General features: G+C 40.7%; 4 protein-coding genes and 4 long non-coding RNA genes across 11 annotated transcripts; 1 reads left to right on the top strand and 7 right to left on the bottom strand.

The window, feature by feature from the left end:
• Positions 1 to 7,704: 7,704 nt before the first annotated feature.
• On the bottom strand, positions 7,705 to 10,601 carry LOC115736417 (histone acetyltransferase KAT6B). Its single transcript, XM_030668122.2, has 2 exons — positions 10,138 to 10,601; positions 7,705 to 9,190 (listed from the first exon to the last, which is right to left on the bottom strand). The coding sequence occupies exons 1-2, from the start codon at positions 10,552 to 10,554 to the stop codon at positions 8,276 to 8,278; spliced, it is 1,332 nt and encodes a 443-aa protein (XP_030523982.2). The 5' UTR covers positions 10,555 to 10,601; the 3' UTR covers positions 7,705 to 8,275.
• A 5,433-nt stretch (positions 10,602 to 16,034) lies between these two features.
• LOC115736412 lies at positions 16,035 to 18,241 on the bottom strand. The gene is made up of 2 exons (XR_004014899.2): positions 17,806 to 18,241; positions 16,035 to 17,660 (listed from the first exon to the last, which is right to left on the bottom strand). It is a non-coding gene; the product is annotated as an uncharacterized LOC115736412 (long non-coding RNA).
• A 6,275-nt stretch (positions 18,242 to 24,516) lies between these two features.
• On the bottom strand, positions 24,517 to 25,771 carry LOC115736289. 2 transcript variants are annotated; one of them, XR_004014884.1, is made up of 2 exons: positions 25,213 to 25,771; positions 24,517 to 24,843 (listed from the first exon to the last, which is right to left on the bottom strand). It is a non-coding gene; the product is annotated as an uncharacterized LOC115736289 (long non-coding RNA). The 2 variants fall into 2 exon arrangements; XR_004014885.1 differs by having other exon boundaries at positions 24,517 to 24,803.
• On the top strand, positions 25,626 to 25,979 carry LOC115736290. The gene is made up of 2 exons (XR_004014886.1): positions 25,626 to 25,713; positions 25,824 to 25,979. It is a non-coding gene; the product is annotated as an uncharacterized LOC115736290 (long non-coding RNA).
• A 118-nt stretch (positions 25,980 to 26,097) lies between these two features.
• On the bottom strand, positions 26,098 to 28,481 carry LOC115736288. 2 transcript variants are annotated; one of them, XR_004014883.2, is made up of 2 exons: positions 28,203 to 28,481; positions 26,098 to 28,101 (listed from the first exon to the last, which is right to left on the bottom strand). It is a non-coding gene; the product is annotated as an uncharacterized LOC115736288 (long non-coding RNA). The 2 variants fall into 2 exon arrangements; XR_004014882.2 differs by having other exon boundaries at positions 26,098 to 28,085.
• A 15,873-nt stretch (positions 28,482 to 44,354) lies between these two features.
• Positions 44,355 to 46,878, bottom strand: LOC115736287 (SCARECROW-LIKE protein 7). The gene has a single exon (XM_030667907.2). It carries the CDS (start codon positions 46,615 to 46,617, stop codon positions 44,818 to 44,820), a length of 1,800 nt encoding a protein of 599 aa, XP_030523767.1. The 5' UTR covers positions 46,618 to 46,878; the 3' UTR covers positions 44,355 to 44,817.
• Positions 46,879 to 60,246: 13,368 nt separating this feature from the next.
• On the bottom strand, positions 60,247 to 67,789 carry LOC115736314 (succinate dehydrogenase [ubiquinone] flavoprotein subunit 1, mitochondrial). The gene is made up of 16 exons (XM_030667948.2): positions 67,580 to 67,789; positions 66,749 to 66,916; positions 65,548 to 65,635; positions 64,833 to 64,979; positions 64,609 to 64,749; positions 63,985 to 64,070; positions 63,816 to 63,908; positions 63,668 to 63,731; positions 63,415 to 63,558; positions 63,025 to 63,212; positions 62,325 to 62,499; positions 62,079 to 62,249; positions 61,642 to 61,711; positions 61,434 to 61,554; positions 61,303 to 61,340; positions 60,247 to 60,754 (listed from the first exon to the last, which is right to left on the bottom strand). Exons 1-16 carry the CDS (start codon positions 67,685 to 67,687, stop codon positions 60,652 to 60,654), a joined length of 1,905 nt encoding a protein of 634 aa, XP_030523808.1. The 5' UTR covers positions 67,688 to 67,789; the 3' UTR covers positions 60,247 to 60,651.
• A 19,861-nt stretch (positions 67,790 to 87,650) lies between these two features.
• LOC115736315 (cytochrome P450 90B1) lies at positions 87,651 to 93,314 on the bottom strand. Of its 2 annotated transcripts, XM_048272533.1 has the most exons (8): positions 92,866 to 93,309; positions 92,441 to 92,765; positions 91,995 to 92,147; positions 91,511 to 91,780; positions 91,336 to 91,428; positions 91,073 to 91,151; positions 90,639 to 90,745; positions 87,651 to 88,382 (listed from the first exon to the last, which is right to left on the bottom strand). In XM_048272533.1, the coding sequence occupies exons 1-8, from the start codon at positions 93,078 to 93,080 to the stop codon at positions 88,113 to 88,115; spliced, it is 1,512 nt and encodes a 503-aa protein (XP_048128490.1). In that variant the 5' UTR covers positions 93,081 to 93,309; the 3' UTR covers positions 87,651 to 88,112. The 2 variants fall into 2 exon arrangements, with proteins under 2 accessions (XP_048128490.1, XP_048128491.1); XM_048272534.1 differs by lacking the exons at positions 90,639 to 90,745; positions 91,073 to 91,151 and having other exon boundaries at positions 92,866 to 93,314.
• Positions 93,315 to 126,530: the final 33,216 nt, after the last annotated feature.

Genomic DNA, 126,530 nt, shown 5'->3' with positions numbered 1-126,530 from the left:
ACACACACACACAACACAGGAAAATCATAGAGGGCGAGAAAGCCCTAGACCAGTCAATAGCTATTGATGGACCCGATCCCACATTTCTAATTAAATACAAACTCAAACTATAAAAGTCATCCGGTGACCCAAAGGCATTGCCCCCCGAACCCCCGCCTGCTCACCGTGGTCCCGTATTTTATTGTTGACGGGGAATATGAACCATAGCCCAACAAAATGCATGTAAAACATTCGTGTCCACTTAAATTGAGGGTATGCTTAGAAGCTGGTTTGCCAAAGGGCTTTGGGTTCTAAAGACCCTTGGACAAATACAAATGCCTTTCAACGAATATTTTGGTGAGTTTTAAGAAGATACAATTGCATTTTCAAAAGCCCTTACATTTTTGTCCCAAGGGCATGTCTAGAAGTGCTTTCAACCTTCAAGCATTCGGGATGGGAATACCAATTTTTTTTTTCCTTTCAACTTTGCCCTCGCTCAATTTTCATATTTTCCGAAATGTCCCCAACTCACTCGACCTCACCTGCGAGGAGCCGGTGACGCCGGATCTAACTGGCGGCAAGCCAACCTGGCGCCGACCTATGTCGCCCGAGTCGCACGACCCCAAACGAACTCCGCCCTACTTAGAGTGCGTTCGGAAACAATCCGGGGAAAAAGCCTTAGAAAAAATATTTGGCAATTACCTCGTGGGGGCAACCATGGCAATCCCATATATCTTATTTGATTGAAGTCAATGACGTAGACTTATAATATTTGGCCCCAGCAACGACAATCTTTTATGCCATCGTTGGCTAAAGGTTACATTATCAATAGCAGGCTAGCTACTGTAATTTTTTTTTCCCCCTAAGGTGTCCCTCTCTAATTTAATGAAAGTGCCAACGCTTCACTCGTCTCTGAATTATTGCAAGCTATGATAAAGATGGGCAGGTGCGGGAAAGTTCTATTCGAATTGAGTAAGGTGTAGAAAATTCTTTACGTATGGGAACCGTCTGTCGAGTTAATTCTCGATGGAACTCTCGAATTGAAAGAATTCCTTCTTCTCGATAGGAAATTGCGACGGCATTAATTAGTTAAGTTGGAGACGGCGTCGTTGACACGAAAAGACATCGTTTCTTCTACTAGTGCCGTATTGGAAAAAAATTTTGAAAAATATGAGAAAAAGTACGACAGAAGGACATAAGTGGAAATTCCTTTAAGAAGGTAGAGCGACGCTTTTGAAACGATAAAAAGTAGAGGGGCGATTTTGATTTTCGAGCAGAAGTACATACTAAGAATTGCGTAACAACACTTTTGGAGTAAAATTTCTATGTTAAAAGTATTTACGGAGCAAAAATCCGATCGATAATGCAGCTTCTGGAGCAGAAATCCATTTTGATTACGCAACTTCATTTTTCTACTTCTGAAGCTTTTTTTTAATCTAAAAATAGTTTTGGAGCCGCTCGAAAAAGTAAAAAAAATTGCTTCTCTCTGGAGGTAAAAAAATCAATTTCTGCTTAGAAGCAAAAATTGATTTCTAGAAAAGAAGCGTTGCTGTGCGCAACTCTAGTTTCTCATTTCCTTTTATTGATTAACTTCCATAACATTTCTAGAAAACAAACATCGTGCAAAGGGCTTGGTCAAATCCACTAATGAGAAAATGACAAAAAAAAAAAAGAAGAAGAAGGAAAATATTGTTTTTCACTTGAATTGGAATATTTATTGTATATTAAGTCCTGCCGAGTGCCGAGTTCCAAATTAATCTAGTCTAGTAAAAAGATTTTTTCACTAAAGTCTTCAAAGGGGTCGTAGCATTATTTTCCAAAAAGGGTGACTTGTGGCAAATTTGTCACAGATGTATCGATTTGTGATAAATTTATCACGTGTGCACCAGTTTTGGGTAATTTTGTCACAAATGTATCGGTTTAAGATTTTTGGTCATCGAAAAAATAGTTTTAGGTAAATTTGTCACAGGTGTACCGGTTTGAGATTACGATAAAAAAAAATAGTTTAGGGTAAATTTGATATAGGTGTATCAATTTAAGATTTTTCGTGGTACTAACCCCTAAATCTATTATAATTGAGTCAATTCATGCCTATACCTTTTGTATTTGTGTCAATTCAGTCCATTCGACCAACTTTGGCCGGACGACGCCGACTTGGACACTTTTTGACAATATCTTAGTATTTTTTAAATTATTTTTTCCTTTTCTTTCTCCTCTAGCTAGTAAGAAAAGAAAAAAAAAGGAACAACAAATAAATTATAAATAATTTTTTAAAAATAAATTGAATATTATTAAATATTATCACGTCAAGACCGCGATTACCACATTAGCATCGGCTGACCAATGTTATCTGAGCGGACTGAATTGACACAAATACAAAAAAATTTAAGATCGAATTTGTACAATTGCAATAGGTTTGGAGCTTTTTGATAATTTTCTCGAAATCTGCCATAGTTTATGGATTTCGAACCGGACATTTTGCGACGGTGCAGAACGTCCAACCCATGAGAACATCTAAAGATAGTCGCCATGAATAATCATCCAATTCTCACCCAATTCTTCGGTGAAGAAGGAGCATTTCCATAAGCAGCACCTACAAAAATGACTTGAAATTAGTGGTCAAAGTCATATTAGGTGGGCTACTGAAAATGGAATAATTCCGGATAGTTGGACCGTCCGGCCTACTGAAAATGGAATAATTCCGGATAGTTGGAGCGTCCCATCTCTTGTCCAGTTGTCCTATTTCCTTCCTTCCTTCCTTTCTTTTCTGCCCTTTACCTTTAATCAAGTTGGGCATCAAGTTACCCCACAAAAAAAAAAAAAAAAAAAAAATCGGATTGCCAAGCCCCTCCGAGATGCTCGGCAAACTCGGGCTCAGGCTTGAAGCTTTCGCCTTGCCAATAAGTCGATAAATGATGGCTGTTGGTTACGACCTTTCTGACATACTTGAGTTATAAGATTTGAATCTCTCAACCTGTCACGTGAAGAAGCTCAGCAAGCCTGGCAAGAAGTACGCGCTTTGCTAATAAATTTTTAATTACGATATTATTAGGTCATGGCCCTTTCTATATGGTGAGCGTAGATTTGGTTTTGTGATTGACTTCGAACGAGGGGTTGCTTCATTTTCTGCAATTCCCTCGTGGATGCGATTTGAACTACAACCCCCGCTTGGTCAAACCGTCTTTTGTCAAACCCTAATTCGTCATGCAAATTTCTAATTCAGCCCTCCAACGACGACTTCTTCTTCTTCTTCTTTTCAGAACTTGCTAATAAGAAAGCAGGTGAATCCTAGATCCAAGGAGTACCCCCATTAACCTCGCCCCGGGTTAGGTAAGGTCCGACCTCCTTCGGCCAGATCACCTACATTACGAAGATATTAGGAAAAAAGAAATCGAAAAGTCTTGAACTTATTGTGCAGTAGCCAATTTCTGTACTAAACTTTTCAATTTGCTCAATTAAGTTATAAACATTTTGACAATTTGTCAATTTAGTTCTAAATATTTTTACGGCTTGTCGATGTAGATATTTTGGCCAATTTTGACAGTAATATCGTTGGCATGAATACGAACCGTCCTTTGGGGAGCGATTGGCTCTGGCGTGAACATTTTCTTTATGATTTTTAAAATTTTTGAACTTGTTCTTTTTGCCTTCTTTTTTTTTTACTTTCTTTTCCTTTTTCCTGTGTGGCCAGCCACAAGGCTGTGCTTGCAAGCAATAGGCAAGGGTCACCCTCACGCTGCCGGCCATAGTGAAAAAACGAAATGAAGGGTAAAAAAAAAGAGAAGAAAGGAAAGGAAAGAAAAAAAGGGAAAATTACAAAAATTATACATAAAAAAAGTTCAAAACACTTTACAAAGAAAATTGCTATTCACGCCAACATTGGTCATGCCACCTAATACGGTAGGCGTCCAAGTCAGCAATTTCGGGCAAAATTTTGTCGAAAGGATTAAATTGACAAATCCTCAAAAGGTTTAATATTAAATTGAAATAATTAAAAGATTTATGACTGAATTGGTCACTGTACAATAAATTTATGATTTTTTAGATAATTATCCTCGAAAATATTCATACTAGACGATGTGAAGAGTCGAACACGCGTCACGCACATAACCCACACACGAAGTCGGTTCATCACAGAGCAGCCAACCTCGCGAGATCGACATCTTTTTTTTTTATAGCCAAAACATCAAATAAATACAAATGCCATGCCATTCATGGGTCTAGTACTACGTATTCTATCGAGTTGAGAGCCACAGATTACGGGGCCATGGATGGTGTCCGGTAAATCGTCGGACTCGTCCCTATGGAGGTCAATAACGAGAGGTTGATAACAAAGAGTCCATTGAACACTCGATAAGCGCAACCAATGACGGGTGGCTGTAATCAACTATAAAAATGTCATAAAAATGTGACAAAATCACTTTACGTCGTTACGTTACAATCGTCCATCGCAATTATACATAAAAGAGTCACGAAGAAAAAGAGGTTGTAAAGGTATGTCATTGTAGCTCTGGAATTTCCGATCGAGCGAAGTACCTTCGCATTCACATTTTAGTTACTATGATAGGTTCACGTTATCTCGAATTTCGAGATTTCTTAGAGATAGTGACTCCAAAATGAGATGACAAACTTGTTTCACCGGAAAACGGAAAAAACAAAATGTGGGTCGATCATCATCCAAAATTCAAGATTTCCTTCTAGCAGATACTAAGGCAACGTTTGCTTCAAAAGCGACAATGCCCTTGCGCTCAAGCAAAATCTTTTGTCTTCTTACGATAAAGAACGAGGATTATGCACCTTGCCCATGCTGATGGAAAAATCCAAAAACCTGGGAATTATGATCGACATGACGTCTTTGACAAGGGTAATTTTGGAAAATGCATGTACTCCCCACTGCTTGATGTACCTGTAAAGTTGAGCTATCGGTCAATTGCAGAAGAAAAGGAGGAGGGGGGATACACCAAAGTAACAGTCGTAATAAATAAAAAAAAAAATTCAATTGCACGACGCAATCAAAACATCGAATTAACAATAAAATTCGAATTGATTCTGAAATTCTGAATCTAAAAAATGAAAATAAACAGATCCAATAAGAATAATAAAATTTTCAAATAAAAGAATTACAAAAAAAAGGCATCTCGACTTGCAATTCTTTTTCTTCTTGAAGATTTCGTGATCCGCTGCCAAACTTATTCCAATTCAATGAGTATTCTCAATATTATGCCTTGAAGAGACTCGAATCTCCATGCTCTTTAACATGTAACATTGCTCGGAGCAATTTTTGGGTCTGATCCGATGGGTATAAAGGAAGATGGCCCGTAACTTATTAGGATGGTCAAAGTGAGGCCCGCGTCTAGTTCAATGGCCCATTCAATCTTACGTGAAAGGATCGGATCTCGGGAGTCTAACCAATCTCCCTCAGCCGCAGTTGTATGCTACTTAGCCGGATGTGAGTTTCTCATGTTTTTCTAGGTTACAGAGACTTGTCCCGGAGATCTTCAACGAGTGAATTCAGATGACGGGATGGAGCCTCTCAGCGTAAGCCGAGGCACTTTCTCACTCAGGAGCACGAGTAGATCGATCGCTTCATTTGATTTGAAATGCATTGAAGCATACCGACTGAAGCACGAATCGATTGAGTTTAAGGTACGGTGGCCATTGGAGGTCATCGGGCCTGGGGGCAGTCAACAGGTAAGAGCGGTCGGACAGAGAGCTCACGCTTTGGCGAGAAGGGAATGGTTCCCGGCGTAAAAGGCATCTTTGAGAGTTGACCCAAGAGGACTTCTGTCTGCCCTAAGTTTTGAAAGAGTGGTAAGATAGCAGGCATGAGCTTCAGCTCCTCCATGACCTGCTGAAGATGGTTTCTGTCCCTTCCTTTTTACGTTATCACGTCACCCAATCCCGGGTCTTCGCCACCGCAACCCTGGCAGCACCCAAACGCCTACTGCAGTCATACCTTCATTTACAAGCATGATGCAGTATAGCGAGCAGTCACCCGAAAACTGGTGCATGACACTAGCAAAATTTTCAGCTTTATGCAGAATCTCTTGTAACATGAATGATCGGCGAAACCATCTCAAGATTTGTACTTTCGATAGTATTGTGCATGAACACCCACACCACAAACTAGATTGGGACTCACTAACGTGCTTGCAGAAATATTGACAGGACACAACATAACAAAGATGTCCAGGATTTACATCGCCAGGCAGGAAAAGCTTATGACTGTACTCGCGATTAGTTTATGTAAATATATATGTAGACATCTATATACATGCATACATATTATGTGGGTGTGTAGAGAGAGAGAGAGAGAGAGAGAGAGAGAGAGAGAGGGGTTGTCCTGGCAGCCCCAGTTGGTAGAATATCAGGGAATACACTCTTCTGTCCTTTCCAGGAGTCAGCTGTTCCTAAGCAAAACCAAGAACACAAGAATGCAGAATAAATCATAGCATCAACCTTTTTCCCCTCCTCTCAACATAAGTCTGATCGAAATTCGACTTCGAAGTGGCATTTCATGCCGATGTGTGCTTATATTTGGAGCATGTGAGACACGATACCACTACATAACAGAGCACCAAGGCTCGGACTTAATTAGTTGACCATGGCAGATTAACTACTTTACACCGTGTAATGAGGGTGTTAAATGTGAGACGATCTCATAAAAAGGGCTTTCCCAGTGCATGACACTACCTGATTCTAATCACCACAGAACAATTTCTAAATTATATCTTTTTGTTGGTCTAATTCATTTCCGATACGCCAAAATTTTCACTAGTAAACGCATCCACAACCTAGAGGGAGGAAGAAAGAAGAAAGTCCACAACATAGCAGATAGAGGTGAAGGAATATTAATCGTGCAGTGCTTGGAATTGGTGTTTTCCTGACAACAGATTCAAGAAGGATACCAGATGAAATCAACAGCTACTTCTTAGATTGAATTACCACAACTTATCAGCCTCGATCTAAAAGGTTACCATAAATCGCAACTTGAACAATCCAAGCCACACGAGAAAAAATAAATAAATAAATAAATAAACCGCCACCATTACGCATTTGTTGCTTCATATGTCAACAGTCTGATGACTGGTATGCTTGAAGCCACCCAATTACGCTTTGAAACCATCACTGCTGATAGTATTTTGGATGTCACAAGTCACAACTACGGAACACAGGCAACCGTGTAAGCCCAAGCCAATTGTACAGATGCTAAATCATACAGATTCCTGCATATGGTGTGAGAATAGGAATGGTTTGCGTTCAAAGAGTTGAACTCTTCATGCCATGATTGAGAAGCTTATTTCCATCATACGGTATCACCACTTAGTGGATACAAGCGTAGAAATTGTTTGCACAAATTTCCAATTGCAAAGTATAAGCCTCTAGCTACATGTGTCCATTTCACTAATGAAAGGTTCGATATCTGAACTACAACTTAAGACAGGTTTATATACGGCAAAGGCCTAGGTAAAATAAAATTGCACTGCACCGATTTTTGGGACTTGTGATAGCATGATCAAGCCGCAAAGGAGTCTATAACAAGGACTAAAGCCTCTAAGTATTAATGATAATCTGATAGATACCTCAAGTGCATGCTAATCATAGCTTTCTAACGTTGTTTGCAACTTCAGACGTAGCTTCCTCCTTCTGTCATAGACTTATATGTAATATACCATGCCTTTACCAGGAAATACCTCACTACGAGATACCATCATGAGACAAAAACCTGACAAGACAAAAATTTGCATTCAGAACTCAACTGCAATCGAGGTATGAAAAGACACATGAAGGCAAAAAATAATCAAACAAGAACACCCTTACCTGCCCTGCCAATTTGTTTTTTGGCATAAAAGAATGACAAAAGCATTGCAGGAAAGAGCCTCACTGAAGCCTGAGAAACATTCAATCTCAGAATTTGTATCCAGTTTGGCGTCTGTCCTACTAAAATCCAAATGCCCCCTGACGAGAGTATTTTGGGAGCGAGTGGAGCAACCATAGCCAACAGCATATCACACAAACATCTAATTATCTCTCCATCACATATGTGCCCAGGTGTACACACTCTGTGGGTTGGCCTCTTTTAAGCGGACTTAGCTTTTCGGAAAAGTGTGAAGAACAAAAAGAAGACATCAGCCATATTGTGTTCATAATTGTGTGCATCTTAAGATCGCTAAAGTTACATATAGGACAAGAAACTCATACATATTATAGAATGCAACAGAAGTAGCTCAAGAAAACCAAAGGAAACTAGTAAAAGCCAAGCTAAAATGTCAGAGGAATAATGAACAACTAAATCTCAAGATAAATCATCCTCTGTCCTAGCCTTTGTCCGGTACTGCCGACCTGATCGGACCAAAGACTGCTTTTTGTCAACTGCTTCTTCCACTTCATCTTCCTCCATTGCACACAATTCACTATCTTCGGCATCCACAGCAGCAATAACAGGGGTTACTCTTCTACGTATTGCCTCTTTACTTGCATCTTCATTATCTTGCTTCAGCTCCTCACCATTGTCTAACATTGTGGCCATGCTACCTCTTTTCCTCGGGATGAAAGTGACTGATTTAGGAATATCAACAGGAGAATCATCCAGACATATTTCCGTGGATTTTGACTTCCTCAACATGTTCATAAAGTCCATATAGGCTTGCCGATTAGATTTTTCGTCCATGTCAGTCGAGGAATCAAATGTATAATGTGTATATCTGGAAGGGTTTCGCACATAATCCGGAACAGCAGAAGAAAAATCTTGAGAAGGAGCGATTTCTGCATCTTCGCTGACGGATGATTCTGTTCTAGAAGGATCCATTGTCACAGGTTCAGCTTCAGCAGATGCTTCCTCAATCGATTCAGGATCAAACCGAACACGCTTTTGTGTCTTTGAATCACTTTGACCATCCTTCCTCTTCAAAATAGATTTCAGATTGACATCAACTTCAGCTGTGTGAACTTGGGAATTAGCCACTAAATGTGCATTTTCCTCAGAGACATGCAGAGAATCTATCTTTTCAGCTGCTTCTGCATCTTCCTTTAATCTAATTTTTGCAGCCATGTGGTCGGCACGTGGATCCCTAGCAGCATCGCTGAATGAAGTTGGAAGCTCATTATCATGATCGATACATATGCCATAGTTCGTTACATCCTTCATATACAAGCGGTCTCCAGCCTTCTCTCTCCCAACAGCTAATTTATCATACCGATCCTCCTCTTCCTGCATACCGAAGAAACAATTTTGAATTCTTTAACATAGAAAAGGGGTCGCCCAAAAATCAACAAAGTATAAACACAACATTACAAGGATACCCAACAGATGTGGAAAGGGAAAAAAAAAAAACCTGACAGGTTTTAATCGGCCCATAATTGCAGAAATCGCAAAATTCTCGCAAAATGCTAGAACAATTCATAGAATGGCATTTTCAAACTGTATTAATGTAAAATGATAAGCACATATAAAATGTTTTTCAAAAATTTCTTTAACACAGTCATCGCAACTTCAACCTGCAGACGTAATGCACTGTTTAGCAAACTTCAAGAATAATTCAGTTTCAGCCTCTAAGTTTCCTTCAACAACTGCAGGCAAATTTAAATGCATGAGGGGGGGGAAGAAAAGAAACAGTTTATCTCACCTGAATTACCTTACTGTGCTCTACAAAATTCTTATTGCAATGAAATGCAACGTGTCGGCAAATAATTTCGGGCTCAAACCATGTCTTTGGACAGACGAGTGCACGATGACAACACATCTGATGAAAATGCTCCGCACCTATGACTAAGAAGAAAAGCACCGGCCAACAGAAGATTTTATATAGCTTACAGGTGCAACGTACATGCAAGGAATGACGACAGTGATCTTCACCACTGCCACTGATTCGAATCATCAAATAGAGTATCTTCAATACTATATTCCAAATCAGGCAAATAGAGCATTACAACAAAACCTAGTCTTTGTCAGCTCCAGTGCTTCGCTCACTCCATCACAACACGGATTCAAACATTTTCACGAACAAAAGCCGACCAACAAAAACTCAGTCATAAGCATCTCAAATCGTTCCGCTTATTCCTACGATGCAACCAATTCCTTATAAACAGATGATTTACCAATCACACCGGCAACTTAAAGTTTTTCCCGAATAAAATCTCCGTAAGAATCCATCATACCTCAAAGTCCAAAGTGCAATCCCGCCCGATAGAGGACTTAATCTCCCACTCCTCGTCGTTATAATCGTCCGGCTTATCAGATTGGCTCGACGAACCGCGTGACCGCGGCTCCTCCTCCTCCTCCTCCTCCTCCTCCTGCTCCGCCAAGTCGTCGTCGAGGTCCTCGAGATCCCTCTCGAGCTCCTCCCGGAAATCCCGCCGTTTTCTCCCCAGCTCGAGCCCGCCGCCTCTCGGCCCGAGGTCGAATTCCGGTTCCGGGCTGCCTTTGTCCCGGTTCCACTCCTTCCTCTCGACTTCGTCGTCGGTGAGGCACCAGAGAGAGCTAAAGGGCGAGGCAGAAGACTGCGGCGCCGTTGCGGAGGAAGAGGACAGGGAGCCGAACAGGCGGTCCACCCGAACCTTGAAGCTGTCTTCCATGGCGGTTCTGGCGTAGGATTCCGCTGGATGAGAGAGAGAGAGAGAGAAAGGTGAAGGGTGGGGTTGCTTTATAAATGGGATTAGGGATCCGGATTAGGAAACACCCCCGGGGCCCGGCTTCCAAACATTTTATTCCGAAAATACCCTCGAAGGGGCACACGCTTGAGTACAGTTCACTCGCACGTGTGCCTTGCGGAAACTTCTAAAACACACCTGTGTATTGTACAATTTCCCTGGGACCCAAAAAAATTTGTACAATTTCCCTTTTTTTCAATATTAAGGCTCCGTTTTATCGAATATATATAATATATAGCTCCGTTTATTTTAAAAGATCAAATTATTTGAATATTATTTTTTCTCGAAATAATTAGTCGATTTTATATTTAAAAATTTCCTTAAAAGATGAAAAATATATTTTATTCATTCATTTTTATAAGTGATTCGAGTGATCATTTTTTTATGAATATTTTTACAAATCATTCGCCTTCTGAAAAACGAACGCACTCTAAAATAAAACTGTTTACGACTTTTTCGCGCCCGGCTTTCTACTTAATTGCAACGATGCGTCATAATGTCGTAAACTCTGTTTAGATATATGTCACGACATCTTTGTGCTTAATTACGGTGACGAGCCATGACATCAGTTGTGCCTGCAAGTCCAGCATATGGTCCGACTCTTAGATCTTCACTTTAAATTTCCCGAACAAATCGACACACATATGAGGATTGAAGGGTCCCCTGTTTGTGTGATTTGCAGGAAGTTGGGAGCGAAAGGGCTTGCAAGATCGTTTTGTATTCAAAATGTGGTTTAGGCCTAGACCCAAACTGAACATTTGCATTACCAAAAGCTTTTAGCTAAGAGTCGAGTTATGCCGGTGCCGTGAGGGACATATGAAAAGAACCCTATTTAGAGAGTGCAGCAAAAATCGTGAGATTTGATGTGAACAGTTGGGAAAATTACCAAAAAAGCCTTAAATTTATTGTAATTGTGACAATTTAGTCCTGAAATTTTTTTTTTGCCGATTTAGTCCTAAACCTTTTGTAATTGTGCCAATTCAATCCATCATACTAATTTTGGTTGGCCGGCGATCTAATATTTAAATTTTTTTTTATTTTGATAAATTTTTATGTTTTTTTCTTTTTTTTTTCTTTCCCCTCCCCTCCTCTCCCCACCCCACCCCAACCCAACCCAAGCCGGTTGCCATAGTTCGGCGACCGACCGGAGGGGCGGCCGGAGAGGCCGACTTGCCCCGCCACGAGGGGTCGACCTCGTCGTCACCGAGCAAGGCAACGATGGCGAGGTCGAGCCTCGCCACGGCCGGGCGAGGCTCAACCTCGTCGTCACCGTGGCGGGGTGAATCGACCTCTTTGGCCGTCCCTCCGGCCGGTCGTCGAACTATGGCAACCCGTTGGAGGTGGGGAGGGAAGGGGGGAAGAAAAGTAGAAGACAAAAACATAAAATATATATATAAATTCAAAAAAAAAATTAAAATATTCGATTGTCGGCCGACGTCCACGTCGCCAGCGGCCGGCCAAAATTCGACGGATGGATTGAAATGACACAATTTCAAAAGATTTAGAATTGAATTGATAAAAAAAAAAGGGAGTTTAAAATTAAATCGACACAATTGCGATAAGTTTAGGACTTTTTTGGTAATTTTTCCCAAACAGTTAATAAAACATGGTCGAAGCTCGGAGCCTTAACTACTTTATTAGTAAAGTGAGCTCATTCTAACCGCGTACCTTATGCATGATGGGTCGGCGAGGAAATGGCAACAAACGGCTGCAGCCACTAGGTGTAGGCGCTTTCCAGAGGTGAAATCTTCTAGCTCTTTCCGTGTGACCGAAACTGATCGAACTGTGGTCATTGATTTGATTATTATCAGATGTATACAAAGCTAGGAGTTTATAAACTCGTGTCTTTTTAATTTACCACACCATCAAAACATAAACAATTTTCATGATGAGAGCCTAAGACAGCCGACCGAGGTATTTCATGGATTTCGGTTTTACGTATTTAAGGTAAGGCGTGCTTATCCTTTTGCTTTCGTTGATTAGTTATAGAATCAGATTCGGGCAAATTCGTCCTCCTACTAACGAAGAGATCTTGGCGAAACGCTTCTTTCTTTTTTTCTTCTCGAAATTATTACAAGGCTCAACCGATTCAACAATTAGATTAGTGGAGTCATCTTATTATTTGTCTCGAGTTTATCTTTTTAACCATAGGTATTCTTTCGGGTGCAACATGGGCTAATGAGGCATAAGGGTCATATTGGAATTGGGATCCAAAGAAAACATGGGCATTTATTACTTGGACCCTATTTACGATTTATTTACATGCTCGAACAAATAAAAATTGGAAAAGTTTCAATTGCAAAGCGATGGGAACGATGGAGCCTACGAATACATAAGATTTCTATTAAAAATGAAAAATAAATCCTAATAATTCATTAGGTGGGATGGTTGAACGAACCAGGGACCAATTCATTTATTCCAAGAATTTATGAGATTACCCTATAATTTTTTTTTTCACAAAACCCTACAATTAAAATAGTTATTGAAAGAGTAAATATTCGCCAGCGAAAATTTTTATTAGATTACTCAATAAATACATTTAATATCAAATAAAAATCCACCAATTTCTTGAAATTGAGAAAAATTGTACGAAAACATTAGGATTGCTTGCACTCGAGAGTAAAATCAGACCTCTCCCGTCATGCGCCTAGACATACACAGGTCCATTTAATTATTGAACTTACATGACCGCTTGACACGATGTCGTTTCGTACCAGGCCAATAAACATACAAGTTCATTCAATCTCCCGATTCCTTTATGCAACAAATGGACTATACATCGAGAGTCTTATATATTGCGTATTGCGTACGTATATTCATCATTTCTAACGTGGTTGTAACACTCATTCTTGCCATTACTACATCTGACAGCCGATCCACTGCCTCGAGACCGCCACGGTGTCGCCGCTGCTAAATTTCTCTATTACCCCCATTGCATTGTGCATGGAGAGGGAGAGGGAGATCATCCATCTTCTATGCAAGTTCTGTGTTGCCGTCGTCCTAGCTTCCATGATGTGCCGTCAAGCACTTTAAGATAAACAATTAGAAAGAGGAACAAATAAACAATGATAAATCGGATATCTACATCACTTGGAACGATTGTATGTAACGAAGATACGAATTATTGGGGCTCCGATACAAAACCCGATGTGTGAAAAAAGATTGTTGAGATTATTCCACAAAACTAATCGTTTATTTATAAATATGAGGAAAAGTCTTATCCTTTAAGTTAATTTTTGAAATGAGAGAGACTCAAGACCACCCAATACAAACAATGTATTTGAGGAAGATACTCGATTGCACAGTAGTTACGGCTTCTCAAAACTTAACTGCAATCCGCTCCAAGTATGAGTTTTGAACTTCTAACGTGCCAATGTCTTTATGAACAACAAGTAAGGCAGCAGAAGAGTAACCGACGGACCGATGATGGTTGCACTGGGCACAAGACCCGTGTTAAGTTTTAGCGACCCTCACTTGACTCGTCAAGGGCCACGACGGGCAATCGAGGTTCAACCTGCTCTCTCTTGTGGTTCCCAGTGGACGGCACCCATCTCGCGTATTTCTCACAGGGGTGTACGCTCCTCTTCACTAAGATAAGAGAGACGGACCAAGTCTCAGCCACAGCTGCCTCTTAGCATAACAACTGCAAGATGACAACATTAGGGGTTGACAACCATCCACGGAGATTTGACCAAAAAAATACCATCCACGGAGCATATGTTTCAGTGAAAAAAATCCCGTTAGGAATTTAAGTCGAAGAGACATCTGTAAGGATTCTGTCGACAAAAAACCAATAAATAACATGAAAATAACATCATATCAAACAAAACATGCCTAACAACTACCCTCAAAGCACAGGTTAACGAAAACTAATTTTGCATATTGACTTCATGAACAAATCATAGTATCACCGTTCTAGAGAAAAGTGCGCGACAAGCTGCTGTGCACTCGAAAGTGGACAGGAAAACATCTTCGACAGCCAAATAACAAATTAAGCTGCATGATTTCATGCCGGGACAGGTCGCCGCCCAGGCCTCAACTTACATACAAAGAACGCCGACAGAAGGGAACAGATCCGGGTGGATTTGAACCACCAACCTCTCCAGCCTCCTCAAGGAGAGAGGCTCGAGCGCTCTGCCCTTTCGAGCTCACGGATCTAGAAGCCAACCCTAGCTGATCATGCATCGGGTACGAATTTCAATCCAATAAATCCGCATTCATATAGGGTTTTGGCCCGAACTAATTTCCAGAAATATCCAGTAGAAGTGTCCACCGATTATAAGTATAAAACAGATCATTTACCAATCTAAATCATACCGACTAAGCCTCCATTTATTTCGCAAAAAATAAATAATTAAAAAATATATTTTTCAAAACAATCGAACGAATAATTCATCCTTCACCAAAATGTTCAGACATAAGTTACCAGTAATGAAAATATCTTTCAATAATAGACTATTTTAAACGATAAAATCGATTATTTAAGAAAGAGCATTTATATCGTTCATTTTTTGAGGTCAAATCTTAATTTTTGATACCCCCAAATCCACGTTTTTTTCTCATGTATGAACGCGAAGTCATACCATCTCAAATAAAAGTACCATAGACAAAACCATTGCTAAAGCCACTGACAAATAGTACAGAAGTCCAAAAGTTATTTTTTTCAAAATAGTCCAAATGTTAAAAATCAAGAATACCATACGTTTCCACACACCAAATTACAATTTTTTGTTTTTTGGTCCAAACACCAAATTACAATTTAATAATATCAAAGATGTTAAAATTTTAACATTTCTACATCTGAATTTTCCATTCGTTAAACGAACAATATATGTTTGTTCTGTATGTATTTAAATAATATTTTGTTGTCATAATATATTTCATTCCTATATGCAAAAAGAAATAAACATGTTCCAGAAAAGCTATGGATAGATCTACAAGTACATAACACAAAAGCGCATATAACAGGGCCACTTCATACCGACAGCATTTCAAATAGGAAGAGAACCACCAAAATTACGACGACAAAAGCGGCGCTTCTAGACAATAATTCCCCACCATCTTTTACCTCGAATCAAGGCACAAACCAAATCTGGAACAGGAACTTACGAACACGCAGCAAAATTAGTATTTCCATAGCCACCACAAAATGCATGGTCTCAGGTCGAACGCACGAGTGGACCAAAAGGCATCCTGCTCGGCTCACATAGAGCATTTCTTGGGTACGCCTTCACCCTTTGAAGCCATTCAAGATGACAACCCTCGGCTGTTCATGCGAATGAACACTCGCATCAAGCGAACCAATAGTATTACAATTTTGCCCCCATGCTCCGCGGCCATGAACCATCAGAGCGGTTAAATCACCAGGATCGCAACAGAACAATAGGACCACCGATCCTTCAAACTGATCCAACTGCCAGCATCATTATTCTAACAGAACTGAACATAAGTATCGGAAGACGTACCAAGAACAGCAAAAGATAACCTCACATGCACGACAAATGTTCAACCCAAGATTCGGTAATTGGAGCAGGGGTAAACATCATGCATACTCGCACACCACACCAAGCAGAGACTGTCACCTCTCGATCCGCAATAACAGGAAATGCTCAATCCGCTTTCTTCTCTCAATCTTCCATCTTCCTTCCGCTTTATCAGAAACAAGGATGTGGCCTTTCGTGGTGAGAAGCTTCCAATCTTGTTGCCTCGATCACAATCCAGAACTCATCTACGACGCCCTCAGCAATCACCGATGACCAAAAAGGCCGAGGAACACATACAAAAAGAAGCAACACTTTTGATAGAATGACCCTTTACATATCATACCCTTCTTGATAAAGCAAATTGAGATAAAGCAAATCAACCACAAATGGAAAATTCACATACCACCATTCAACGAGAGAAACCAGAAAAGAGATGCAGCAACACCCGAAATGAGATGCAGCATCACGAAGTCAGCGACAATAAATTAAGGTTGAACAAGGCAACTGACAAGTACCGTATAACAAAACGATTTTTGGTTTCCTGTGTGAAGCGTATCCGTATGAACAGAACAAGGATTTCCAGTATTTGAATGGACAAAACCCCATTGATTCGACTTACTCTAGAATTTTCGAAGGTCATTCTGACGAGAATATCAAAGCGAGGCTGCAGAATTCCAGAACACATACCGAGTTAATTGATTCTCCCCTCCTTGTGAGGCAAGAGATGAAAGACAATTCTCCTACTTAAAAGATCGATACGGCAGTTAGACAATACTATATAACACCAATTGACAGTAACGACAAGGTTGATTGTAAATTTATGAAGCTCAACTCTAGGTATAGGCAATATACTTCCAATTAACAGGCATATTAATGTGCTCGAGTGTGATTGTGCTGATAACTGTCTTCGTATAGAAGAAATTAGAGTTAAGCCCGACCTTTAACCCCTTGTGTCTCACCTTCTCTGCGTCAGATTCATTAGGCGACAAATTGCTTTCCCGTCTGAAGGAGCTTTGAATGTCTTCGTCCGATCCTAAATTTGAATGGATGGAGCGAGTGATGCGATCAAAAGTAAAGGGGAGAGCGAGCAGAGCCAACGCGCGCAAAGCACACAGAGAGAGGAGAACCCGGGCAATCCCCGTGCGATCTCCCCTCAAAAACCCGAAAAGCTTGATTTTTCATTGACTTTTGGTTGACCTGCCATGCGAGCGCACCCATCATGGCAAAGGCCGGGATGACAAAAGATCGACCGGAACTCGTCAGCCCCAGAGCTAAGGGGGCAAATCTCGTTCCGATCTATCTCATACATCCGCCAAACAACGAGCGACAGTACCTCAATTATAAATCGAACAAGCAGCGCAAATACATAGTCACAGCCTCTGTCAAGCCAATCGACACCGGAAGTTTCTCCTCTCTTCCCTCCATGACCGCCAGATCGTCCTCGCCAAGCACCGCCGAGCTTCTGATGAGCTCGGGAGTCTGTTGATCATAACGAACGCTTGAAGAATCAGCTTCCGTCATCCCACACAGCTAAGGAACTGGTGGAACCTGCCAGATCGGGGAAAATACACACGGAAAAGACGACTTCGTAAAACAAACGCAACCGCGCGGATCGGAGAAGCAAATCGGATGAAAACACAGAGCTGCGAACACCGGAATCTAGAGCTGAACAGGAAAATCAGCAGAACCTTACCTCAGTTAGCTAGGGTTACGAACCTCGATCTTCAGAGCAAGGGGCTTCGAGCCATCGAAACCGCCATGGAAGCGGCGAACCCGAAGCGATCCGATGATGGATTGATTTCGGAGGGCGAGGTAGCCATGGATGGAGAGGGAGGAGGAGATTTCTGGGAGCGGATCGGATCGGATCGGACCCGACCCGCAAGCGACGAACAAAAGCATCACAGGCGGAGGGCGAGGAATAAGCTTCTAGGGCGAGCCAGCTTATAAAGAGATGCTGAGGCGGTGGACGGTCAGGATTAGAGATGACGACGCTGTCGAGGGTGGATCCGAAGCCACGTGGTGCGTTTCTGGCCGTTGTTTAGTTCAATTGGTGAGGCGGTGGATTACGATCATGCGATGCTGGATACAGGGTGGACATTTCCAAATTGCTTGATTCTCACGCAGGAATCCTCGGGCCATGGGGAAGACAACACGGAACGAGACGACAGTCGGTGGGACCCGTTCGTTTATTTTACGAAAGGGAATCCACCGCGACAAGTTAACAAAAAAATTGTCCATCTTTATAACATGACAAAGATGGTGTAACCATTAGTTGCAATAATAAATTTTATCAGACCATACAAACCATATTTTAAAAAAATATCCGTAAAGCAATTTCCAAAAAAATATAATTTTCTTTGAATTTAACGCACGGGTCAGTTTTGATGGGTCATTACCGCGTCCCATCCGAATGGTCTAAAGTCCAATTTGATGAGCCTAGGGGAGGACATTAACTAACTAAGCAAGGTCCCATTAAGGGTAAATATTTCATAAAGTGTTATCGACACGGGATGTCACGAGCCATTCAAAACGATACACATTGCACATGCAATTTAGTAAGATGGATCGACATGCGAAGAAACCGTGACTAGTTGATACCGTCTGTGTTGATGACTTGATCAACGATTCTTTTGTCTCACCTTTCGTCGGATCTAGGGGTGTCAAAAAGGTGCGAATCGATCCAACTCGAATTTTAGGTTGCATCTTCTTATGGATTGTGTAACAAGAAAAAAAGAGAAAAAACATCGGCCATTTTGACCGTCCGAAAACAAATATGCGTTTAGATCTTGCAAAAAAATTACATCTACGCTTGTCTCTCGAATCGTGCTCTCGGATCTGCAAAGCCTCCTCAAATCATCTACTTCTTCCACAAAAGCAACATCAATGCCACTCTCTATTGGAGGCCAAGGAGAAGATGAGCCATTCGCGAACAAATATGGTCTCCGTTGATAAAATAGCCTTAGACGACGATGACACTTTCGAAATAAGGATCATTTTCTTATCATTCAATGAGAATCTTGAATTTCGTAAAGATTAGAGGCAATATAATCCTTGTGTGAGGACCATCCTATCCAACTTACGGGCATTAAAATTCGTTTAAGTTGTGGATGAATATCAAAAATGAGTTTCACCTGAAATTTGAAACCGACCTTTTAGAATCTAGAACCTATCATGCATACCTTGAAACCTAGAAACTACTCTGTCACAAGTTCCATATCCAGTTCCATGGTACCTAAGAGCCTAACAATCTCAATTTGTTCTCTCTTTTTTTTTTTTTTTTTTTTCATATTTAGTTAAGCAAAATGAGTGTGAGCACAACAACAAAAATGAAAATATCTCATCTTTCAATAGCAACAATTCATAAAAGATCAACACGTAAAATGACATAGACAATCCGTAAAATGAACACCGTTGACAAAAAGCTTGCCATAGTTCCTATCATGGAACTTTTTGACTTTCAAATTTTGGCCACCAATGGACCGAGGTTTATTGAAGTTCCTATGATAAAAACTTTAGTCCAATAATAGAACTTCTTGTCAACACTTTTCATTGAACACGTAAAATAACATAAGTAATAACAAATTAAAAACATGTAACATAAAAATCTAAATTATAAAACCTCAAGCCTCAATCATCCATGAAAAGTTGCTACAAATTCTAACCACCTGAAATCAAACAAAACAAACGTAGATAATCACCTAATAATAATTTTAAATTAAAATTACTATTAAGTAAACTAAAGAATATATTAAAAAGTCTCACCACATATAGTAATTTCGCTTAAACTTGTAAACTCTATTCACCAATGATAATCTCCTCATTATGACAATTCATATATAAAAAGAAGAAGAGGTTAAATAAAACATTCATTCAAAAGATATATAAATGAATTACAACGTTTAAATATATAAATATCACTTACCAAATTCAAACTTTTATATATTCTTAATGCACTCTTCAACGTTAATCGGCATACGAACGATTCCTACTTAGTTTTGAGTGCAAATTAAAGTTTCCACAACTTTAGGAGTTAAAGAACTTCAAAAGCCATCAAATACAAAACCCGACTTATAAAAAGTTAACTCGGTAGAAACAGAACTTATGAGAATAGACAAAATATCCCAAGCTATAGAAGATAGAATTTTATATTTTGAGCCGGTAATCTTCCACCACATCAAAAGGTCAAGATCAAAAGCATCTTGATCTTCAAGATACCAATCAAGCTTGGATTTATTGTCATCATACACTTTGTTCTTCGAGAGCAAAAACGTTTTCCGCCAAGCTTGAATGTCATACTTGATGTTACCTTCGGTATCATCGCCATTGGAACCACTACTGCTAGCCCTCATACTTCAGCAACCACAATTTTTATTACCTAAAGCAAGAAATTGCTCATAAAATTCATTCAAATGCTCCAATGTGTTCTTCACCTTACCATACATCTCATTTATTTTTGATTCATCATCATAGGTTTTTCCATAACAGAAACTCACAAAATCCGATGAAACCGCAATCAACACCAGCATATTTACCTTATCTAAACTTCCATAAAATTTGTCAAATTTCTCTTTCATTTCCGTACCCATAACATCAAGCTTAGGATCCAATGAATTCGCCTCATTTTTCAAATATTTATACAAAAGAGCTATCCCCTCGAAATAATTATCTGCAGTAACATATAGACTCATCGACATCCGTTTGATGGCTTCATAGAACTGTTCTAGAAACTTAAAAAGAATAATGATTTTTTCCCAATCATCATTTTTAGGAAGATCATTGTTAAGCTCATAAGCGAAAGTAAAATCCTCTTCTTCCATCCTTTGAAAGGGTTTTTTTCAACTTTGTGGTGGTGTCTATAACATGACGTAAATACAATTCTATCTAATGGCGCCGTTAAGAGAAACTGGATAATCCTTTCACTTTCAATGCAATATTGAAATGTTTTGTCTCTCATGAGAGAACTCCTCATATACTTAATCACGTTTCGGACACGTGCAATAAATGCACCTACTATAGTCGAGCCATCTCTCACAATCAAGTTTAATATACGAGTAGTATAACTCATGTGTAAAACATTACCATCTAAAATCAATAACCCTCCCCGTCAAAAGATTATCTTTCAAATAACCAATTGCAACATCATTTGAACTAGCACTATCTACGATGATTGTGGACATTTTTTTTTCACTATTCCCCATTCGTAGATACATTTCTCCATTATTTTCCCAATCTCCCTACCCTTATAATTATACATCACAAAATCGATGATTATTTTATGCAACTTTCAATTTTCACTAGTAAAATATACAATGAGGCTCAAATAATTCAGGTTTTGAATCCATATACTAATCGTGAGTGCGATTCTAGAATTATACTTACCAAAGTAAGTCTTCATACAAATTCTTTCACTAAGATACAATTTCATGTAATCTCTAACCACTGCAAATCATGGTATATGTTTGAAGAGATTAAGTGACAAACTCACGAAATCAAACACACTCAACTAAGGAAAAAGGTTGTTCATCAACTGTGATGAACTAAGCAACCTTTTGCATACAACGATCTTGATTAAACGTTCAAGTCGATAAGACAATACCAATACTAGGATCTCCTCCTATCTTGCCATCCACGTCCACATTATGTGGTGCAAATAATTTATGTTTCTTATCTATATTTCCATATAACTTCTTGCACGTTGTCACATTTTATTGATGACAATTGAAAATTGCATAAAACGGTTATCAATTTTGTGGTAATGTATAATCATAAGGGTAGGGAGATTGGAAAAATGGTGAAGAAATGCATCTACAAGTGGGAAATAAAAAAAAAAAGGTCCACAATCACCGTAGATGATATTAATTCGAATGATGTTGCAATTAATTATTTGAAGCGTAAACTTTCAAAAGAAGGGTTTGATCTTAGGTGGCAATATTTTACACATGAGATACATTGCTCATATATTAAACTTGATTGTGAGAGATGGTCTGACTATGATAGATGCATCTATTTTACACGTCCGAAACATGGTTAAGTATATGATGAGGTCCCCATGAGAGCCAAAACATTTCAATCTTACCTTGAGAGGGGAAGTATCACTTATAAGGGTTCGATTGCTCTTGACATCGCCACTAGATGGAACTCTACTTACCTCATTTTAAACACCGTCATAAAATTTCGAAGCCATAAAAGTTTGAAAAGTCTTTTAAAGGATGGAAGAAAAGGATTTATCTTTCGCAAGTGAGTTTAATCATAATCTTCCTAAACATGATAATTGAATAAATGACATTATTCTTTCAAAGTTTCTAGAACAATTCTATGAAGCCACCAAATGGATGTCGGAGAGTTCATATGTTACTTCAAATGATTATTTCAAGAGATAGCACTTATATACATTTTTGAAAGATGTGGCAAATTCTTTAGATCCTAAGCTTGAAATTATGGGTACGAAAGTTAAAGAAAAATTTGACAAATAATATGGGAGTTTAGATAAAGTGAATATGCCGGTAGTGATTGCGGTTGCATAGGAACCTACAAAAAAGTTGCATTATGTGAGTTTCAGTTATGAAAATAATTATAATGATGAATAAAAAATAAATAAGATGTATGATAAGATGAACACATTGGAGCATTTGTATGAATTTTATGAACAATCTCTCGCTTCAAGTAATTAAAATTATGATGGTCAAAATCTGAATACTAGTAGTAATGGTTCCAATGCTATGGTAATAAAGGTAACCGCGAGTATGACACCCAAGCTTGGCAAACCACTTCATGCTCTCGAAAAAAAAAGTGTATGATGACAATAAATCCGAACTTGATCAGCATCTTGTAGATGAAACTGCTCTTGATCTTGACCTTTTGATATGATGGAAGACTACTGGCTCAAAATATAAAATTATATCTACGATAGCTTGTGATGTTTTTTTTATTCCGGTGATTGTTGTTGTTTCAGAGTTGGCTTTTAGTACATTGGATCGTGTGCTTGATGGCTTTTGAAGTTCTTTGATCCTTAAAGTTATGGAAGCTTTGCTTGGCACTCAAAATTGATTAAGAGCCATTCGTATGACAATTAATATTGAAAATTGCATTAAAAATGCAAAAAAAAAAAAAAAAAAGTTCGGTAGGTAATTTTTATGTATTTATATATTGTAGTTCCTTTGTATATCTTTTGAATGGATGTTTTATTTAATCTTTTCTTCTTTTTAGATATGAATTGTCTTAAGGAGGAGGTTATTATCGGTAAATAGAGTTTCCAAGTTGAAGTGAAATTATTATATGGGGTGAGACTTGTTAATAATTATTTTAGTTTAGTTAATAGCAATTTTGATTTCAAACTATTATTAAATGATTAATTATGTATGTTGTTTCGTTTGAGGTGGTTAGAATTTAAAGCTATTTTTTGTGGATGATTTAAAACTAAAGGTCTATAATTTAGAATTTTATGACATATTTTGAGCTTTTTATTGTTTACTTTATTTTACATGTTCGATGAAACATTATTGGCAAGAAATTCTTTCATAGGACTGAAATTTTTATTATAAGAACTTTAATGAACTTCAATCCATTAGTGGCCAAAATTTTAAAGTCAAGAAGTTTCATGATATGAATTATAAAAAGCTTTTTGCCCACTGTTCATTTTCATGGATTGTTTATTTTTCATGTTCATATTTTAATGAACTGTTGCTATTGAAAGTTGCAATATAATATAATTTTTATCGTTGTGCGCACTTTTATTTTACTTGACTAAATATGAAAAAAGAAGAAAAAAAAAGAACCAAATTGAAATTGGTATGTTCCCAAATACCCTAAATGACCTTGGAACCTGTGACAAGAAATGTTCCAAAATATGCAAGATGATATCACAAGCCGACACTTTCCTTGGCTGCGAAACAACCCGTGAGGCTCCTGACGAGTCATTTACGCCAAGCCAGCCTTGTTTCTCATTGTTTCATAAAACATTTAGGCGGATGTCTTTCCCATATTGGATTATACCAGTTCGTGTCAATAGGTTATAGTTTCCAACGGATATATCCCAGGTGAAACCTGAAATAGCTCACCCTATTCAAGTCCACGAAGCACAAACACTTTATCCCAACTGCAAGCTCACAACTAAAATAAACTGATAACAAATAGTCATCAATCCTTGTCTACAAAAGGTACAAATTTGAACTTTTCCCCCCAAAAAAAGTACATTAAACTTCGAAGTCACTGAAAAATGAACGCAAAAAAGCTAAAAAGAAATACTAGTAAAAAGGACTCAGAAAAAAAAAATTAACAAAAGTAATTTGTGCTCCGGAGAGTGGAAAATAATTCTACCCAACATTACCAGTTTTCCAATACCATGCAGAATTAGCAATCCGGTGGTGTTTACCCGAAAGAAGAAATCCGCACACACTGGTATTGATGGACGCAAACATTATTTTTAATGAAAAAATGAACTACAAAAGGTACAAATTAGGAAAGATATTCCCCCAAATTAAAGTTTTATTAGTGACAAATAGTTTATGCAAATAAAAAAACCAGCAAAATAGAATGCAGTGCACGATTTCGACTAGATGGAATCTGTTAAGGTAGCTGGCACATTCAGACTTCACAATCTTATTGAGCACATATTTCCACATCTGAGCCCTCTTAACCAGGAGAAGCATCAACAGATGAGAGATCATGAAACTGTTTCCACATCTGAGCCCTCTAACCAGGAGAAGCATCAACAGATGAGACTAGGCTGGGTCTAGCACAAGACAGTCCTTGGTAAGCCGTAAGCCACGCTAGAATTTTCTGTATTATGAAAAAGTTCTAGCTACTTTCCATGACAATATCTTGTAAAAAGGGGGGAAAAATTGAGCGGATCTACATTACGCTGATCAAGTTTCTACCTGCTAAATGGTGGAAACAAAAAGAAAGTAAAAAGCTAAAAGGAAAATAGGTTTATAGAAGTCTGATTTCCAAGTGAAAAAGTAAGTAGAGCTAATTTGCAACTCCAAAAAGCAAAGGGTTAGTGTAAGGTCATTGCAAATACAACAGAAAAGCTGAATCGTGCGTAGAAGTCATGAGGAGAGAAATGCACACAAAACAGATCAGGGTTTTCAAGATCACTCACAAGAATGTTGGGAGTGTTTCGTACGACATTGGGGTGCACAACAACTAGGCATAACCAACATGCCAAGCAGCTCTAGTATCTTGGAACCACTTGAACCAAACAACAGACATTAAATTTATCACTATTGTCCCGGCTTATGCCCCTCGGTCCAGCACCGAGCAGTGTGACAACCTGCTCAAGACAAGCCTGGATCATAATGAATGACAGCACCACTTGCATTACTCATAAAAAAGACTCAAATTGACATGACCAAGTCATAGGACTTGATCTAAAATAAAGGCATCCATACCTTTATGAACCGAATAATGCACATCTGAAGACATCAAATGGCCACAACCAATGGACAAAAACCAGGTGCTTCATCAAAATGCTGCCCGTGGCTTCGCTGCTGGAACATCCTAAGTCAATCATCATCACTCAAGCACCTCCAAAAATTACAGAGGGCTCCCAACCAAGACAACAATGATTGATACTTCATATCCATGATGAGACAATGACGAGGTCGAGTGAGATCAGAATTTGTGTACTTTATTTAACAAAACAAAACCAAAAGACCGTTCAGTTTAACAATGATTGATACTTCATATCCGTGATGATGAGACAACGAGGAGGTCAAGTGAGATCAGAATTTGTGTACTTTATTTAACAAAACAAAACCAAAAGACCATTCAGTTTGTGAAACTGTTCTCATATTTCATCATTAGTGAAAATGAAAACAGACAGCATGTTTAGTTCTCCCTTATATTTTGAAACATCTTTAATTGGTGGAAAAAAAATTGCGCGAAGATCAATTTCAAAAGCATGTTCCTATATGATGTGTCCAGCATTAAATTTGGATGCATATCCTCAATTTATCATCGATTTTTGGGATGAATGTGCAAATCATAGAAAAGTACCATGGCTATTTCCAACATCCAACTCAAAGTAAAACGTTTTCAGTCATCAAAAACAATAAGTCTTCCGGCATAAAGTTGAACATAGTGAGAGTCATCCAGCGGCAAGGTATAATTCAGCATCAGGGCTTGCCACCATAATGTTGATTGCACTGACAGCCAGACAGCCAGCCAGCAGCAGGGGGTACTTCCGCTTCCTCATTCTTCTAATCAGCAACAGGGAGAATCAAGCTGTCCATTTCCCCACTTCAAGGAGATTGCTAATATCCAATACCCGCTAACCAATTTGGTTTCAAAGCTCTGGTGCATTGGCAACTTGCCAAGGAAACCGAGACAATACAAACACCATGGTCTTCATAACCCAAAGAGAACCAGTACATCTGCTATAGATGATTACATGACTGCTAAACAAACAAACTCTTCATGCAGTGGCCCAATGTACAGAACTTCACCAGTAATAACTCAAAACATGAAACAAAAATTGGTGTTGCTCGATCTAAGGTACTGACCGCCCACCAATTAACAATGCACTTGCTGACACTAATAAGACACGCAAGTGGAAAAACTAGTTTCAGAAAGGTAGGACGATATTTTAATTTGATGTACCCTCAGAGGATATGCAAGGTCAACACAGAAACCAAAGCACCGAGGCGCAAAAATCAAATAGCACTTACCGGTAATTAACATATATATTGTCAATCCTGTTTGCTTGCCGCCATGTTATCAACATAATAATGAATTCAATAGTGGTATATATAAATCAAAACGGTGAATTCATGATACTATTGATGTAGCTATGATTTAAGCCACATAACAAAGAGCGATACAACAAATATTAGTTGCTGTTTTATCTTGTAAAATCAGAATAATTATGCCAATTCTGGTATGATGACCAAGAGCCATATTGAACAAACTTGACTATTTGTTTAATTAAAGCAAAAGTAAAATAGGCAGTTGACCTAACTAGAGATAAAGGGGCGGTTCATGAACCTCACTAAACCAACGGTGAACATGCAAGCGCATCATAGTGAGCAATTAAGTTTGACCTTTTGTTAATCAGAACATGGAGGTAGCTCTTATAGTTGTCTGGCCTATTTCCAATAGTGACAACTCTTCTTGAAAACCCTAGAACATTTCTCATAGTACCTCCAAAGACAGTAAACCACACCCAGTAGACTGTTAGCTAGTATGTATCATCGTCTTACAAGAATAGAGGCATTACCAATTCTGAAACTCGCATACGCTAATTCTCTATTTTAATTGAACAATTCAAATTTTGAATTAAGATGGCCTTAGTACCTCGAATTAGAGCATCAGCTTCCGCGGTGTGGAATTGAGGATAAACGCTTGCCTGCTGATGAAGTTTCGGAGTCTTCTGATGCAATTTTGTGACCATAGCCGAAGGATAGTGAAGAAGGGCAAATTGGGCTCAGCGAACGCAGAGCGCAGAAAAAAGAAGAAGGGAAAACGGCACAGGATAGAGGAGAACCCGGGCAACCCCCGTGCGATCTCCCCTCCAAAACCCCCCAAAAGGGAACTTTTATTGACTTTTTTGACCCGCCATGCGAGCGCACCCGTCATGGCAAAGGCCTGGATGACAAAAGAACAATCAGAGACTCAGTCCCCCCCGTAAAATCAGGGGAGCTCTCGTCCCCGACCTCTCTCATACATCCTCGTCTTAAAAAACATTGCCACAACCTCACCAACGATTCCAACGCGTCATGACAAGGACAAGTAGTTCACTTCAGCCTCTGATGAACCTATTGATGCTCGGCAAATCCCCGGTTGACCTCCCCACACACTGCTTTTCATTGGGCACGGCCTCAAGAAACTCCAGTCGTGATGGCCACCATGACATCATGAATTCATCTAGCAGGAGATTGTTCCGGCGTCAACAGCGGCCATCGAGAAGCGAGACCGCCAGCGAATCCGCGTGATCGAGCTAAACTCATCCGAACGCATATTCCACCACCCACATACCTGAACCAGACAGCGACTACACCAACCTGAGCCTCAAACCGGACAAGAACACAGACAGTAGAGAGAGAATAACGTAATCTGACGAGACAGCTTAAGAGGAAGAGCTAAAAACCTCACCTCAGCCAGGCTGATTGGCCTCGATCTTCAACACCAGCTGCTTCGAGCTGCCAAAACCGCCGTGGGACAGAAGATCGCGAAGCGATCCACGCGCTTCAGATGGCGAAATCGGCATCGATCGATCGATCGAGAGAGAGAGATCGGATGGAATCAGAAGAGCATCAAAGGCAGCAATGGCACAGGCGACGAATGACTCCTGCAAGGGGCGAGGTCCACTTTCTCATATAGAGCTGCTCAGCCGATGAACGGGCAGGATCAAAAGTGGAGAAAATATTGACGGTCCACAGGGAGGCCACGTGGAGGATTGTTTGCCGTGGTTTATTCGCAATAATGGATTGGCGATAGAGACTCAGAGGGTCGGTGTAAGTCTTTGCTCCCGTCGTCCCGCGGCACGTGTGACGTGCTGACTCCGTGTCGATCACGCAGCGACCGGTCTAAACGGGCCTGCACGTGGACCGGATTTTCAAACTAATAGTCTCATAGGCCAACTACCGGTCTAAAAGGGCCTGAACGTGGACCGGGTTTGCAAACTATAACATGCCAGGCCCCGTTCCGGCCCGGCCCTGACCAGGCTAAAAACTAACGTTTCAGGATAACAAACGACCTTCGATAGCAAAGTTAGGTCCGACCTTTAATCGAAACCCCGATCCGCCTCCATCGATTGACTAGAACTACACTGTTGCCACGTGCTCATTAGCGTTTCTACGTGCCCTCTTGAATCTTCAAAATAGTCGCACGTAACATCATTATCATCGTTCGATAGCTTTCCAACTCCAATCTGACATCGCGTCAGCAAGACTCGCCCCATAATTATAGAGACTAAATGGCCCGCTAACATTTGGCCTAAGTTAAATGAACATTGTTAATAGTTTCTCGCATTATTGTCAAAAGCCTTCACCACAATGATGAGCATCGAATGGTATCTATGTTTTTTCCTCGATGTACGGGACGATTTTAGATGAATACATGGAAAAGGGTCCATAGGCTAAGACAGGTGAACAAGTATCACGGCATCGAGATACTATTGATGTGAACTGGGAAAAAATTGTTCAAAAAATCATAAGTCTAATGCATTTTTACCAATTCAATCATAATTTTTTTCATTTTGTCAATTGAGTTTTAAACTTTTCAACATTTCGCCATTAAGTCAATCCGCTTAATTTTGATGAAGAATTGCTAATGTGGACGCCGATGTGCACGTCGGTAGTCCCACGTAACACGATTGACGCCGATGTGGACACTTTTTAATAATATCTCAATTTTTTAGGATTTTTTTATATTTTATTTTACTTTTTATTTTAAAACAAAAAAAATAAGGTAAATCGAAAAATATTTAAAATGCTATTAAAAATTATCCACGTCGGCGCCGATCGTGCTACGTAGGACATTTACCATCCACATTAGCTATTTCCAGCCAAATTTGGCCGGATTGGCTCAATTGGCAAAATATAAAGAGGTTTATGACTCAACCGGCAAAACTAAAAGATTTATGACCGAATTGGCAAACATCTGATAGGTCTATTAATTTTTGGACAATTTTTCCATAAGGTAGAGGCCGACGATACCGACTTGGAAAAAGTGTGAAGTTGATGAATTCATTTTCTTACTTCAAGCAATTCACTCAAGTGTAATTTAGTCGAATGTTGTTTCGCCAAATAATATATATATATATATATATATGTATAAAATCCAAATGGCATTGTATTCTATTCATATCGATTAAAAGGAATAGTGAAAGTTGTTTTGTACGTATCTCTTTCACTTATTTGGATTTGCCAAAATCCTGACTTCATATCAAATTTGGAGAAATTTTTTGAATTATGCAACCTATTAAGAAGATCCTTTTTATTATCCATTTTAGGACTCTATTTAAAGGCTGATAATTAATACCTAATCTGGGCACTCCTCTTTTTAATTCAGCCTTTTTATTAGCATAGAAAGCATAACAACGCTATGGCGATTGGCTTTTTCGTATTAACTTTTTATCTGAAAGATCTTGAATTTCTTTTTTACAGAAATTTAGAACTTCATGATTCATTTGCGTTGGTCTCGCTTTAGTAGGATTTTTAAAAAAAAAAAAATCTCGGTTCATGTGGTAGGTTGACAATATGTTTCTTTCTGGACTAGAATGCGTTTGGGATAGTGGAACATATGTTATTTTTTATATGAGATTCTAATGAAGCAATTTTCTTTTGAGTATCAGAATTGGAAAGATTATATTCTATTCTTTTGTGGTCAAATCTTCTTTTAAATATCTGAGATGGTTCTCTTTATCTCGTGTAAGACAATTCAATCCTGCTAACGAATGTTCTTGCAAGGTGTTTAAATTTCTTGTTTGGGGTTTTGTTATAAATTTGAATATAATTTTATTACTCAAGACCTCTGCTACAATACCTTGTTAGCAACGGTAAAAGGCTGTATCAGAGATATGAAAGGAGTTCCTAATATGACCTTTTGTTTAATACTCTTTACTAATAGGGAAGACATTTTTAAGGAAACATTAGCTTTGTAAAAGAGCTAACGAATTTTGAAATGAGAATTCTGATCTTCATTGCCACAGAAACGTAACATCTATACAAGAAGTTACAGCTATCAAGCGAACTCCTAATTAGGCTAAACTACCAAAAAAATTCAAGGACCACACAACAAAAGGTAATAAAAAGATATGCACACAAAACTTCCTAAGTAAACGGCCTAAATAAAGGCAGCTGTCAGCTGCCTTTCCAATACCCCTCCTCAAGTTAGAGCTTGGAGATCTCAAATGCCCAACTTGCGAAGAAGAAAGTCAAATTGATTCTTACCCAATGCCTTTGTAAAGATATCAATAGGCTGCATTGAACTACATACATAGTCTGTTTGAATGTTACCATTAAGTATCTCATTATGAATAAAATGACAGTCCACTTCAATATGCTTGGTACACTCATGATAGACAGGATTAGTGGCTATATGCAAAGCTGCCTGATTGTCACAATACAAGTGCATAGGTTCAGAATGTTCCACACCAAGAGAATCCAATAATCCTTTATGAAGAAAACAAGAAATTGAGTCGCCGAAGCTAATTTTTCATTGATACATTGTACAGTATAAATAGGGATATTGTCACATATAACTATGGTGGAAATAAAAGATAATGATATGATTTACATAATAACAAATCAGAAAAAGATAACGACTTGATGATAAATAAATAGTAAATCAGAAGAAGATCTCCAAATGTTCAACTCACGAATAGTTTGCTTGATGTGCTATCTTCATGACTTTCATGATTTGTAAAAAATTATGCATTGTGACCATTCTGATTTTTTGTCTTTTGATTTATCACTTCAATACTACCCTTCAAACCGGGCAATGGGGAGGATCGAAATCCGAGTTTGGTTCGTAAATCGAAAAACTTGTCTCAAGTCAATGGTTTGGTGAAAATATCAACAACCCGCGAGGAAAACGGAACATATCGAGTTTCAATAGAACCACAAGCAACCTTTTCCCCAACAAAATGGTAATCGATCTCAATATGCTTTGTCCGAGCATGAAAGACTGGATTGGTTGTGAGATGTAATGTTGACATGTTGTCGGAGAAAAGTAATGAAGGTTGACGTTGGTAGATCCCAATGTCACGCAGTATATATGACATACAAGTGAGTTCATCGGTTGCGGAAGCAAGAGCCCGATATTCGGCTTCAATCGTAGAGCGGGCAACGGTAACTTGTTTCATGGTACACCATGAAATATAGTTCGAGCCTAGAAAAGTACAATAACGGTGGTAGAACGTCGGGTGAGTTTGCACCCAGCCCGGTCTGCATCGGCAAAGCCAAATAAATGGAGAGAACTACGAGATAAAATGCGAAGTCCAAGGTGTAAAGTACCGCGTATATATCGCAAGATACGTTTTACCATCCGATAGTGAGCAACAGTTGGAGCATGCATATGTTGGCATACCATGTTGACCGCAAGTGAGAGATCCATACGGGTGAGAGTAAGATATTAAAGAGCGCCGACAATGCTTCGAAAATGGGATGGATCAGCATAGGGCTTATCACCATTTTTGAGTGGTGGTTGCTTGACAACTATCGGAGTAGTAATCGGTTTACATTGCGCCATTGATGCTCGATTCAAAAGTTCCAAGGCATATTTTTGTTGTGAGAGAAAGAGTCCATCGGTAGATCGATTGACCTTAATCACCAGTGATAATTATATCATCCACGTAGAGTAATAGAATAATAATATGACGGTCATGACGATAGACAAATAATGATGGATCAGCACTACCGTCGAAAAATCCATACTCCATAATAAAATCACTAAACTTGTCGAACCATGCCCTAGGAGCTTGTTTGAGGCCGTAAAGTGCACGATTGAGTAAGCGGACATGGTCGGGATGAGTTGAATCTCGAAAGCTCGGTGGTTGTTCCATATAGATAGGAACATCGAGGTCGCCATGTAGAAATGCGTTCTTGACATCTAATTGGCGAATTTCCCAATCCTGAACAGTAGCAACAGACAAGACAAGGCGAATAGTGGCTTGTTTGACTACCAGACTAAAGGTTTCCATAAAATCAACACCCTCCTCTTAATGAAAGCCTTTTGCAACAAGTCGGACTTTCAATCGATCAAGGGAACCATCTGCTTATAGCTTTGCCTTGTACACCTATTTACATCCAACCACATTCATTGAGGGATGACGAGGAACAAGTTCCCATGTTTTGTTAATTCTAAGAGCATCCAACTCCTCAAGCATAGCGGCTGTCCAACCAGGGTGTTTTAAAGCTGAATGGATAGTGCATGGCTCGGGAGGGATAGATGACACTGCTATATTGGCATATCTTGGGTTTGGCTTCGAGATCCCGACCTTTGAATGTGTAACCATCGGATGCACCGAAGATGTGGAAGCTTCGAGTTGAGTCTAAACAATAGAGTCGCTCTTCGCCGGTTGTCGCACATGAGTTGATGAACTATTTGAGTTTGGTTCTATCTCGGAAAATAGACATGAATGTTCACTGGGAGAGTCAAGATTTGTTGATAAGCAACCATTTTGACCAACATCTAGGTTGGATAGAGGCATAGTCGAATGATCACCAAAGGCTTTTGTTTGTGGTGGACTTAGAGTTGAACTCCATTGCAATATCTCTCCCTCAATCATAGCAGGAACCTAAGAAGAAGAGACAAAAGGAAAGTAATGTTAATAAAAAATAACATGTCAAGATATATAAATGCGACAGGTAGATTGATAAAGGCAACGATATCCTTTATGCTTTTTGTTGTATCCCAAAAATAAGCACGGTAAAGAGCGCTAGTCAAATTTGTTCATCGCAAAGTTGCGTAAGTATGGATAACAACAAGAGCCAAATACTCAGAGTAATGAATAATTAGGATCCTTCTTGAATAAGATCGCGTGTGGATTTCTGTTGCCTAGAGCAGTTGAAGGAAGCTGATTTATCAAATAATTTATTGTTGTAAATGCTTCCACCCAATAGTTAAGCGATATAGATGCCTCAAATAATGTAGCAAGCCCCAGTTCAATAATGTGTCGATGTTTTCTCTCAGCAATACCATTTTGCTTAGGTGTACCTGGACAAGAAAGCTGGTGTTGTATTCCGCATTCACGAAGATGTGTAAGAAAATTGTTGCTCGTGAATTCGCCTCCTCCATCAGATTGGAAAACTTTAATTTTCCTGTCAAGCTGATTGTCAACCAATTTCTAAAAAGATAGGGAAATCCCAAGGAAATCCGACTTTCACTTCAATGGATATAGTTAACAATATCGGGAGAAATCATTAATAAATACCACATAATATCGAAAATTTTGCATAGAAGAAATTGGGCTTGGTCCCCAAATATCACAATGTATTTTCCCCAATGGATGAGTACATCGAGAATCAGATAAAGAAAATGGCAATCTTGAACTTTTACTAATATGACAACTTGTACATAAAGTACCAGTTGATTTATTTACTGAAATCAAATCATTAGATTGCAAAAGCCGTAAAATGCGACTATTTGGATGGCCCAATCGTTGATGCCAAGTGAGTTCATTGGCAACCTTCTTTCTCCGAGAAAAGAATGACATGGGTTGTAGATCCTTATTGGTATATAATCCTTGATGATTAGTTCTCGTGCCAGCATACCGGTGTGTCCCGGAGTCCTTGATAGAAAAACCAAAGGCATCAAACTCAAAATAGCATGGATAATCTCTCGTCAATTGAGAGACAAATAATAAATTTTTCTTAATTTCCGAAACAATCAGAACATTATTAAGTGAAAACTGACCGGTCTCATTGCCAAATTGACCAATTCCAAAATGAGTAATTTGCATTGATGCACAATTTCCAACTATCACATTATCATGGCCATGGTAAGGGACTACATTCACAAGATCACTTGGATTATCTATCATGTGAGTATTAGCACCTGTGTCCGGATGCCATTCTTCGTCTTTTGAGTTTGATATATGAAGAGTTGCCAAACCATGAGGGATATTACTACTCGATAATCTGTTGTCGAAACGATACCAGCAATTTAATGCATCATGCCCCTTCTTCTTACAAATTTGACAAATGAGATTTGACAATCCAAAGTTTGACTTTGGCGAAATACCAAGGGCTTTGGATTGCTGAGGAGCATAATATTTTCCTGAAAAATGCTGACCATTCCGGTTCGTTTGAAAAAAGCCATAACCCCTAGAATTAAATGTGGATCCTCTACCCCTTCCTCTGGGGCTATTTTTGTAGCCACCGTTGCATTGCTGCGAGATAAACGCCATTGAACTATTCGGGAGCATGATTTGAGTGCGCTTGTTTCGTAACTCATGACTTTGAAGTTGTGCAACCACTTCAGCATGAGATAGAAGAGGAGGCCCGAACATAGTTGTTTTAAACGACTCAAAACTATCATCAAGTTGTTCAAGTAATCTGAAGACTTCATTAGCATCTGACACAAGTTTACCAATGGAATGCAATTGATCGCAAATGGATTTAAATTTGCGAAGATAAATAGAGAAAAGCTTATTTTCTTTTCTGATGTGTTGAAGTTGTCCAAGAAGGTCAAGTTCACGAGTCACCGAGGATCGCTTGAAATGATCGGCGAGAGCTCTCCCCACTTTTAATACTGTTTGGAGACCAACGGCATGTCCGAGAACATCTTTCGAGAGTGTGCCCACGACCCAAGACTTCACAAGACGATCACTACGCACCCATGATGCATAGTCCGGATTATTGACTTCAGTTCCATGTTTTGATGCCCGATTTTATGGTGGTGCCTCTATCTCTCCCGTAAGGAAACCAAGTAGGTCCTGACTTTCAATCGGAGACAATACTTGTGTCTCCCAAAGTAAAAAGTTGTTTTCATTGAGCTTCAATGTGACAAAATTTGCCACATTGATGTTTGAAGGAAATGGAAATCTCGACATGATTGTATCGAGTCTTTTTTTTTTTTTTTTGCAAGAAGAAAAGATTAGTGTGCCTTGTGTAGCTCTGATACCATGAAGAAAACAAGAAATTGAGTCGCCGAAGCTAATTTTTCATTGATACATTGTACATTATAAATAGAGATATTGTCACTTATAACTATAGTGGAAATAAAAAATAATGATATGATTTACACAATAACAAATCGAAAAAAGATAACAACTTGATCTACATGACAAATAAATAGCAAATCAGAAGAAGATCTCCAAATGTTCAACTCGCGAATAGTTTGCTTGATGTGCTATCTTCATGATCTTCATGATTTGTAAAAAATTATGCATTGTAACCATTCTGATTTTTTGCCTTTTGATTTATTACTTCAATACTTTCAACCACTTAAGTTCACAAACCGTAGTGGTCATAGACCTATATTCAGCTGCAATCGATGAGCGAGACACTGTCTGTTACTTCTTAGTCTTCCACGAGATAGGTGATTCTCCCAAAAGAACAAAATAACTAGTTAAAGACCGTCTCATCAAAGGATAGCTAGCCCAATCAGAATCGCAAGAAGCAGATAATTTGAGGTTACAATTGGCACGTAACATAATACCACGACCTGGATTTCCTTTCAAATAACACATAACTCTGATAATTGCCTCCCAATGAGCTTTCTTCAGCCGCTGCATGAACTGTGCAAGGATATGCACACGCTAAGACAATTCAGGTCGAGTTATTGTTAGATAAATAAGCCGACCCACCAGGCACCTATACCGAGCGGGGTTGTCCACATCATCGCTCTTAGTAAGGGCCAGCTTGGAACCCAAGTAATCCGACCTCGAAATCACATCCAACGCATGCTTACGTTGACATAAGAAAATACCATCCAAGTTTCTCGTCACTTCAATTCCCAAGAAAAATTTCAGCTTCCCCAAGTCTTTCATATGAAAACGACTCAAATAGTTCTTGAACTTTTGCACTACGGAAACATCATTACCAAAGATAATGAGATCATCAACAAAAATAAGCACATTTAATTGAACAGTCCCAACTCAAAAAGTGAACATGGAGTAATCCGAATATGATTGCTGAAATCCATAAGCTTTCAAAGATGCCTCCAATTTCGCAAACCAACATCTAGGTGCTTGCCGCAAACCGTACAGAGATTTTTGGAGTCTACAAACCTTCCTTAGTGATTGAGAGGCAAATCCAAGCGGCATCTTCATGTAAACCTCTTCCTCTAAATTGCCATGTAAGAAAGCATTTTAGGCATCCATCCGATGGAGTCCCCAATTCTTTGTAGCCGCAACGGCAAGAAATGTGTGCACAATACACATTTTTGTTGTAGGAGTAAAAGTCTCCCGATAATCTATGCCTTCAACTTGATTATTTCCCAGTATCACCAATCGCGCCTTGTATCGTTCAACACTTCCATCATAATTGTACTTAATTTTATACACCCACTTGCTCCCAATTGCTTTCTTCCCAGGCAGCAAATTTTCGATTGTCCATGCACCATTATCTTCTAAAGCCTGTATTTCTTTACTCATGGCCTCTCTCCACCGTTCATCTTTAATCGCTTCTTCGTAAGAGTTTGGTTCGTGTCCTATAGTAATTGTTGCCAAGAAACACCGGTGGTGCGCAGAGAATTTTTCAGAATTCACATAATATGCTATAGAGTAAGGCGCACCCGAGGAATCAGATTGGACAGATGAGCATGCCAAGGGGCATATTATGATGGCGTTTGTCACATAGTCTTTCAAACGGACGGAAGGTTACTTGACCTTTTGTCCCCGCCTAGCTACTCTTCGACGACTTCATTTCTTTCCACTTCCTCATCGTTTATGTGGATTAATTCCTCCATCTCATGATTCACCTCACTTTCTTTATCTACACTTTCAGCGTGCTCCTCTCCCAAATCACTTTTTAAATCCTCAACTTCATCACCCAACTTCATAACTCTATTTTTAATGAATTCATCACTTATTGTTTTCTCATCAGCATATGAAAATTCTATTTCAACAAACACTACATCTCTTGATACAAAGTATTCATCAGTTTTCAAATCATACAATCTCCACCCTATTCTTTTCCAACGAATACCCAACAAAAACACACCGACGACTTCTACTAGCAAATTATCTTTATCTTGATTCTGATTATGCGCATAGCACAAACAACCAAAAATCCGAATGTGTTTGTAAGAAGGGACTTACCCAAAGATAATCTCATATAAGGTTTTGTCATTCAATAACATAGATGGAGTCCTGTTAATCAAATACCCAGTTGCAAGTACACATTCTCCCTAGAATTCTATGGGTAGATTTGTTTGGAAACGCAAAGCTCTTGCCACATTAAGGATATGGCGATGCTTTCTTTCCACTCGGTCATTTTGTAGAAGTGTTTCAACACAAGAAGTTTGATGCAATATCCCATGTTCATCAAAATATTCTTCCAAACACAAAAATTCACTTCCATTATCACTTCTAATGATTTTCACATTTTTCTCAAATTGGCATTTAACCATCACAATAAATTTCCTAAGAACACAAGCCACTTAATTTTTTCCATTCAGCAAATATATCCACACGACACGAGAGTAATCATCAACAATTGTCAAGAAATAAATTGCTTCACATGAAGTTGGGACTCTATAAGGTCCCCACAAATCACAATGTATCAATTCAAAACAATCTTTAGCTTTATTGTCACTAGAAAAGAAGATCTCTCTTGTTTATTTTGCTCTAAAACAAACCTCACAAGTTTTATTGATTTTCCTAACCATTTTGCTAGCTTTTGGAATTAACTCTACCACCTTAGCAGAAGGATGACCTATTCTCTTATGCCAAAGCTCAAAGGATCCCAGATCAGCCACCTTGTAAGTATGTACCAAAGTCACTCTCTTGAGAAAGTAAAGCTCATCGCGTTGCTCACCCACTCCAATCAGGTTCCTCGAATTTAGGTCCTATATAGCACATATTTTGTTAGTGAGTTGGATAACCAAATTTGAATCATTTAGAAGTTGTGATACAGAAATCAGATTGCATTTCAAATTGGGCACAAAAAGAACTCATGGCAATTTCAATTCTCCTCCAAGCAACATAGTTCCTTCTTTCATTGCCATGGTATTTTCTCCATTAGGTAACCCGACTGAGCATTGCACAATGTCACGCAGTTCACTCAAAAATGCCAACGTTCCTGTCATTTGGTGGGAAGCTCACGTGTCAATAATCCAAGGAAAAATCTTCTACTTACTTGTCAGCCTCTCATGGGTAACATTCCGATTAGAACTTAACATTCCCAGTAAAGTAGCTCACTGCTCATCATTCAATCCACTAAGACCCTTTCGATCTGAATCCGTCACAACTCCTCGCCCACCATCAACTCCAGTTGCTTGTGTGACGTTGGCACGAGCACCTCATCCCTTATTACGTCCACCTCCATTACCACGCTTTTGATCACCACCTTGTCCAGCAAAGGGTCCACGTGGTCTATTACCTCACCATTCCGAATAGCCTATCAGCTAGAAACAACTTTCAGTATCATGTTCCTCTCGGTTGCAATTAGCACAAAGCGAGGTTTTATCTTTATCCCCCCTTGAATTTCGACCACCTGCCCGGATTGCAAAACTCATGGGATTGCCTCTTTCATCCTTGGTTCATGTCACAGTTCACACTCGCTCTTGCCGAACAACCATAGCATAGACACGATTCAGATTGGGCAAAGGTTCGGTGCTCAAAATATTGGCGCGCACTGTTCCATGTCCTTCTTCATCTAAGCCCATCAAAAACTGATGAACTCTTTCCAATTCAATGGCAAGATTGCATCTGCAGCCTGCACAAACACACACTGGTATCTGATCATAGTTGTTTATTTCATCCCACAATGTTTTGAGTTTACCGAAATAGTATACGATGGGTTGACCATCCTGCCTATGATTTGCCAGATCTGATCTCAGTTGCTGCATTCGTAGCCCTCAATCGAGAATCTCTGCTTGATATCCTCCCACAAGTCTTTCACGTTCTCCATGTGAGAGATAGTCGAGCGAAGTGTTGGTTCAATGGTGTTAAACACCCAAGAAACCAACATAAAATTAACCGTCCACCAATCTTTAAGTTCCAGCGAATCATCTGCTGGTTGCTTGATAGATCCATCAATAAAACCATATTTCTTTTTAGCTCGCAATACAGTCTTCATAGCTCACGCCCATTCTTCATAATTCTCATCCTTCAACTAAACTTGGGTAATCAAGTTACCCGGGTTGTCATTCGAATTCAGTGTGTAAGGACCGGAGGTTTTCTTGTCTTATCCAGAACTCTCCTCATTTTTTTTTTCCATCAGCCATTGCTATGATATCATGTAAAAGAACTAAGGAATTTTGGAATGAGAATTTTGATCTTCATTGCCACAGAAGCGCAACATATATACAAGAAGTTACAGCTACCAAACAAACTCCTAATTACGCTAAACTACCAAAAAAATACAAGGACCACACAATAAAAGGTAATTAAAAGATATGCACACAAAACTTCCTAAGTAAACGGCCTAAATAAAGGCCGCTGTCAGCCGCCTTTCCAATAATCTTTGATGACCAGAGTTTTTGGTAATTTATATTCTATCCTAAGCTTATTACCAGGCGCTGATTTTAAGGATTTAGTAGTTTTACTAAAATATTTTGTGAGTACGAGGCCTTCTTTTATGCAATTTAGATCTGCTCCTGTATCAAAAAGGGCAATTGTATTTAAGATAAATTCATCGTTAATTTGCATAGAAATATCAACTATCCATTTTCTAGAGGTTATTTTAGAAAGTATCAAAAGGAAATTGGTATATGAAAACCTTCCTATATCTGACGGTTTAGGATTAGGAAACTCTTGTTCAATTTCTTTTTCTTTTAAAAGTTGCGATTTGATTTCTAAAACTTCCTTTTGTAATTCAGCGTGAGCCTTTTTAAGGTTTAGAAATTTCTATTTTTTGTTGGTTAATTTCATGTTGGATATCATTCATAGTGGTTGTTCTAGCTTTGTTTATGTTTCTTCAAAAAAAATCCTGGATTTAAAAGTTGAATCTTCTCACAAGAAGATGAGAGAGGTACGTCTCTTCCTTCTGTTGAGATTATGTAATTTGATTTTTTTTGCAAATTTTAAATCTTGATTCTTTGTAAATTTGATCATAGGTTCTTTACAAGTTATTTTATTCAATTATGTTGTGGAATCTTCTTTATCTAATACTAAAAAAAAAAAATTACTTTGTTAGAATCTCATATAAAAAATAATATATGTTCCACTATGCCAAGTGCATTCTAGTCCGGAAAGAAACATATTGTCAACTTACCATACGAATCAGGATTTTCCGAAAAAATACTCCTTACCAAAGCAAGACCAACGCAAATGAATCATGAAGTTCTGAAATAACCTCTAGAAAATGGATAGTTTTTTGTTATAAATTTGAATATAATTTTATTACTCAAGACCTCTGCTACAATACCTTCTTCAGTAATGGTAAAAGGCTATATCAGATATATGAAAGGAGTTCTTAGTACGACATTTGGTTTAATATATATTAATATATACTTATATGTGTATTTATGGTCTGGTGCCATAAAATTAGAACTGGTAATTTTTGGTCTAGTTCTCAGATGCGGTGTGGACCCGCCCTCTCGGACCGCCAGACTAGATCGACTGTGTTTTTCATTTCAATTTTCTTTCTTAAAAATCTTTTAGAAACCATTTGAACTCTTTTGTCTTGTCCAAGGAGTTAGGTTTCTTCTTCTCACTGGTGTCTTCTACAAAGCAAATAGGAAAAAGGGCCTTTAGCTTTAGTTTCTCCATGCCTTCAGGACAGACTGTGCTGCTGGATGGTGCCTCTACCTTAAGAGGAGCTTATGGAATAGCTGTAGGCAGCCAAAATGCCTTCATGGTTTGAAGTGTTTCCTCCTCATAAGAAGTAACCTTGACACTGATCGCATCATGGAAGCCATTCTTGTCTCGACTGTGATTTTTATCAGTGTATTGAGGTACTGCACCATGGTTTTTTTGATCGAATGCATCAACTACCCTGAAGGAAGCCTCTTTTGTTTCAAGCACATGTGACCGTTTCCAGTGGACTACCAGAGAATTGGACCACCTAGGACCAATTGCCCCTACTAACTACCAGACCTATGAAACCCATTCAACCTAATGTCCCGTTTTAGGTTACGATTCCATGTTGGATTCAAAGAATCCAAAATCGGATCCCGTTTGACCCATAAACTGAGTTTCAAGGTCGGAATTGGTTCTAAAGTGATTTGTAGTCTCTTTCATGATAAAATTGCCTTTGCAGCCATTAAGAACTGATCCATAATCTCCAAAACATTAAGAAACAACATCTTAAACCACTATACTAACAAATGTTTTTTTCAATAAGATGTGGCAACTATCATATCTTATTACAATATCCTGTTTTTTTTTTTAAATACCAGAAACATAAAATGGACTAATTCCTGGATACAATCGCAGATCAGGTCGGAACCGACCGATTCAATAACCCGCGGTTTCGGAATTGACCGATTCGATTCTAGTGCCAATCTTTTGGAACTAGTGATCACAAGATCGATTCCCAAATCTTGGCTAGAAATCAACCTACTCTATAATCCACCACCCCAATTAGACTTAAGACACTATTGAATTGGGGGATCCAAGAAGCCTTCTAACAATTCCAAAAGCACTCAAAAGTCAAAATGGGCCACTCCATAGAAACCAATTTGAGTAGAGTTTGCGAATTTTGATCGAAAAGGGCCAGACACCTCCCCTACAAATCAAAACCGTTGTCTCGGCAATTTTAAGACACCAAGTCCCGTGTCGTGGATTTTCCCTTCTCTTTCGAGACAAAGGAGAAATGACACGATTTAGGAAGTCCCCCAAAAATAGTGGCTAAGGCTTGTGGACTCCAACCAGTCTCTCCAACCCTCTCTGCTCAATTTGACCACCCATCAAAATTGACCTCACCTAACAACCGGGACCTCGTACTTGTTTATCAACTCATTTAGCTGCGTTTGGTCATATGAATTTTTAATTGAGATAGGATTAAGTAAGAAAAAATAAATTACCTAGAGATTTTGTTATATCATATTCACTGTTTAGTGTATCGTAGTTATAAAGTCGGATATTTGCATATCCCAGCATACCCATTGTTTGGAATGAACGGCATATCGATGTCAATGAAAGCCACATTTTCAACCTGAAGAAAAATTAGCCTGCCGGGTTGGAATTGTTTGATCTCATCCTAGGGTCCGCGTCGAGTGAAATTTGATCACATCCTAATTAGGTAGGGCGTCAAATTGGGTACACTCCGCTACCTTAAGGGGCTCGTAACCGTAGATGACGCTTACTAATGCTAAAGCCGATCACAAAATTGATTTACCAAGTAATGCGGCAAGTTCTGATGGGAGGACCGCCGTGTGTAATCAGCACATTGAAATTTTGTGAAAGAGGGCAGAAATGTGGACCCGGGTACCTAATTCACGAGTGCCAATAATGGAAGGACGATACCAAAATTCAAAGCGGCCCAAAGTCCAAACCTAGAGAGATTTTCCTCTTTTTGTTTTTTTTTTTTGTGACCATTTTGCAGTGACCCATCACTAGGACCAGAGGACCCAAAATACAGGGCAGTCCACTTACCTACCTACTCTGTTTTACACCTCGCTTGGGACTCTGTTCTCCCCCCCCTCTCTCTCTCTCTCTCTCTGAGTCTCTTCTCATGGCACTTCATGCTTTGCACCGGTGAATTTTATACCTTTGAGGCCTTTCAAAGGCTATCAGACAAGGAGTTAGACATCCTGAGTCCGATCCGCCCCAGGAAGCGAACCGGTTTGAGAAGTTACAGCAGAGCACCGACCTCGATCTGGTTCTTCTCGATCCGATGAGAGGTGGAGACTGTTGTTGCTCGGTGAGATTTCCCCGGACGCAGTCTTGGACATAGATGGTTCATCACCATGCGCTCTTAAAAGAGATTTAGTGAAGCTACAACGTCAATACGAAACTTCCGGGATGTTTTACAGTCCCTCATGGCCGGTCCACCAGACTAATTCGTCCCATAGATGGCCGACGACCAGAGAGAACGCAGCGTGAAAGGGACAAAGCATTAGGAACCCGATTCACGACCAACAAATAGACGGTGGCTCCTGCATTTGGCAGGGAGATTTGGCTAGAGTAAAGCAAGAACCATATGGCAGTTCCAATTCCAATCCCCCTTTTCCATTCATAGTTTCAGAGGAAATTGGCCGCAAAAGCCTTATCAATCAACGATATGATTTGAGTAACAGCTATTGATAACTCTGGGGTAAGTGACAGAGCTCGGCGAACATCTAACGCTCCAGCTCTGCACATGAATTCAATACCCTTTCGATTGAACACCAGTTTGAGACACCTGAAAGACAACGACCTCCATCGTCTCGATGTTCCAGTTCTCATCTTACAGTATTGAGGGTTTTCGGAATTCCTGAGGAAAAAACTCAATGTCGCATGGCATAATGACCCGAAACCCACCCCACCCAACTGAAACCAACAGGCCCTGAAGAGAAAACGACGAGACATGGCAACTCCATGCAAGAGGCCTCAAATTTTACATCTTTCAAGAACTCTGGACTTCTTCCTTCTTAGCAACCATAGACCTGGTATCAATCAGTATTCACCATCTGCTGAGTTTCAGTGTTCAATCTACAGGAATTGAGTGAGGAGAGAAACAAAAGCTAATGTACAGAGAGTTATACATGTCTGAGCCAAAAAGAAAAGCTAATTCAATTCTTGGGTACATAAAGTCCCCGTTTTTACATTTGCTGCTTCACCTACATTAACCCAAAATCCCAAAAGAGAAGGAGGATGGGGAGGGCAAACTAGTAGAGTTCGTGGGCAAGAAAGAAGAGAAGTAAACTCAAAGCTAAGAAAGAACAGCTTCTGGAACTAACCAAGGACTAAGGTAAAATCCAAATGAAACAGCTTCGATTTCACACCTCGAGGATTAGGTTCCATGTCTGATCTGACTGTAAGCTCTGAAACTAGTCACTGCTAATCAAATTTCGGATCATCAAACCATTACCCAAAAGATTAATTACATAGAAATTGTAAGAAGAAGAAGAAGAAGAAGAAGAATTACCCATTTGAAAAGACGTCGCTATATACCCATTAAAGACCCCTCCCAAGGAAAAGAAAAACGAAGAAAAATGGAAGAGACCTCCATTAACGCCATGAAGAGACGGTAAGCAAAGGCACCTCGTTCCAAGCTAGAGAGAGATACCCAGGTGGAGAATCCACCAGCGAGTACAGCTCGCTGTACTTGTAGTTCCACAGCAGTAAATTCGCCTGACTCACCGCGTAGTGGCTGAGCGGCACCGCCTCGAAGCCAGCGCCCTCCATCAGAACCCTCCATTGCTCCTTGTCCTCCATCCGCTCCCTCTCCGTCCGCGGCCCCTCCGGCCCGACCGAGCTTGCGATCCTCCGCCCCAGCAATAGCCTCTCCACCTCCTGCCTCTCCGGGGACTCGCGGCTCATCGGCTCGAGCGACTCGAACACAGCAGCGTAGTAGCCCAGCGCGTTCTTGAACCGGGCCGGGTACGCGGCCCTGTTCAGCGACGCCTCGTACTCGCCCAGCGTGACAATCTTTGGGCCCAGCGACTTCGCCAGCCGGAGCGCCCCCTCGACCGCCGCGGAGGTCTCGCCCAGGAGATTGTACAATTGGAGCATGAAATTGACGGCCAGGTCCTCGTCTGGGTCGACCCGGAAGCTGGAGACGTCCAGCGAATCGTTCGGAGCTAGAATCGGGTCGAACTCGAAGTTGAGCTCCAGGAGCTTCGCGAACTCGCGGAGGCGATTGCCCGTGGCAAGGAGAGAAGACGCTGGGTTCTCCCCAAGGGCCCGGGCAGGGATGCCCGAGATCCGGATTCGGTCGGGCTTTCCGGTGGAGCGGGTGGCGAGGGCTTGCAAGAGAGCCGCCCACTGGACTCCCTGGACTATCCCGAAGTCGACGATGTGGATCTTGCTGGCCTTCTCGGTGGCTTCGAGGATTGCTTGGTTCGCGGTCAAGTGGGCGAACTTCGAGTACGGGCAAGCGTCGTTGAAGGCCTTGTACGAGAGTGTGAACTCTTCCGGCGACGTTGATGACGTGATTGGGCTTCCTTCAAGCGAGAGCCGACTGTGGAGGGCCTCGGAGAAGTAGAACGCCACTCTCTCCGCCGGATCTCCACGCTCAGACGCCGATTCCCTTAGTCGAGCCAGCGTTTTGGCGGCCAGCTCCGGGTCGGACTCGCTGACCCGGGCGCAGTCGAGAAGGGCCCTCAGCAGCGGCTGCGACAGCTCGGTCTCCAGCGTGGTGGAAGCAGAAGACACCCCGACCGTGGCCGCGGCCACGTCGCCCTTGTGCTGTCTCGGCGGCGACACCGAGACCCTCGCCGGCTTGGAGTCCTCTGCAGCCGCCGGCGGAGGAGGCGGCGGCGCAGCCCAAGTGGGGCTAACGACCCGGTTGAGGTCTGAGTTTCCGAGCCGGCTCGGGCAGGCGACGAAGGGATCAGCCGAATAGAGCCCGAAATCAGCCGCGGCATTCTGCCACGTGTCGCAGGCGGAGGGCAGGCTGGAGCTAACCGGCGTGGAATCCCCGCTCCCCATCAAGCTCTCCATCCACTCGTCGGAGTCGAACTCGCCGCCACCGAAGCCGCCGAAGCGGAACTCGCCGCCGCCGGAGGGGTGGTGGTGGTCGAGGGTCGGGAAGGGGAAGGCGGGATCGGAGGCGGAGGCGACCTGGAAGGGGTCGGGGAAGGCGGGGGCGAAATTGGGGGAGTTTGCGTTGGAGGGGGCGGCGGCGGCGGAGGAGGAGGAGGTGGCGGCAGTCCATGGGCTGAGAGAGAAGGAGTTGATGCCCAAGAGGAGGTGTTGGTGGGGGTGGTTCTGTTGCTGCTGCTGCTGCTGTTCTTGCTGCTGCTTTTGCTTGATGACTTGCTGAGCGATGGCCATGAGGTTCCCGCTGTCGGCGCACATGTATGCCATTCTCTTCTTCGCCGGCCGAGCGTTGGCGGAGGTGCGCTCACATCACAGTGCAAGAAGCAGCAGAAGAAGAGGAGGAGGAGGACGACGACGACGTCAGTCCGCAGAGAGAGAGAGAGAGAGAGAGTGAGTGATGTGCAAACGGTCAGAAGCAAGATTTTAGCTTTAAGTAGAGAGAGAGAGCAGGAGGAAGTGGGGATGAGCTCGGATTTTACTGCAGCTAGAGAGAGAGTGTGTAGGTTTGGTGAGCGAGTGAATGAACGGGAGCCCGGTGAGAGGAAAGGGAAGAGAGAAGGCGAGCGAGCGAGCGAGCAAGTCCATCCAAAGTTCCCCGAACGGACCTTGGGCCCCACTTCAGGCTCCTCTTTTCTTTGCCAGACGGTGTTTTATTTTATTTTTTTAAATGTAGGGTTTTCGGAAAAAAAAAAAAAACTGACGAGAAAAATTATTTTTATGTCGTTTTACGCTGGTCCGTAGCTGGTCGCTTTATGACAATCCTGTCCACTATAACGGGAAGTTTCGTTAGTTTCCGAAAAAATAAAGAAAAGAAAAGAAAAGAAAAGGGTGAAATGAGTCAACGTAACCTATTTTCCTAATCGACGATTAAAAAAAGATTATCCAAAATTTAAATTCAGGGAAAAAATTATTAAAAAATTATTTTTAAAAATATGGCTAATATCAGGCTTGGACATTTAGGAAAATAATTTTTTATTTAAAAATTTTGAAATCATTTCTAAGATTATGACCTCCCCCGCCCAATAATATCGAGGTCGAGCTCGAACCCTCGGCGCTCGTGTCCATTGAGGCCAAGCCCCAAACCTTTAGTGCCTATGCCTGGATCCCCAACTTCACAGCCCAAGTCCCTTACTTCCGGGCTTGGTCCATTGATTTTGGGCCCCGGACCTTGACGCCTATTTCCATCAAGGCTACGCTCGCCATGCCGCCAACCGAGCTCGGGCCCATCATGACCTTTCTCGAGACCTCGATCTATGCACGAGCTCTTATCAGCCGAAGTCGGTCACTTGCCCCACCTCGATGGAATTGCCTAGGCATTTGGGACTCGAGCTCGGGCTCGATGATCCAAGGCACGAGCACCTAATACCCGAACATTGAAACCACCCTCGGTCTCAATGGACCCCTCGGACACTAGGGTCTCGAGTCGACATCGATGGACCTAGGCACAAACGTTGGGGACCCGGGCATGGGCGCAAAGGTCCTAGGCCCGATCTCGAGGTACCGGGGCCCGGCTTCTACGTCGAAGGACTCGGGCATGGGAGCTAAGGTCCTGGGTCCAACCTTGAGGGATTTGGGTTACGGCACCGAGTTCGGAGACTAGCCTTGATTGACGTAGGCTCGGGTGCCAAGGTTTCGGGTATGAGGCCCGACCTCAATGGACCCCAAGCTCGGGCACTAGGGCCTAGACATGACCAAATGAAATCGGGGGCCCGGAATCGGCCCCGAACCAGAACCGAAACCGGCGGTTCGAACGAACCACCCACGTCTACTAGGGCCTATTATTTTTCCGAAAAACTAACTTTCCAAAAAATATTTTTTAGAAATGTCCCATTTTTCACGAAATAAACAGAGCTTAATTCAAGAGTATGTTACATAAATCGCCCGTATAAGGAGAGGAACTTTGGTCTTTTCGAATACATAATTTTTTTTTAGTAGTAAGTGAATAATATTTGGTAAAGGCTAAGTAGAACCGATACGTGATATACAACGGCGACACATCATTTCTCAAAAATAAAGAATTCCGACACATTGTTTATTATTTGAATCAAATTAATTTGATTCAAATTAGTAAATAAATAATTAGAAAAAAGCTTGCAATTGGTCCACCATCGGTGGTGAGGGAGAGAGACAAAGAGGAAGTCTATTTAAGAAGTCAAAGATGAGACTTGGAGATTTACAAGTTGTAGGAAGGAGTTCCACATTAGTTGCTTAGTGATGATAACAAGTAAGTTGGCTCTTTAATATGCCAGGAATGAGATGTAGAAGGGTTTACTTCTTTCGGCTATTTGGCTAAGATGAAGTGTAGTTAATTTTTTTAGTGGAAAAACTCTTTAAAATTCCCGACACGTGTCGAGCGCATTGACCACATACCCCCTTCGCGTGTTAGGGCTTTTGAGGCTAAAAGGGACATTTTTTGAAAATGTTTCTTTCGCGAAAAATGCTCTATTTGTTTTGCGAAAAATATTTTCGTAGTTTTTCAGCTTTTGGATCGTTTGGGAAAATAAGTCAACGGAAAAGGTTTTCCTACCAAAGTTTAAATTCATGAAAATGATTTTCTCTTTAAAAAATCAGAAATCATTATCTAAAATATGACTCGATATTGGTGCTTGGATCAAGAACTCTGCTTTTGGGCAAGAGCCCAATGCTCGTTCCTGGATCCTTGGTTGCAAGGTGGGGATCCCGATACCTTGAGGCAAGGCCCAATACACCGGTCTCGTGCCTAAGACACGGGCCCGGTAAGATCAAGGTTAGGCTCGGGTCCTCGGAGCCCATGCCCGGGTCCATCGAGGTTGGGCCCTACACCCAATAATCATGTCAAGGTCCTTGACTTTCGAGCACGGGTCCACTATGCCCGTGACCCCGATGTCCGAGCTTAGGTCCATCAAGATAGTGCTAGGGACCTCGGCACCCATGCTTGGGTCTCGATTCGGGGGCCTGTGTCCATTGAAGTTTGACCCATGCCCAAGACTCAAGCCACCGATGCTGGGTCCATCGAGGTCGGACCCCGATCGCTCGAGATAAAGTCCCTAATGCTCAGACTTAGGTCCAACAAAGCCGAGCTACGGACATTGACACTCGTACCTAGGTTTATTGAGGTCGGGTTTGGACCCCAACGCTATTTTCCAAGTCCTTAGCGCCGGTGCTTGGGTCCATCGAGGCCGGCCGAGGTCCCTCGGCACCCGTGCTCGGGTCTTAAGGTCGAGCTTGGACCCTAATGTTGGTGCCCGTGCTCGAGACACTTGGCCCCGAGTCCATAGAGGCTAAGTCCGGGACCTTGGCAACACCCGAGCACGAGTCTACAAAGGCTAGGCTTGGGATCTAAGTGTCTATGCTTGGCCTTGGATGTTGAGAACCCAAGATCAAGCACAACGGACCCTGGTCCAACTTTACCGGACCCAGGTATGGGTACCAAGGACTCGGAACCAACTACAATGGACCCGAGCATAGGCATCGAGGCTCGACCTTAATAGACTCAAGCCTTGGCACCGGAGTCACAAGCGTCGCCCTGGCCTTTATGGGCATGGGCAGGGGCACGGACTCGATGTGCTAAGGCGCTAGTGTTGAGACCGACACCGAGTCTTGGGCAAGTCTCAATGGACCCAATTGAAGGCGTTGGGATCTAGGGCCCAACCTGGATAGATGCGAGCTCGGGCATTGAGGACCATGGCCCAGCCTCGAAGGACCTAGGCTCGGGCATCGAGGATGGGCCATGATCTCGATAGACTTGGGCATTGGTGCCAAGGTCCGTGGTATGACCTTGATGAACCCGGGTCTAGGAGTAGGGGATTGGGTTGCGGGCGTTAGGCTCGGGACTTGGCCTCGATTACCCGAACATGGGCAGCGGTAACGGAGTCTTGGGCTTGCCTTTGACCGACCTAGGCCTAGGCGCCACATCCATGTCTCTGGCATTGGGGTCCGGGGCCCATCCTTGGTGAACCCAAGGCGTCGGGGACTCGGGCCCAACTTCTATAGACTTGGGCCGGGGCGCTAGGGAGCCGAGCACGTGCACCGAGCCCTTGGGCTCGATTTTGGTGGACCCAAGACTACTACCCATGCTTGTGCTTGAGAGTCAAGGATTTGCTTGAGACCCCGGTGCCCGTGCCAGGTATCTTGGCTTAGCTATGCGCAAGTACTAGTGTTCGAGTAGTATATGTCCATTTAGAAAAGTCAATTCCTAACCAAATGAAGAAAAACATTATCCAGTTTATTTTCAAGTCACAACCAAACACCGAAAAAATATTTTCATTTTCCCAAAAAATGACTTCTCGTAAACATTTTTCAGAAATGTCACATTTTTTCGCGAATCAAGCGGAGCCGTTTGAATGTTCCCAAAATAAAGTGGCTGTTTCGTACATAGGGACCCGAGAATAATCGGTGAATGCAGAGTTGTTTTTAAAGGTAAAATCCAGGAACGTTTTTAGAATGGTTAAAACTAATTGTATGTAAGTGATCCTCGAGTAAAAGGTAAGCCACACGATTGGCAATTTTCCAAAGCAAATGAAAGGACAAAAAATTTATCAAGGAAGAATGACCCTACTTATTCTGGAATATTGTTCGGTGTCGAATGTCATTTCTAAACTCGCAATCCATTCAATTTATGCTTCTTAAATATCTGTTGCACCATGGAGTTATCTCGAATACGAACTTACTAGAAAAAAAAAAAAAAACGTCCGATTCAACAGAGATACTAAAATGTCAATTTATGAAGATTTATCAATGGTTGAATTTTTTTCAATTCTAAATGTCCTCTCCAAACTTTTAATTAATTCAATTTAAAGTCATAAATTATGTACTATTCGAATGTCTTGAGTTTGAACTTATTTGAAACGACTAACTTAAATATATGTACGAAACATTATATTACGAAGTTAGGACATGGAGGGGTGCCAAGAGAATTTGACCTACACACCCGAACATTGATTCGTAGCGGACTAGGCTAGAGTGAAATCGGGGAGGCTGCAAGGCCTATAGGTTTGGTTAAGTAATACTAGGCACAACCTATTTACATGACATGAGATAAAACACGACAGAATTCACATGTAAGATAATATTGCACGACTAATCAAAACAAATTTCGCTTAAAAAGTTATTGGAAAGATGAGTTACGCTATCCGGAAGATGTATCCTCTCAAACCGAATGCAACAGGACGAATGACTGGAGAAATGTTCCAATAGCACGGTTCCTCCAATTTTCGAGGAAGTTTGTGTTTTCCATAACATTTCTCTCTAAAAGTTATGCATAATCAAGCACACAAATCGACAACAATTGACATGTTTTGTTCGTAACCCGATTCTTCAGCATAAAAATCAACGTTAGTGTATTTTAGACGACTCGAATTGACATGAATCAACATGAATTACAAATACAAATAGGAGATAAATAACGCAGAATTGGCAACCCTACTTCTAGGCAAGTGCTTGGGTTAGCCAAACAGACGCCCTAGCGATCTCCAACATTCTCCATCTCTTGGGAAAGGCTTCCATGATAGGGTTTTCGAGATTTTCAGTCACGATTGCAGGAGTATTGTTGATTGGGTTGCTTTGTGACTCTAATGGATGTAATTGAAGCCGAAAAATACTAAATGTTTGAATAATTCGAGTGTATTTTGCAATTTTTCATTATATCGTTTGATTATTATCATGAAAATTTTCCGCTACTGTTTGTAAAGTAGGAAGAGAAAATACACCTCATCATAAGGTGGTCCTTCGCCATGTAATGGTATAATTTGGTCAAGTGTTTTCATTTGCTCTCGTTGGTTTTTGCAATCTTATTTCTAGGGCTATTTCCTTGGATGCATGGTAGAGATCCGTTGCCCCACATTAGTCTTTATTGTTAGAGATTTGTGTTGTCCTATGCAATCTCATTTAACCCTACACGAGACCCAATAAGAGCTATAGCAACAATAAGATCCCATTACGATACGATACAACTTTTATAATTTTTTTTTTTAAGTATGACTATGATGTAACACGAATTATACATTCAAATATGGGTGCCGATTGTCCACTCTATACTCTCCCTCTCTCTAAGGTGAGAAATTTCTAGTGAGTAAGGTACACATACTTGAAAATTGTTTTGATTATTGAATATGATGGTCTCACCTATAAAAAGGGTATGTCACACTTGACATGACGAAATAGATAATGAGGTATGTCACACTTAACCCGACGGTATAAATACATCTTAATACATGCACGTAAGGATGAAGTCAAGTCGAGTCAAAATGCCCCGGTGCTAAGCTCAAACTCGACTTGGCTCTCCTGCTCAAACCTCAAAACTTGAGTCCTCGAATGCCTATTAAAATCTTGCTCAAGCTCCGCTTGGCTGCATCCATTAATAAAATGATTTCAAGGTTCACCTCAAGGTTAGAGCAAAAAAGATCGAATAATGTGACTATATTCTATAAGATCTTTAAAATAAAGTACGAATTTAACTAGAAACTAACTCGGCGCCTACAAGGCCCCGAGTCTCAAGAGGCTTATGAGAGAAGCTTTTGATAGGTGAAGAAATCCGACTTCATTGTATGGAAATAATTTAATTCACATACTCAGCGGGATGATCGAGCCGACCGGAACTGACCTGGTGCCAAACTCGAACTCGACTTTGATTCGCATTCTCAAAGCTCAAAACTCGAGTCCTTCGGCCCCGTCAAAAATTTGTTCAAGGTTCCGTTCGAGCATAAGATAGAGTGAGAATATTATATGGAACTCTTCCACATTTCAACAAAAAAAAAATTATTTACACACATTTAATTAGGAGCTTACGTGGCGCCTACAAGGCCGTAGCCGTAGGCCCCAGGAGGCTTCCTAAAAAGGCCTTCGGCGGGCGTAGAAGTCTACGTGGACCAACTTTATCTCCCGCACTATGCGGGGACCTCGAACGCTGGGTGGGTCCCGCTCCCACCGGGAACGAAAACGAGGCGTCAAGTCGATGTCGCCGTCAATCTGACGTCATGTCACTGTTACATGTACCACAGTCAATCTCTGGGAAGTGGCAACGAGGAATCACCACCGTCCATTTTCGGCGGGCCCACGGATGCCTGCGAGGTGCTTGGCAACTGGGGGGGGACCTTGGACACCGCGCCCAACGGTAAAAGATGGGTTTTACTTTCACTCGCAGATTTGACCCGCGCCTTCTTTTTTCTCTCTCTCTTTGTTTTTTTTGCCTGTCAAGATGGGATTGATTTTCAATTTTGACCAAACTAAAATTGAGATTTTATGTTTGAATAAGCGAAATAGGAAAATCGATGCAGCCCTTTTTTGTTTTCAATTTTCGTTCAACATTTTTCTTTTCGGGGGAACAGTAATAAGTTACATTTATTCACTTAACTAAAGAGAAAAAAAAAAAATTCATTAAGGTACATTTATCCACTGAACTAAAGATATGTCGATTTTCCTATGTCTTGAATGTTGAATGCAGTGTTTCGTCATGTTACGTTTTTATCTAACAGTTTAAATTTTTAAAATCTCCAATGAAATATTTTTCATGCAAAGTAATATAATAGTTAAACATTAAATTACGCTTTCAATCAACAGTTTAGTACTAGAGTATTCACGAGCACACGTCAAAATGCTTGAGTTGTCGATGGCACCTTTGTGCTGCCTAAAGGACTCTTTTTTTTTTATTTTTTATGTCACAAGCCCTTAGGACCGCATCGATTCACAATGGAGTGATCATGCTAAAAAAGCTTCGATATGAAAGGACCGTCTTCGAATGGGGCTCTTATCTTTTCCAAACCTATATGCATTTTCAGCTATGAGGAACAAATCCAACATCTATCGATCGCGAAAACATCTTGCATTTTCAGGTACTGAGGAACGAATACGGCGACATCGATCGGCCGCTAAAACGCCGTCGTGTGCCCTCGAGTCCCCGCTTGATTGACGGATGCCAAGACATGGCCCCGTGTTGGTAAACCCGCTCATTTGCTTACGTTTGACCCGTTTGTCGTTTTCGCGGACGTGGTAAGAAATGGAAAAAGGGTGGGGTGAGATGAGATCAGATGAGATGAGAAAGATGATTTGAAAGGCGCGAGAAAGCAAAGGTCCGATGACGTGGCAGAGTAGACTGTGATCACGTTCTTTTTGGGCGGTTGTGGGCCCCGCTCTCCCGGGACCAATCAGAGGCAAGGGAAGCGGGTGGAGTGGGGCCCAGAGGGAGCGATAATGGACCAATCAAGGCCCAACAAGCGGCCGAAACAGGAGAAAAAGCGGGCGGGCGGTGCAGGATATCTTGACGGGGGCGGCAGCGAAAGCGACGGCCACTACTACTACGGTGGCGCAACTTGGCGGTGACCGAGGTGGCTTCTCGGGTCAACCCGACGAAAAAAGCATCGCACGTGTAAGCTCGGCTTTTGTCCATAATTAATGTTTGAACCGCTAGTCAAATTAAGCTTTCGGTATTTCCGATTTCGGTTTTTGCCGGTTGGACCGTTCGTGTTTTTGCCGTGAGTCAATCCAGTTCTTCCCGTTTCAATTTGACGAACCGATTCTATAGCGTCCAGAAAAAAGAGAGAGGTGCAATCAAACTATAAGCACGCCCTTCGTCTTTTGTATGGTCGTGCGCTTCCCATCAAGATCACACGCCGATAGGTCAATTTCTCGATAAAAGGACATTGTGGTGGGTAACGATCCGATTCGACGAGAGCAAGAAGTGATTGTTGGCGCCGGAGGGCCTTGACAAAAAGTGACTTCTAGCAGGCTTCTAAGATAGCGATGAGAATAGGAATGAATCGAACTGTGCATCGAACGTTAGATGATGTGAAAATTATAATTAGCTAACGGAGACACCTTTTGGCATAACAACATTGCTTAGTTTTGGAACTCCATGATGACCTCCTAAAAAACTGCCCACTTGTATGCCAAAGGACAAAACTGTGAGGTCGTTGTGAAATGGGTCGGGGTCAAAGCGGATAATACCTCAAAGAGCACTAGGGACGTCACATATTACGACTTAATTGGGGGTTTTTTCATACTAATTTAATTATTTTCAAGAGAAATTATCGTGCAACATCGTGTTCTGATAGAGTGAGTGGCGTCATACGCCGCACAGGAACACAACAACATCAAAGAAGAGGTCTCAAAGGATGTGCGCAATTTGTTAACGTAGGGTTACAACATATCTTTTATTGGTCTGTCCTATCTCTAACCCTCTGAATTTTATTCTGTCTCTTTGCAGAGCGCGGGAATCGATGCTGGCGTCCTCACCTCCTCTTTACTAGCAATGCTGCATACCTGTCGGCCGAAAAGAAAAGAAAAGATGAAGATACGCTCTTAGTCCTTAAAATAAAATCAATCCCCCACTGCGTGGAGAAACAATGGCCAAAGCAGGGTGCAAGTCTTAGGGCTGCAAATTAGGTAATAAAAAAGCTTTCCAATGAAAGCAAATTGAAAGGGGAGACATTCAAGCATTGCCTAGAATAGAATTGAAGTACAAAAAAAAGAAAGAAAGAAAAAATAGGAAAAGAAGAAGCATTGGCCTAAAACAATAAATAATAATAAAAAAATGTGGAGAAGTGTGAATGGATGGAAAGAGGTGATCTGTAATCACTCCCAAGGAAGATAAGATTTTAAGATTAGCAGCAAATCTCATGGGGACAATAGGGGGCTGTGGATGTCCCTTTCCTTGTGTCCAACTTCATCCCCAAGGTTAAGCTAAGTGGACAAAATTAAGGGTCTTAATCACAAAGCCAAGTGAAGAAGGGGAGGTTTGACTAAGGAAATTACAAAGAGACAGGAGGTGGGGGGGCTCCACTTCATGCCGATTCTTTTCCTTTTTCTTTCCTAATGGCCCTCCTCCGGACAACAACATAGACCTTATCTTCACCTTTTTGTCTAAACATATCTCTTCCTCCCTCTCTCTCTCTCTCTCTCAAATGGGTCTGAAATTTCCAAAGTGTCGAATGAATTGTCGTTTCTTATTCACTCTTGGTGGGATACACACATTGCAAAAGTTTTTGTATCTGTCCACGGAACGAGGAAGGATTCATTTGTCTTCCATTAAGAGGAGATTCAGGCGACATACCACAGTTTTGCGCATCGCTTAAGCTCTTTCCAATTGATGAACCGGAAGGAGCCAGCTGACGGTGTCTGTTGCCTTTTTGACTACTTGATGTTGGATGCGATTATCATGAAAAATTTGCTCTACCTTGAGAAACTTCAAATAAAATTCCTGTATTTACTTCCTCTCCGAGAGAGGAGAGGAGAGGAATGGGGAGGGGGGTGACGAGGGTGACCTCGTTGAGTGACGCCTAGCCAGGCGAGGCTCGGGGTTGCCTAGGGCTTGGGCTAGGGTGGTGTTGCCAGGCATTTCTTGGGCCAGGGTGAGGTCAACTCTCATTGTTCATAGTCGTGCTTGGAGGAAAGAGGGCAAAAAAAAAAAAAAAAGAGGAAAAAAGGGAGAATTTTTTTTAAAAATATAAAAATATTACAACGAAATGTTCACGTCGGTGCCGATCTTATCATGTGGGCCGATCAACATCCATATCAGTAATATCGGGTCAAAATTTACCGAAAAAACTGAATTGGCTCTAGATTATAAGATTTAGGATTAAATTGACACAATTAAAAAGTTTATAATTATATTGGCATCAATATAATTGGCTTCGAACTTTTGTCACACTTTTTCCCTTCGGGTATTAAGGCATTTTAACAAAGATTATCTTTGCCATTTGTCCTTTAATGTTCTGCAAGTGCAGGACAAAGTTTGGACATGCAAGAGACACGAGCGAGAGTCTTGTCTGCCCACACATCGTTTTCAACTGTAGTAGAGTTAAAACCACGATTAGTCAATCAGTCAAATCCCATTTCTCTATCAATTCGTAAGCTCTACCGCCGTATAATTCTCAAAGGAAAGACAAAACACATATCGTACTTAATGCAGCCGATGATTCCAAATGGATTAAACAAAGGGACCAAAGTTTCGTCGGCTTTGTCGTTGACTGTATTAATAGTTAGAGCAGACATCGCGCTTAAATGAGTGCGGATGAGCTCAATATTAGAGTTACCAGACATTATGCATTCATGTAACGATTTAAACTTTCTTAACAAATGACGGTGATCTTAGAAATAATTTATACGATATTAGAGCAGCAAATCTCGGTTCGAATTTTTTCAGGGGCCACTGAGTTGCCTTCGTTATGCAACCCTATTTGTGTGAGAAATATTAATGAAATTCATCAAAGTAGACAACATAAGCATTCTCTTTTATGTGGAATATGATTATGGGGTCTTCTCATCTATCTACGCCTCCTTGCTCGTGGCAAGACAATCTCAGATTCCCGATAATGCAATCTTATACATACCCAAAACCGATTAACAAAAAAAGACCCCGAACACACCGAGTCCGATATCCTTATCTTCAATCCGCTGTGAGATTAACCGTCTGTTTTGGATCATAAAAAAAAAAGAATTGATTAGGAATTATTATGGGGTCTACTCTTTCAAAAATTTGTTATGCTAGTAAAGAAAAAAAGAAAAAGGGAGCAGGGGGTTGGGGTTAGGGGTGATTGATCGATTCTCGAGCGATCCAACTCCCATCCCGAACAAGGACTGGACTGGAGGAGCCTAAAACTGGTCACATTTGCTTGAAACACATATTCACATATTCTTTATGTTTGTTGCAGTTAAAGTGAACACACCCTTTTGTCAATCAAGGCAAGGTTGGATGTCACTTCTCCTTACCTGCAAAAAAATTCGAATTGCTTCAAAAGATGCTTCTCAAATCGTGAGAGCCTGACCGTGCTTGCTTAGTCCACCATCTTTGCATGGATTCATACTTGAGAAAGCACTGAATCGAGTCACTTTCGTTCCACGATCCTATGTAGAAGTACCCATAATAATTAAGAAATAAAATTAGAATTAAAAATAATAGTGGTTTCGGTCCGGGCGATTCCACCATTGGGATTGAGAACTGGGGCGAAAGTTATCGGTTTCAATTTTATGAAACTAGAAATAGGATTGGCATCCTTAAGATCGGATCGAATCTCTCAATCCGGACAGTTTTCGATCCGGTCGACTCTTTTTGTTCGCTCCTGATTTAGGGGGGTCTCGAAAGCTAGCTGGCAGACAACGAAAACACGGCACGATGCGACCGAGCGCGCACCGAATTCAACGTCTAAATCAGTCGAAATACGTATCATGTGAATCGGGACTTTGGGTTTGTAGTTGCCAATCGAAAAGGGCCATGCGTACGAGCGACGAACAACAACAACAACGGCTGGTCGGGGGTCAAACATTGCAATCGAGTGCGAGGCGGGCAGCGATAGTCTATGGGAGCAAATATTATACCATTGACCTTGGACGACAAGACAGCAGCAAAACCAAAGAAGGAAAAAGGAAACAGCGACAGCAGCCGGGGGGGTCCTTTGGACATCCCTCCGATGGAGAAAAGACATTACTTCGGTGGTGGGAGATGTACGTGGTATCCCATCCATCCCCTCCTCCTCAAAATTTGATCTCTCTCTCATCTCTCTGTCTCTCTCTCCTGGTGTGGTTTTCAACGTGATTGTTTTCTTACAGTCAGGACGTGGTCACCAGTCATGAGGACGATCATCGGCCAGTTTGATTCCTCGTGCCCTTCTGATCCCGGTGTCTCCATTCTTGTCCCCTGTCGGGCTAGAATGTTTTAGGGGCGCCGCTATCATGACAATTTGATAATATTACGATGAATTATGTTAGGCATGCTAAGATCAAAGGCGAGTCCCACTATTATTGTTATATGTGTTTTGTAATTCATAACACTGTCATCTTCTCAAATCTCATCTTTTACCGCATCGAGAGAGATGTATTTTTTTTTTTTTTTTGCACCTACAAAATGGACCTCGGCCTCTCCTTTTAATTCTATTAGGACAACGCCTGATATTTCGACTTTCATTTTGCTTTTATCTTGGATCTTTTGCCACGGCTCGTCAGGAGGAATTTCCGTTCGGATTCCTTTCCGAATTCGACTATTTGCCCTTCACGAAAGTAGATAGGGGGATATCATAGCAAGGGTAATTTAAAAGATTGTTAATTTCAGAGAGAATATATATAATATATCCTACTTTATCATTTTTCAGTAATCAAACAATTTTTACAATTTTCGACGCGAACAAAAATGAAAAATTTGATTCTTCTAAACAGACGCAGCTGTAATTGCGATGCTATGAACTCACAAGACTAATAGGCCAAAAGGGTACTTGACAGGCACGGACTGACTCGGATTTTTCTCTTTCAAACTTTTTTACTTTTGGTATTAAGAACTTGGAAATCGACATGAAAGAATGGGATTAACCCTACTATAGCCATGTGATTTGGTTGACTAAGACCCTAGACAAAAGTTCGCATGTTGCAAACGTACAACAATGGCATAGAACAGATCAACTCCTGATAAATAGACTGCTAGTCGACATCTCTCTAATCACAATCTTTGGGCCGGCTGCAATCCGTGAGCTAGAGAAAACGAGCCAGAAATGAGCTTATTTGTGGAGAGCCTCAGGCAGCTTTAAAGAATCAGAAGAACACCAAAACGAAACGGAGGGACCGGTGGAAATTCAACTTGAACTAGAGTTTCAACTAGCTTTTACCTCTCAACAGTCTCTTTCGAGTCGAATTCGAACTTAATAAATGCCTAGAGTATGCAAATTCGGGTTTTCTTGAATTCGAGTCATATTTGAGACGAATTTAAAACTTTATTGATTTGGTTCAATTACAAGGAGGGCACGAAAGAGGAAATTTCTGTCCTCTATAGTGCTCAATACAATAGAACCTCAGTGCAAAAGCTTTCGCAAAGCATCTCAGAACACAATAGGATGCGTCCATCATGGCTGAGGAAACATGCAAGAGTTTTACGAGAGCAACCATAATACCTCACTGCCGGCAACAACCTATGCGCGCCACAGAAAAGGAATCGCCAACTTACGATAATACGACACATCCCAAAGTGCACCTTCTTACTTGAATTTACGGCCATTCCAGCGCAGATAGTAAACATGCAAATAACTACGAAAATTGACATTCTTAACTTACCAAATACAAATGCTTATTTTCATGGGCCTGCAATTTCAAACGAGCACCAACAATATTAGAAGGGGTAAAGATGGCTACGGAGAAACAACCCATGTCAGACCATCACCAAAGATAAATATTTGCCTCCTTGTGCAGACGCAGAACTTAATCTGGCAAAACTGAAGAATGCGACAGTTGTTGCAGAAATGCTGAATCAGAAGGAATTTATTGCCATCTACTAATGTCCTTGCATGTTATTCGTCCATATGAGCATTCTCTGGCCACCAACCACCACCCAAATCTCTGTTGCCTGTATCAGTACACTCGAGCTTTAGGTGGGAATGGCTCGATCTCATCGTCCAACGTATTCATATGAACTGGTCTGTAATCTAGCCGGACCTTCTCGTTTTCCCAGAACCTGCAAGTTAAATATGAAGAGGCTGCAATCAGGAGAGCACAGCAAAGGTACATCAAGAGAGACTAGCACCAGTAGATTATTCTGCTCTTTTTGCCCAACAACTCATGATTATAAGGAGATGGAAAAAGCATCCAGCCAAAGGTTAAATTATAAGTCGAAAGAAACAACAAGCTCCATGACAGGTACTTTCATCCATGTTTCTAGAGTTGAATTATGTGTTTAAGTAAACAGATGAAAGTAGCTCCACGAGCCTTTGACGCCTAGATTCCACCCTATAAGAATTGAAATTATGAAGGGAGAAAAAAGAGAGGCCAAAATAGATATAAATTACGGTAAACAGCATAGAGAATTATTTCACTAAACTAAGTGTGTGGATAAAGTCACCACACTTAAGGTGCCGGGGGTCAACTCAATAGGTCAATGATCCAATGTCCACAGTTTCATTCAAACCCAATCTTTAAGATGGATGCAGTAACGCATTAACTGAGAGAAATAAGATGCTATATAATGAGGAAAATAATTTTCCAAGATGAAAAAAGATGACTTACCCCAAAGTGTGCTTCATCCAGTTTTCATCATCTCTTTTCTGCAAAAGCAGTTGAGCTCACTTTATTTGAAAAAAAAAAAAACGTTGGGAGGAGAAGATGAGCATCCTGTAGAAGATCGAAAGAGAGCTCACCGTAAAGTCTTCACGGGCATGGGCTCCTCTGCTCTCTTTCCTGGCTTCAGCAGAATGCATGGTGATACAGGCATTTATCAGAAGGTTTTCCAACTCCAGAGTCTCAATCAAGTCTGAGTTCCTATAAAAGAATTTAACCTCAAGATTATTCCAAAAGGTAGAACCACAAGAAACATTTGTTCACGAAACGATGATAGGTAATCTCTACCATATCACACTACGGTCTTTCAATTGCACATCATGGAAGCTTTCCCACGCCTTGTCGATTAAGTGACAACCTGGAACAATCAGAAAGCATACCATTAAGGCGGCAATTACAGAGTCATAGATTAGAGAATGTAGCCTAAGAAATAGACTGCAGAGGCAGCACAATCAAAGGGCCCACGCAAGAACCTTATTTCCAGTTTACATTTCAATTTTAAGTAGAACACAGCCAACTGGAATCCTGAAATTATCTCCTCTTCATAACCATTCAAAGACAATGCTTATAAAACCAATGGTATATTAATATTGGCTATCTCAACACAGTCAAGAAGAGAAATCTTTGAAGTTCTAAAGCCCTTTCCCAGCAAATCTTAGAATAGCATGATAAAAGAGAGCTCGGTTTGCATACAATGCTTTTATCTCCAAAAAGAATTTGCTTACCTTCTTCCAAAGTTTCTTGAGTACGGAAGACAGCAGCATTATTTTGCATAACTCGTTGCATATTCAACCGAATTTTAGACGTCGGAAGTGAGCCATTTGAATTTCTGATCTTATCCAGCCATGCAATAGTCTTCTCAGCAGCATCCTTTTCCAAAGGCTTTTGTTTCTCCCCTGCAAATTCATAGTCAAGTTATTTGTCTAACATATTTACCATGTTCTCTCACATAATCTGAAGATTAAACTTGCCTGGCCTACGTATTTCGGCAACTCTGTTAGCACAAGCTCTCCCAAACACAACAATATCAAGAAGAGAATTTGCACCAAGCCGATTAGCACCATGAACAGATGCACAGGCTGCCTCTCCAGCAGCCATGAGTCCAGGAACAACTGCATCTGGATCGTCACCTTTGATTGTGACAACCTACGGTTCAAAGAGTGCAAATCAGCAAACAGCAACAGGGTTAATGTAATATAAGTTCACATAGTGGTGGAAAATTAACAACTGATGGGGGTAAGTTATCGAAAGTCATTATTCATCCACTTTAAACCCTGAATGTAACACAGTGACTTCTCCTAAACAGCACATTATGTCTGGAGTCATTCATTGTTCGCCTGACATCCTATCCCATCAAAAATCTGTTCATATCCTTGTATTTTTGCATTTTGAATGCATGAAACATCAAAATGTTTGATAATACTAGTTTGCATAAAACTATGACTAAGGACCACTTCAAATAATTTATAATCGAAACTGTCCTGCTCATTAAATTGCCCAAAAAATTATCAGAGCTTTTAGAATGACCTCCTAAAACGTCATTTTTAACTTCACCTGTCAAACTCACTGAAGACAGTGCATCGCCAAGAGCTTTTCTATGATATCATTAGGATAACACTGATCAGTAATCAAGTAATCCATAGAGTCTCATCAATATGAGATATCACTTACCTCTCCATGATAATTTGTGGGGATACCACCCATATTGTAATGCACGGTGGGTAGGACAGGGATGGGCTCTTTTGTCACGTCCACTCCAGCAAAGATAGCAGCAGTTTCAGAGATACCGGGAAGTCTCTCCTTCAATACTTCGGGAGGTAAATGATTCAGATGAAGATATATATGGTCCTTATGAGGTCCTGAAAAATTAACAGCAATTTTCATAGCAAATGGGACTATTATTCACGTACATGTTCATTGCAAAAGGTGCAAAAGGGCTCTGAAATATATGAACATAAGGATCTTCACGGCAAAGTAAAAAAAATTAAAGAATAACGAAAACCAGGGTGTTGACAATCTTAACTAAAATTCGTGAGCCAATTTAATTAGAGCATAACGTACCTACACCACGTCCTTCACGTATCTCCATGGTCATTGATCGTGAGACAACATCCCTTGACGCAAGATCCTTGGCTGTAGGGGCATACCGTTCCATGAACCTTTCACCCTCACTATTTCGAAGGATACCACCCTCTCCTCGTGAACCTACATCACAATAATGAATGAGTAAGAAAACACAAGCTAATCAGTAAAGCTGAAAAAAGCATTTTATGTGAAATTTATGCCACTCAAATTCACATAAATGGCAAGAAACCTTCAGTTATGAGGCATCCGGCACCATATATTCCAGTGGGGTGAAATTGCACAAACTCTAAATCCTGTAAAAAGATAATGTTAAATAACAAAGAAGTAGAGAGGTTGTATGGAAGACCAATCTCAGGTAGGGAAGGCAGAAAACAGACTTCAAGGGGAAGTCCAGCCCTTGCAACCATAGCATTGCCATCTCCCGTGCACGTATGAGCTGATGTTGCAGAAAAGTAGGTTCTACCATAGCCCTGAAGAATCAGAATAAGAAGTGAAGAAATCTACATGCTTTCCTATCAAAAAGATATCATAAGTTTGACATGGTACCCCTGTGGCCAGAATCGTTGAAGCGGCCTGGAACCGATGTATTGTCCCGTCTTCCATATTCAGAGCAATCACTCCTTGACAACTGCCTGAATAAGAATTTCAAGAACAAATCCACTCGGCTCATCCTTTCAAAGTTACTGTCTTCACAATTTCACAAGAAGACATGCAAATAGCAAAACAACAGGTCCACAGCAATGGATGAGAAAACCTATAAACTACTGCAGCCTTTTTACACAAAGAACAACAGAGGAGAAACCAAAATCCTACTAACTGAAAAATTCAAGTAATAGGTTCACCCAGTGAAAGGATCAGATCTTTCATTTTTAAGCAGATCTAACCTACTTCAGAAGTCGAAAACCAGAACCTTAGTCACTTTTGTTTTGTAAAGGACTGAAACCCGTTCATATACCATGCAAAACTGCTGGCTAACATTTCAATTAACACCATTTGGTACGCAATTTTATTACCACCTCCTCTAACATCTTTCTTAAAAATAATGCAGTAGCTCAATGAATCTCCAGATCATTCCAAGCTAATCACGCTCATAACTCCAAGCTACTTCATCTAATTTTCACTAAGCTGCATATTGTAACTTGACGAAGGTCCCATAATGCATTGACTCACCATCACTACTCATAATTAGATCCAAGGCAAAATATTCGACGAAGAACTGTGTATTATGTTTCATAGCTTGGCCATAAAGGGTGTGCAACAATGCATGCCCAGTTCTGTCAGCTGCACATGCACAACGGTAAGCCTGTCCACCTGTGGTAAAGGCAAAATAGAGTTTGAGGTGAGTTATATTTTGCATTAATTGCAACTACTTCCATTCTGCATCCATCCCTTACCTTTTCCAAAATTAAGGCTTTGGCCGCCAAATGCACGCTGATATATTTTTCCATCTTCAGTTCGAGAAAATGGCAGGCCATAATTCTCAAGCTCAATCACTGCTTTTGGTGCCTCTCTACACATGTATTGAATTGCATCTTGATCACCTACACGGACTCAACATTGACTAAATACTGCACAACATAAACACTAAGAATCTAATAGCACAGTAGCTTTCACTAGAGTCTATAGTCCGTTCGAAGTGCCGTTTACTTTTATCTTTTTACATGGCATTTAAGACTTGACTTCCTTCAAACCTAACACCCCCAACTGTTAAAGACCTTGACATAGGGACTTTCAAGGTCATTTAAAATTGCAAACATGTCAAATCTTTTTGTTGTTTTCTTAAAGGTAGAATATATAATTCTTTTATTTTGGCAAAAAAGTTAAATGATCAACTGTTAGGACACTGACCCCATGTCTGTGTTGTATAAAGGGATCTTTGCCAGTTTAAAACCATGCCTATCCTCCCGTTGCAGACAAATAGAGGAGAACAGCCACGAGTTCGATTTTTGATAAGACAGGTGTTTATCTCGAGATTGTCAAAAGCATCTAATAAATGGCGGTACAAATTAAACTGAAGACAAATTATAAGGTATTCATGCCTCTGTGGTCCATTGTCAACTGAACAGTAATAAAACAAAACAAACTAAAACCCGACCGTGAAAAGCCTACCTAACCAGTCGCTCCCCTTAACAGTGTCATACATGTGCCACCTCCAGTCATCTTCAGTCATGTTGCCCAGTGCAGCATTTATACCACCCTGTGAAGAGTTTTCCCTTTAGGTACTAAGGAAAGTCCAAGCTATCCAAACAATTTAAGAAGGTAAGAAAAAGTAGATGCAAGAAAAATCAACATAAAGGTTCATGAGGACAATAGGGAGAAAAACAAAACAAAGAAAATGCATAGGCTAAGAGAAAAGTTGAAAATACAAAAAAAAAAAAAAAAATCACATTGACAGAGCTGAAGAGTATAAAAGTGCTCATCAATTAGGTTGGAAGGATCCATTGAGTTTACACAACCCCTAAAACAAATCTTTATTAGGATGACAGCTAAGACATAGAAAGCACCTATTAGAATAGATAATTGTATCACACAAATTATCACACGCGATCAACATCTCACAGACTCTTTAAATAAGTTGAAGAGTGGTTAAGGCGTTCAAATTTGGCTGTAAACCTTGGACATTAACATAATTTTTGGCATTCGGAGTCTCACTTCATTGCATTATAGACTGTGGCTTATAATTAATAATAGAGCCTCTTTGTTGGTATTAAGCAAAAGCAAAAAGTTGCCGCCAAAATTTAAAACATCATCTAAACTTCCACAAGTTATTAAATATGTATATGTGAATTTACGTGTGGCCATTTTCTATTGTGAAATTTTCAGATGTCTTGGATTAAAAAAGTCAAAGTGTGTGAGTCACAATATTTTGATTAAGCAAAATGAAAAAGCCAAATCAGATACGACCTAAATCTTAAAACATCAAATTTTTAAGAACATCTAGGTCATGGCATTTAGTCATTTAAATGTTTTATAGTTTATTGAACTAAGAGCCATGAGCCAAGCCAAAAGCAAGCGACGTTATAGTATCAACGTCTTACCTAGTTCTTCTGCATCCATGGCTTCTAGGATACAGCATTACAAGTTTTCATGGTTCGTGCATTATCGATTTTCATCACATAGTAGGACCTAAGATTCTCAATCTATTCATTCTAATGCATGGCATCAGCAAGCATGATGCCATTATGTCGTCAAAAGGTCAAAAGAAACAACTAAGCAACTTGATGTTAAAAGCATTACAGAGCACTGTTGATAATATCTGTCCATTGTCATGTATAATCAGCAACATAATGAAAGCTGGAGTTCTTCACACCTGAGCAGCAACAGTGTGTGACCGGGTTGGAAAGAGCTTGGTGATACAAGCAGTGTTAAAACCATGTTCAGAGAGTCCAATGGCTGCTCTCAACCCTGCACCTCCTGCTCCTACAACGAGGGCATCGTATGTATGGTCGACTATGGTGTACGGTGATCGACCGGTAGTCTGCAACAAAAAGTGAAAGACTATTCTTACCGCCCAGAGACAATCAAGATTATGCTGCAATCGATTAACTTCGGCAACAGAAAATAAAGCATGAAAAGAAGAAAATTTCAACTCAATACTTAGAGGGAGAAATTCGTTCTCCTTGAAAACCCAAAACGGCAAAAAGCTAGAGCATTTGTTTGTTATTGTATTTAAAACCTAGAAAACACCAATCTATAACTCTCGAAAGGGTAGATGACACCAAGGAACAAGAAAAACCCTCAAATCGGATTCCATGCTGCTCCTGACAAACCGCATTAACCACTCAGGAAGATACTAGAAACTTGAAAAGATATCCAACTACTCCCAATTAGCTAAATCCAAAACGAAACCAGCTCCTTCAGAAAAACCCAAAACCCTAACACCAAGAACCACTATTACCCACTCCTACAGCTTCTCCAGCAACCAAACACGGACAACGGTCAACATCTCCAGGTGAAGCAGCGCCAAGCTCCAAAATCAGCTCAAAACCAATCAAACCGAATCAAACAGGATCAATCCCAAACCAAAACATATAATCGCAATCCAGCTTCCACGACCACCAGATTGCCAGAAGCAACACCAGGAATCCGAGAAACGAAGCGGGAGAGCTGCGCAGAGGGGGGGGAGGGGGGAGCAGGTTACCGATTCGGTGGAGAACAATCTGGAAATGTGAGATCGGATAGATTCGCCGGTGGCGGATCGCGGGGACGCGGAAGGAGCGCTGAGGCCGCGAGCAATGCACCGCCACATCTCGTCCGCTGCGGCGTGGAACCCACCTCACTCCGGTGCGGTCTTTGGGCTGGCAGGCGACGAGGATTTGGGTGCGGCTTCTTTTAAGGATGGGATGTATCTGAGTTTTTGGCTGTGCTACTGCTAGAGATGCGACTGGGATTTTGCGGAAAAAAAGGGTGGCGAGTTGGAGAAGAGGAAGTGACTAAATGCTGTTATGGTTTTTGTTCTAATTTTAGGGGGCAAAAACGAAGGATGAGAAAGAAAGGAAGAAAATACCAATTTGAGTTGGTACTTTGGCCAAAAATAAAATGTTGAGCTGGAATGAGAGCGAGAGAGAATTTATCGAAAAAAAAGAAAAGAAAAAGTAAAGAGAAAAGAAAAAGAAAAAGAAAAAAAAAGAAATTATGAGGTGTATTGTAAAACAACCTGTCCTGGGTATCGAGGACTAGATCGGATATTTTAGGAATAGTTCTAGAACTATGTTTAACAAATTAGAAATTTTATAATAAAAAAAAATTGGATCGGAGTTTAAGATTCATTAGTGCCGTTTTCCATCATGTAATGATGCATAGCTGGATTAATAACAACTGCTAATTGAAATTAGTCGACCATCGATATCCGCTATCATTACTGGTTCTTATTTTCTATGAACTTGATGATTTTGAAACTCGAAGTCAATTATGATATATACCATTAGAATTTTCCATGTCACGCCCTTGTGAAAAATAGTGAATTTCGGACAAGCAGTACTTATGTCACGCTCTTAATGTTCAATTTGTGACAATTTGTTATTTGAAAAAAAAAAAAAGGACTGTGACATTTGGGTTGGCCATGGCATTGAATTTTTGCTTTGTGAGAGTAGAAAACCGGAAAAATCCGAAATACTTATTGAATTTTTTCCCTTGGACCCCATGCCCATCGGAGTTATCATTCTTGTAACGAAGAGATTTCTAAAGGCACAAATGAAGACACGAAACTCAGGTCTTCTAGAACAGCGATGGTCGTCCAATGAAAGCGAGGGACGCTGGTCTTACGTAAGACGTTGATGCTTTCGTAGCCACAACGTAGTTTTCGGATGGAGAACTTGGCCACGTGGCATTTGTCGTTACCGCTAGCTACTAGGGGTGTGCAACAAGACTGGATTTACCCGGAACCTGGATCGGCTCACCCATAATATAGGATCGGGAATCGATTCTTACCCAAACCAGTCCGAGAACTGGTTCTAATTTTTGGGAACCAATTGAAACCGGTCCGGTTCTCGGTTCTAGGTGAAGACTCACCCGTATCGATTTTAGAACCGGTTTTTAGTTACTTTTAAAAAAAAAACCCCTAGTGTCCAGTCCAGTGTCGCTTGCCCTTTGGTTGCCTCACGGCCCTCATCTCCTCTCAGCCTAGTGTTGCTTGTCCTTTGAGTTTTTCCGGTGCTGGTTCATGCATGCTTAATGTAGTGTCTTCTAGCATGTTACTTGGACCCTACAATTTCAGTTCTTTTTTTAATGGGAACAACGAAAATTGAAGTGCGGTTGGAAGACTTGCACTTTGTTAATTTAGCGTTTTGGAGGATCATTGTTGCTTTTGGTGGATTGTAACTTTTATTTTTCATATGAGGGTTTGTTGCTTTTGGCGGATCATATTGTTATCTATTATTATATTTTGGATTGTTGCTTTTGGTGAATTATAACTTTTATTGCTCATTTTATCTATACTCATATTATTTTGATGGAAAAAAAAAAAAAAGAAAACGGGTTCTCGGGTAGACCACGGAGTCGGATCGAAAAATAAGGTCGGTTCCAAAACAGGTTCCAAGACAAACATGGTCCGTTCTCGGTTCCAAAAATTGGGAACCGGTTATAACATGGTCGGTTTCGGGGTTTAGGTCTAAACTCAGCCCACCCGGCCCATGCTCGCCCCTACTCTCTACCCCAAAAAGGAGAGTCCTCTCTAGGACCCGCTTCGACCATGACTAAATGGCAGTTAATCAATCCTCCCACTAAATTGCTTGTGTCACGTTATTGGGGGAACGATGGTCCGTGTTCGAGCTCTATAATTAATCGAGTCGTGTCGTAATTTTATCATGAAAAATGCCAATCCGATCTCAAGCTCCTATGCTTCTTGCTGCTTCATTGGCTGTTGCACCCCATCTTTATAATCAGTTTTTTTGGTCAAATCTTTATAATCGCTTAAGTTCTCTCGTTTTTGTTTGTTTTGCACAATGGCTAGCACCTCTGTTACCACCGATTTGGGTCGTTATGGCTCGATTATAAATGAGCACTCGACTCACCCCCCTACCTCCCCTGGTCTCGGGCAATTGCAATCGCTTTTGGAGGTAGATCAAAGTTGGGGCATGTTAATGGCTTGATCAAACCCCTTCCTATCACCGATCCTCATATATGCCGAGTGGCAAGATACTGACAATCTTGTTATGTCGTGGATTATTAACTCAATGGGTCCTCGGATCTATGGGATTTTTTCATATTTTGAGACTGCGAAGTCTATGAGATTTTTGTCGGGAATCGAAGTTTATAAAAGGAGTTGTAACTGTGTTGTATTTCTCCATCTCTCAATGTACAAGGGCTTAGCACTATTTATAGTGCTAGAAAGGAAAAAGGAAAAAATCTACAAGATTATATTTTCTCATTCCACAAATCAATCATGGACATATTGAATCAATTAGTCTAGAACATAATCGTATCAAATCAAAGCATAAATTAATCCATATCTCCAACACTCTCCTTCAAGCCGGTGGCCTATATATGTCAAGGATGCCAAGCTTGCTCAAAAGGTATGAATGTCGTCTCGGGCATAACGGTTTGGTGAAAATATCAGCGGGTTGTTCTTCGCTTCCGATTCCCGTAGTCACAATGATCCCTTCTCGAATTTTATCTCGAGTGAAACGACAATCTACTTCTATATGTTTCGTTCTTTCGTGAAAGAATGATTTCCTGCTAACTTAAAAGCAGCATCATTGTCACAAAATAACTCACTCTGTCCATCTATTTGTATTCCAAGGTCCAAGAGTAGTTCCCGTATCCAAACTATTTCTCAAACAGTCTTTGCCATGGCTCGATATTCTAATTCGGTTGATGATAGTGATACGGTTGACTGTTTCTTTGTCTTCCATGATATCAATGACTTCCCCACTTAATACAAAAACCAAGTAATAGATCTTCCGGTCATGGGGCAAGTAGCATAATATGTATCACAAAAGGATGACAATCCTCATGTTACAATCATGGGACAAGAAAATACCAAGTCTTGGACATCCTTTTAGATATTTGACAACCTTCAGCGCCGCATTCATGTGTGATTGCTTCGGTTTATGCATGAATTGATCGAGCATAATCATTGCATAGCATATATTAGGCCTTGTCATGGTAAAATATATTAACTTCCCAACAAGTCTCTGATACCCCGACGAGTCCTTAAGTAATGGATCTTTGATAGATGAAGATGAGCCTGCGTCGTATTCATGGGTTGTCGGCCTCGCATTTTTGCTCGATCGGTATAACAGCTGGTTTGCAACCCGATAACCCCGCTTTCGAAACAATTTCTTGAATGAATTTACGCTGATTGAAGCAAATTCTCTTATCACTTCGAGCTATCTCGATTCCAAGGAAATATTTGGGAGGTCCCAAATCTTTGATGTGAAAGGTAGAGTGTAAATACTCTTTGAATTTCCCAATAGCGGAATCATTATTTACCATGATAAGTATATCATCAACATAAATCAATAAATAAATTGATGAAACACCTTCAGTCCATTTAAATAGGGCGTAATCATGCTTGGAATACTGAAATCCTGCATTTGTAAGAGCAAGAGTGAACTTAGCATACCACTGTCCGGAAGCTTGTTTAAGACCATACGGGGATTTACTGAGACGACATACTTGAGACTCCCTCTGTCCGCGTAGTCCCCGTGGAAGTTCCATAGAGATTTCTTCATCTAAATCCTCATGTAAAAAAGCATTGTTCACATCCATCTAGTGTAGTAGCCAATTGCGAATGGCCGCAACGGATAGGAAGGAGTGAACGGTGACCTCTTTGGCAACCGGTGAGAAGGTTTCATGGTAATCAAAACCTTCTCGTTGTGTGAATCCTTTGGTGACCAAACGAACCTTGTATTGTTCAATGGATCCATCCGCCTTGAATTTAATCTCGTAAACCCATTTGCAGCTAATCGCGCTTCGATGTAGAGGTAGTGGAACACTATCCCAGGTGTGATTTTCATTAAGGGCTTTTAATTCAGCTTCCATGGCATGCTGCCATTTGGGGTCACATGCTGCCTCAACATAAGAAGATGGTTCCTACTCTTCAGAAATTCGACTAATACAACACGGATGTTCGAGTGATAGTCGACTAAATGAGACGTATGAGGAAGTACGATATTTTGTACTTGAAGAATCCAGGGTAGGACATATGTAATCTTTTGTCCACATAGGAGGTCGAGTAGATCTCCTAGAACGTCGAGGTTGCTCATTCTTATTATGTTCGGGAATTGGAGAAGCAACCTCATGAGTAACCCGAGGTGGAAAACACACCGAGGGAGTAAGAGATTCATGGATATCTTCAGTTAATGCCGAGGGAGTAATAGCCGGTATCATTATGTCTTAGTGCACTGAATCTGTGACAACCGGCACATACGACTCGGGTGCAATGACTACATATGAAGGATACATAGATAGATCTTCTTCCGATAAAAATTGACGATGTTCGATGACGATACGAGATGAAGATCCAATATCTTTGAATGGGAATATATCTTCATGAAAAATAACGTCAATGCTTACAAAGAAATGCCCCGTGGATAACTCCATAATACGATAACCCTTCTACAGAGAAGGATACCCCATGAAAATACATTTAGTAGCACGGGGATCCATTTTACCTCAAGAGCCCACGGTTGTTGCAGAGCATAAATAGCCAAATACTTTAAGATGATTTATTTCTGGTTGCTTTCCATATAGCATTTCCAAAGGGGTTTTCCCAGCAAGTATTTTAGTTGGCATGCGATTAATCAAATAGGCTGCCGTGACCACACAATATCCCCAATATTTTTCTGGAATCGAGGCTTGATATTTGATTGCTCGAGCTACTTCTAGAAGATGTCGATGTTTGCGCTCAACAATCTCATTCCGTTGAGGAGTGTAAGTGCAGGAGCTTTCATGAAGTATCCCTTGAGAAGACAATAAAGATGTGCACTCAGCAAGAAGGAATTCCTTCCCATTATCCGTACGAATTCGATGTGCGGTCTTGTTGAATTGATTCCCGATTAAAGATAGGAAAGACGACAAATAGGAAAAAGTCTAGCTTTTAGACTGCATGAGGAACACCCAAGTAGCACGAGTGTAATCATTGACAATGGTGAGAAAAAGCCGGGACCCATCCCGATTTGGAGTGTGATAAGGACCCCGGATATCCATATGAAGCAAGGAGAAAGACCTAGTAACTCGAGATGTGCTATTTGGGAAAGCCGCGTGAGTTTGTTTTGCCGGAGGGCAGATTGGACTTTTTTTTATAAGGAAAGCAAGCACTATGACCCAAACGTTGATGAAAAAGAAGATTTTTATTACTAGTGGTAGCACTACAAGAAATGCCATTATTTAGTAAATCAAAATCTCTTGGAGTATTGATTCAAAAATATAATCCCCGCGTAACTCTACCCAAGCCCATTAGTTTGCCAATCAAATGGTCCTAAAAGAAGCAATTTTCAAAACTGAATATGGCGGACAAGAATTATCCTCACGGGTTTTTGAAATAGACATGAGGTTGAATTCAAAATTAGGGATAAATAGGACATTCTTAAGTATGATGTCTGGACTAAAATGCACAGTCCCAATTTTTGTGACATAAATAACATTCTCGTTCGGAAGATGAATTGATATGGGAGATTGTAATTTTTTGTTAACATGAGAGAATAATCATTCATCACAGACTATGTGGTCACTAGCATCTGAATCAATTACCCATGCATAAACCGATATTGAATTCGTCTTGCAAAGGAAGGTACTTGAAAAACTTGCGGTCTTGTCACTAGTTTTCAACCGACTCGGGGCTTTCATAATGTTCTGGTACTAATCATAGGTGATTGTTTGATGTCCCCCATCAATCCGTTGTCTTGACACCTGGTAAGCGTAAAAACCTTTTTCTTTCCTGTCTTTGTCATTTGGTTTTCCATGTAATTTCCAGCATGTCTCGATAGTATGGTGCGTGCGCTTACAATATTCACAGTATTTACCTTTAAGTTTGGAGTTTTGCCCACCATACCTCCGAGCCGACGTGGCACCACGAGGAACGTTGAATTCTCTATAAACTAGAGTTGATGTGGTCCGATAGGGCCACACGATTCGACCGCATAATGGGATGGATGTAGTCGTCTGATTCTAATCCAAGCCGTCCGATTGAAGTCCCTTAAAGTTTCCATCTTCTCTTCTTGCTGCTTTACGGAGCTCGATACTCTCGAGATTTCCATTGGTTCTCTGTCCTCTGTGCGACGACTTGCCGGTCGAGAGTGCCATGAGGGCCATACTCCCCCCTCTCCTTGCATGCTTGGTTGTGGCCAACCGCTGGCTTTCTTCTTGTACGGCTAATTGGTAGATTCGCCCGAGCATCGGTGTGGGTTCCATCGCCAAGATCCGTGACCAGAAGGATGAGTACGACTTGTTTAAGAACAGGAAAAAACGGGTAATTTTCTCTCTCTCTCTCTCTCTCTCTCTCTCTCTCTCTCTCCGATACTGTCGGTGTGTAGCCTCGGGTCCCTTAAGTTGTTCTTCGGCGGCTTCGAGTTCGTTTCACGATGCTGAGAGCCGATTGAAAACGTTAGTAATAGACAAATTTGCTTGTTTTAATTTGGATATGGCCTGAGTAATCGTGAATAATTTTGCTTGATCTAGTCTCCCATACATTTTGCCAATGTTTTCCCATACTTTTTTTGAATCCTCGGTGGGTGGAAGTCCGGCGGCAACATCGGCAATGAGACAATTACCAATCCAAGTGCGAACCAATTGGTTGCACTTCCACCAAGGCCGCCGTAGGCGCTTGTCAATCGAGAAAGGGAAAACTCTGTCGAGGAAGCCGTCCTTGTCTATGGTGACGAGGGCTCTCCCGATGGATGTTAATGAGCCCGAGCTCCGATCCGGCGAGCTAGATGTTGATGAGCCTGAGCTCCGGTCCGTCGGCCGGCAACGTATAGAGTGGGTCGCCGGGCTCGGGTCGCCCGCTGCTCACTGGAAAGGTGTAGGGCAAGAATCCAGGTTGGGGAGCCGGGTAGGTATCCATCCGAGAGCCCGATGGAAAAGGTCCGGACCTATGACTCGGGGTTGTCCAACCCGATCCACTATTCCGGAAGGGACCCGACCCATCTCCACTAGGCTGAACTCCGGGGCCCAAAATATTTTCCTCTCCAAGTGGGCCTTGTTTAACCCACATTTAACTTGGCTGGAAGTCAAGTTAAATGTGAGCCCATATTTTCCTCTCCATTGTGATCCCACCTTGTTGAGCCCACATTTTCCTCTCCACTGTGATCCGGATGTTTTCCCATATTGTTTTTGAATCCTCATTGGGTGGAAGTCCGGTGGCAACATCGGCGATGAGACAATTACCAATCCAAATGCGAACCAATTGGTTGCACTTCCACCAATCTTTGTGTAGGCGCTTGTCGGTCGGGAAAGGGACGACTCTGCCGAGGAAGTCGTCCTTGTCTTTGGTGACGAGGGCTCTCTTGATGGATGTTGATGAGCCCGAGCTCCGGTTTGGCGAGCTGGATGTTAATGAGCTTGAGCTCCGATCTATCAACCGGCGACGTGTAGAGTGGGTCACCGTGCTCGGGCCGCCCGTTGCTCACTGGAAAGGTGTAGGGCAAGAATCCGGGTTGGGGAGCCGGGTAGATATCCATCCCAGAGCCCAATGGAAAAGATCCGAATCTGTGACCCGGGGTTGTCCAACCCACTCCACTATTCTAGAAGGGACCTGACCCATCTCCACTAGGCTAAACTCCAGGGCCCAAAATATTTTCCTCTCCGGATGGGCCTTGTTGAACCCACATTTAACTTGACCCGGTGACCCATTATCCTTGGATCGGATTCCGGTGGGATGGGGTCCACCGGGTCGGCCCAGGAACTAAGGGTGAGCAAAAAAGACCGCTTGGACCGGACGAGGACCGATGGTCCGATTCTCAATTTTAGGGGGATCCGGTCCGGTTCTTGGTTCCTAAAATTGGAATCGGTGATCGGGCGGTCCGGTTCCCGGTTCCGGGGCCTAGAACCGGACATGACCGATCTTTTTTTTTTTTATATATAAAAAACTAACATTTACTTATTGTTTAGGTTTATATCCTTTAGGGTTTCTTTGCTTCACTTCAGCGTAGCGCCGCAGACTTTTTTTCTTATCTCTCACTGTCCGGTCTCCACTTCTCTCGCTATGCAGACGAGTCCCGAGTCATCGACGAGTTCGATCCGGAACTACCAATTGAAGAGGCCTTGACTCCGCCGAGCTTGTAGTACACCGAATCTTGTTTCCTTGACCTCGAGCTCGATTGCGTCTTCTATCAAAGTGTGCAGCCACTTTTCGGAATTGTGGAACGGAAACCCTCGGAATCGCCTGGGAACCGTACAGGACCGACGGTCCGGTCTAGTCCGGTCCTCGGTTTCGAGGGTGGCCGGTTCGATCCACGGTTCCGAAAAGTGGGAATAGGGACCATCGGTCCGATTCCCAATTTTTTTATGGGAACCGGACCGGACCAGAAATCGTTCACCCCTACCGAGAACATGAATCGAAGCAAGAGCCATTTCGACAGAGTTCTGAATAGAGAACTATTGCTCTGTGGCTGGAACAATTTGATCCGAATCTTGAGGTGAGTTGTTGCTGTTTTCCACCTTTGAAAGATCACTGGTGTCTTGATTCTTAGACATGATATCAAAAAAAGAACTAAATTCCACTCGAGGTGCTACCTTGTTTTACGGAATTGATATTGGAAAGACAAGACAGAAAACCAGACCGGAGGCAATTTAGGGATGCGGAAGCGAGGCCGGGAAGGATGGCTCTAATACCATGTCGGGCATCGAAGTTTATAAAACGAGTTGTAACCGTATTGTATTTCTCTATCTCTCAATGTACAAGGGCTTAGTACTATTTATAGTGCTAGAAAGGAAAAGGAAAAAATCTACAAGATTATATTTTCTCATTCCACAAATCAATCGTGGACAGATTGAATCAATTAGTCTAGGAACATAATCGTATAAAATCAAACCACAAATCAATCCATATCTCCAACAATTTTCTTTACGAACATCAAGATGATGCTACGGATCCTAAAGTTGTCAATTAGGTCACTACTACTGACCTTCAAACATATCTGGAACGAATACCCTTGCAACTCCAACAATTAACATCCTCCAACAGTGTGTCCGAGCCGAATTCTGACTCCGGAAATATGGCTCAAACTTCTAGTAGTGTCTTTGCCCTATTTGCTTCCTCTATGAACTATTTTATAATTGATTCAGGAGCAGTTGACCACGTGTGCTAGAGTTCTCGTTGGATAACTTGTCTGCGTAAGGTTCCTACTGGTTTCTACTCTCCTGTTATGATTGCTAATGGTGAAAAAGTCCCTATTCAAGGGCTTGGGAAACTAGATTTATTTTCTAGCTATTCTAATGTGTTATTTACGCCATCATTATCTTCAAACTTGTTATCTGTTAGCAAAACTATCAATGATCTTCATTACAATGTTACATTTTCTCGTGATAAGCTTATCTTTGGGGACAAGACCACATGGAAGAAGATTGGTGTATCTCGGTTTCATAAGGGCTATACACTGTTGATTTTTCAAGTACGATTTTGGTTGCTAGCTAGGATAAAGATTTAACATCTCAACTATGGCATTGACGTGTGGGGCACCAATCAAATCTGGTGTTGCTGTCCATTGATCCTACTTTTTCTCTAGATTCAAGCTCTTGTGAAACTTGTTATTTTGCTAAACAACATAGTTTGTCCTTTTCTTATAGGATAAACAACATACATGAACTATTTGAGTTAATTCATTATATTGTTTGGGGTTATGCACCAATTGAATCTCGAGACGATTATAGGTACTTTATTACTTTTGTAGACAACAAATCTCAAACTGCTTAGTTATATTTGCTTACTTCTAAAAGTGAAATCCATGGAATTTACTCGAATAATCTATACGCAGTATGGTGCTCGAATTAAAATATTGCGTACAACAATGGAACTGAATATGCCAATCATCCCTTTGAGTCTTTTCTCAATAGTTTAGGTATCGTACACCAGACTTCATGTGTTAAAACTCCCTAACAAAATGGGTTGCAAAGAAGAAAAACCGCCATCTCCTTGAGGTAACATGATCCCTTCTATTTTGTAGAAACTTACCTCCACATTTTTTGCTATATGTTGTTCTAACAAGTTGCTATTTGATCAATCGTCTCCCTAGTAAAGTGTTGCAATACGAATCTCCTATGGAAGTGCTCCTTGGCTGGTCAATTGTTCTCTCTCATCTTCATGTATTGGATCATGTGTGCTACGTTCACACTTCAACAAGGAGTAAATTAGATCCTCGTGCATATAAATGCATTTTTTTTTTTTGTATTGTAGTGGTAAAAATAGCTATAAATGTTTCTATCACTCGATCAAAAAAATGCCTATTTCTCGGGATATTACGTTTGATGAAACTCGTATGTATTTTCCTTTCGATGATCAAATTCAAGGGGAGAATAACGGTGAGAGAAATCGGCACTAGAGAGAGATGATGGTGGCGCTGGGCAAATGAGAGGAAGAGCTATCAACAAGCGCAAAAATAGGGAAAGAAGGCATGATTTTCTTCCTAGTAAAGTGTTGCAATACAAATCTCCTGTGGAAGTGCTCGTTGGCTGGTTGATTGTTCTCTCTCATCTTCATGTATCGGGTCATGTGTGCTACATTCACACTTCAACAAGGAGTAATTTAGATCCTCGTGCATATAAATGCATTTTTTTTTTTTTTGGTATTGTAGTGTTAAAAATGGTTATAAATGCTTCTATCACTCCACCAAAAAAATGCCTATTTCTCAGGATACTATGTTTGATGAAACTCGTATGTATTTTCCTTCCAATGATAAAATTCAAAGGGAGAATAACGGTGAGAGAAATAGGCACTAGAGAGATATGATGGTGGCACTGGGCAAATGAGAGGAAGAGCTATAAACAAGCGCAAAACTGGGGAAAGAAGGCATGATTTTCTTTTATCAGTTTTTCAAATTTCGTGTATCATATCCGGGTCTAACCTACCCTTTAGGTGAGATTTTTTCATCCGAACTATATCTTGGGCTATATCCGGTCATATTCGGATTCCACTTCACTCCAAACTCTGGATACGATAAAAGTTATTCCAGCTGGAATTTTATCCGACCCACCAAACGCAGCCTTTGAGATTTCATATGCTTTGAAGCTAGTCTTTTAGTACTCCTATGATAGGAGTTAATGAAATGCAAAGGCTTTCTCATATTCATATCAACCATCTAGTTTGAGAAATTAAATTACAAAAAAATTCACAATTTTATTTTCTTTTACTGTCAAAATGTCACTCCAAACTCTGGATACGATAAAAGTTATTCCAGCTGGAATTTTATCCAACCCACCAAACGCAGCCTTTGAGATTTCTTATGCTTTGAAGCTAGTCTTTTAGTACTCCTATGATAGAAGTTAATGAAATGCAAAGGCTTTCTCATATTCATATCAACCATCTAGTTTGAGAAATTAAATTACAAAAAAATTCACAATTTTATTTTCTTTTACTATCAAAATGTCACAATATCTTTATGTCATTGTGCTACATCAATAGATTTTCAATAGGGTACAATTCGAAATTTGTCTCTGAATATTTCATGAAACCTCCCGCAAAGCAAGTTTAGTTAACCTCGGTAGTCAGCACTAGTCGCATTGCACAAGTGATTGATGGGCTTATCGAGCCTGCACACAATTTTGTCGAGGATTGTGCTTCCCTCCATTTCTTTTTCTTTTTTTTTTTTTTGGTCAAATTTTCCTCCATTTCTAATCGAAGGACATTTCATCTAACCAGTCTCCGATCGGCGGATCATCGGTAAATAGGCATCGCTCAAATGGAAATCGAACTAAAATTAAAAGTGGGTGACATCTATATTTTGTAAGTCTCTAATCAGAGCTATGGTTGAAGGAAATTTCCTCCAACCAACGATGGAGGAAAACATTATCCTTAGGAAAATGAATACTTTTGTTAAGCTAACCACAGTCCACAGAAAAACTTTATTTGGACATACGTTTTTTTCAAATAATACTAAGCTTTCAGCATTCCCAATGCCAACTTTCACTCCAAAGCCTCTTGAGAATGGTCGCCAAATACCCCAAATTTTCTTCAAGGGGCTTTGGCGCCCCAATAGGCATGCAAAATGCTGAACCAAATGCATAGTCGACACCCATAATTCGAATTAGGTAACAAAGTACCCATCTTCCAAGAAATAAACACGTCCATAAAAATTGGTAGAGAAATAAGAGAAGTTCGTCATTGTATTAGTCAAAGTTCGAAAATCCTTAAGCTACCTCGATTCTGGTTGACTATTACTTTAGCATCAAGGGTGAGCAGTTATTAATGTTTACATTAAGGTAGTGTGTTCAGTGGTCGATGACTTAAAATAGACAAAACTTCATGATGGTCGTGAGATCCTATCCCCCTTGACAATACCACTCAAAATTTGCTACTAAGAGCGAGCATGATAATCATTCTTTTTTTTGTTTCTCTTTTTGGAAGAGGTTTGGAACAGAAATCCATTTGATAACGCAATTTCATTTTTTCTATTCCTGGAACAAATTTTTAATCTAGAAATAGGTTTAGAATAGAAATAAGAATTCTTCTTATCGTTCGCTCCCTCTCTCTTACGTGCGGTCTCCCGCGTCCCTCTCGTCGGCCCGTGGTCGCCATCGACCGGTCATCGGCTCTTTTGAGACTCGATGGCCGACAACTGTAGAAATTTTTTGTTGTTTGTCGTGACCCGAACCTCGGAAGGATGTTGGTAGGTCAGATTAATGGATTGCTAAGGTGGCCCTTTTGTGGATACGAGCTTTCTTGGTGTAGGCCCTCCCAAGTCCATACCAAATCGTGACGAGAGTTTATGGAAATTTATCGATTAATTATCAATCGAATTTGACCTTAATGTGGTTGAGTGACATGTGTAACACGTGCATACAAGAGGAGTCGCCACCGGCCATTTTGGAAGGTTGGCTAGATACTCACCAAATAATTGGGAGATATTGTTCGGTTTTGCGAAACTAGAGATTTTGTGTTTGGAGACTTGGTTACGCCGGTATTTCTACCAACGCTCTTTCGGTACCTAATGTCGAGTGATTATCCTAACAAGATTTCATGTAGGCGCAGCTTTCGGATGAGACAAGTCTAAATCAATCTAGGTTTCATGCAAGGCGGGAAAACTAGTCCTATCGATCACAATCAATAAAGTAAATGTGCAGTCAAGAATGCAGATAAAGCACATCAAGATAAGTCATGGCATCCCTTGGAAAGCCCTAAAGGCTTAGAAAATGTGTGATTAAGGATTAAGATAAGTTTGGAGACAATTTGCCAACAGGGGCAAAACCATCATTTTGGAAGGATTGGAGGTCAAGATCACCCAAAATAGGTTTGGCCAGTTGGTTGTGGTTATTTCCTATTTTTTGGGAATTTTCGGATTTTTTTTATTTTAAATGATTTTCTTTTTTTATGAGTTTTTGGTATTTTTAGAATTTTTATTATTTTCGAAAATTATCCGGATCGGGTTGACCCGACCCGCGCCTGGCCTAAACTATAAGGGTTCCGAGTCAGCCTAAACGACACATTTTTAGGTAAAAAAATTTTTGAATTTCAAAATTTTAAGATGTTTTGCTCAACCAACGAAGCATTTTGTCGAGCAAATATCTCAGTCCTTGAATACAATTAACAAAATCCGATCACGTCATAGGAAACTAGTAAGAAAGGGTTTTCAAAATAATCAACAGCTCGGAAAAAGCTTGACCGAGTGGTTCGTAACGACGTCACAATACTCCCACTTGATGGCCAACACTGGAAAAAATTTTCAACGTCCAGCGTGGCAGCTCATCGAGGAGTTTTTGACGGCAATTTTCTTAACATTCAAATCAAACCAAGGAAAACAGATCATACCACGTAAACTAGGTGTGAACTAGTTTCCAAAATGATCGGCAGCTTGGGAAATAACTAACCGAGCACGGCGTTATGGTGTCAAGAAGAAGGCTAATCACGAGCCCAACACTTCGCCAAAAAACAAGCCCTTCACTTTGCAGTTCATTAAGGCAACTTTGAAGGTAAATATCTCGGTGCACAAAAATAATTAGCAAAGGATATTAACACCACATGAAACTAGATTAAATAAGGTTTATGATGCACTTGGCGGCTCGTAAAAATTCCAAATGAGCACACTGTACCAAGGCTGCGAACATACAAACTCACAACTCCAGACATGAAAAAATTTCAAGCCTCACTTTGCAGTTCACTAAGGCAACTTTAGAGGCTCGTAACTTAATCCATAAAGACAATCAAACCAAAACCAAGGCTTCAATGTAAAGTGTTGCACACAGAGAGTCAGTTTGACCAAAGAACAACCTCAAAAGCTTGAGAAATCAATAAGAAAAGCGACTTCAAAGTAGCGGATTTTTTTACCAAAAAAAAAAAGAGTATCTAGTTTGCACTGTTCAAAAGGGTTTTAACACTTCAAAAATAATTAGCTGCCTAAAAATGGTTCACAGAGGCATGTTCGTGGATGATTTTCCCGCACTTTAATCAACATGAAGAGCTACGTATGAGGAACAACATGAAATAAAAATGACACTTAAAGCACATAAGGCGAATGAGAAAAATACCTCAAAAGTCAGGAGTTTGCACTGTTTTCACACCACAATCAGACCAATATGGGGTATTCTCGACCCTATATCTCACTCCACAAGCAAAATCAAGAGCAACAACACCCATCGCACATTTTACTTCACACACAAAACGCACGAAGCCTAAGAATAACGAAAAAAAAAAAGCACGGGAAGACCACCAAAAACAAGTTCAAAGTGGATGGTTTGGGCTGTTTGCTTTTCCAACTCCTTGAAAATTTTTCAAGTCAGAAGAAATCCTCAGTTCACAGAGGCGATTTTAGAGCGACGTAACTCACCCCTCGATCACAACCAATGGCCAAACAATATACCTATGCGAGGAGCTTCACATGAGAAAAAAATGTGGTGTGAAAATGACTCTTAAATCATGTAAGACTGAGGAGAAAATTGACCCCAAAGTAGGGGGATTTGAATAGTTTTTGACGAAAATAGAGCATAACTCAGACTACATATTCCCGACCTCATAACTCAACATCCGAGCACAAACAACCATGAAACAAAGCATAAACGCGGAGCACTATGCACATTGAACATGCTTAAACGAAGAATCATCACCAAAGCATGCAAAACGGCCACGAAAAATAAATCCAAATTCGGGTGTCTGAACCACCCGAAGCATTTCCACAAACATTTGGTGTACAGCAATAAAAATGCGAAACCGAGACACTACGGGCGAAACCAAGTCATGTAATCACTCAAAGGGGATGTAATGAGCATAGAGGCATGTATAGGAGTGGTCGGTTTGGCCCCGTTCGACTCGAAAGTCGAATGGAGCCAAACTTGGCACAAATCGAGCAAAAAAACAGGGGAGAGGGGAGCGCGGTTGTTTCAACCTACCTTCTTAGCAGTGCCCGGGACGTGAGGAACTTGGTGGTGGTATGAAGGTTATTGTGAATGGTGGTGTTGCTTCGCCGGGCTAAGGACCTCTCAAAAACTCTCTCGATCGCTTAGACTCTCTTCGTCCTCCTTCTCTTTCTCTCTCAGCTTTTTTCAAAACATTCTGCTCTCCCTCTCCCTGGTCTTGGTCCGAAAGTTCCCCAACCAGACCTCAGCCTCCCCCCTTTCATGCCCGAGTGTGTGGGGATCAGAGGGGATTTCCTTGTCCCCTCCCAACTCAAAAAAGAAAGTCAGTTTTTGATCTCCCTTCCAGCTATGTTTTTCCTGTGTTTTTTTGTCTCATTTGTGGTCAAAGTGCGACTGGAGGGCGGGAGGAGATCCTGACACCAGTCTGAGGGAAGATGTGGTCTGGGTGTCTCAAAAATGGCCAAGAAATCCAGCACTTTCGGGCTGGTTCCCTTCTGTTTGCGCCAAGGGGGAAGAAAGCAGGCATTGCTTTCTGCTTCTGCTTCTGCTCCTGCTCCTGCTCCTGCGTTCTGCCTCCTGCTGCTGGATGGGCTGACCCGGGTCAATCGGGCCGGGTTTGACCTGCCCGATTGATCCGGTTTGGCTAAAAACCTTAAATTGGACCTCAATTCGTTTAAATTTTTTTTCAAAAATAATGTCAAAATTGGATTCTAGAGTATGCAATTCATGTTAAAATGGGGCCTCTGAGTTGAGTTGCCTTAATTTGGCACGGAATCCCCAAATTCAAAGTTTGACCCGAAATTGGTTTTTGCAAAAACCAAAGCCTAAGCGGCAAAATCGAACTAAACCACACCCACCGATGGATTTAAAATGATGAAAACTATAAGGTAGTGGTCTTAGATTTTCCTGGGCCCCCATTGAAAATGTTTTTTTGCACTTTGGGCAAAACCGATGACTAAATTGAAAATGGAAAGTGTAATTAGGCTCTTTTGGTCAAAATTGAGCAATTTCGCAAATAATTTGGCCAAAATGTGATATGAAATACTAGAGAAAAATGTCATGACTCGAAGAATGTGAAAAATAAAAATTAAAAGGATTCGAAACATAATTTTTTTGCTTAATTTGGGGTTATGTTTATGAAGAATGATGTGACCCCGAACTGAATTTTTAAAATTTTAAATTGTAGACATGAAAAGGGAATTAAAATAAAAATATTGAATATTTTTTTTCATATTTTTGTGACCATGAATACTATTTTTCTTGATTTTTGGCTTTTTTTCAATTAAAAGAAATTCCAAAAAATATATAAAAAATTATGAAAAATATTTTTTATTCAAAATTGATTCCTAAGGTTGGGCCAAGGCTTCCAAAGTTAATTTTTTAATTTTATGAATTTTTTTGGTATCTTTTAAAAAAATAGAAATGATCAAAAATCAGATATCAACATTGTTATCAAACAAAATTTCTGCTTCTTAAATAGAAATTTCGTGTTGTTGTCAAAGGCATTTCTCTGCTCAGAAATTCGTCCAACACTAGAGTTAGAAAAATCTATTTCTATCTAAAAATTATTGTAAATACCGAAATGGTTATCATTCGCGCCTTGAAACTACTCAAATTTAAAAATTGGAGGACTTATATACTCGTTCGGCTGCTCATGCTATTCCATCCTTTTGGGCCAGCTTTTCTTAGGTAAGAGAAACTCCAAAAGACACAGCCCACCAATTCAAAACCAACCAAGAACACAAAGATCTTGTCTTGTTGGGTCTTTCTTTCTGTGGAGTTTGCATGGATTGTGAGTGGTCGCGGAGCCGGACACCATCACGTGTGTTGAACAAGTTGGAGGTCCAAGCTTTGTTCTCATTCTGAGCCATCCAGGAAAAAAGAGATGTTGCGAAGAGAGAGGACCCAACAATCGGTGGCTTGGTTATAACGTCACGACAGGTTCCAAGGTCAGAAAGTTTGAAACCTTGCATCCGATATCACGAAATAGCATGCTCCAAGAGTTCACGCCGCGCGATGTCATGCGGAGTTACTGATTTTGACACCCTTTATCTTGTGTCTAATGACGATGAGAACATGAACTTACAGCTAATTTGAGAGATCGCCCCTTCAAGTGACCGGTGTTCGAAAGGGGATAGAAGAACAATATCTCTTCCCAAGCAACTTAACCTTGCCTTGTGTCTCTTCCACATTTGGAACCACAGATCTATTGACTTGGTACTCAAATGGTATGCGGAGGTGTCCTTCCATTTCGTACTGGTGCTGTGCATGGGACGGGGAATTTATGACAACAGGGCCCGGAATCCTAGGGAAGATATCTATCGGTTGTACCAAACAAAGGATTCGGCAAAATTGTTTGGAAATGGCTAGGACAGACAAGGACGAGACTCTGAAAAGAACAAAACAGCCTTCATTGTCCTCCTTTTTCTCTTTTTTCTGTTTGATTGTTACTTGCAAGGAAGCTACATGTTGTACCCCTCTTCAAATTATTGGCACACCAAGCAGTTGGTTAAGCATATTACTCACTTGTCATGGCTTCGTCAACATGGAACAGTTCAGAAATATTACACGCTACCACTTTCTTTCTCTTGCCGTCAAGAACTGTTATGCACCTCGGCATCGCCCGCTCGCTGATCTTTTTGCATTTGTGTGTGTGTGGGGTGCGATTTTGATAGCTCGACATATGCCTCCACAGCATGGATTTGCAACCATTGTGCGAGTTTGTTCGCTTGGAAGAAGGTCATAATGCTCGGAGGTTCTAGGCCTAGGAGACCTCATATACTCAAGTCACGAGAGCGGGAGCGAGGAGGAGGCGCGGCAACAGGCCGATTGAATACAATATGCAAAAAATAGAAAAAGAACGAATAATAGATTACATGGTTCAATAGAGGTGAGCTCTTTCCAAGCTATAGAGGATCACAAACTCAACCGTGGCAAGTCCATGCCGATGTTTTTTAAAGGAAGCTGCTAGTCTGACGGTTTGATAAGAATGTCGCTTATTTCTAACCATACGATCTCTCAATTAATAAGTAATTTATACGAAACACGCGATGATAATGTGTAAGTTTACGGTTGATATTGTACAATCCCCGACATAAGCGTTTCTCTTTTATGAATTGAAACCACATGCCAACCTTCTTTTGATAGGTCCCTCCTAAAAACATTTTGGCGAATCACATCGCCATTATCGATCCTACCAAGCCCCATTTGATTAGGGTGTTGAGTCTCTAAAGTGAGACATGCAGATCATTTCGGTATAACAACTATTTTCAACTTGCTATGTCCATCATTAGGAGAGTGGCGTCGCCTTCCGATCAATCCCTAGCACAAATGGCTAATCCCGAACCAAGATTATCATTATCTGTAACTCGAATTCCTAAGCACAAATACTTCGATGTCACTCTCATGACTCGATTGTACTGACCCTTATGCGTTTCTCATGCTTCACCCCTCTCTTCGGCCTACATGAATATGAGAAAAACCTGGCGTAACATGTTTCCCTACCCCATTCCACACAACGCCCTTGTTGCAAAGTATATGCCGCCCTTGCGTTCCTCATCTGTCATCGCCACTCTTCACTCCAAAACTTTCCAAGCACGTGCGAAGCCTAATGAGTTGAGACACCATGCTAGCCTTCGTTCAGTAGCTCGTCTACAATACAAATTTTGGTGAATCGCATCTCTTCAAATACTTCAGCCGCGAGACTGGTTTTAGCCTATTATGGCCATCATTTAAAGAGCAGCATTAGCTCCACACCAATTTACCCAAACATCCTAATCCGCCCCATCCAGGCTAGTGCCCACCCTGCACAAGCTCGCTAGAGGCATCGGGGTGCCGGCCTCTTGCCCAGGGCAATCCTAGTCTTCACCTGGGCACCAGGGTTCCATCCTCCGGGCACGCCCCCCTTCTTTCCGAATTCCATATGCACGTAAGCAGCCCACACATTTGAGTCGGGTCATTTTAAAAACGGGGTCAAATTCGAGACATACCTCCTAGCTTTCCACTCATCTACAAGCGAGAACACTGAAAGGGGAATGCACAAGAGCAGCATAAAAATGCAAATGACTGTCAATCACAATTTCTTTACTCAGCATCCATTTCCTAGGGGAATGCACAAGAGCAGCACAAAAATGCAAATGACAGTCAATCACAATTTCTTTACTCAGCATCCATTTCCTTGCGTCCATATACTCGTCCACAAAGTCCAGGGCTCAGGCACCAAGTTTCGCATTCGAAGATGGACAAAAAGAGAAAGACAAGAAAAGCAAAAGAAGAAAACAAAAAGCTCATATCACATACAAATGAATGATCAACCTCTACATGGAGTTACCCATCTTACAATAACATTTACAGAGCAATGGAGAGAGAGAGAGAGAGAGAGAGAGAGAGAGAGAGAGAGAGGAAGAAGAAGAAGAAGTGTGTGGTGGGTTTTGGGGATTATGTATCGGAGGATGTGGTCCAAGATGCATCATCAACCACCGCAGAACTTCTGAGTCTTCCCTTTCATCATGTGAGCTTGCCCACGTAGAGTCAAGAGCAACTCCCACACACAGCCGTGAGGCACTTTTGTTCTCTTCTTCCTTCCTTTCTTCTATGCGCAGCACGTGAAAGTGGAATCAACCCGCCACCCACAGACCTGAGGCTGAGGATGTTACTCAGAGAGAGAGAGAGAGAGAGAGAGAGATCTTTTTCGAAATAGTCCTTGAATGAATTCCTGTCTTTTCTAGGGTTTATAGCAAAGTGTGGCGTTGAACTCGGATGGGCAAGCCTCTAGGGAAGTCCACAAATGGGAAGGCGAAAGCCTCGTCAGGCTCAGCTAGCTCCCAGCTGAAGTTGAGGACCAAATGGTGGATGAAGACTGCCATCTCGAGCTTAGCCAGCTCGGATCCCGCGCAGAGCCGTGGTCCTCCTCCGAACGGCATGAAATAGTTCGCGCCTGGGCACGTCGAAGACGATGAATCTTGCGACGACTGTCCTCGAGGGTTAGAAGTACATTTGTTCTGCATAATCAAGCCAAAGTACATTCACAATGAAATACGTCATAAACAAGGAGAATGCCTAGATCTTTTGCCCAGATAACCTAGGAAGCCCTAGTCTTAACACATAACATGAGAGGATATAAGGAAAATATCTGCAGACTACCTTAAAACGTGCAAGATAAAGAGTATAACAAGAATTATTAACATGGTCATTAGGGCACGACACACACGAAGCCTAAAAGCTAACAAGCAAGAAAGAGGTTTGATACAAAACGAACATCACATTAAGAATCATGTTCTACATTTGACCTCTTCTTATGAAGAAAAGAACAGCAGATCACGAAGGTGAAGGAATCTTGACCAACAGTGAGTTGCAATAGAAAACAAATTGCCAACGCATGAACACAAAATTCCCAAGAGAAATGGTATCGAGGACGGTTGAAGAAGGTCCGACCAACCGGAATGCGGGTCAATCAACGTGTTACAATGATTTGTACCGTCGCTCAGGATTTCACCTTAAACAATACAGATCTAGTTCTTATGATCGCCGAGTCGAAACGCGACGAATCGGGTCGACTCTAATCGTGTCATGTTGGGTTTGTTATTGTTCTTCTCTAGGGCGGGTTTCTCAGAACTAGTCTTTCATGGTCATGGAGTTGTAACTCGTAACACCTCTGACGGATGATATTATCCATCAGAGGTGAAGGGCAACCTCTCATCTAGTGAAATATCTAACCACATCCTAACGTAGGCAGCCCCAAGAAATTGATTACTATCCGTCAATTTATCAATCTCCCAAAGCAGAAAAGAAAAAGAAAAAGAAAAAGCAAAAGATCTAATCGCCGATTTTTGTTAAAAAAAAACACGAGAAAGTTTATGGTCGGTTAGCCAGAGATCTCAAAGTGCTAGTCTAAGTGTTAGTGCTTCTGAAATCCGACATTGCCGTCCATCTAAGTCCATCTAAATCAACAGTCGGCACAACGAAACTTCACAATTTTTTTTTTTGGTCGAAGAGAAAACTTAACCATTTGAACAAAAATAGAACTTCCTATGATGATTGACGGGTATCGATTGATTTTTGTAGACGAGAAAGGCCTTGGTGTTCCAGACAAAAACCTAGAAATTTCTCCATATGTAAACGGTCGTCACGTACGACTTTTCTTAAACCACCTTTTCTCCCCAAGGGACGAATGGCATTTCGCTCTCTTTTGGACCAGCTCGCGAGGTGGGCCCCGCCACGGGAAGACGGAAAGAGAGGAAGGAAAAAAAAAAAAAAGGAGAAGTGAGGCGCACGTGCACGTGTGAGGCCCACGACTCACATGGGCTTCACTATCTGTCCAACCCCGTCGAATCCCCCCTTCCCCCCTCGCGCAGTCCACACGCACGTGCGACATGATAGGTCAATGTCGATGCAGGGCCCCCCCGCCCTCCGTTCGGGGGGTTGGGTTGGGTTCACGGCACGGTTCACCGTCGTCGGCCGTGTCTCACCAATCGTCTCGAAACCGTTTTAACATATCAGATTGTCTTGGAAACATATCTCTTGGTAAAAACATGAAAAGGGTCGAACCGAAAAACAAGAAGGAAAAACCACATCGAATGCAAGATTCTAAGGAAGGAAGAAATTTAAGAGTTCCATAACTGGAGGATAGCTAAGCGACACAAAAAAGACGGATCATGTTCATCTCTTCACTCTTGACTTTAACCCACAACCCTCGATTTGACAGAGGAGAACGGACCACGAGGTTCCATCCAATTAGGACTAGGACTCGTATGGAATAAGGAAAAAAGCCCGTCCGGTCAAAATTTGTGTCTTTAGTTCCAACGATCGATTGATGAAAGAAGCCGAGTCGCACGAGGGTTTTTCTAACTCGTGCGGGCTTGTCCCCCCCATGCATGATTTTCTTCACTCCTCTTACGCAAGTTTGTATTCTCTCATTTTCTGGTCACTGTCTAAAAAATCTTGTTTGACCCGTAAGCACGGTAGGCGGCGGCGCCAAGGTTTCTAGGGTTTGTAACACAAGGGGCTCGATCATCATCATCAATGTCACAATCGAATAATTTAAAGGGAAATTACAAAGCTATTGTTTTCCACCTTTCCCATAACTAATTGATCTGAAATCACTTTTTCTAAATCGCCGAACAAATGAAAACTAACTACTCTTCTTCGAAAATTACTTTCGTAAAAAAAAAAAATATTTTCTTTTTTACCATGCAATAAAACATGTCTTTGAGGGGCGGAGGGGACAAAAAGAGGGTGAATTGAGAGGAACTACTGACCTGCCATCGCCAAGGGTTGAAGTGGTGAGGGTGGTCAAAAAGCAGAGGATCCAAGTGCACAGCTGCTATCACCGGCAGCACCTTCCATCCACATGGAATGTCATACCCTTTTTTTCACACCACCACCACCGTAAATTATTACATAGCATAAACACACATGGAACACAAAAAAAATAAATAAAACAAACATGCTCTATTTTATTTTTCCGTAACTCGGGTTCGCGAAAAGGGTATTGGACGGTCGCCGCCGCGACGGGGTGGAACGGAGTGATTGGTGTCTCTTTGAAAATGGGGGCGTTTCTTAATTGAGGGTGTTCGACACACATCCGACCGTCGGTCGTGACAATGTTCTTAGAAGATTATATTAGAGCAAATCCCGACGATCAGGCATGCCCCCCCAAAATGGAAAAAAACGGATGGTCGATCGTCCTCACCTTTGTATCTGACATCTCGGAGCGCCTTTCTGTGCAGAAACCTCACCACGTTTCCCAGCCGAAGCGTCTCGCTAATCACCTTCCAACATCCCCCAACAAAACAAAAGTTAAAATCAGCACCATCCCCCACTGTTCTTAACCTTTTTTTTTTGTCATAACTGTTCTTAACCTTAAAAAAGTAGGAAACTGAAGTCAAACGACGAGTCGTGTCGAGTCAAAGTATACAGGTCATTCATGCTCTGGAGGAGGGAGGGGGAGCTTACACACTGGGTGAACTCCATCTTCTTGTAGTCCTCCCAGTTCAGCTCCGTCTCTCCAGCTTTCTTCTTGCCTCTCGCTATCTCAAGATGCTCTTCCTGGACGAGTAAATATACAGTGAAAAAGAAGAGCAGAACATCAACAATTGTGTTGGGACTCAGCTTCACGCAATTTGCATACCCTCAGCTGGTCGATTGCTCTGGGGCACGCCTGCAAGAAGAAGATGGCCAGAGCAATGGCGACGGAGGAGGTCTCGTGGCCGGCGAAGAGCAGGCTCAGTATCAAGTCCAAGATCTGCTCCGTCGACAGGTTCGAGTGCTTCAGCACCCACCCCAGCAGATCGTCGTCCTCTCTCGAGCTCTCTTCCCCTCCTCCTCCTCCTCCTTCCTTCATCCTCCGGACCCTCCCCTCCATCTTCCTCTCTATGAACTTCAGAATCGTCGATCTCGACTGAGAAAACAAGAACTTGGTTGAAGGGTAAAACACAGAGTGGTGTCTTTGGAAGAATCTGTGCGCGAAAAGAAAATGGAAATCCCGAGTCGCCCTGATTTGTTTTTTTTTTGATTAGGGGAAGAGTAAAATGATTCTGGGATTTTCACGTGAGCTAAGATCAGTCAAATGAAGAAACTAATCTTTAAAGGAATGAGGGTTTTTTTTCCGTTACCCGCAAAGCCTTTCGATAGGCGGTTCCGGGGAAATTCAGCGGCGGAGACACCACGCCTTTCATGAAAGTGACGTACTCCTTCTTCAGCTGCTCTGTCTCCGCCTCTCCGGGGTCCAAGCTCATTATATGCTTCGCCATCAGATTGAACGTGAACTGCATCAGCGGCGGACGCAGAAGCTTTAGAACCGACAGAAATTCGGCGCAACTTTACAGGAATTTTCATGTATTGCGACAAAAATTAACTTAAAATTGCACGGGCGCATATAAGGGGGAAGGGGACACGACCCCACCGGCCTCCTGAGATCCGTCATTGCTTCCATCATCTTTTTCTCGAAGCCCCCGTGGTGTAGTGGTGTAGTGAAATTTATCACACAAGAAGAGCTGTTTTCAAATCAATCAAGCTCTGTTTCTCTCTTCTTATTCTTTCGTTCTGTGTTTGGGGTTACCTTCTTGGATTCATCTTGAGCAGAGAAAGTGCAGCTCTCCTTCCAAGAGCTCAATACGAGCAGAGTGCTCTGCTCGACTTCCCTGAGCAGGACGGTCCTCAGCCGGGCGTGGCTGAGAAAGTTGAGGGAGATGATCCGCATGTCCCTGTGCATGTCCCCGACCAGAACCAGCATCGACCACTTGCCGAGGATCCCCCCGATGCTCCTCGGATAGCTGCACTCGAACAGCCTCCCCTCGTTCTGCAGGATGAACCGGTTCAGCTCCGCGTCGGCCGACACGATCGTCGGCTCCCCGAACAGATTGGACCTGTATATCTTCCCAAACCTGAAAGCCAAAAGACGGAACACAAAACAGGGCACTCTGTTTCCGTGAGTTTTCTCGATGTTGGTTCTCTGAAGACGGGGCGGGTCATCGACTGATTTACCTGGAGATGTGTTGTTCCATGAAGGCTCCGATGGAAGTGGCGGAGTAAGGCTTGAGGTAGGCAATGGTCTCGCCGAGGAAAGGCCAGCCGGCATGGCCGGGCGGGAGGTTGAGCTTGAACCGGGTCTGGTGCTTCCTCTGGATGAGGATGGAGACGAGAAGCAGAGCCAAGATTGAGGGAAGGAGGCAGAGGGTTATTAGCTCCGAGTCAGACATGGATGACTGACTCTCTCTCTCTCTCTCTCTCTCTCTGATGTTGTCTGGTTTTTGTGGAATTCTGCTGAGCTGTTGTTGGGGGAGAGAGAGAGAGGGGGGGATAGATGAGATCAGATATGAGCTTTCCGGAGGCTGTCCATCTGTTGAAAAGAAACTTCCATTTTGTGTCCTAAAGTAAAAAGCTTGGGAGCTCTCGAGGAAACCAAAGCTGTCCTTTGAGAATAAACACATTTTAGCATTTGGCCTTTATATGCTTCTTCTTCGTGCTGTGAGGTGCGTGCGCTTAGCTGAAACCGGTAATTATTTTAACCTAGACCAGTTCCGTCATGAATCGACATGGATAGATCGAGCTGAGCTGTTAGATATGCTTGGGCTTCACATGGGGATCCGCCGAATCCCGCGCCTCTGATCATTTGATCCGTCCTGAAACGAGTTTAGATAAGAGTTCCGATTACGTTTGGTTTGATGGACCGCGTCGTTCACATTAAAAAAAAAAAAAAAGGAAGACCCGAGATGGGAGGCAAAAGAAGTGTTGGTAATATGGACGAGAACTTTTTGGACCGATCAGATAGGCTAGAAAATCAAGAGGCGGGTCAGGATCAAGAATTTGTGCAATGTTTAGTAAATAGTTCATGAATTTTGATATAAGGGAATCCCGACACCGATAATACTAATCCAGAGTGTCCCATGCTTAAATGGGGAGTCCTCACTTGCCACTGTTCCGGACCTTAAAATCCACCCTTTTCATGGTTTTGGGTAGACATGGCCAAAATGAACCGAGGCTCAGAACCGGCCCGTTGACCGGGCCCACGGTTCCGATCGGGTTTCTTTTTTTTTTATTATAAAAAAAAGGTAGGAGGCCCAGGGAAAAAGAGTCGTTGGGCCTAGGAACCGGCGGTTCCACGGAACCCGCCACATCTATTTTGGGCAACTTTTCTATTTTTAGATTCTACCATTATTTTAATCCAGTTATCTGTTTTTCACTTTTTTTTTTAATTGATTATGATTTTGGGTTATGAAGGATTTATGGGTTTTAACTTGTCATATTGTAAGGTCTCGGAAAAACTTTCCGGTAATTTTCACATTAAGAGAGTTTTCTCCGAAATTGTTTGCATATGAGGAATTGCGCACATGTGTGCGTGTTTGTGAATGAATTTACAGTGATTCTTTTTTGTAGCATCATTATGATGTTACAAATTGCAATCCAGCTGGGTATAGAAAAACAAATGGATTCGAGGTTTAATTTGACCGGTAACAGAAAGACATTGCAAACGCTCCTTTTGTTATTGGACGCTTACTTAGCCAACATTTACATCCGTCTCCATCCTACTTGCCCTCGACGTTGATATGTTACGACGGTCCAAACAAGTTGAAGTTTTGATAAGCATTCTATCTAATCTTTGTATTCGACAAGCATATACAGCATATCATAAATAGCTCATTTACCACACATCGTAATCGGGACATGTGAAGAATTTCTCTAGGAAACTCAATCTGAAGAAAGGGCCATGTTAACGAGTTTCTTCATACTATAAAATTGGAATTTTTTTTTTGTTAAATATGATTAATAAATGCTCGTGACACTCGTTAATAACATCTAAGTAAACAAATTGTCACGGTAAAAAGAACTTTATTTTTTAAATGGGTTAATACCACATAAAACCCCAAACTGGTACACTCGTGATAAATTTACCTCAAATTATTTTTTTAACCACAAAAAACTTCAAACTGGTATACTTGTGACAAAATTTACCCCAAACTGGTATACCTGTGACAAATTTACCCTCAACTAGTTTTCAATAAATTTAACTATCAAATTGCTGAGTTTGATGACACGTGACAATTGGCGGGTATACTATTTTGGGGTTTTTGCCCTCTCTTTGTCACAAATTTATCAATTTAAGATTTTTTGTGATATTAACTCAATTTAATGTAGGGTAAATTTATTGCAAGTGTACCAGTTTGGGGTATTTCGTTATCAAAAGAATTAATTTAGGGTAAATTTATCACGGATATACCAGTTTATGATTTTTGGTGGTAAAAAAAATAGTTTGAGGTAAATTTATCACATGTGTACCGTTTGGGATTTTTCGTGGTGAAAAAATAGTTTTTGGTAAATTTGTCACAGGTGTACCAATTAAGGATTTTTTTATGATAATAACCCTTTTTTAAATTATAAGGGCATAATTCTTTAATGTATCGTGGACATCAAAGGATAACCGCTTCTTTGGCCAACATTTACACACGTCCTTCAGATTAACATCACCAGTGAAAGCTTTTGCAGCCAAGTTAGGACGATTGAGGCCCCTCTACTTTCATCCACTTTAGAAAAAGCACTTGCCAATTAGTCACTAATTTAGGATGCGTGTGGTAACTGTTCCCAGGAATAATTTCCGAGCAGAAATGATTTTTTCTAATTCTGTTCCCGAGAACGATTTCCGAACAGAAGAACATATTTGGTAGCTGCACAAAATTTTTATTCCCGAAATAGAAAAGAACATAAATGCATTTGATATGATCCTAAAAAATTATATTCCCTATTTTTTATTTAATTATAAAAATGTCAGTGGAAGCGGCGGGGACCGGCGACTGGCGGCGGACTCTTTTTGTTCCCTAGGATAAAGAAATTACTTTTTTCTACTTCTTGTTTCTATTTTCGGGAACAAAGAATCAAATAACGTACGCAAACGGGTTTCTGCTCTTTTTCTATTCCGGAGAACAAAAAAACATAAAAATAGATAATCAGAAACGTTACCAAACAAGCTCTTAAAAAATAATTTAAATTACAAAAAAATATGAGAATTTATATTTGAATTTACATATCGACGTCTGCGTTTTGTAGGAATTTGAATTGTTTCGGACATTAAAAGAAGTCACAATGCCAAAGCAAGCTCGTTCCACTCCTACCTTTAGTTTTTAGCTTGTCCAAATCTAGGAAGTCTTCACCAGCTGCACCTGCGCCACATTTCAACCATCCACTTCTTTCGTCAAATGTTGCCTGATATTGAGAAATCACTTGCCATGTCACCAAACTGACTATCATTTTTAGGATGACGGGCTAATGGGAAATTGAAAAGAAATGAACTTACGTCACATTAGCTTCACACGACATCGGGTTGCAGCATGTTCGAAGTGCAAAACACAGGGAAAGATTTTCTGATAGAGGCTTTCGTCTATTTTGCGTGGAAAAATAAAACGTCTTGTATTGCTTCTAAAAACGAATAAACAGAAAAATACTTATATCATTCACGAAAACGTTTATACATAAATTATAGCCAACAATGAAAATACCTTCGGTTGACTAATTATTTCACGCGGTTATTTTGAGAAAATTATTTTTCACATCGTTCATTTTTTGCGAAAGAAACGGACCGTCAATATTAAAAGATGTCTATCCGACGAGGTACTTTATTATATTCTATGATGTTTGTTATGCTTTGATAGTTACAAAATGACTGACCGAAAGCGAAATGTTATGAAAACCAAAATGGCTTGCACTTAACAATGGTTTGTTATGTTATATGTCCTTATGCATGGGACATTTCATATGTACTCAAACGGAAAAATGTTACAAATGATCTATGAATTTTGGCCTAACGTGCAATATGTTTCTTGAACTTTTAATTTGCTCAATGTGGTCCCTGAACTTTTAATTTGCTCAATGTGATTCCTAGACTTTGGGTACATGTTGAGGTTAATCCCTGAACTATATGAAAATGTCTAATATTGTCTTTCCATTAATTCAAATTCAATGACAATATTGAATATTTTCATATTGTTCAGGGTCTAACTTGAACACGTATAAAAAATTCATGGGCCACATTGAACAAATTAAAAATTCATAAATTACATTACACGTTGGGTCAAAGTTCAGGAACCATTTATGTTATTATCCCTACTAGAAATTATGATTTCTTAGTACATAGATTTCAATCTCAATTGCCATCTCCTGTCTATAGTATTATTCATACAATTCATATATAAATGTCGACGACACAAAATACCACTTTCAGATATTTTGACTTAATACGAATCTCGATCAAGCAACTGTGCTGCCAACCTTCTTAATCAGTGAGTTACAAATAAGTGCATCACCAAAATGACTCACTGGATATGGCTGGAACACAAAAAGGATAAAAAAAGAAATTGCAGTCAGAGAGTCAATCTTGAATGACTTACTACGTTCATCATTTATTTATCTATCATTACTATGTCTACTCCTTTTTGTCCCAAACACGAGACAAACATGTCACTGGTGAAGATTATTAGGAAAGCCGGTTGCTCTCATTCCGACCTAACTTGAACAACCAATCGATGATGTTCTCTCTCTAATCAAGTCATTTTTTAAGGGTCTCTATGAAGACTTTCTCTCCATTCTCAAGTTAGTCACCATCTCTCCATTATTTTGAACACAGAATCTTGGAATCTAAGAGATTTTAAACATAACTGTGATGACAACCGATAGCTATGTTTGAATTACCAAGAAGGGAGCTAGTTAATAGCAATGACGACACCGATTGAATGAGATGACACGAATTCTCTCAGTCCTCCCCACGCTACCAAATGCAAAACAACATCATATGTGGCGCTTCCACCCCAATTGCGGGGCAGGATCACCTGGTCATTAAGGTTAGTAAGACGCTTCAACCGCCCAAGATACGTGTATGAACCGACAAAGTGCATTTCCTCATCATATGGAGAAAAAAAAACAGACATACTGTATTATTGTTCGCTTGTTTTGTGACAAGGAAAATCTTTTATCGAAATTCGTTCTTTGATTTTTATTAAAAGGGTTCTGTGGCTCAGTTATTAAGGAGGGTTCTGGTGAAAAGTGTGTAGCAAGAGATGGATTGAATGTAAATAGTTGAATATGGATTGTGAGATCAATAAAGGGTTGAACTTCTACAGTTTACAGTATTCCTAAGAAAACAGTAGCTGAAAGGGAAACAAACTCAACTACTAGGAACGAAAGAGTGCAAGAAATGTAAAGTGCAGAGAAAACTTGAACTGCAATGAAGACAAGTGTGTGTGTGTGTGTTTTTTTTTTTTTTTTTTTTTGTCGATCTATCCCTTCTCCTTTATCTTCATTGCATATTTGTAATCTCTTGCATATTGTAATTGTTCAATCAGTTATTCTCATATTTTTTAAATCTTGAATCTTGGCGAATTCAATAACTTCCCTTTTGCACACAATCTTCATTGCTTGTCCACCAAACATTCAAATGATTCCTCTTGATTTGTAACTTTCACAATGGATTCAAATTTGGATCTTCTCAAATAACTTTCCATGATCTACTCGTGTCCATTAGTTTTGCTTTTGGCTTGTAACTCCCTTGAATCTTCTTAACTAACTTCCCATGGTCTGCTCGTACCCATTACTTCTGCTTTTGGCTTGTAACTCCCTTGCTAACATGGCTAACTTGGCAAACTCATGCTCAATAATATTCTTGTATTTCCCTCTTGCTGACCTCTTATGATTCTAGCAACAAGTTTCTGCATTACTCGTAACTCACCGAATTTCGGGGTTTAATAACCTTGCCTCCCACTTATCGAATCTCGGGGTCTAAAGGCTCTACAAAATTTCTTCGATACATCATTCCCTACTTACCGAATCTCGAGACATAATGGCCTTGCCATTCGTTCGGTACATTGCTTTTGACTTACCGAACCTCGGGGACATTGTGATGCTGTTGTCCATTCAGTATTTGTACTTGTTAGTTTTTGGTGTCAACAATTATCCTTTGAGTGAATATGAACAAGTTCTCATGAGTTATCCTCGTCCTATGAGTTTTGATTTTCTCGATGAATCGAACTCAAGATTATAAGCCTCCTGCAACATTTATAGGCAGATGATTAGAAGGACATGCTCGTTTTACCATTACAACGTCGCTTCATGGAGGCAAAAACAATATCTGCATCTGCGATTAGCTATGTTTGCTGCAAATTGCAATCTCGCATCTTTATATTATCGTGGAAATAGAATAGTGTAAACCAAAGCTATTGGTTCGGTTATGTTCGTGTTTGGATGTACAGAAACACCCTCAATACAATAGTTTTAAATTGTTAATTTTATTTGACATTAATCTTATTATTCGATAATTATACGCACTAAGTATAATTTCAAATTAGTAAATTACCAATTATTGTTATCATTTAATATTAGAAATATTACTAATGAGTTAGTCACTATAATCTATAATCATTGAAAAAATAATTGTCGAATAGTATAAGTTTAAAATAGCTAATCATCATTTGATATTAATGATTTCTTTGTTTACATTTTTAATAATATGTAAATAATATTCCTTAATCATATATTTATGTGTTAGTATTATTTATTTCAGGAATAAGCGAAGAAATAACTCTGAAGATATGAAATGGTCCTTCCAGTGCTTGGACACCAACCAAACATGGTTGAACGGAAAAAAAAATCGGGACCCTCGTTCCATTCTCATTCCATCCAACCAAACATGCAATTATATGATGTCTATCACACGATTTCAAAATGATCGGCCTTCGGAACCACGAAGTCAGGCTTAGTATGCAACTCAATGGGAGAATTATCAAAAATGTCCTAAACCTATTGTAATTGTGTCAATTAAGTCTTAAACTTTTTTTTCCCAATTCAGTTATGAACCTTTTATATTTGTATCAATTCAGTCTATTTGGCCGGTCGTTGTTGCCATGATATTTTTTTTTTCAAAGTTTGATTTTTAATATCAATTTTAGTTAAATTAAATACAGAAAATATGGTAAAAATTTTTTAAGAAGAAGAAGAAGAGGAGGAGGAGAAGGAAGAAGAGAGAAGCAAGCGGTGAGAGTTGCAAGCCCTGGTCATCGCCGCCCCCACCCCACCATCGCCAAGAAGGGCTTGTGAGGATGGGGGATGGCCGATGGGGGTCGCTAGGCACTAGTATCCCTCGTCGAGACCGGGCTAAGGGTCACCGTTGGTGCTCGGTGATCGCCACCACTCATCCCCACCCTTGCAGGCCCTTCCCGGCGATGGTAAGGCGGTGGCGACAAGGGCTCTTGGTGTGATGACCCGAAAATCCTCACCTACTTATGGGTGAATTAGTATTTAATAAGTTTGGATTATTGGATAAGCTATAAGGATTTTTATCCAAACTCCAGGGTATTTTTAAGGAATTTTTATTGATTCGGTACCATTTTTAGGAACACAATATAGAACTTTCACTTGCTTAAAGTAGGTGTAGGTTAGTACTTGACAGTTTATGATCATTTGGCATGAAAATTGGAATTTGGCCAATGTAAGCACGACAAATCAAAAGCAACTGATGAGTTGCTGACTCTAAGCACGACATGTTATAAGTTGACTCCACTACAAGCAGCTAATTAAGCATGACACGTCATGCTGACTCTATTGCAAGCTGCTATAAGTCGCTAACCGCAAGCCGACTAGTCTAAATTGACTGGACCATTATAAATAGAAATCACCTTCAGTTTATTCAACAAGTTGGAAATTCTGCCGTTACTCTACTGGAACGCCGACCGACCGCCAACCGCACTAAGCCGACCGCCGTCCGCACGCCGTCACCATGAATCGCAGCGCTATCGCCGTTCAACCGCCCTAGAGTTCTAACCGCTTTAGCACCGCCTCAAGCCGTAACAGCCTTTGATTGTCCGGCGTTTCATTCATTCCATCCATTCCATCCATTCATTTGTTTGAATTCTCGCTTAGTCGAGGTAAGTAGATCTATATCCTTATTACTATGCTTTCTATGATTATGGATGCGAGTGTTGGATTCTGTTGATTGATGTATTGTGATAGAGGATTTGGATATCATTATGAGATCTACTGTCTATGAGGATCGTGTTTGCTTTGGTAGGATTCCGATATTTGTCGTTGATATGATATGTGTTTGGTTGTTTGGACGATCGTCAATTCCGTGATGTTATAGTTGGTTTGGTAGTTTGGCCTGGGGATCCTACTTGCGGAGGAGCTTCAACTTACTCCCCGTTGATTCACCATTTTTCAGATGAGCAAGATAGATGGACGCTGTGGATGATGATGCTGGAAATCCAGAATAGATTACCTTTCCTTTGTAAATCCTCCTAGATAGTCTTTGTGTTTTAAAGAGTATTGTAAATGGATTAGTTCAGATATGAATAAAAGGCTATTGTTTGGCATGGGTGTTATCTGGTTAGTGAAACCATGAAAGGACATACACTTTGTATAGGCGTACCAGTCACCGGCTATTTTGTATTTCCATGCACTTGTATCCGTATGGCTACTTGATTGTTTTTTACTTAGAGCTTCTGCATACGCCGATTACTTTGATTAATGAAAGGAAAGATTAAATAAAGAAGAGAACGAGGTTTTGGAAAACCTTCTGTGGGGTGATGACGGTATGGGACATCACACTTGGTTATTTCTTCTTCTTCTTTTAATTCTACCTTATTTTTTTAATTTAATTTAAATAAATTTGATGTTAAAAATTAGATTTGAACCCAAAAAAAAAAAAGAGTCAATGTCAGCATCAGCAGTGCTACATCGGTGCCGGTCACCTAAATAAACTAAATTGACACAAATTTAAAGGGTTTAGAACTGAATTTTTAGAACTTTTTTAATAATTGTCCCGCGACTCAACTCATTCATGCAAGCTTAGTCGCATGTCCATTGTGGTACTCGTGCATGGAATTTGTTCAACATAAACCTCTTTCTCTCTTTCGTCTTCCTTCCTCTGGGGTTTTAGTTTGCTCACCATAACAACATCAGCAGTTCCTCTGCACCGGTGGGGAGAATAATCTTGTGTTCTCTTTTCTCAGGCCGTGAGGAGGACTTTTGAGAGCTTTGAGGGCTGGTCGGTGACGGCCTAGTAAGTCGTAGGGGGTCAAGGTCTCCAGTTCACATCGAGAACAGAGTGTCTCTGTCCAATGAAGACGAGAGATCCTCTCTTTTTCGTAGTCGCAAGACCTCTCTGCGTCGTTCCCTAGGCCGTTAGGTTAGAGACCATTTGCCCATCTTTCATGCTGATCTCAACATCGAAGGTAGTGCGTGAGAATTTCTTGTGTCCAAACAGTTCCGAGGATCTCGTACGGCTCGTATCCATCTAGATGCCGCACGATCGCTAGGTGCGTAAGGTGATCTTTTGTATCATCCATGCTTAAAAAGACAAACCACCTTCACTGTTTAATACAGCAATAAACCGAACAGTCGCCTCTATCAGCTCCATTATTGGTGCATGTCCTGTTTGAGCAATTCGGGAAGAAGCAAAAATCGCTGTACGACAAAATCCTCGATTGATGATGGGCCATGACACGATCAATCGGCCATGCCATGATGCATTCAACAAATGAATCCCTGGTCGGGCGTATGGATCAACTAGCATCGATCCAACTCAACCGAACATCAGCCAAGACGGTCGAGCGAGCGGATCAACGAAATCATCGGTGCATGAATCGATGCATGATACAATGGACGAATGGAATGAATCACCGAACAATGCGTGGATCGTATAGCCTGACTCAAAGCAGCATACGATGCAGAACTCATGCGACACAATGTCACGATTCATGTAGTGACCAACCTAGCGGGCAAAGCGGACAGACATGAGACCTCTCGCCTCCTTCGAGCTTCTAGAACGTGTTGTATCAAGCAATATCACCTAGATGGGGTGAATAGGTAAGTTTGAACTATTTTGAAACTTAATGTTGAATTTAAACAAGTTTAGGACTCATACTAAATAAGTGCAATAGAAAGATGTGCATAAAACTAAATACAGTAAAAGAGTCTAGAGAAAGAAAGAAATGCACGCAAAGTTTATAGTGGTTCGGTTTTAGCAAGCTTACATCCACTCTCCCACACCGAAAGCCGATTGATTGGATTTCACTATATGAATCGTTGAAAAGTTACAAGAAATGTATCACTCAATTACTCTTACAAAGACCTCTCAAAGATCGACCGAACGGTTCTCTGGAATAAGAATGTGACTCTGAATAACTTAGGCACCATGGAATTGTACATTCTAATCTCACTCAATTGGTCACCATGGATCTTCCTTTTATACTCATTTACCTCCAAACTAGCCGTTGGGCAAGTCTTCAAAGGATCACTCTTCAATCGTTGAGTATACGCCATCGATCATAATTGAACGAAACCGTATGTGGGAAGATATAGTAGCCGTTGGAGTAGAGTAAGAACTCTTCAGATTCGATCGCCCATACAACCAAATCCTCAATTTTCATAAGTAGAGTTAATTCAAATATTTAGCAAAACTTATTCCTGGAAGGTAATATCCAATCGAAGATATTCTCCTAATCTGATTAGAAAATAATATTGTCAATCAAAGATTATAGACTTCCATAAATAACGCAACAAAACCAAAAACCCGCCAAACGTGGGTATTTAGAATTTGTCGAAAATATATTGCAAAATCTAAACATAATTCAGAAGCAGTCTTTAAAAGAAAAAATTCTTTGAATCTAAACAGACTAGAAAAGTGACTATGAGCTCTAATAAAGTCATTGCTGACATGTCACATAAATCTTCTCGAGATCAAGTCTTTAGAGGCAATATCTTGCTCCATCTAAATAAAATATTTTAACTATGAAGCAAACATGTGACAACTTCACTTTGAGTTTGAAAGCCAAGTTTGGAATAATATAAGTTTTTATTTACATGTTCATTCCTGCAATAAAAAGTTTATTTACTTTAAACAGATTCTTTCTAAATAATGATATTTCTGTCAGAATCAAAATATTCAGAGGGAAGAGGACAAGCAGAAAATGACGAAACAAAGCAACCCATGGGGCTGTCCACACAATGATTCTGCCATGGGGGAGCCGAAAAGACTCACAAAGAGACAACCCATGTAGGATAAAGCATGAGGAACTCAAACAAGCAAAATAAAGGGAAGAGGACAAGCAGAAAATGACGAAACAAAGCAACCCAAGGGGCCATCCGAAAATCTTCCTTGTATTATAAATAGGGTGAATCCGCACTTTGTAAATCACCTTGTACACATAACATCACACAATGGAACATCCATTCTCTCCCACAACTTACTCTCTCTCGATTCCCTCTCATCCCTCTTCATTCGAGCATTGTGAGTGAGTGAACGATTCTCAGGCCTAATCTTGACTCATGCACAACATCACTCAAACAACCCTGAGTCGCCGCATAGTCGTGGTTCGAACAACCAGCCTGTGACACAAACATCTTTGAAGAGAGCAAAAATCGAGAAAGAACTCTTCACTTCCCTTCAAGTGAATGAGAAGAACTATACATGTAACCTGCGAAAACGACACCCCAAAATCACGATAATTAGAATTTAGAACACGAGAATTGAGAAAATGGGATTTGCACAATACAAGACTCAAGTGCTTCTCCTTTATTGCCCTTTGTATCACTAGCTTAATGAGACCGCCTTTCACGAATCGAGTTCCGTAACTACTCCTCATGTGAGGTTATTTGTACATCGGGGTTAGAGGAGAGACTTGAATACTATTTATAGAGTTCTAGCCATAGAGCCTCTCATCACAGGCCGGACTTTACTCGGCCCTCACCAGTTAGCCTTTTATTAGAATAATTAAAAATTTTATATCTTACGTTATTAGATCAATCCTGCAAAATAGTAAATTATAATTTCAATTAATGTAGCCCAAATAAAAAAATTACATAATAATCTCAGTGGTCGCCTCTATCATCTCCATTGTTGGCGCATGTCCTACTTGAGTACGTAGGGAAGATGCAAACATCTACGAACAGAACAAAAAAAGAGATAGAACTCTTCACTTCCCTTGAAGTGAAAGAGAAAAACTATACAGTTTGATGCTCATTGTGATCCGCAGTCATAGACGGAGATGACACGGGACCAAATCATTTCGATAATCAAGATTTTATTCGTTCGACTTGTCTTTCATTTTTTTTTTTTTTTTTTGGAATATTGGGGATATAATTTGTTTTTCTAGTAGTTACATGTTTTATTAGATCAAGAGATAGAGTTTCCTGATTTATTTGCAATTCAAAACCGTATTTATAGGGTTGGCATAAATCAGCATAATAAAACAAAAAACTATTCTCTACTTTCACCTCACTTAGATCCCGAAACATGGGCACAATAATGCATCGACTAAGGTAATTGACTAAGTAATCCATAGCCTAATGCTTGTAGGGTTGGCTGATCACTTGGCTCCTCCGAGAGCCTCCTTCTTCGTAGGTCTCAACTCTCTTCCTTTTTTCCTTCCACGTCTTGACATTATTGCTCTTCATGTGCCCGCTCAATCTGCCAACTTGTCTTCTTTCCCCCGTAACACTTTTACAAAATGCAACATTTGCTTTTGGCCAAAAGCATAATCTTTCTCATCGAAAGAGAGAGAGATCACGAACACGAGAAGGGGAAATTACCAAAATAGTCATAAACCTATTGCAATTATACTAATTCAGTCATAAACCTTTTTTTTTTTTTACCAATTCAGTCCGAAACCTTTTGCAATTGTGTCATTTCAGTTCATCCAGTGAATTTTGATCGGTTGACGCCGACGTGGACGCCGGCTGGCCAACAATTGAATATTATAATATTTTATTGAATTTTTTAATAATTTTTTATGTTTTTTAATTTTTTTTTCTCTCTTTTTTGTCCTTCCCCCTTCCCTCCCCACCTCACCCGGTCGACGGATTATGGCAACCGACTGGAGGTGAGGTGAGGTGGGGGAAGGAAAAAAAAAAAGAGAAAGAAAAGAAAAAAATTAAAAAAAAAAATTAAAATATTCGATTGCAGCCAACCGGTGTCCACGTCATCGCTAGTCGGCCAAAATTCACAGAATGAACTGAAATGGCATAATTGCAAAAGGTTTAGAACTGAATCAACAAAAAATAAAAAGGTTTAGGACTGAATTATCATAATTACAATAAGTTTAGGACTTTTTTAATAATTTTCCCACATGAGAACGCCACATTAAACCCCACCACCTCTTTCATGTGGACTCGGATCCTCTATATTTTTATTGCGCACTTAAATCGTAGCATGTACACAGAATTTCGACCTAATTCTATGCGTATCCAATTGTCGAAGTTGGTGGGACATGTCTCGTTCTATGCATGCCAAAAAATAACTAAGATATTATTTTTCGAGAGATTGTCTGAATATTTAAAATATTTGGATATGGATTTTTGTCTATAAAAAAGAAAAGAAAAGAAAAGAACAGAACGATATCCGCCTCCTCGTAATCCTCTCATGCACCCCAAGAGCGTGCTCCGCGAATTTGAGCCGTTAAAGTTCAAAGATTGACCCCCATTTTCTATTCTCAATGAGCGGCCGATAATAATGACAAGTGGCCCTCCCTTTGTATAGTTTTGGGGTCACAAAGCCTTGTCTACTTATTGCACCTACAGAAGAAAAGTTTATGCCACGTGTAATAATCCGATCCGACAAGAGCGTGGAGTGAACACCAGAGCAAGAATATCCAGACATGGAGTGGCTCCTGACTTACTTTTAGGATAGCGAATTGGGGGCAAAAGTGAACTCAATCGTAGATCGAATAAGGGGATGACGTTATCGAATTATATATGTGAAACTAGAATTAACTCACAATTGGGTCTTTTGATATGATGGCAACATTTAAGATTAGATCTGTAACGTTAAACGTCTTGAGGCGAGAGCACTACCATGACAAATGACCTAATTGTATGCTAGATGACAAAATCGTAAGGTATAAGGTGGGATGATTTAAAAGAAACAATACCCGTGTAAGTTAATAGAAGGGTGTCATAATATGGCATCAAAGCAAGACCTCCTACACTAAATGTACGGTTCCAGAATGAATCAAACAAAAACTTGTGGCCCTATAACAATCCGTTCTGAAGAGAGCGGAAAGTGTTCGTCGGGGCAAGAGAGCGCAAATAAGGAGCGGCTCTTAGAAAGCTTCTAGTATGGGGAAGTGGGAAGCAATAAACCAAATTGCACACCGACAAAGGGGTAGTGTTCCTAAATTATATAAGAGAAACTGGAATTAGTTGCTAGAAATGCCTTTTAACATAACAACAATGTTTTTAATTGGAAATAAAGTATGCTCAAGTGAGAGTACTATCAAGATTTGTGACCTTTTAGGAAAATGCCCACACATACGCCAAAGAACAAAATTGATGGCCAAAACGAATAATATCTCGAGTAAGTTAATTCAAATATATCACATGACATGTTGAAAAGTTCACTCAATTTAAGTGTTAACTATATGTTGTTTATTTATTGTTCGATTGGAGAGAAAGCTTTCTGTTGAACAATAAGTTTAACGGTTGCATGACCCTTAAACAACACATCACGTCATACAATTTTGATAACACCCTGCAAAACTTTATGAATATAACGCTAATTGTCCCTATATCTAAGGGTGCGCATGGTAACACTTTTAGAAATGAATTTCTACTCCATAAGTGCTTTTAGAGCAGAAATCCGTTTTGTAATGTAACTTTTGAAGCGAAAATCCATTTAGTAAAAACTTTTACTTTTGAAATGAATTTTCACTTCTGAAGTTGTTTTTCCCTCAATTTGAGAAGTTAAAAAAGTAGCTTCTCAACTTAAGAATATTTCTTGGATTAAAAAAAAAAAACTCACAAAGTATTTCTCGCCTCACCTTCTTTTCATTACGCCCTCACTCTCTTTTCAATTAGGCCCGCCTTCGCCATCTTCCACCGTTGGCCACCGCCAACCACCAATATCCACCGCCACCGCCGACAATCGCTGACCACCACCATCGCCAACCACCGCCGGCCACCGCCCATTGCCGCCCGCAACCACCGCCGACCATCACCAGCTGCCGGCCATGACCACCACCCTCTCCCAGCCGCCGCCACCGAGTCGTCATCTCTAACATCCGGAGTAAAAAATAAATAATATTTTTTATTTTAAAAAAGTAAATAATATGTTTTAATAATAAAAATTATTTTTTAAGGAAATGTAAAAAGTTTAAAAATGAAGTAGAAATTTTTTGGCCGCCAACAATAATTTTTCATAGAAGATTTTCCGTTAATAATATTTTAGAATTAGAAATTTTCAACCATTATCACACGAATGTCTATGATCAGAAATCAATTTCTAAAGCAGAAGTGGAAAAATCAATTTCTAGCCAGAAGTTGATTTCTAAAGTAAAAGTGTTATCATGCATGCCTTAAGTAATGTAACACCTTTAGGTCACGTGAAGTCCGACATAATAAATTGAAAGGAGTCCGGAAAAAAAATTGAATCGGAATTTTGGCACAATCCTAAAGAAACCCTAAACAACATGCGTACAAGACTCCTTTTTTGCGAAATGTGAACTCATTAACAAATGTCATATAATCTAATCGATTTTCACTCCCTTAGCGAATGTAATTGTTGATGATTTAAAATTTGGCATAATAGCTCAAAATATCCCATGTTTTGGTCCCATCGCACAATAGCTCACCGATTCTTGAAATATCACAGATTATCTCCCGAACTTTGAATTTTTGTCTCGAACATTTTAATTAGATCAATTCAATCCTAAACATGTTTGTATTGATACTAATTGAATTTTCATCCAGCCAATTTTGATCGAAAATTGTTAATCGGACCACCGATTGTCCTACGTGATACAATCGGCACCGACATGAACATTTTTTTTTCTTTTTTCTTTTTTTTTTCTTTTCTAGACCTTGTTTGTTTTTGTTGTTAACCGGCAAGGGCTGCCAGCCGACCCTCGCCGGCCATGAGCGAGAGCCGGGACGCCATCACCCGTGGCAAGCGAGAGCGTCCCGGCCCCCACCAGATATGGGTAATGGGCGTAAAGCGCTCGCCGCCGATCCGGGCGTTGCGGCCTCACTTGGGGCCGGCGAGGGTTAGTTGGCGGCCATTGCCGGCCAATAACAAAACCCTCACCGATCAATGACCAAAAAATAAAAAAGTAAAGCCCAGAAAATAAAAAAAGAAAGAAAAAACCAAAAACTTATTAAAATTGTTAAAATATTGTTATAATAATATTAAAATTTATCCACATCGGTCAGCGTCTACATCAACTATTTTCAGTCAAAATTAACTGAATAAACTCAATTGGTAGTAGTGTAAAATGGTTTAGAACTGAATTTGTGACAGTCCGATTTTCCCGTCATTTCGAGATCTTTGACTGTAAGATATCCGTTGAAGTATTTCGGTTATATCTCGCTCGGATCCGATCAATCGCGAGTTAACTAACCGAAGGGGAAAGGCTAACGTGTGACGAGATACGTGAACCTAGGAAATTCATTTCGAAAACGGCATTTTGACCATAAGGGTCGTTGAGGGAATATTTAGAGTTGAGGCTGATCTGAGAACGATTAAGGGATTCATTGCTAGTGTTATACGGTTGGGATGCGGGTGATGCCGCATAACCAATGTATGATTTGCAAATTTCCCTAAATCGATTTATGACGATCGCGGCCGTCGGGGCTAGTAATAGACCATTGCGATTTCATGACAACCAAGATAGCCGTGATTTGAATTTTTTTAAATGTGATGAGAATCACAGAGTCAGCACGCGTAATGTCCGCAAAAGCCGCCCGTTAGTTTGAGATAAATTGAAATTACGGACGACGAGAATTGATCATGAAATGGGATCTCAGAAATGGAAAAAAAAAATGGAAATGAAGATTTGTTAAAAAAAAAAAAAATGAGTTTAGATTGGACGACGCCTAGTCGGGAATGAAAATCAGTGAAAAATGGATTTTCGGACGAAGGGTGTGAAAAGACGATTTTGCCCCTAGAGCTTCGACCCTATTTTTATTAATCGGACAAGGGAATTATTGTCATTTGTTTATTCCATTTATATCAGCAGAAATTAGAGGGGCAAAATTGGAAGGAAAGTGTGATATTATGTGTATAATGACAAATGTCATTAATCCATGGAGCTTAATTAATGAGCTTGACACCTAAGAGGATTTGGATGAGAATGAGCCATCTTCTTCTTCAACCTTCTGGTTACTCACGTGCAAGAGCAGATCAGCACCACCATTACCTCCATTTTCTCCTCCCTTCACTCCCTCACGCACAGGAACAGTTTACCCGACCAGTTCTGATCGCCAACTTCCCGGCCGTCCAACCTTCCAACCGTCGACAACCAGCCAGTGAGCCACCTACCACTGCGAAGATCAGCCTGTTGTCGAACTTTTCCAAGTGGAAGTGCACCGTTTGAGCCACTGTGGAATTCAGGGCAGCCAATCTCCCGTGAGTCGCCGGAAACTGACTCAACCAGAGGTAGGCTGCTGTTAGTATTTCATTGGACCACCAAACGGACGAATTTTGAGCTCAAATTTTGGTGACGTTTAGTAGACATGTATATGATGTTTCTGTAAATTTTTGGGCGAAAAAGAATGATATCTTGACCTTGAACCACTGTTGTGTTCAAAGGAGCAGAAACTGTCCAATGGCGGATCAGAAGGAATTAGCGCCAAAAGAGGACCAACTGGTGTCGCCTTGAGCCAAAATTTTCGGTGAGGCCCCTTAATACATAGAACTTAGTGTTAACAAGGATATTGATGGATAAATTGAAGGATTAGGTTGAGTTGTGGACTGTTTGAGCTGGATTGAAACAGAACAGGGGGTACCCTGTTTCGGTTCTGTTCTTGCTGAGTTAGAGGGGACTGTTTGTGATGGAATTGAGATGTAATTTGATCCTTGAGCCATGTTAGGGTGTGGAGTGATATGTTGAGGAAGTGTATGATCGATGATTTGGCATTTATGCGAAGGAATATTGATGAATTGATTGATTTCCTCTAGGTTGCTTGCTGCCCTGTTCTGAAATTGTGGGAGCCGAGGTGTTTAAGGGCTAGGGAAAGAAGTGTTTTGCTAATTAAGCTTAAGGTAAGAAAGTTCTTATACCTTGGCTAGAACGATTAGGTTCAATTGGGCGAATACGATGAGGATTGTGCAAATTTTTGTGAGTTACGGTGATGTTGTTTGATATGTGATTTCGCGTTGTGCCAATTGCTTAAAGACTCATTGAATAGCCTTGATATGTATTGATTGCCTCTTGCTTGTTGAAAATTTATGTTCTCACATGCCTTTTATTGTTGGCTCTATGTGTGAACTATATTTGAATTTGAAGTCATGAGTATGATGAATTGCTGGCATGCTTGAAAAATTGTGGTACCCCGATGCGTAAAGACGCGGGGTGGAAATGGCCAACGTCCCGATGCGTAAGTGACGCGGGACCGAAATTATGATGTATCGACACGGGCCCGAGATGATTTTGAAAACCCGAGACGTTTTACGTGGGTTTTATCGATGAGACGGTCCGATGCGTAAATACGCGGACCTAGCCCGAGGCGTTTCACACGCGGGCTGGAATCGAATGAAGGTGGAAAGAAAGGAAGGCGTGGCTTGGTTTGGTTATGTGCATCGTCTTAAGTAAATGATGAGACATATTGCCATGATTGAGTAATTGATACTTATTGTTATGCATGTGCTTTGTATAGTTGTTGTATGCATCACGTTACTATGCATATTGAGCTTATGTTGTTTTTGTCTGAATGAACCGTCGGTCTAACCTAGGGGTAGGACTTGCCTTCTTGAGATGTAAATCTCACCCCGTCGTGGGACCTTTCTTTTTCGAGATCCTAGAAATTGAAGATGTTACTGTCCGATTGGGTGAACCCCAAGAAATGACTAGGTACATTGAGGAGTTTCCTGAAGGTGGAGATGTAGTATATATTAGAAGGACGACTGTGGTATGGGTAGATGAGCCTGGAGCATCTTATAAGCCTCATAGGTTCGAGGCATGGTTTCGTAGAGTAAACGGGGTCGTATCCGAACAATTAAGGCCCCAAGATGTGCCAGAAGGGGTTGTACCTTCTTGGTGCCACCCTACCAGGGATGAGATAGAAGTCGAAGTGTCCACTGTAGGTTCAAGGAATATACCCGAAAAAGAATCAGCGAGAGAGGAAAATATAGAAGTAATAGAGATTTCGGATTCAGAAGACGATGAGATGGACGAGGATTCAATCGAAGTGCGGTTGGAGTCTTCCTCCGAGTATGTTCCCGACGAGGACGCGAGCCAAGGCGAGGACACTAGTACTTTCTAGAGTCTCCGCTGTTGGTCGACTTTGATGCTACTTTTGTTGGAGACGGTGTTAGGTTAGGGCCTGGTGGTTTCATTTTTGGTTTGCCGTCTTGTCTCCGTGACCTCGGTTGTGTATATTGTTAGTTTTTCTTTGTTTTTGTGGTATTGTTTGTACGGACATGTATGTATTTATCTATTTGCATTTTTTTTTATGGATAAAGTCTTTTAGTTTCCCCGTATCTCATTAAGTGGATGTAGTGAGACGATGGACTGGAGTTGGGTTTATTTTCTTTCGCTTCTCGCTTGCGAGTTTCTTTCATTCGCCGTACATGAAGAGTATCCTGGGATAGCACTTACGGTGTGTTATGGATGTCCGTGCTCATAAGGGAAGCGGGGCGTCACAAAATTGGTCCAATTAAAACGTTTAGGATTGATTTAGCACCAATATAATAAATTTAAGATTTTTTTTTATACTTTTTCCCTCATTTCTTTGGTCAAAACAAATCCCTCTATCAAGCGATTTTATCAAGAAAATGAGCTTAGTCCATTTTCGTTTGACATTTATCGGGCTATAGACACGAAAGAACATTAGCAATAGCAACGAATATCAAAGTCCAAGAGCGATGATTCATAACATTTGAAAGGGCGGGAGCTATTTTATGACAATGAGAGCAATATGAAGTTTTCTAAAGTTTGGGGAGAGAGAGAGAGAATGGAGTCATAACCTAAGTAGCATTGACACAAGACATGACACGACACGACACGACACGTCATTCCTAAAAAAATAGAGAATTTCGACATGTCGTATGTTAAATGTATATTTTTATATATACATGATACATATATACATAAAAATACCCGCGATGAGGTTCTTTTTTTTCTTCTCCCGTTAAGGATTCACGATTATTATTATTTTTTTGAGCTGGCTAGATATATGACTTAATCATATATATTTTAGATAAATTAACATTTTAACTCTTAAATTATTAAAATTTTTTAAAATTAACTCCATGCGTATCAAAATGACGTGTCGGAATGCTGAACTTACGTGTCTCTAGCATGTCCGGAGTGTTGATCATGTGTTGATCGCATAACAGAGAGTGTCAAAGTGCCGGAGGGTGTTAGATATGACACGGTACAATGAGAAAGCCTCCTAAAAATATCCGTGCTTTTTAAGCCATGACTAGATAGAGGGAATAAAGGAGGGTGATGACATAACCACTCGTGCGGGGGAGAGTTAAGGCATAAACCAATGGGGGGAACAAAACGGGGGGCTTTGCGGGATGACCTACCTAACCCACTCGTGCGGGTGGCCAACCGCTGCAAATGATTGCCCCCCCACGAGGGCAGGAGCCACACGTGCGGGTGGGTGGACAGGATGGTGGTGGGCAAGCAGTATGGAGAGAAGAGGGGGAACAAATTAATTGCTCACCAAATCCTTTCTACTTTATCGTTAACGAGGCTTGGAAATGACAGAGACACAGAGAAAAGTGCTTCTTTACAACTGGATTCTGATGAGACTGGGATTTTGGTGCAAATCGATTTTCGATTAGATTGATTGATTGATGGATGGAATCAAGCACAGAGCTGAGCTTGGGGATCAGCTGTCTGCTAATGAGACAAATAGTGAGCTGAGCTTTGGGGGGCCATGGAGGAGGTGTGCATTCATACACCACAAGCCTTCTGAGTCCAGCCCTAGTTCTATTAACATGGACGTCCTACCTTTCCTCTTTGTTGCTTTTAAGATTCTAATTCCTCCTCCTCCTTCTCAGGCGAAGACAGACGACGGTGGAGGAGAAGGGAGAAAGATGATTCTAGACTTCCGAGCAATGGGGGCGAAAACTACCCATTTTTTATCTCTAAAGTTAACTTAAACATTCTCGTAAGATAAGGATATTTTGTTAAGTTATATGAGCCTGGATTTAGGTTTTGCACCGGTGAGATATCGCAAACCTGTATTACACCCGAAACTTACTATTCAGAGTTTGGCAGGATGGGTATCCAATTATAGTATGCGCCACTTCCATCCCCGCACATGCCTCGCAACCAACTCTCGATGTCCAAATGAAACTTGCCATTGAGATTTATATATTCTTTCTTCCTATGAGCCGTTTGAATTTACATTACCTCAGCATTGTTTGACATGCTGTTGAGCGAATTATTCATTAGGACAACATCCGGAGATGGAGATGAGGAAGGAAGGAGACTCTTGCGAAATTGAAAAAAAAAAAAAGAGCGAGAGAGAGAGAGGAGATTTCGTAAGTGGATTTTAGTGAGGTCGGTATACCTAATGCCTCTCGGAACTTTTTTCTTCTTTCATGTCTTGGGAGAGCGACCCTCCATGAACCCTAAAAACAACAGTGACATCGACTCCTGTCCAAGTTGAGGGTTTGGTCCCCATTATTGCTCGCTCTCTCTCTCTCTCTCTCTCTCTTTATCGCAGAGATCGATTGGAGTCGCGGTCAAAGGCATTTAGTACAGCAGTCGTGATAATGGCGAAGGCCACTGGATAGCGTGAAGTCAGATCATCATTACTCTGGTGAGGCACGTGAGCGTGCAATCTCCATACACGACTTCAATTTTTGTTGTCTTTCTTTTCCATCCCCTATGTTTGTCTCACTGTTAGAAAGAAAATGCTCTTTGATAATACTGCCATGAAAGATATAATTTTAATTATAAATTTACATATTAATATTATATATTTTTACATAAAGTAATTATTAATTAAAAAATGGCGTGATCAGTTATTTAAAGCTTCTTTATTTAAAATTCATGGACTCAAATTTGATCTCAGTTGGATATATTTTTTGTTGCTTACTTGATCTAAAACTTATAATGATAACAAAGAAGAGCGTATCATCTGAGCCTATGTGCGCTCACGAAGCCTGAAGGGTAATTATTATGCGCAAACACTAATGATATTGCATGTCATTCCATTTTCGAGTCAGTTTATTATGCGGTAACAAATGCATGTCATAATCAAGATATTGAAATGTTATCCTTAATGACATGTAAACAAACGGGATGTTATTGGATGCAATCATAAAATTTCGTTGCATGTTATTGACAAGTGCCTCTAAAGTGCTAATTAAGTTTAAATAATACCCACTTTTTTCGAGTCTTTGGAAATGGAGAGCAGCACACATCTTGAGAAGACCACTCTTCAAAGGCAAAATTTTACATTTTCAAAGCACCTTTCTCAACGTCTTCTCGTTCACTTCTTAAACTCAATACTCCCTTGCTCTCAAATATGTTCATTACTCTCCTTCGTACCAACCATGAAGTACTCTATTTTCTCTCTCTCTCTCTCTCTCTCTCTCTCTTAGTAAGGGAAGAGGGAATAGTTGTTTATGTTTTTCGAGATTAACTAGGTTTTTCCTATACTGGAACTGGTCTTTCTTGGCTATGGAGTCCACTGCGAATGTCGTTTTGGACGGAGTGTCTTTTTATCTAATCACAGGTCTAATAGGTTAGCGACATGTATGGATTTCGTCTTTGTTGAATTTTGATTCAATTTGCGACGTGCTCAACATATTAAATAAGGAAAATCTCACTTTACAAAGCAGTGATTTTGCAAAATACGAGATAGCCCATGTTTTGAAAACTGCGAAGCTTCTTAATTAGTCACTTAATTGGCGTCCTTCCTTAGGCACTCATTAACAAAATTTTAGTAAAACAAGAGATGAAGGCCTAGTTGACACAAAAGTTGGCGATGATTCGATACGTTAGGCTGGCCAATCGTTTCCAAGCAGCAGACATCTACTCCAAACATCGAGTTAATTATTCTAAGAACTGTTTCGTAAGGCTGCTATTAACGAGTGATTTCCGAACATTTCTTCACCATACCCATTAAGAAATATTTACTTTTTAAATAGAGAAAAAAACCACTAATAATCCTAAATTATGATTACTATGACATATTTATTTCAAACTTTTGATTTTTTTTATGTGACACCAGAGATTCCAAACTCTTGCCCGCGTGACATTTTTTTTTTTGTGAGATTAAAAATTTCAAACTTGTACCCGTATAACACATTTATCGCAAATTAATTTTTTGTGACACCAAAATTCGTAGGCATGTGGCATATACATCCCAAATTGTGAGGTAAATTTGTCACGGATACAAGTTTATGATTTTTTGGATCACAAAAAAAAGTTTTGGATACATGTGCCACCTTGATATAAATTCGAAAATGTATTCTGTGAATACAAGTTAGAGATTTGTAATATCACAAAAATGAATTTAGGGTAAATAAATCATAGCAAGTACAATTTAGGATTTTTGGTGACTGCTTCTCTTTTAAGTACACCAATCAATGACAAATTTTTTCTGAATTATATATTAATGAGAATTTTCTAGATTCTTGTTCACACCATCCACCAAACAATAATTCTCTCTCTCTCTCTCTTTAATTTTTCTTTTTTTTTATACGAGCCATGCTCTCCATGCACGCATTATCTATAAAGAGACCGATAAAGCCTAGCATGTTGAATCATACACGACTCTCCGAACCCTAACCTAACCACCAATGTCGGGAGACTAAACCCTAATCTATTGGTGGATTATGGGAGGAAAAAATCTACTGAGAATACTAGGAATGGAATCAAGTTGGCAGCAGAATGGGATGTCAACGTTCGAGAACAGAAGCGTTTTTGGTCCCGCTCCCCACCCTTGACTTGAGAACGAAGCAAAGGGGGAGTTGGCCTCAGGAATTTCAATCATTGCTCACGCCCGGTTCAGAAAGTGAAAGATTGAAAAAAAGTATAATTTTTTTCTTTTTGGTGTTTCAGAGTGTTAAAGATTGTTGCAGACCGAATGATGATTTCGGGCCCCTGTTTTCAGAGTCACTTCAGTCACGATCTTTGACCAATGCCCATCACTGATGAAACCTTTTTTTCCCTGCAGATATTATTGTTCTTTTTTCTTATGGGGGATTGGGAGCTTGATGTATATCAAGATTGATGAATGGTTAGTATCTTTACAAGCAAATTTTGATAGGTTTTGACACTTAAGTAAATTCTTAAACTATTTCGTCTGAACTTTAAAACGCAAAATTCGAAGGTATCTTTTAAGATGAAGGAAAAAAAAATTTCTCTTAACTTAGAAAGACATCGGTAGGAAAGGTAGACTCCGCGTCAAATTCGAATGGCTACTGTCAAGTAGGTAAATATAGTAGCTTTCCGTACCTAGAGTAAGTTATTGAAACTTTGATTTCTGCATCGTCATCCTGTGCTTTATACAGCAACTTGAAACCAACTTGATGTCTATCAAGATTGATGTATAGATATTATCTTTACAAGCAAATTTTGGTAGGTTCCATCCATCTTGAGTAGGATGAAACAAACCCGAACAACATTTTCAACCTCAGATTTTAGAGGTTGTGCGAAGACTTTTCGGTCCTATTAAATCTTGGAGGACATAAAATTTTGTCCTTTTTTAATCATAAATACTTGGATTTGTCCGGCGCGTAGATATTTTTATGATTTGTTCGTAATTATATTTGGAAGTTCGATGGAAGAGGCAAAAAAAAATTACGTTTCGCTAGTTAAAATAGAGAGCATATTGGTGGTTCCCTATAGACACATTGGGTCTTGCATTGTGAAACGTTAGAAGAATCAAACAATTCGCATGCATTCATGGAAATTAATCGGCGAAACGATCGGACACATTAAAGGTAGCTTCTCCACCTTCTTCATGGAAATTTCCCCTTTTTAATGAGATTATTATACATGCCACGGTCGTTAAACAAACACTTACAATCTTACGTTTTTTAAATATCAATTCGTTAATCTTTAATATTATCAAGTGCCATGGGTGGAGATTCACGGACGCGAAGAATCACAATTTTGGATACCGCACAAGGAGCCCATCTGCCAGCCATCATCAAGGCAACACAAGCCTCCAATAATTTCAGCTGACTAGTAAACAACAAAAAAGGAAAAGGGATAAATGCATCGAAAGCCTTAAGACTTATCAAGAAAGTATAATTGAGTCCTAAAATTTTTAAAACAATATAATCATATCTTAAAACTTATCACGAAAGTGTACTCAAGTCCTAAAAATTTCAAAAAATGTAGTAAAATCCTAAAAATTATCACCGATGTGTAATCTATTTCTAAAACTTACAAACGGTGCAATTCACGGCAGGACTTAATTGGATCAATTTGAAAAGTTTTATGACTTGATTACACTTTTTTAAAGTTCTGGGATTCAATTACATTTTGGTATAAATTTTAAGACTTAATTGCATCTTCATGATAAATTTTAGAACTCAATTATATATTTTTTTGTTACATTGCTCATTGTAGTGCACACGTGTATGTAACCTTCCTTTTGTGCTTAATCTTTCACGAGCCTCAAAAGCAGAATCCAATTGAGAATCCCGAGCTCAAAAGGAAAATATACAACTTAAAGTTTTCTCTCCCCCCTTAGAATTAGAGGGGAGAAGAAATCGAGTAGGGCTCACTCCTTTTCTTTTGTTTCCTTCTTTTCCTTTTTGTGCTTTCGGCTAGGTTAACATCAAACTCATCGGTCCACACTCCTTTAGCTGGTTCGCATTTGTATAGCAGCAAGACATTGCAAGTCAAAACCAAGCACTTGATGTCATGCACGGGAGATCATGATGTCATTGTGACAAGTCGCGTGAGGTGAGAATGCAGGAGGGATCCTCAGCTACTTCCATACTTTACTTCACGTGCAAGTCACTGAATTGAGGAGAACTTTAGCATAGGTAAATTGATGGACCTCGTGGAAAAAAAGGCTTTTTTTTGTCTTTTGTGAAGTTAATCATTAATTTTCTTGTGAAGGAAATGATACTAGTGAGGTTTATCTCGGATCGGTTGTGGAAGGGATTGGTGGTCGGTTTATAAGTGTGAGGGGTAGTCTCACTTTTTGAACTAGCTTTTGGAATAAGAGATGCTCAAGACCACCCAATATTGGTATCAAAATCTAAGTTACCAACAAGTCTAAATCTAACGGACACACGGGAGAAATACGGGTTATTGCAACTCGACCCAAGATCAACATGTCCGAATCTAATGGACACACGAGAGAGATACATGTTATTACAGCTCTGACCCATGAATCAATATGTGAGGGGGAGATTGTTGGAGTTTATTCCACATCGGTTGTGAAATGGGCTGATGATCGAATTATAAGTTTGAGGGAAAGATATTTCCACAATTCTCTCATATCAGTTGGCATCTTGAATTTTGAAAACCTATGATTACCATCCCTTGTTACACATATCATTTGGTCCTACCTACAAATTTGCCATTTTCCTTCCTACTTCGCTCCACCCACCATTTCAAATCTACGCACAACGAAAACCCAATTGTCTAAAACCCTAATCCACCCACCTACCCATTACTTAGCCCCTCTTTGCCCTAATGCCATCAATGCTCGCCACCCCCATTGCCACTAGTCGCCACCCCTAACCGAGTTGTGATTCGTTAACCGAGCCATCATCGAGCTAAACCTAAATCTAGTAGAGCTCGACCCAAATCCGTTGAGGTCGACGCACGTGGAGCTATATTTGAGCTTAATGTCATCAATGATAAGAAAGAATGATTGAGAGAGAATAGTATTTGTTCTCTAATGAATGGTGTATGTAACAATGTACAAGACAAGCTTTTATATAGACTTCGAAGAGGTTAAGGATTTAGTACTCTCCCGATGTGGACAAGAGAAGCCTATATGTTCTAGCACCCCCCCCTCAAACTCAAGGTGGATCAAACAATGATAGTTTGGAAAGAAGAAATAGAAAGCGTTGTGATGTAAGAGCCTTCATAAAATAATCTGCAGGCTGATACTCGGTCCCAACAGAGGGGACAGAAATTATGCGAGCCTGGAGAAGATGACGAGTTAGATGGCACTCGATATTAATGTGTTTGGTACGCTCAATGAAGATTGGATTCGCACCAATATGGATGGGACTCTTGTTGTCACAATGCGGAGGAGTGGAAGCCGGGAGTGAAACATCGATGTCGGCAAGCAAGCGGCGAAGCAAAACAATCTCAATAGTAGTTTCAGCCATAACACGATACTCAAACACTGTAGAGGAGCGTGAGACAATCTGTTGTTTCTTGGCACGTGAAGAAATGAGAGAATCACCAAGGAAAATGGAATAGCCCATGACAAACTTGCGATCAATCACATTGGAAGCCCAATCAACATCAGAATAGACAAGTAACTCGAGATTAGAAGAAGGCAGCATAAATAAGGAACACGTCAAAGTGCCCCGAAGATAACGCAAGATTCGCAAAACAGCAACATAATGAACAGTACAATGAGCAAAACGAATTAGCTGACAACATGAATAGCATGAGTGATGTCGGGTCTGTAGATAATAAGATATACAAAACTACCAACCAAAGTTCTATAGTGGGTCACATTAGAAAGAAGTTCCCATCGTCTAGGCAAAGCTTTTGATTCAGTTCAATAGGAGTAGTAGCATAGAGCGGTTGTGGAGAAAATATCAGCGGTATACTTCTGCTGAGAAAGAAAGATGCCATGTGAATTGCGAGCAATCTCAAGCCCGATAAAATAGCGCAGTGGTCCAAAATCCTTCATGGCAAAATGCTGTTGAAGGTGCCTCTTGGTATGCTCAATATGAGCACGATCATCTTCAATAATGACCATATCATCCACATAAAGAAGAAGAATAGTGCAACCAACATAAGAAGTATGAACGAACATAGCATGATCAGCCTCACTTTGAGCAAAACTAGCAAATCGAATAGCATCATCGAACTTCTCAAACCAAGCACGAGAGGCCTGTTTGAGACCATAAAGAGCCCGCCGGAGATGACAAACTTGTCTGGAGGTATGAGCAAGATCAGATAGAGGCTGCATAGAGATCTCCTCTTGAAGATCTCCATGAAGGAATGCATTCTTTACATCGAGCTAAAACAGAGGCCAGGTTGCAAATTGAAGAAACAACAAGTAAAGCACGAACATTTGTTACCTTTGCTATTGGAGCAAACATCTTCTCATAATCAATACCATACTCTTGCAAGAAACCACGGGCAACCGGACGCGGCTTGTAGCGCTCAATATTGCCATTAAAACAGGTCTTCACCTTATATATTCTTTGACAGGATACCAAGGATCGACTTGGAGGAAGAGGCATAAGCTCCCAAGTACCGGTACTCTGCAAAGCCCGGAGTTCCTCAAACATAGCCTCACACCACTCAACATATTGAACTACCTCGTAATAACTGGTGAGTTCCTATATAGCATGAACAACGGCAAAAAGTGAACCAAACTTGGCAGAATAAGAAGTAATAGCAACATACCGAGTAGGCGGGCGCTAATCCCAAGAAGGATTACAACATGGCTCTAGAGGTGCGGAATTGTTAAGGAAGGGTGGAGCAGGAAATTCAACGGAAGAAACAGGAAGAGATGGAGAAGGTGTGGATATATCTGGATCCATAGTGGAAATGGGAACCGACGAAGATGGTGAAGGTGTAAAGATGACTGGATCCGGAGAGGAAATGGGAGGAGGAGGATCGGGGAATGGATCGGCGAGGAAGTCCATAAATGGAACATGAGATAACACATGGGGTGTGGCATTTGTAGGGAAGAAAGGGACATGCTCATGAAATGTAACATTGCGAGAGATACGCATTTTGGTCATAACAACGATAACCTTTATGCTCGGTGCTATAACCTAGGAACGCACACGGGATAGAGCGAGCAGTGAGCTTTGTACGATCAATGGGTGGGAGAATGACAAAACAAATGCACTTAAAAACTCGCATGTGAGCATAGATGGGAGACCGAGAATGAAGACACCGAAAATGGTGTCTTGATAGAGAATAGACGATGGTAAACAGTTAATGAGATGACCAGCTGTGAGAATGGCTTCACCCCAGAACTCGATAGGAATAGAGGTGGATAGTAAGAGAGCGTGAGTGGTCTCCAAAAGATGATGGTGCTTACGTTCAACAATCCCATTCCGAGTTGGAACCCCAAGACATGATAGGCGAGGAAGCGTGCTATCACCGGCCAAGAGAGAACGAAAAACACCCGAGAGGTATTCTCCCCCCGAGTTAGACTAAAAAACTTTGATTTTCATTTTAAGCTGGGTGGAAACCATGTTAGCTTAAGACCGATAAATGGAAAAGAAATTACTATGCTACGCATAAGATAGCCCCATGTATAGCAAAAATAATCATCAATAAAAGAGACATAATATTTGAAACCACTCTTGGAAGAGAGTGGGACAGGGTCCTACACATCAGAATGAGTAAGATCGAAAACAACACCAAATCTAGAGTAACCGCTAAGAAAAGGCTTACTAGATTGCTTGGCCAAAGGACAAATAGAACAAGGGGGAAGAATACCGGAAGAAACAAGACTCAAAGCACCCTATTGATGAAGGACAGTGAGACAAGAAGAAGGAAAATGCCCAAGACGCTGAAGCTATCGAACAAGATCGATGGTAGCCAACACAAGAACATGAAGGAGGAAGGTGGAAGATGGAGATGATGCGTAGTGTAGAGTTTGTCCCGTACATTGCCCAAGCGATTCTGCACAAAGCAAAAGCTGTCGATAAAGCTCATAATACATCCGACATTAGTAAGTAGTCCGATAGATAATAAGGTAAGAGCCAAGGAAGGAACATGTACTGCATTAGGGACACTAAAATTTCAAGAGACGATGAGACTACCTCGCCGGGTTGCCACAAGAGGAGAACCATCAGCGGTAAAGAAATGCGCTAGATGCTTAAGCTTAAAGAGCTGAGTAAGACAAGCATCGGAAGCGGACATATGTCTAGTAGATCCTTAGTCAAGTATCCAAGTAGCAAAAGTGTCACCCGAAAGAGGGAGTAGCCAACAAGATCGCCAAAAAACGAAATATATGCAGGAGTACCGGAGCCGGAAAAGAATCGAGTAGAGAAAGACTCAACCCAGTAAGCTAGGCCTCAAGAGCAGCAACATGGTCGTCCGTAGAGGAAGAAACTAGAGTAACAGACCGAGCCGGTGGAGACGAGGTAGAGTGTTGAATAGGACGCGGTGGCTCAAGAAGGTGCGAAGCATCCTTCTTCTTCTGCCAACAGTGTGACTCATTTGACTAGAATAGTGGCAACAAGCACATGGAGGGCGGCAAGAGCTACGAGCAGGTGAAGCATGTGGTGGAGCATCCAAAATAGCGGTGGAATAAAAAACTATAGAAGAGGAAAGCAAAACCAAACAAGTTTCCTCGGGCTGCAGTTCCTTAATAGCGTCAAGGAGGAACGGTCTAGGAGAGCGATGGAGAAGTCGATTGCGAAGACCTTCATAATGAGAGCTAAGCTTCATAAGGAAGTATGTAAACGGTGCTTTTCTGGAGTCCGGAGCCGTGTACACGGGCATTAAGTACAACACAAGCAAGTTGGGCAAAAAACAGGAGCAAGAATATCCACTTGACTCCAAAGGGACCGCATGTAATTATGAAAGTCCCGAATGGAGCGAGACCCCCGGGTAGTACAATAAATGTCATGCTCCAACCGATAAACCCAAATATCTCCAATTTGAGTAAACATCTCGACGAGCTGATCCCACAAATGCTTCGCACACAATTTGAGAAAATTGCTGGCGAAGAGCAGGATCAATAGAACCAAAAAGAATAGCCCACCCACGACTTCCGATCGCTAATTGTCCATGCCCGAATTTCACGGCAAGTTGTTGAACCGCCTTAGGAGATGGTTTGGATGGGTCGGCGTCCATGACCACCTCAAGAGATGGTTTGGACAGGTCGGCGTCCGTGAGAGCAACAAGACAAGGATGGAAGCCCTTAACATGCTTAGATAAATCGTGATAAACAAATGCAACCATGGCCGATGGTTTCCAAAGTGAATAGTTGGAACCACCGATCTTGATGTTGATGCACCCACTAGAATCGCCCATGATGATCATTGTGCGCCCCAACAATTTATAGGTATGAACCGACCATAAAAATCACTAGAGAAGCTCGAAGTGTGGGTCGAGGTTCGCGGGTCAACCGATGGATCCGGATGCAAGAAGCACAGATTAGAGTTATGAATACGCGGAAGCTTGACTAAGGCAAGCAAGAGTGGCAGCTCAATTGTCCTACGATTGACAATCTAGCCCACAACTTGTTGTCTTAATTTTTTATGCAAAACATCCAATTTATGGCAACCGTAGAGCATACTTACAAAACAACAAGCTTGTTGTCTTGATTTGGAAGATCCAATTTATGGCAACCACAGAGCATACTTTCAATACAATGAACTTGGTTCTAATACCATGCTAAGCAAGAATGATTAAGAGAAAATGGTATTTGTTATCTAATGAACAATGTGTATAACAATGTACAAGAGAAGCTTTTATATAGACTTGGAAGAGATGAATGGTTTAATACTCTTTCGATACGGGACAAGAGAAGCCTATATGTTCCAACAATCGAAACAGGACCAAATTTGGGTGAGCTGGCTCGCCAATGGAGCTCGACCCCTGGTCAAGCCTGGCCATGGTTGAGAAGAGAGAAACATAGGGTGGAGAGAGAGAGAGAGAGAGAGAGAGAGAGAAATGGTTTAAGGGGTAGACTAGTCTTTTCCTTTTGGATATTTTGTTTGGAGATGCAAATTGTAGGTTTCCAAAATTCAGGAAGCAATTTAATAGTTAAATAAAAAGTGGATATCATTTACAAATTTTTCTCTTGTTGAAATGATGTCAAGACCCGATTATCGAATGTAAGGATACATACACATGATTATCGCTTGTAATTTACAATCCTTAACGGGATTTAACTACTCAAGAACTAATCGATAGTAGTCAGGTGTTTGGCTTGGATGCGGCACATAAAGCATGCAAATCACGACGTCTCCCGCTTGGGGTAATTTCTGTGGGGCCACATCCTTCGCTGTGTCAGCAGAGCCCTATTTAATAATGTGAACAAGGCAATATGCATGCATAGACCAGCGAGGGTTAGTTGAAGAATCGAGACAAAATGTCACCTCGTCTTGTTCCAAATTATGTTCAGAGGAAAGTAGACTACTACATTGGCCCAAAAAATTAAAAAAAAGTAGACTACTTCACAGTTACATTTATAGTTATAACTTATATTGAATAAAGAACTAAAAATCTAAAAGTTAAAAGGAATAATGAATAAATGTGCTTGGTCTTCACCGTTAACTTGAATTGAGCAAGAAGCTGTCCAATTCTATCCAGGACTATAATCCTTTATTTGGTGACAGAAGGACTATGACCCTTGAGGCGAAATAACTAAGGTAGCGGAAGCAAAGTACTTAATCGAGATTTTATGTGGGCATGACAGATGTCTGAAGGGCTGACCGTGAAAATGGATGGAATCATAATATTCTAGACATTCTCAATGAATATATTTATCTTAAATAATCACTTGAAATTGACTAATCGTACTATTGATAAGATAAAATGCAAAAAATTTACTGTTTTTGGAAGCCTGCATCTAAAGTTTGAAACTTACGGAGAGTCTTTGTCTGTTAAAAAAGCGAACCCTTCTTTTTTGGGATGGCAAACCCATGGTGAATCAAGTAGATTTTAGGGTGGGTGTTAGAGCTTACACGATAGGTTTCAAATTTCAAATTTCAAGATCGATAAGTAAAGGGTAGATTTCAAGTTCAAAATTTCGGAGTTTGCTGAGTACAAGAGAGGTTCTAGGGGTCATACGACCTTATACCTACATTGTACGAAACCCTTGCTGATCCTCAATCTCCAACTCAATTAGAAAAACTTTAGTCCTATTTCAAGCCACCCCCTCCCACCCCTCTCTCTCTCTCTCTCTCCCTAAAGACGGGATTGACAATATGTTTTATGAAGATACATTTTAGTTCATGCTCTTGGTTAAGTGGGATAAATTTTCCATGTAAATTCATAGATTTAAATTTTCCGTGTATATTTTTTCACATTACATCAGCTTGTTTCATTCAACCTTTGTATTTGCACCTTTTACTTTTACCTTTCTTGCCAACTTCATATTCAAGCTTTGTTTTTTTCGGCACTATTGTTTAAACGTCTTATTATTTGCTCCAATTTGATCGTTCCAGGTAGAACATGTATTTATATAAGTGCGGACACTCGCTTGAGAGTAGTGTATATCTAGAATATTTTTACAACTAGATTGTTATGCGGATTGCATCTACATATCATTTTAATCCCCTCAAATGTCCCTCGTGCAAGATTTCTCTCGTTTTCATAGCATGAATGAAACACGATGCTAGGGTTTCTTCGACCCATCAGCCCACATGACTTGGTGTGGAGGCTTAATTTAGATAATAAGGTCGAGAGCATTAGGGATGCTACAGCTCGACGTGATTGGTTTCAGCCTTCATATCAACTTTAGTCAATAATTTAGGCACTGATTAAAGGCTTCATGATGACGGTAAAGCTAATAAAACCCACAGACAAAAGGAATAATTGAGTTCATTAGCCTAATGTTAGCCAAAAGTGCAATCG

The sequence above is a fragment of the Rhodamnia argentea genome, chromosome 11, assembly GCF_020921035.1.
Source record: "Rhodamnia argentea isolate NSW1041297 chromosome 11, ASM2092103v1, whole genome shotgun sequence".
Classification (NCBI taxonomy): Eukaryota; Viridiplantae; Streptophyta; class Magnoliopsida; order Myrtales; family Myrtaceae; genus Rhodamnia; species Rhodamnia argentea.
Note: the sequence above shows the minus strand (reverse complement) of the source record. Positions and strands in the feature narration are given on the sequence as shown.

Bases quoted from the DNA above. Each gene is read 5' to 3' on its own strand.
- LOC115736417 (XM_030668122.2), bottom strand. From the start codon at position 10,554: ATGGAAGACAGCTTCAAGGTTCGGGTGGACCGCCTGTTCGGCTCCCTG. The intron at 9,191-10,137 runs GTATGATGGATT...TTCGGTATGCAG, and splicing joins ATTGCACTTTGGACTTTGAG to GAAGAGGAGGATCGGTATGA.
- LOC115736287 (XM_030667907.2), bottom strand. From the start codon at position 46,617: ATGGCATACATGTGCGCCGACAGCGGGAACCTCATGGCCATCGCTCAG.
- LOC115736314 (XM_030667948.2), bottom strand. From the start codon at position 67,687: ATGTGGCGGTGCATTGCTCGCGGCCTCAGCGCTCCTTCCGCGTCCCCG. The intron at 64,071-64,608 runs GTGAGTCAATGC...ATTCTTATTCAG, and splicing joins TCTAATTATGAGTAGTGATG to GCAGTTGTCAAGGAGTGATT. The intron at 62,250-62,324 runs GCAAGTTTAATC...ATGAATTTGCAG, and splicing joins TGCCGAAATACGTAGGCCAG to GGGAGAAACAAAAGCCTTTG.
- LOC115736315 (XM_048272534.1), bottom strand. From the start codon at position 93,311: ATGTGTTTATTCTCAAAGGACAGCTTTGGTTTCCTCGAGAGCTCCCAA. The intron at 92,766-92,865 runs GTAAATCAGTCG...TTTGGCTTTCAG, and splicing joins ATGGAACAACACATCTCCAG to GTTTGGGAAGATATACAGGT. The intron at 92,148-92,440 runs GTAACCCCAAAC...CCGCTGATGCAG, and splicing joins CTCAAGATGAATCCAAGAAG to TTCACGTTCAATCTGATGGC.